Source organism: Notolepis coatsorum (genome assembly GCF_963971535.1).
Source record: "Notolepis coatsorum genome assembly, chromosome: 7".
Lineage (NCBI taxonomy): Eukaryota > Metazoa > Chordata > Actinopteri > Aulopiformes > Paralepididae > Notolepis > Notolepis coatsorum.
Genome location: NC_140171.1, coordinates 123,980,285 through 124,124,463, shown reverse-complemented (window position 1 = coordinate 124,124,463; position 144,179 = coordinate 123,980,285). Strand labels below are relative to the sequence as shown.

The window sequence follows — 144,179 nt, the reverse complement described above, 5'->3', positions numbered from 1 at the left end:
AGCTATACATGACCATCCCCTGTTGATTGTCACGGACATCAGCGGCCATTCCCTACTTTGCTTTCCCCTGTGTACGTTTCACATCGAGTTGGACAAAAAGGAGCTTCTTTCCTGGCGAGAAAGATAAGACAGTAATTAAAAAGCAAGCAACTAACAACTTCCAAGCATATATAACTGGCTGGGTAATAGTACTGTAATTAAGCCCTACAGTCTGTTACGACCATTAGTGTCCGGAGCGGGTAAACGAGGACACACCCAGTGCTCTGTGACCAAATTAAAAACATCTGCCCAGAACGGCTACCTTTGCCTCAGGCCCTCCACCAGTCTGAGATGCACCAAAGACTTTTAATTTTCGATCTATTTATTTTTTAAACCCCTTCGCTGAGCATGTATGCTCCTTCTGAGATACAAGTCTTTAATTTAAAAAATAAACTCTTGTCTTCATATAACCGATGATTGTTTACAGAAAATCACACTCCTCTCCGCCAATACATGACAACTAAGTTGTTAGTATATTGTACCATGTCTGTACTGTGTTATGTTCTATATAATATGTCTTGTTGTTTTGTTCTATATAACGTGTCTTGTTTTGTTCTTATAGGTGTATTTATTTGTTTTGTTTTCGCTGGGTTCCTCTCAAAAGCAGCGGCTGCAGCTTATCCTGGGGTTTTTCCTTTTCATACAACCTCAATTTATAACAACATCATATGTATGATGCTTGTTTTTTGTATGAATAAAAATATATAGTATTGTATCCTATCAATACCTCAGGATGGGGGACGTCACCAGCTTGCACTAGCCTGACCTTTGAAAGGTGAACTGAGGAACCATGGACGGCCACGCAGCGGGAGGAGGGCTTCAATAATCTATCATCAACCTGGGTCACTTCACCCAAGAACTGTCTTGTTCATGTGCATTTCATGTGCATTTCATGTGCATTTGGTAAAGCCTGTGGTGGAAAGGGTGTGTGTGTGTGTGAGTGTGTGTGTGTGTGTGTGTGTGTGTGTGTGTGTGTGTGTGTGTGTGTGTGTGTGTGTGTGTGTGTGTGTGTGTGTGTGTGTGTGTGTGTGTGTGTGTGTGTGTGTGTGTGTGTGTGTGTGTGTGTGTGTGTGTGTGTGTGTGTGTGTGTGTGTGTGTGTGTGTGTGTGTGTGTGTGTGTGTGTGTGTGTGTGTGTGTGTGAGAGAGAGAGAGAGAGAGAGAGAGAGAGAGAGAGAGAGAGAGAGAGAGAGAGAGAGAGAGAGAGAGAGAGAGAGAGAGAGAGAGAGAGAGAGAGAGAGAGAGGGATGGGTGAGAGAGATGAGGAAGGGGCAAGAGAGAAAGAGAGCTGGGAGAGTGTGTGTGTGTGTGTGTGTGTGTGTGTGAGAGAGAGAGGGGGGGGGGGCCGGGGTGTGAGTCCTCAGCCCTTGTGTGGGTGAATGTAACAAGTTCCTAACGTTTTCTTTCCCCTATTATTTCATTCATACTTTAGTCATTGTACCTTGCTATGCTCGCTCATGCCTGTATTTTTTTTACTGTTGTGAAGCACTTTGAACTGCAACCTCTGTATGAAAAGTGCTATACAAATAAAGTTATTATTATTATTATTATTATTATTATTATTATTATTATTATTATTATTATTATTATTATTATTATTATTATTATTATTATTATTATTATTATTATTATTATTATTATTATTATTATTATTATTATTATTATTATTATTATTATTATTATTATTATTATTATTATTATTATTATTATTATTATTATTATTATTATTATTATTATTATTATTATTATTATTATTATTATTATTATTATTATTATTATTATTATTATTATTATTATTATTATTATTATTATTATTATTATTATTATTATTATTGTTTTAAATTATCACTCTGTTTTGAATTTGATGCAAATTTGCAATGCATGAGGGTCATCCTTTTGTGTTAAATGGTTGCATAAAGCAAGCATTTGTTGACTCTCATGTTGATAAGAGTATTACAACTTGGAACTTGAAAAATACCTGTTTTAAGGTAGATATAACATTTTTTAAATGCTATGGACAATGGACAATCATGCAATTAATCAGATAAAATATTTTAATCGATTGACAGCACAATTTTTTACTCAAGTACTGTACTTAACACTTTGAGTACCAGCAGGGGGCGCCAGAAATAGCGCTTGAGTGCCAGCGCTGTAGTCAATGGGAGGGCGAGCACATTTGCGAACGCATAAACTATATCTTAAATTATGAGTCTAATACGCCCGTCGCTTATCAATGACTTGTTTGCAGTCAACATTGTTGAAACGGATTGTTTTTTAATCGTTACATTTCCGCTTTATACCATTATGAAAAACGCTAGTTTTTTTAAACTTCCAGATATTTTTTTTATTCTGCAGGAATCACGCTTTACTGGAATACACAAAACACGTTGTAATTTTTTTGCCTATCTATGAATCGTTTTCAAATACATGCTAGATTATCGATAGTACTTGTGTACTACTGTGTACTTATGCACGCTAGAGAAGCGGGCTGAAAAATCGATTATCTTATTTCTTGATCAGCACACACACACTCACAGCCACACACACACATATGGGCAGTGATGGGCAGTAGCTTGCTACAAGTAGCGAAGCTACATAGCTTAACTACAATTCTCAGTAGCGTGCTGGTAGCTCGCTACTTTTTAACCAGGGTAGCGGTCTCTGTAGCGGAGCTATTTATAGAACGAAGTAGTAACGTAGCGACGAGAAACGTTACACGCTACTTTCGAGAGAAACAGTCTAGACTAGAATATCTGCGAGGAGAAAAAAAACTCCCCGTAAAAAACCCACTATGATGATTGGTTGGTTTGTTTAGATATGAGTGACGACTCACGATTGGGTATGGTAGGCCAAAACGTTATGGGTAGGCCAATCAGAGGCAGGATAGGGCGGGACTCCAGCCGCAAAGCAGGAAGTGAAAATCAAAACACAGACGTATTGAATGAATGCAATTTAACTGATTACATGAACAAGAACCAGTCTGCGCGAAATGGCAGAGGGGTTCGATGGCATTGATGAAGATGATGATGTCAATAACAACAATGACTCTCCATGGCCCTATCTGGGACACATTTATGAGTTTGACTGAAAAAACGGCTAAAACATATGCTGCTCTCTCAACACGTCCAGCACTAACTCGAAGACACGTCATTCAGGTGAGCTGATGAAAATCAATTGTTCCCAAACAGCACACAAGTCAGTACACTTTGTCAACAGCTTTAACTAAGATAGCTGCTATCATGATGTTTCACTGTAGGCAGAAAATGAACAATATTATTGGGGTGGAGAAAAGAAAAAAAGAGGGAAAAGCAGTGGTTCTCAACCTGTGGGACAGGACCCCCAGGGGCGGTCCCCACATGATTTTGGGGCCATGGAATGTTTTGTGAGTTACATATTTAAATACATTTGGTCATTTAGCTGACACTTTCATTCAAAGCAACTTACAAATTGTGTACAACAAGTCAGTAGTGGTACATATCTAGCGGCCAAGGATAAGTAGTATTGTTTGTCAGTGTCAAGCTTGAGTGTTATACTCTGAGTACATACTGTAGTAGTATAGGCATATTAGCATAGTTGGTAGTAGTATATACATGGTAGCATAATACTAGTAAAATGAAGTAAAACAATTCAGATATTGAAGAAGTGTGTAATACAAGTTCATGTTAAAAGGATGACACAAAAAGCCAGACCGAGGGCTTGTTTCAGTTTTATAATAAATAATCAAACTGAGAATTTTTTTCCTGCCTATTTGTTTGGTGGAAACTTGGTCACGAAGTAAAAAAAAAAAAAAAGTAGTGCCGATGTAGCTAGCTATTTTTGACATGTTCTTGTAGTGTAGCTTGCTACATTTCTCTGGGGATAGCTTCCATTGTAGTTGAGCTATATTTAATCGAGAGTAACTTGTAGTGTAGCTTGCTACATTTTCCAAGTAGCTTGCCCATCACTGCATATGGGACACGCTGAGATATAGGTGAAAAGAGCTCTGATTATCCCAAGGCTGGTAAAATACATTCCTTACCTCAGATCAGATGTTCTCCAAAAAGATTATTCCAATTCCTGATCGCCATTCCAAATATCGATCGTGTTTATTGATCCAACGCTGGGTACTGGAAACACATAATCCACGCTGTTCTGAGGGTGGGCAATGACTGGGATCGTCTCCGGTTACATGCCTGACAAGTAAAATGTGGATTCCGGACTCTTTTTTTCCCATCCATTTCATTCAGTCCAATCCAATGGGTGCAATACCATCCGGAGAGACGATAGGGGGCGGTATTTTCCCTGTTCGAGCTCAGATAGATCCCCACTGGTAACGTGAGGCTAGATTGATGAAAAATTAATGGAAATCGATAATAAAAAAAATAACGATTAAATAACAAGATTTCTCGTTCTTGGCACTCAACGCATGGCATGAACTAACGAGTTTTCTCGTGGCTGGCACTCAAAGTGTTAAGTACAATTTCAAGCTACTTCAAGTGAGTAATTTCATTTTAGGTAACTTTATAATTTCACTCCACTACATTTCAAAGGAAATATTGTACTTTTTACTCTACATTTATTTACACTTCATTTATCTGAACCCATCAGTTAGAAAAGGATTTTGCATATAAAACATCAGAGCAGCATAACTGGACCACATACCACTTTAACATAACCTTGGTCAATGGTTCCAGTATTGAATGCTCCGAAGCACTAACATCATGTATAATGCATACTTTTACTTTCGATACTCAAGTACATTCAATAGCAAATACTTCTCTACTTTTACTTAAATATCATTTTAATGGAGGACTTTTGCTTTTACCAGAGTACTAATTTATCTGGATATTTCTACTTTTACTTAAGTAAAGGAACTGTGCACTTCTTCCACCACTGTGTAAAGCTTTGACTGTGAGTCAGTCAAAGTCAAGTGAGCTGAGCAGTGGGTCAGCTAAACAGTTGCACACATTTAGACCTGGGAGCTGCGCAGTGGGTCAGCTAAACAGTTGCACACATTTATACCTGGGAGCTGAGCAGTGGGTCAGCTAAACAGTTACACACATTTAGACCTGGGAGCTGCCCAGAACCACCACGCTGTGCTGCTGAGCAGCTCCACTGGAGCGGTTGCGAGTTCAACGCCTCACCTGGTGAATTCTGATGGGAAGGGAGAGTGTTATTCATCTGCTTCCTGTTTTCCTACCGGCCTGGGGATCAAACCTTTAGTCAACCACTGACCCCCGATCAGTATAAAACTGATGAAACCTAACAAATGCATTTCTAAACCATTCCTGTGGCCATAGAACATAGTGTTTTTATGCCAATGGATTTGGCCTTTTGTGCAGTTGTGAAAAACATTGCTTGGAAATAATGTTAATGTGACAGGGATTTCTGATATAATTATACAATATCGTGGTACCATCTCTCTAAGCTAGCGATGTCAACCCTAATTAAAACATCGGATGGTTTCTAGTTTCGAGTGCCGGTACTGCGTCTGTCTCTAATAACCATTAAAATGGTGTTTTAAATAATAATAATTTGCATAAAAAATGCTAAATGCACCACTACATGATGTGATTATATGTTTCCATCCATTAGTCATAATGCAGTCCTTCTAATTATTATAATAATCAGATTAATCAACATGGCAAAGGCTGCACACCATAGCTATGCAGCACATCTCAGAACATAGTGGAACAGATGAACACATTCTCCCGGCATCTTCTCTCTTCAGGAGAAATATGACGCAAGGCGGCTTGAATGGGGAAACACAGGGCGGACCCTTTCATTAACCATGGTGTCTGCTGTGTGGGAAGAAATCAATAGACATGTCCACGTTGGCTTCATCCATCTTCTGATGTGTGAACCGAATACTCTCACATGGGGAGAAGAGGTTGGGAGAGGTTGAGTGAAACCAGGGGCAGGGAGGGAGTTTGAAAGGCAGAGAGAGGGAGGGAGGGATGGAGGAGAAGGGAGTTCGTATTGAGTTGTTGTTGTTGTTGTTGTTATGGAATAAAGTTACATAAAGTGTGCCCGGTACACTCCTACAGGTTGTAATGACTTGGTCAGGTCTACTTGACTTTGAAGGATTCAACTTTTTTGTGTGGGAGGGGGATCACAGTTTCGAGTGAATATGCATGTGTGGCAGCTGTGGCTTACTGAATCCATAGTAAACTACTGCCCCATCCTGCGGCCAGAGTTCACCTTGTGACAACAACAATCAACAACAATCACAAAGCCCTCTGTTGCGGTCTGGTTTTATATAGTTCTATGGTTGCGGTAGACTACAGTAAACAGACGTCCCATTATATGAAATCCCCCCACTGCTAATGTTATTGTCCAAAGGAGTCCGTCTGCCAACAAAGATATTGTTACATCAGATAACAAACGTACTCACCTGTTGAAGTCAGAGGTTCTGTGTAGGATTGTTAGTAACTGTTTAACTGTATATATGGCTGTTTACACTAGTAACTGTTTACCTGCATATATAACTGTCTCCACCATTAACTGTCTAGCTGCATATATATCTGTTTCCACTAGAGGGCGTGTCGTATATTCTATACATAACTCAGGTTATTTACAGTACAATGAGGTTGCTATCTGGAAAGGAAGAAGGATCATAATGATAGAATGGTCTTCTCTACTGAGTAGAGAAATAAACTGTGCAGCCCAGACAAAAGGAACTATAGTTCAAAACTCATTTGATTTATTGCCAAAGGGCTCAGAGTGAATTTGAAGGTTGTTGTTTACATACAAGGATTATTTCATATTACATCAAAACATGTTGTACAAAGGATTAATAAGGTTTGCACAAAAACCCAGTCTGTACATACAACAGTAGTCATGTTAACATCAATGAAATAGAGAATCTTACTGAGCATTACACATGAGTAAATCTGGTCGACAGATAAGGGATCTGTATTACTCTAACCTAAACACCCATGATTTACTCACATGCAATACAGCTCACAGTAGTCTCTGGATGGGCGGTGGTGAGAGACGCAAACCCTAGGGGGGGTCTGGCCTGTCTCTGTAACAATGCGTTCTCTATTATATACTCAAATCTCAACCAATCCTAGCACATTCTAATAATACGTTTGGTCCAATTAGGTTTGTCTTCTCCCCCCCCCCCCCTGTCTTCCTCCTCGGGGTCTTCTTCCAGTATCAACAGCGGGGGGTCTTCATGTGGATTATTGATGAATGGACAGTTTAACACTAAAACCTTTTCTAATTTGTACCTTAAATGTAAGAAGTTACATATGTATTCAGCATTAACCCAATGTGGAGTTTGTCTATATTTTAATACCAGATTTCCTATATAAAGTATCACAAGCCTGCTTTTTCCAGACTGAATTTATAGTTCTAAGGTTTAGGTTCTAGCAAGCTTTACAACCTGAGTGAAATAGCATTATTACTTAAATAACCAGTTTGACATTCTAAATGATATTCAAATACCTTTTCTCTACTAAGTCAGTTTAATTAATATGATCTTGTTTGTGAATTAGTTTCCATATAGCTTAAGCTATTCTCAGAAGCAGTTTAGGTCTGTAATCAGACCTCTGTTTCTCTGCCTGTAATCTGTTAGGTGTGGCTACATTTACATACAGGCCTCAGTCACACGAGTGGGGGTTGAGTGGATGTTTCCTTCTGTTCTAAGCAGTTGAGTACATTTGCTTGTGTGAGGGTTTGTTGACTATTCCTGTAACACCAATATCACTTTTTACAGTACTGAAAACCCATTCTGCTGTTGAAAGGGTACACCTGGCTTTTTCATTATGGTTTTCTAATTATACACATTTTTGTTATGAAATACACAGTCAAGGATACCACAGGTCCTCCCTTTGACAATTAATATTGTCATAAACCAGTATATTGACTTGATTTCATACAGGCTAACCATACAACATTTTTCACATTAAAAATAAAAATCATTATTCTTTGGTACATATCATCAATGGGCTTTTGATCCTCAGGGCTCATAGCCAGAGGCCTACTTTTTTCTTTTTAAACAAAAACTTTGAATATGCTAAAAACAATTAAAAATAATTGTAATCTAAAAATCACAAATTTAATCTAAAAATCACAAATTTAATACCCAGTATTCTTAATCTACAGAAAAGTTTGTTCCAACACTCTTTAGATGATCTGGTTGAGAGAAAACACACATTAGCATCACAATATTCACTTTTCATTCATATTTTCTTCCTGCTAATTCTTTCTTAAAAATAGTTCAATCACATTTTGCATAATTCATCAATTGGTCTTCTCATCTATCCTCCCCCCTTATGACCATCCCTGGTCATACAATCTCACCACCCTGGTCTCCACAGCTTCAGTCGGGCAGGGAAGGCACAAACACCCAAGGGAATTATTTTTTCACTATCTATTCTAGCGTCTAACTTTCCTAATCTATGTGTATGTCCTTACCTATCCCTGCGTTGTGTCTTAATCTATCCGCCCTTTGTCTGTGCATCCTACCAAATCAAATGTGCACAAAACAAAGACCATCAGTAGCTCCGTTCAGTTATTTCCCTGTTCCCCACAGCCCCAACCAAAAGGATCCCCAGAGGATCTTGCTCACACGTATCCTGCTCAGCCCTCAGACCGGCTCCGCCCCCCTCCTTAGCTTGGCAGCTAACAGCTGCAGCCATGTTTCAGGCCAGGTTACATGACTCAGGTCTAGTCATCATTTCATCCCATGACAGTCGTCAGACTCGCAGACGGATCTTTTAGCCTGGACTTTTTCCAAACCACATCTGTTCACATAAGTTCAACCTGGCCCCCCTTCAGGGGTTTTGTAGAGACAGGGGCAAATGTATACAAGAATCCTCTCACCACAATTTGGTAATTAACCACCATTGGACTGAAAAGATTCAGGAAAAACTGAAGTTTCACTGTACCGTGTCGTATCTCTAATGTAATGTATTGACCATGTGTCCTCTGGGTTGTACTGCATTCCCTCCCTTACCGAGCTGTGAAGAGACAAAAGCACAATGCAAATTCTGATCACATCCATTTAACATACTTGCAAGAGAAGCCATTTTGACAAATCCACACAAATGTGAAAATGAACTACTTAGCTCTCTGGACATCCTGTCCTCGACGTCACACAGCTGCACCAGTCCTCCCCCACCAGATCATGAAAAGATAGTGCAAATACAAAAGAAATTAACCTAAGCCATATATCTCAATAAACACACACCAATCTGTTGTGCGGCATCCCCACTTGTGAAATATCCACGCATATTTAAAAACGTTAAACGGAATAAAAATAACAAACATAAAACCCATCCCCTCAGCTCTCTTAGAAAGAAAAGAAATCTAAAATTTTTTATTCAATCCATCATCCATACGTATACTGAGTTCTCAGGCAGTGAAACATTTAAAAGAAATCAAATCAAATGAAAGAAATAAAACCAAAATTACCACCACTTTGCTTTAAAATAAGAAACAAAATAAACTCTGTCATTCAAACAACTGACATGAAACAAAATAAACTCTTTCATTCAAACAAATGATATGAAACAAAATAAACTCTTTCATTCAAACAAATGATACCAAATGATAAGCGATAATAATTCCAGTTCTATTTTTTATATACCAAGTGTTTTGATATCCTTCTTATTCTGTTAGACAAGCCAACATTCCTACTATATATTCAACAAATACTAAATGTGGTCTGCTGGTCCTCACAGCTGGTATCTGATCCTGACACAGGATCTAACATCCTGTCTATTGTTAGGCCTTCACCAGATAACAGAATCGTGTTACGACCTGCCGGTTTTCTGGCCACAGTCCTACTACATATTACCTAATGCTTTGATTATTTACGACCTGCTATCAACAGCCTCAATCACTCACTGAAATCAACAGACATAGACAAAAACCAGACCACACTCAAGTCATCCACAGATTACTAGGTAAACACTCAAAGACAAAATCATTCACGCTTGTTTCACTCATGCAAACAAAAACTGTCATTCCACATAACGCACAACAAAACACAACTCATTAATCATCATTAAATTTTACAAACAATTTGTTAGTTGTTCTTCCTCCTCCTTTTCCTCAACTCTCCTGCTCTCAACTTCAGCCTAATACAATCTACACTCAATTTCTGCACTACAGTCGCCTTACTGTATTCTTACCCACTTCCAGAGGGAGTCTAGGAACCCCCTCTCAACAATAGAATCTCAAAGCATTCCTAGTACCCTGAGAGTCTAACGCTATTCCTTCTAACCAGTAGTCAGCCAATCAACATCATAACTGCATCTGAAACGACTATCTTATTGATCTTCTCACTCACTCACCCAGCTGCTTTCTGTATTAGCCCCCCTTTCTCCACTTCCTGCATTTTCTATCTCCCTCATGCTCACGTCTCGTCTCCCTGTTGTAAAAATACCTCTACTGTTATTTTTCACCAACTGCCCTTGACCCCTACTCTTTATCTGGCTGTAACAGTGATCATAAACAACAGGTTTACCCAAATTGCTATCTATAAAACAACAGATGGACCCCATCCCCCTTTTGCATAAACCCCCCTTGGCATAAAGGCCATATCTACTCCCTCCGTGAATATAGGCCCCCTGTAAATCATCAAAGGGTTATACACACATTCCTGTACTTCTAGGGAGAAGGCTGATCCCCCTCCCCAGAGTTAAAATTAACATACATTTGCCTGTTTCAGTCAAACCTACAGACAATAACACTTATCTTAACCACAGTGAAACTATGGAATGAAAGCAATCCCACAGTTATAAAAACATACATCCAATCATTGTAAACAGAGTCATTTAATCATTAAAAACATATAAACAAGTCCCCCGCCACAAAATTATCCTTCTTTATGACTGGGCTTGTATCAAACTTCAATGTAACATCAACCTATGTAAATCAACAGTGCATTAAAGATTTAACAATCTAAACAAGCATAAACACAACATCACTTATCTATACTAAAACATCTTTCAAAACAATTGCACAACCTAAACAGATTTAAAAATCACAATTTAACACACCATGTAATCAATGTACAAACACAAGCAGTTTATCAAGGCCACTCGTTTAAGAAATAAAACATTATTTTCACAACACAGCAAAAATATACACTTCTCTTCCTCCGCCATTATTGCAACGGAACAAGACGATAAAAAAACTACAACTAAAATGGCCGCTACGGCGCTTCCTGTCAAATTTGGAAGTTTAAAATGGCCGCTATAGAGCTTCCTGTCAATTCCGGAAATTGTGTTTTACTAGCACATCGCTGGTGGTCACGAGTTACATAATGCTATACAGTCTCTACACAAAACACGTCAACTGTCTCCAGTATAACGCAACCCTACGTCACACGTAGTACAAAATATAATAACGTACGTTCATACAACATGAAAAGAATCATCCGCACCCTGCACATCAGCACCGTTAGCACAGTTAGCTTAATTGCCCCGTTAGCTTAGCTTAACATAGGTAGCTTAGCTTAGCTCTAATAGCCAGCTCCCCTTTTCCCAAGGGTGCACCGCGGTGCTCTCGCACAGAGCCATACAACATTACAACCGAAGCGTCCTACTTTTGCAAACAACTCTCAATCAACGTTATCATTAAACAATCGCTCTACGCACCAATATCCCTTACCTAACGCTACCACGCCGCTTCTAATCATAACATTGCACAAGCTCTTATCACGGCGTCACACCCTAAACGCTCATACCAGCTAAGTAGCTAGCCAGCATGATGTGATGGTTCAACACTCCCCGAGATTTGCGCGTTATGTGATGTTCCTTCATGCGTTTAAAAGATCCGCGCATTCATTCAGTCCGCTCAGTACTATACCAATCTAACTCTAAACAACTTGCACACGTAAACAATACATTTATAAACCACACACGCCCGCATACCTTCATAAACACTACAACAGTCACTCTCCAAACATACTTACAGCTCACATTCGCCATAGTTACACACAAACACCCTCATAAGTGCTCACTTATTTCATCCAAACGTCCAACAACAACAACATCATTTCCTCCTCATTATCATCTCAGCCGGCCGGCTTTTTAAGTACTAACTCTCAACGCGACTCACGCAATAACGGTATAAAACGTCTCAAATTTAGCAGGCCCTTCTGCAGGAAATATGCGGGTATCATCTTTTTCTTTAAACCCCCTGTGCTCACAGGCAGCAAAAAATGCCCAATCCTTTCAACAGCGGGGGGTCTTCATGTGGCTTCTTGATGAATGGACAGTTTAACACTAAAACCTTTTCTAATTTGTACCTTAAATGTAAGAAGTTACATTATGTATTCAGCATTAACCCAATGTGGAGTTTGTCTATATTTTAATACCAGATTTCCTATATAAAGTATCACAAGCCTGCTTTTTCCAGACTGAATTTATAGTTCTAAGGTTTAGGTTCTAGCAAGCTTTACAACCTGAGTGAAATAGCATTATTACTTAAATAACCAGTTTGACATTCTAAATGATATTCAAATACCTTAAGTCAGTTTAATTAATATGATCTTGTTTGTGAATTAGTTTCCATATAGCTTAAGCTATTCTCAGAAGCAGTTTAGGTCTGTAATCAGACCTCTGTTTCTCTGCCTGTAATCTGTTAGGTGTGGCCACATTTACATACAGGCTGTTGAGTGGCTGTTTCCTTCTGTTCTAAGCAGTTGAGTACATTTGCTTGTGTGAGGGTTTGTTGACTATTCCTGTAACACCAATATCACTTTTTACAGTACTGAAAACCCATTCTGCTGTTGAAAGGGTACACCTGGCTTTTTCATTATGGTTTTCTAATTATAGAAATTTTTGTTATGAAATACACAGTCAAGGATACCACAGGCGCTCTAGGCGGAGCCACCCAGGTACACCACCATGTGGCGAGTATAAAAGTAGATGTCTCCTCCCACTTCTTTCTCTCCCCCATGTCTCTCAGTGAGAGAAGACCTATGTTACTGCTCTTTCCATGTGAATAAAAGAAACCACGCCAGTTCAGGCTCAAGATAGAAACCATGCCTCTTGACCACATTATTGTCGCCCTATAGCCGAATTCTGTTAACAGGTTATGGGCCAAGATAACGCGGGGGCGAAACAATAAGCCTAATCCGTAGCTAACAGTGTACTGCACTGCCACAGGACCTACAGTAGCATGTCCTACCATGGTCTGTAAATAGCTCATGTACAGATACCGATATGCCTACTTTGTTTACTGTTTATTGCACTATGTCGCTCTATTGGTTGGACTCTTATTATTATTACTTATTATTATTACTTGTATTATGCACATCGCTGCGGGCGAGACCCCCCGCATTTCACTGTATACCTGTATGCCGTGACAAATAAAACTCTTGTATCTTGTATAAGGGTACTGTAGCAAGCTTAGCTGAAGTATAGGCTAGGTTAGCACCAGGAGCACCGCGTGGCTAGACGCTAGGCCAACAAGAGCAAAAGCTAAGCATACCACTAACGAAGAGGATGGAAAACGAGAGAAGGGACAAATGGCCACCATTCAATGGAAAAGCAGAGTACTATGAGCTCTGGGAAGAGCGCATGCTGTGCTGCATGCACAGGGCGAGGCTGAAGGAGACGATCCTGGCGGCCCCCACGGGAGAACTGACGGCGGAAGAGCAAGCCCTGGACGATCAGCGTAACGCGCAGGCTCGTACTGTAAGTTAGCGCCGATGCTCAACGACACCAGCCTGGGGCTGATATTCCGCGACACTAAAGACCGAGGCCGAGAAAGCCTGGCGGTATTGAGAGAGCATTTCATCGGGCGAGGAAGACCCAGAGTCGTGGCCCTCTACATAGCACTAACGGGCCTGAGGAAGGGGACCACCGAGACCGTGACCGAATACGTCAACAGAGCGGAGCAGATCACAACGCCACTGAGGAGTGCCGGAGAAGCACCAAGCGATGGGCTAATGATGGCGATGATAATGAGAGGACTACCGGAGCTGTACAAACCGTTCACACTCCTGGTAACACACGGTTTAACGGACATGACGTTGGGACAGTTCAAGGATAAGTTAAGGAACTTCGAGGCCTCGGAAGACACCCACCCAGCCGCCGCGGAGGAGGGGGAGAGGGTGCTAAAGCGACACCAAGTGAGAGAACCACGACGGAACTGGCGTGTTGGCGATGCGGAGATAAAGGCCATCGGAGAAGTGACTGCACAAAGACTGTCTGTTGTAGCTTCTGCAAATCCACGGGGCACACAGACAGAGCGTGCATGAAGAAACACAAACAGAGCGCGCGATACGCACATGGACAAGATGGCGGCTACGGACGAGACGACGGCCATGGACGAGATGGAGGCCACGGACAAAATGGCGACTACAGACAAAATGGCGGCTACGGACAAGACGGCGGCCACGGACGAGACGGAGGCCACGGACAAAATGGCAGCTATGGACAAGAAGGCGGCTGTGGACCGGCCCAGCTGCAGCGGGCCCAGAGAAGGGGGCTGATTGTGGACACAGGTGCGTCGTCCCATATCATCAACGACAGGAGTCGGTTCAAAAACTTTGACGACACTTTCCACCCGGAGACGCACAGCATGAAGCTGGCGGACGGGAGACACACCTACGGATTGGCGCAAGAGAGGGGAGACGCACAGGTATGCCTCACGGACAGTAAGCGGCGCCGGCGTACGGTCACATTAAAGAACGCTCTCTACGTACCATCGTTCCCACAAGGACTATTCTCTGTAATAGCTGCTACTGCAAGCGGTGCCAAGGTATTCTTCAATAAAGGTAAAAGTGTTCTTGTAGAACCTGACGGTACCCGGTTTGACATAAAGATGTACCAGAGAATATATTATCTAAAAACAGAGTGTAATGACAACGACCAGTGTAATGATAATGATTATGTGTGTAGCGGGACGGCCAGTCACGATATTCAGACATGGCACGAGATTATGGGTCATTGTAATTACGAGGATTTACTGAAACTGCAAGTAGTGTCAGAGGGCATGCACATTGAAGGGGAGAAGCGTAGACCTGACAAAAATTGTGCAATGTGCAAAACGGGGAAGTTTACCCAACCGAGATATAGAAATCCCACAGACAGAGTAAGGGTACCACTTGCACTAGTTGACATGGACCTAGCAGGCCCAGTAAGCAACGAGTCCATAGGAGGTTTTAGATATGTACAGTCTTTTACAGACGTGTGTACAGGGGCAGTGTTTGTTTACTTTATCAAAGCAAAGAGTGACACACTCCAGGCCACAGAGAAATTCCTGGCAGACATAGCCCCTTATGGTACAGTAAGATGTTTGAGGTCCGACCACGAAACCGAGTTCACAAACAGAGAGTTCCAATCACTGTTGAGAAGGTATAAGATAAGACACGAGACGTCACGTCCATATCCCACACACCAGAGCGGGGTGGCAGAGAGGGAATGGCACACCCTTTTCGAAATGGCTAGGTGTAAGCTAGCAGATAGTAACTTACCAAAGAGCCTGTGGCATTATGCGGTGCAAGAAGCCGCTTACACCAGAAACAGGTGCTTTAATAAGCACTCGGGCACCACCCCATATACAGCGCTGACAGGAAAGAAGTGTAATCTAGCCAGAATGCACCGATTTGGATCAGTGTGTTATGCGTACCTGCAGGACAGGGGAAAACCCAAGTCCAAGGATGTAAAAGGATTTTTCGTAGGACACGACAAAGGAAGCCCTGCTTTCCTAGTTTATCATCCCGGTAACGGGAGAGTGCAGAAACACATGCTAGTCAAGTTTGTCACGAAGACAACCTGTGAGAGCGAGACACAGACAGAGGAGTCAGAGCTGGACTCCAGAGCAAGGTGTGTAGAAACGGAGACACATCAACCCAGTGTACTTAGTACAGTCGTGCAGACAGACAGTCAGCAACCCCCAGAGGACGATGACGAGGAGCACCCGAGGGTGACGTCAAGTGCCCCAAGCAGTGGGAAGTATCCCTCAAGGGAGCACAAACCCCCAAAATATCTGACAGACTCTGCCAGGAAAGGGAGTGACGAGGAGGACAGTACACCTACCCCTGTTGAGTACTACTACAGCAGACCTGGGCATTGTACGGCCCGCGGGCCGCATCCGGCCCGCGGGATGATTCTGACCGGCCCGCAAAAGATTACATGATAATAAAAAATCATTTTTTTTTTTTTTTTTTTTTTAATATATATATATATATTTTTTTTTTTTACTTTTTTTTTTTCATGTCAACGTTCACACGCACAACATACGCTTAGGAGACATGCTCAGAAGATGTTGGTTCTCTTTGGATCCACCTACATATGTGAACAGACATTCTCATTCTCGTTTACCAAGTGCAGGTACAGATCCTCTCTCACTGATGAACATCTGGCAGCTGTGCTTCGCATCTCCACCTCAGACATGCAACCTGACTTTGATGGACTTGTTAAAGCTCAACAGAGACTAGATTTCTCACACTGAATGAAACAAAAAAGAACCGAAGAACACTAAAATGTGGAAATATAACAAATGAAATGGGACACTTGATATTTTTTTTTCTTAAATGTTTAATATAGGCATGTAAAGTAAAAAAAGGCTACAAAACTGGGACACTTTTCTTTACACAGTTCAGTGACATGTCTTGTTTATTTTTGCTATAAGATGATGTGATGTCTTTAGAAAGCTAAGAAAATCCTTGTTTCAATAGTATATGAAACTCAAAATGCCCTTTGTTATTAATGTTTCACATTTTGTTTATCATTTTGGAAATAAATTCTATTTGAATAAATGATATTTTTGAAAGCTAACCTCACCTTTTAATTGCCAAATAATAACATACACTCTTACCAGGGGTCAAAACAATGCCATTTACTGCTTTTTATATAGAAATAAAATGTATATTATGCATAATTGAGTTTGGAATTTTGGCCCGGCCCCCCAACATATTTTCAGTTGCTCATTCGGCCCCCCGGGAAAAATAATTGCCCACCCCTGTACTACAGGGTAGCCAGTGGGGTAAACCCGACCTTTAAAGAGGCCACATTGTCCCCCAAAGAGGGCAGACATACAGTGGGAGGGAAATTGTTGTATTCAACCAAGTTACCAGAGGGCAGACAGACAGTGGGAGGGAAATGGTTGTATTCAATCCAGGAGGGTATTGAAGGCCACGGCAAATACAAAGTATGGTTCGTAGAAAATTGCTTAAATGTTGAAGGAGGGTACCCTATATTTAAATAATGAAGAAGGGTGACTAATTGTTTAAATGCTGAGGGAGAATACTCCAGGTTTAAATACAGGAGGAGTAGAATCCAGGTTTGAAAGTCTGACTAGTTACCATGTTTAAAATACTGAAATTAATCTTATGTTTAATCCCATGTTTAAGTACAGAGGTGGGTGATTTACAATGTTTAAATACAAAGGTGATTCAATGTTTGAATACAAAAGAGGATCTATGTTTAAAATACAGAAGTGGAGGATTTGATCATCGCACCAGACAACAATAGAAAGACCTAGGCAGGTTAAACCATTTTATAGGTATGGACTTCGAACAGTCTGCCAATTGTGTAAAAATATCCCAGAAGAGATATGTGGGAAAGATCCTGAGATGTTTTGACTGAAGTAAGAGATGTATAGAAAAATGTGGGTAGCTTAATTTTGTTGGACAACCTGTACTCGCCCTGACCTATGTTTTGTAGTGAGTAAGAGTGTCATAGTATTTTTGTTGACCCCACAGAGAAGCATTGAACTACGTCAAAATATGTTTTTCGTTATCCCAGAGGTGCTGCAGACGGACAGCGGTGTTTCAGAAAAGACCACAAAGGTTTAAGGCTTAAAGCCTACAGTGATACTATCAGCCTGTGAAGCTGAGTATATGTTTCTAGCTATGACAATGCAAAATGTGTTTATCTAGAGCAACTTCTCGAAGTGATGAAGATAACATTATGAATATATTGCTCAAAATGCAGTAGGTAATTGAAATGTATTCTCTATACCGAATATGGTGTTTTTGAAGAATGGGTGTTCTGTCAAAACCGTTTCAAATGATGGACATTGTGTATATATGGAGACTGTTGTTTATGAGGACAACCAGGGGACCATTGTGATTGCTAGGAACCCAATGTGTCAATATAGATGTAAACATGTCATTATAGATAATATCATCTCATCAGGTATGTCATCAGATAAGAAAGAATGACACCGGTTTACTGTCCAATGGACGACAGAGTAGTAGACACTATGAGGAAACCTGTTTCAAATAAAAAATTGAAGGGATTTGCAAGGGTCATGTTTAATGTGAAGATATTGACTGTCATACCCTGTTGATGTTTTTGGGATTATATTATTTCCTTTGTAAAATGTTTTTCCAAGAAGTCAGCCAGTATGCTAATGCAAACCTAAGTGGGAGTGTTGAAGTCAGAGGTTCTGTGTAGGATTGTTAGTAACTGTCTAACTGTATATATGGCTGTTTACACTAGTAACTGTTTACCTGCATATATAACTGTCTCCACCAGTAACTGTCTAGCTGCATATATATATGTTCCCACTAGAGGGCACGCTAGGCGGAGCCACCCAGGTACACCACCATGTGGCAAGTATAAAAGTAGATGTATCCTCCCACTTCTTCTCTCTCCCCCATGTCTCTCATGTGGGAGTAACCTGTGTTACTGCTCTTTCCATGTGAATAAAAGAAACCACGCCAGTTCAGGCTCAAGATAGAAACCATGCCTCTTGACCACATTATTGTCGCCGTATAGCCGAATTCTGTTAACATCACCATTCACCATTATTGAAGACTCCTACCTGTGCGCTATAAGTACTTGTGATTAACGTTACTTCCCCTATTAGGCTGTAGCTCACGTTACATTGATCCGTTGTGCCTGTCTGTCTGTCTACTACTTTCTAATACATTTTCAATGAGGAGTATCCATTTGTTGGACAGGGTTGACGCTGTGTCCGTCTCCATCAGAGTTGCGTCCATTTTGTTTGGTTCGGAGAGGGTGAACTTTTGGAACTGAAGGAAACAATGTTGTTTCTGCAAAGGCACGATTATGTTAGGTTCTAATTAAAAAAACGAACTATTCATTCAGTGAAGGATCAATGTAGCTCCAGCCTAAATGTTACATTTGTCCGGTAAATTAGAATCTTGTCGGCCTCATTGGCTGGCCCAATAAATCGCTAGCAGAACCCTGGGAGGGGGTATTAGATGCCCATGTGATACAGTGGGCTGTACAAATATCATGTTTGAGTTGGCTTATGGGGAGACTAATCTAACACCAAGCCTTTAGAAACACAGACACAGACAGAGCCAATCCTTTTCTGGCGATAGGAGAAACAGATCAAGAGAGAACACGGAACCTCAGGAGAGTTGGAGAGGAACGGCGAGAGATTTCACCTGTGGAACGCAAGCTAACGAGGCACCTGTTTGACCCCTGTGAAAACACACACACACACACACACACACACACACACACACACACACACACACACACACACACACACACACACACACACACACACACACACACACACACACACACACACACACACACACACACACACACACACACACACACACACACACACACACACACACACACACACACACACACACACCAGATCCTCCAGATCCTCCAGCACACAAATACACTTAACACAATCCAATGACCACATCACCTGTCACCGGGAGCCTCATTAAGCCGACAGGTTCTGGCCTCTCAGGGCGGGCCAAGATGTCAGAGTCCTGTCCTTCTTGTCAGCCCATGACGGATCTCTACACCGCACCTTGCCAACATGCCACTCAAACTCACCTCTGTGTGGGCACTGGTCATGTGACACTCGCCAACCACTCTGTTGATCAGGTTGTTTGTTCATATCCACCATCATTCCAAGAAGTTTCAGAAATGTTGCTGGGGGGCTTTGGCTGTGGCAACTTCCTCCATTTTCTCTACCTCCCTGTCGGCTTGCATGGATTGATGGATGGGGTCGGTGTGTACAAATTGGATAAGTGAAATGTGTGATTTGAATCATAGAGCCTGGCTACATTGATTGATCACTGAACGGATAGATTTTTGGTTTATTTTTTTTTATTAGAACCCAAGGTAATTGTGCATTTGCAAAAACAACAGCTTTGCAGTCACTCGTGCTGATTGCATAAACATGTTTCTCTCCAACAGAAATTCACTCATTTTGAATGAGTTTGTTGCTTTGGCAATGGTGAAGTGGTGGTGAAGGAGGCAATTTCCACCCTACATTGTGGGGAGTGCTATATAAGTGTCTAGAAAAGCGCTATATAAATGTAATGAATTATTATTATTATTATTGCATTTCAGATGTCGCACGTTGGATTTATCCTACTTTTGCAATTGAAAACTCACACATTAAACCGGGTGTCATTGGACCTCATGATTGCTGCATGTGCATCATCTGTTGCATCGTTTTGCTAATAAACGATCGATTTCTATGGAATCCGTTAAACCTTTCCTTTGTGTCTGCTGTCATTTGTGTGGCTTCAACTCGTGAACGGTACAATGAGCAGTGGAATGTTTCTCCACTGGCTCTTACAATGTGCTCACTCACTAAGCAATGTAAAGAAGAAAAGAAAAATGTAATAAAACCAACAATAAATAATAACAATAGATAACAAGAAGGTATAAGGAATATTAATACAACATGGAAAATATATAGCCTACATGAAAGGAATGGGATGTGCTGAAAGTAGAATGTAGATGTGTCCATTCTATCCCACTACAGCTATATCTGCACGATTGAGTTTATATATATATATATATATATATATATATATATATATATATATATATATATATATATATATATATATATATATATATATATATATATATATATATATATATATATATATATATATAATTTTTTATTCACTGTCATTTGTAGTGTTTTTATTTATTTTCGGACATCACGATGTCTCGTTGAGTCATGACTATGAATGTAAAATGTAATTGTTAATGTTTATTATTATTATTATAATTACTTAAATATGACGATGTCTGTACTGTACACGCACGATTTGATTTCTCCCAGATGCAGCCCCGGGCGCACACCAGTCTATCTACGACTGCTTCTCCGCGTTCGTAAATCCTGTTCTTAGCTACGAACGAATCCCTGAAAAGAAACCGTTCAAGCATGCCAAAAAGTGGAGTTGCAAAGAAATTTGTTTGTAACTGTCTTATAAGTCCATTCAATCATGAGGACCATTGTTTGCTAGCTTTCTGCTGTTTATATAATAATATAATAATTTCATCAATGAATCAACATTGCAAAGTAAATATACATTGAGACATTAAAATCAAAGTTCTGCCAAGCAGAAACGTTTTAGGCTAGATATTGACTACTACCAGAATTGTTTTTACCAGTGTAGTAGTTTATGTTGAGTTTTCATCACAGGGATAATAACTATACTTGCGTTAGACTCTGCATGTACTTTGCAACAATAAAACACAAATTATGCCATCAGTTCCAAAAGTTCATCCTTTTCTGTCCAAATCTGGCGGAGACAGACGCACCATCAGACCTATCCAACAAACGGATCCTCCTCTTTGAAAAATAATTAAAAACAGACATAGATGGACAGACACAACAGATCAATGTAGCCGGGCTGTTCAACGGTTGTAATATGCACTGATTTCCCTAGGTTCTACACACATAAAAATACTGACACAATATTTAATAAATCTATGACTTTCAATTGCCTGTCACTCTTAACAGTTTGAGAAAATTATAACACGTGTGTACTCGGAGGGGGCATAGTTTTGGCGTGGACAGAGAATAACTCGTAACATATCATTGCTATTGACAGCATTGACATTGATTAATCCACAAGGCATGGGGATAATTAAGGTCTTTGAGGATAACCAATAAACTGTCAGCAAGCGGTGATGAGACGAGCGATGAAGAGGCAGATCTCAAATCCCACAGTAGGCCTACATGTTAAGAGCCCGTCATCATCGTCATCATCGCACATGCTACAGTGGTGTTTACTTTAGTATTGAGAAGCGCGTGATGTTCTAATAATCCGGAGAAGAAGTTGATTAACCGGGGACTTTGTTCATGAAGGTGCTTGTGTGATTTGACACAGCACACACACTTTCCCAAGCAGGTGTTGTGTCACCCTCTCCCACACCTCACCGGCTCCACACACATCCTCGGCTGCCTGTTTCTCACTCATCAAATCCTATGAAGGTGTCTCTCTGACTTGACATCTTAAAGCCATAATTGACAAAGACTTACTGGGCCTCCACATTGTTTTTTTTTTTATCAATTTTTTTTATTATTACTTACATGAAACAAGACAACACATTAATCACAATCACAATACACAGAACTTCACAGGAAAATAACAAAAACAATAATAATACAGAATATAACTATTTATAAATTATAAAGACAAAAAGAAAAGAAAACAGAGTTCAACCTTTTTAAATTTTAAATTCAAAATTCCAGGGGTACTATCTAATAGATGACCAAATAGCGAAGAACTAGCTAAACAGCTGCCCCCCAATAAAATCCCTAGTTAAATTTCAAGACATCACAAAAGACAAGACAGACAAGACATTTCCTCCTCCCCCTCCCACGAGACCGCCGGACTCCCCCGAACAAGCACCCCAACCCCGCTCAGCCGCACACGGCGGTCCTGACCTTCTCAGCTGCTGCGAACCATAGGTCAATCCCAGCCTGCCCCACCCCAATCACCCGCGCCGTGGATATCTCAAGATAAATCACATCCAACAGTGTTAGGGACCAGTTAATCACTGTGAGCTTCTCAGGCTCCTTCCATCTCATTGCTATTAGCTTCTTCGCTGCTGTGACGCCCGCTAGGACAACCCTTTTCAGTTGTACGGACGCGGGTAGTGTTGTTATATCGTTCAGGAGTAGCGTAACAGCTGTGAATGGGATAGTTAAGCCACACAGATCTGAAAGTTTGTCCACTATTGACCTCCAGAAGCGGGCCACTGGTGGGCAATCCCAATACATATGCATATAAGTGCCAGTGGCCTTTTGAGAGCACAAAGTGCACCGAGAGTCGGTTATCAGTCCCATAGCAAATAGCTTCCTAGGTGTAAGATAGGTCCTATGAATATAATTAAAATTTATTTGCTGGTGATTGGGGTTGCGGGAAGACAATGCCACATTTGCCCAAACATCATCCCAGTCAAACTCGGGGTCCAACTCCGGGATATCCACATGCCAGATTGTATCCAATGATACATTTTTATACCTGGACTGAATTAAGAGCGTATAAAAGTCTGAGACAAACCCTCTGGAGGTCGTCCTGTCCACTATGAGCCTGAGGAAGGGGTGTGGTTGCAAAGCCTGAGCCCACGGCACGCCATGCGCCCTCAGCGCTGACCTTAGTTGAAGGTAAAGAAAGAAGGACTCGCCAGGAAGTTCATAAAATTCTCTTAAGTCCTGAAACGCACGGAGGCCGTACTTATCATAAATATCCTCCAGAGTATGAACCCCCCTCCTTTGCCATTGAGGAATATTAACCGGCTTGTGCCCAACAAGTAATTGCTGGTTATTAAAAATTGGAGAGTCCAGGTGCCATGGGCATTTAACCCCACACGACTTCTGTACATTACGCCACGTCTGGATCACGTGAGTTATGATCGGTCCATACCTCAGTCGGCATTTCGAAATAGGGACAGTGGAGTACACCACATCCTGCAATCTTAGCGGTGAGACCGCCGCCGCTTCTAAGGAGCGCCAAGATACAGCATCCACAGGGTCTAGCCAGCACATCAGAGGTCTCAGTGAAAAGGACCAGAAATAAAGCTTAAAATCGGGGATTGCGAGGCCCCCATCTTGTTTCCTACGTTGAGTAGTAGCTCTTTTGATTCTCGGCGTTTGTTATTCCAGATAAACTTAGATACCATCGATTGTACCTTGCGCCAGTCGTCTATTGGAGGGGGCAGGGGGAGCATTGAGCTAACAAAATGTATCCTAGGCAGGACATTCATTTTGATTATGGAAGCTTGGGCTTGTAAGGAGTTAGGAAGGGACGACCATCTGTCTAGATCCTGGCGTATTTTATCATAAGTACCCGTGAAGTTGTACTTAGTAGTTTGACTCAGCGTGGGGAATATCTCTATACCTACAGATACAGCACTCAAAACTCAAACCTCTCATGCCTCTCTACCACTCTCTACCACTCCTCTATTGTTCTTGACCGGGCCAGATTTCACACCTCCACTTCCTCCCACAGGCTGGGCAGATTTTCATCTTAAATTTTTATTCGTCCCAAATGTCCCAGCCCCATCAGATTTCTTAGCTTTTTTCACTGTTTACTTATCATGCATTGCAACACTAATATATGGTCAGTACCCCAAGTCAGACTGCCCATATAAAAATTATTTTGGGGGTCTGAGGGCAGTAGCCCCCGACCCCCTCCCTGGGGAAGCACTTAAGTTAACTACCCTCCCTTTGTTCCCCCAGCCAACACCCCCGGAAAATTAACACCTGAGTAGACTTAAGTGGCACACAAGCAGCAACAAGCAGCAGACAAGCAGCAGAATTGGTTTGATTTTTGAGCGCTGCGTCTGTAAGTATTTAAAATGTTCCACTATGGGGATATCAGCTGGTAGTCGCACCGCCTTGGCCAGCTCATTAAGAGGTAGGCAGGCTGATTTGTTCCAGTTAATCTTAAAGCCTGACAATTTACCAAAGTCGTCGATTATTCCCAATAATTTTGTGGCCGACCGGGAAGGGTCATCCATAAAAATCAGTAGGTCATCCGCATAGAGAGCAATTTTGTGTGGTGTATTATTGATCATTATGGGGACGATGTCCTCCGATTGCCTAATAAATTGGGCCAATGGTTCGAGGGAAAGCGCGAATAGTCCTGGGCTCAGAGGACAACCCTGTTTAGAAGATCTGGAGACTGGGAAAAGTGTGGAACAGTTTTTGCCTGTCAGTATCATTGCAGACGGCGAGGCATACAGGACTTTAATCATATGAATAAAATTCTTTCCAAGACCCATGACCTCAAGTACCTTCCACAGGTATGCCCATTCTAGTCTGTCAAACGCCTTCATGGCATCCAAAGACAGAACTGTGGACGGAGCTGTATTGTCTTTACTGTTATCGACTACATGCAACAGCCTCCTAAGATTATCTGCAGCCAGGCGCCCCGGGATAAAACCAGTTTGATCGCAGTGTACCAATACCGTCATAAATCTCTGCAGGCGGCAGGCCAGCACCTTGGCAAACACTTTTAAATCGGCCCAGAGAAGACTCAAGGGCCTATAGCTACCACAATCATTGGGATCTTTGTCCTTCTTGAGAAGTAAAGAAATCAACGCCATGTTGACATCTCTTGAGAACTCCCCTTGTTCGATAGCGTAATTGATCATATCGAGCATCAATGGACCCAGTTGGTCCCAGAAAGCTAAATACACCTCGGGTGGAATACCATCCCAGCCTGGTGCCTTACCCCTCTGCATTTCAGCAATCGTCTCCCTTAGTTCCATAAGAGTGATCGGTTTCCCCAGTTCCTTAGCCTCTTCCTCAGAAATGTGGGGTATCTCAAGCCCGCCAATGAACGATTCAAATTTAGAGTCGTCGAGATTAACCTCTGAGCTATATAACTGTGAGTAAAACTCTTTAAAAGTGTCGTTGATCTTTTTCGAATCAGTAGTGACTGTACCCTGTCGCGTCTTGATCGAGGGGATATCCGAGAAATGATCATTCGAGCGTATTTTCATTGCCAATAGATGGCTAGGCCTGGAGCCGTGAAAGTAGTAATTTTGCCTTGTCCTATGTATCAAGAACTCAGACTGTTGTTTAAGTATGGAGTTTATTTCTTTCTTGACTATCTTACGTTGTGTGTTTAGTCGTTCACTATAGTTAGTTTGCAAAGATGCGTATAGGTCCGCATATAATGTTTCCAGTCCTTCTAGTTTTTTTGACCGGGTTTACGCAAATTGGAGGCGAAAAGTGTGACATGACCCCTGATAAATCCTTTCAATGCGTTCCATAGGACCCTGGGGTCATCAACCGTGCCAACATTGATCTGCAAGAATTCAGCTAGTTTACTCCTGAACTCAGAACAGAAATCATCGTTCTTTAATAAGGTTGAGTTAAAACGCCACCTGGGAGCTCTTGTGGAGAGCCTGCCAAAGGTTGCCACAAGGAAAATCCCCTTGTGGTCCGAGAGAGCCAGGGGAACCAATGAGACGTCGAAACTATCAAACATATTAGGGGACGCGAATGCATAGTCTATTCGAGAGAAGGTTTTGTGTCTGGCCGACAGGTGAGAGTAATCCTTTAGGGTGGGATTGGATATGCGCCAGAGGTCTGCGAGCCCCGTGTCCTGGGCCCACATCCTGAGGGCCTTAGAGGACCGTTTTTGGTCGCTTGTTTCAGAGGACCCGGACCTATCCATCTCTGCATCCCAGCATGCATTAAAATCGCCACCCACAATGAGAGCGTATCCAGTAAGTTCCAACATATTCTTCGTGATTGTATTATAGAACGCTGAATCAAATGTGTTAGGGGCATACAATGCTATTATTGCCATCTTCCTATGAGAGAACTCAACTTTTGCTATAGTAATCCTTCCCTCCGTGTCCGACCACACATCCAGGACTTTCAAGGTTACGTCTTGTAACTATGACGACTCCTTTCGTCTTATCATCGGCTGAGGATGAGGAGATAACGTGATATTGTCGATTTGCTAGCCTTGACACATCACCCACCAATAAATGCGTCTCACTAAGGAGAGCAATGTCAATATTTCTTCTCTTCAATAACCAAAGGACACTGGCACGCTTGTGTGGGGCGTTAAGACCCCCTGCGTTCCAAATTAAAATATTCAATTTAGCCATGGTCGAATTTGTCTAAATGCGTAAAGAACATACCAGTGCAGCCAGGCTGAGTACAGAGGCGCTGATCCAGGCGGGCCCAGACGGTCAATCCCAGGAGTTCAGAGGAGGAACAATTACACACATATAAGACAACAGTACATAAAACACAGAAAAATAACACCCCAGTTACAACCCCCCCTCCTTCTACTCTAAACCCTAACCCACCGGTCCTATTATTAACCCTCCTATACCCACTCTCCAATCCCCTCCCTATGCCCCATCCACTAAGGTTGGTCATCTTCCTATCATTTCCCACTGGAGTCATGGATCCAATAAGACGCTCTCCACTCCGACCCCCCTCTAGATAAACCCCTGATTAAGCCCCCACTAGTCCCATAAACACAAATAAAATAAAAATTAAATTCAATAAAGATATCGGTCGAAAACCACCGTGAGCCTTGGCCCTAACATGAGACAACTATAATGGAAAAAATAGCCATTATTATATAATAACTCAACATCAACCATGTAACCATCTACTTCCGAGTCTGCGTATTAATGTCGCAATGTTATAGCATAAATGGATAAAGGAAAATTCAAAACAAAATTTAATTAAAGCATACCAGCAGATAGTCTAAGGCAGGATCGGATCACAGTTAAATTGCGCAAACAGATGTCATTTAAACAGCGACAATAAGAAGAAAAGGAAAAAAGGGTTATGGTCAAAGTGCACGCATGTAACAGCCCCTCTGGTCAGGCCCAATGGCTGGAATGACATAACCTATGTAAGAATAGAATTAAACACCTTCATTAACCCGGGGATAGTAATAAGCTATACCTGACACAACCTGTTATCATATATTGTATATATATATTCAACCGACCTTCTACTACTGGAGCCCAAAGCTCAAAACAGCCTGGATATAAAAATAAAAGCATACAAGAAGTTAGTTAAGGACCCGATCACCGTTGAATTGTGCAAACCGATGTCACTTAAACAGCAACAACAACCAAAATACGTAAACATTAACGGGTCTCGAATGTCTCGGCTGGGGCGATAGACACAGCCTGCTAGCTAGCCCGAGGCTAGCGCGTAAGCTAGTGATGAATCCGGCTAGCACGTTAGAATCTGTTATGTACATTGTTCAGCTAGCTCGCTAGCTTTCATAGAGGCGACACACACGTACGACCATGAGGTCAGCATTAGCAAGTAACAGAAGTCATTGGGATGCCCCGCTAGTTTGGATGGGCAGTGGACAGTTAGCATGTCTGGGCATGACAACAAACATTTGTGAGTAGTCGGCCCTATCAATGTATTCAGGCCCACATCGCCAAGTCACTCACCCGACATAGATATCAAGCTACAGTCTCGGCTATCCCCCCGAGATATTCCTTCGCTTTAGCCAACGACCAAAATGAACACCGATCATCGTCCTTACCCAGCACAGATAATTTCGCGGGAGCGAATAGCATAGGCCTCAGGCCTAGTTTCCATAGCCTGGACATGACCACTTTGTATTCGCCTCTCTGTGCTTGAACCTCCGGCGTAAAGTCTTCGAAAATGGCCACTTTGTGATCGCCAAGACTTAGTTTACCCCTTCTGGCACGGGCCGACCGCATGATGAGCTCCCTCTGCTGAAGCCTGTTCAGCTTGACAATGATGGGCCTCGGCTCTTTGTTCACTCCAGGACTGGTCTTGCCCGCTCTGTAGGCCGACTCACATACGGGAGGGCTGGGGAGGACATCTTTCCCCAGTATTTTCTGCAGCAATTCCGGCATGGTCTCCGAGAGACGGCCTCCCTCGTTGCCCTCCGGTACACCAACAATCCTGATGTTGTAGCGTCTCTCCCGGGACTGCATTTCCACAATTACCGACTGTAGTTTGGCAACTTCAGCCTGCCTAGCCAGCAGGGAGGTCTCCAGACCCGCCATCCTCTCGCCTTGTAGTGAGGCCTCTGTCGTTAGCGTGGCTAGTTCGTTAACATTAGCCGAGGAGACAACGTGCAGCGACTCCATCTTGTCTCTCACCGGGTCTACCGCCAACCTAATTTCCTCTGACATCTCTCGATGAAGGTTATCAAAAAATTCCGCCTGCACTTTTCTTTGTGTTTCAGCGAAGCGTATCTCAAAGTCTGTATGGAGTTTGGTCATGACCAAGAGAACAGCTTCGCTTATCTCATTGATACCGGGCAACGGCGAGGACAGATCCGGTGGCAGTTTGCCGGCTGGGGTGCTCATGGATCTGGTCTCCACCACCGACATCGCAGAAAGTTGAAAAAAGTCGACGACAGTAGTTGAAACTCGACGACTCAACAAGCAGACAAATAACAAATAAAAATAAAATAAAGACTAATGGGGAGAAAAGTATATTTCGCCTAGCTCCGCCCTGGGCCTCCACATTGTAACTATAAAGATAACTATATAAAGCTGAGTTTTCTTCTCCTTCCCACAGTGTGCAGTGGGATCACTCTGTGTCATCCCTATGTTCCCACAGCCCTATGTTCCCACAGCCCTATGTTCCCACAGCACAGCTGTTCCGTAATGCATATAACGTGTTGTTGCCCCCTTTTACCCCTTAACTCTTTGCCCGCCAAACCCGAGAAAAGTCGGGTTATCTCACCAACCGTTGAGCGCCAGAAACCCTTTGATATTTTCCTTTGATCCCTGTTCTATATGGTCAGCCGGAGCCCCCACCCCTGTTGTTGCCCCCACCCCTTAACCCCTTAACTCGTGCTCTGGTGTTGTTGCCCCCCCCCCCCCCCCCTAACCCCTTAACTTGTGCTCTGGCACAGCACTGACGTAGTGTGGAGAGAGGTCACACACAGCACTGACGTAGTGTGGAGAGAGGTCACACACAGCACTGACGTAGTGTGGAGAGAGGTCACACACAGCACTGCCGTAGTGTGGAGAGAGGTCACACACAGCACTGACGTAGTGTGGAGAGAGGTCACACACAGCACTGACGTAGTGTGGAGAGAGGTCACACACAGCACTGACGTAGTGTGGAGAGAGGTCACACACAGCACTGATGTAGTGTGAAGAGAGGTCACACACAGCACTGACGTATAGTGTGGAGAGAGGTCAGACTAAGCCTTGAGCTGCATCTCCCTAAATCATCCTTGAATGCCCCCCAGCTGCTAAAAAGCACCATGGCGGAGCAGGTCAGGATTGTGTATGGACGCAATGCATTGCCAGAAGCAGCTTCACTCTTCATCTTTACCTTTGTTATTTCTGTGCGTCAGTGATCGCGGTGAGAATCGACTTTCCCACCAGACTGTGTTTGTAATATGAATTGATGGTCATCATCTACGACGTTCAAACTTGGTTCTCTGAATACCACCTGTACTAAGGGCGGGGGATTGTATAATAGTTGCGCCCATGGATCTACACGGGTTTCTGCTTGTTTCTTATCCTATCACAGTCGGACAAAAAAGCCGGAGCACATCTGACTCAAACCCCAGTCCCCAGGTCAATCATCAATAGATGACTCTATAAGGTCATGTTCACACTGCCAGCCCAAATATGTTTGTTGGCACATCCAGATTGTATCCAGTCTGGACAGCAAAACAAAACAAATCTGATCCAAACCACACATTTGGAGGGGGTTTGAAATGCAATTCCAACTCTACTTGCTCAAAATGCTGCAGTGCTGTCTTCTCTCCCTCTCATTCCTCTCAAATCATATCAGCACCATGGACAGCAGTTTGTGTGTGTGTATGTGGGTGTGTGTGTCTCTGTGTGTGTGTGTGTGTGTGTGTGTGTGTGTGTGTGTGTGTGTGTGTGTGTGTGTGTGTGTGTGTGTGTGTGTGTGTGTGTGTGTGTGTGTGTGTGTGTGTGTGTGTGTGTGTGTGTGTGTGTGTGTGTGTGTGTGTGTGTGTGTGTGTGTGTGTGTGTGTGTGTGTGTGTGTGTGTGTGTGTGTGTGTGTGTGTGTGTGTGTGTGTGTGTGTGTGTGTGTGTTTGTGTGGGTGTGTGCTGATTGCTCCCCTCTCTCTAGTTCTCTTTCCCCCAGAGGCCCATGCAAGCACAAACACACACACACCTATATCACCCGACGGATCCTGTCGTCCCTCGTCGCAGTGTTAAACTGCCTACCTAGGTACGACGACTCAACCTCACATCCACTGTCTCTGAACCTGCCTTGTTCTAACCTTGCTCTCTCTGTGTGTAGGATGGCACACCCCTGGCCTACCCCCCACCCATGGACGTCACCAGCCTGGACGTAGCTTGGGATCACATGGAGTGACCTTCCTCTGTACATTTCACTATCTGCCTTGTCAATGCCTGGTACCTAATTAAACACCCTAAACCGCTCCATTCTCTCTCCTCCTGTGTTTGCTATTGGGCTCCGCAAGAACCCCCTCCTCACACACACACACACACACACACACACACACACACACACACACACACACACACACACACACACACACACACACACACACACACACACACACACACACACACACACACACACACACACACACACACACACACACACACACACACACACACACACCTACACACACACACACACACACACACACACACGCACACACACACACACACACACCTACACACACACACACACACACACACACACAGAGGCAACATTATGATGATGTCATCACTAGTGCCGGACAAAAGTAGACAAACAAATAATTTAGAAAATACATTTTAAGTTTGCGACCGAGACACCAATGGTAAGTACTGGTTAAATATAATTGACCCTCCCCCACTCATGAGTTATTAGAGAGCTCAGAATAGATTCAGTTCCCTGAAACAAGCCGGGCTGCATATTCTAATTATTTCCCTTCCCTTCCCTTCCCTTCCCTTCCCTTCCTTCCCTTCCCTTCCCTTCCCTTCCCTTCCCTTCCCTTCCCTTCCCTTCCCTTCCCTTCCCTTCCCTTCCCTTCCCTTCCCTTCCCTTCCCTTCCCTTCCCTTCCCTTCCCTGCCCTGCCCTGCCCTGCCCTGCCCTGCCCTTCCCAATATTCTAATTATTTCCCTTCCCTTCCCTTCCCAATATTCAAATTATTTCCCTCCCCTTCCCGTCCCAATATTCAAATTATTTCCCTTCCCTTCCCAATATTCAAATTATTTCCATTCCCATCTCAATATTCTAATTCTTTCCCTTCCCAATATATTAATGATTTCCCTTCCCTTCCCTTTTCTTCCCTTCCCTTCCCTTCCCTTCCCTTCCCTTCCCTTCCCTTCCCTTCCCTTCCCTTCCCTTCCATTCCCTTCCCTTCCCTTCCCTTCCCTCCTTCCCTTCCCTTCCCTTCCCCCTTCCCAATATTCTAATTATGTCCCTTGTGGTGCATGTTTTTGCCTGTTGTTTTATACCCAGTAGACCTATGTTGCTACAGCAGCTGTTATACTCCGCCCTGCACAAAGTACTGACTCAAAACATGTTCATTCATAACGAGTGCTCTCTTAGACACACTCACAAAATAATGTTTAGATGCTTACTTAAAGGAACATTTGGAAAATGTGCGATTTCCCCAGAGTAGGACAAGAAGACTGATATCAGTTTCATCTCTGCGCGTCCAGTAGCCCCATGCAGAGAGAGGTCCTGGTGCATGCTAGCCTAGCATAGCACAAGGACCAGAAGCAGTAGGGACTAGGGAGTAGCTAGTCTTAGCTCTGTAAAAAGTGAAGAAATATTACTTCCAATGACTCACAGAGATTAAATTGATACAGTATCAATCGTCTTGTGTGACTCTGGGAAGATAGCAAATAAGTGTATTTCCCTAAATGTTGGAATGTTCCTTTAATGTACTGCAGCAGAAATACATTTCAGCAAACACATTAAAACATATGTTTAATTTCATTCAAACATATTTTGTGAGTGTGGATCCTTCCTTTGACGCTGTATTTCCACCCTCTGTTGTTTTATACGAGGCTACAGAAGCTCGTATGACATTCATCTTTCACTTTTATTTGTCTCCAATACATTGCCGGCTGTTCAAGTCTTTCACATCCTCCATGAGATGTTTTGCACAAAAAAGAATCCATGCGACAAGAGCACAAGCAAAAGGTGCTCCCTTTACTCAGGGAGAGATAAGACCTTATCAAACCGAGCAGCCAGAATTCCACCGCTCCTCCTCTTGTGTGTGTCTGTGTGTGTGTGTGTCACTTTGAAGTGACACCCCAATGTGGAAATGGATTATGGCTATAACCAAAAAGCAATTGAAATTTGGCTCATAGTAAGAAAGAAGCAAAAAGTCACAAAGTCCATACATGTCCGCTTTTAGATCTCGTGTCACGTGCATACGAAATACATTCAGAGCACATACAAAACACACATCATACCATGCATTAATTATTAACTGTACGTCTGAATTGCCTCTGTGTGTTTCCTGGGAGGCCCCTCAGTATTCCTCTCAGAGGCCTTTCCAGATGCTGCAAGCCTGAGGGCCAGGAGGCCAGCAGACGCAGAGTGCAGACCGGGCCAGAGATATATTTCCCTCCCTCCCTCCCTCCCTCCCTCCCTCCCTTCCTCCCCTCCCTCCCTCCCTCCCTCCCTCCCTCCCCTCCCTCCCTCCCTTCCCTCCCTCCCTCCCTCCCTCCCTCCCTCCCTCCCTCCCTCCCTCCCTCCCTTCCTCCCTCCCTACCTCCCCATGCAACACCTCATAGGCCATGTATTATTCAGATAGGCGGTCTGTGTGAGGGATTGCAAGAGAAAGAGGGAGTGTAGAGAGATATGGGGATGAGAGAGAATGGGGAAGAGAATTTGCCTTAGGGAGAGAGAGAGAGAGAGAGAGAGAGAGAGAGAGAGAGAGAGAGAGAGAGAGAGAGAGAGAGAGAGAGAGAGAGAGAGAGAGAGAGAGAGAGAGAGAGATACTAGGTAACGAGAAAAAGAAAGATGATGATAACCTGGTGGTGGAGCCTAGCTAGAAAGAGGATGATGGGGGCCTTTGACTGCAATAGAGTTACAATTCTAGCACTTCAGAATCAGAGGAAAACATGCAGCACAAGCAAGCAAGCACGCACGCACACACACACACACACACACACACACACACACACACACACACACACACACACACACACACGCACGCACACACACACACACACACACACACTGACACATCCCTTTCTCCACTTTGCATGTCTGCATTCTCACAAAAAGCCAATTTTCAAAACATTTGCACCGTTCTAACCGTTTGCTTTTCCCTCTTTCATCCGGAGGCTGCCCACGCTGGCTAACCCATCCCTATTGCCACTGTGGAGATCAGAGAGGATGTCCCACACACACAGACACGCATTCTTGTATTGCTGTACTTGTGAGGACTATTGTGAGCACCACATCCCCTAGTCTCTTAACCCTAAACCCATTAGCAGACTGGCTTAAGGGAGCACTGGGAGAAATCCCAGTGGGCCGGTTACTCTGTGGGCCGGTTGAGCTGCTCACGATACAAAGACAAGAGCGAGAGAGATTGAGAGTGAGACTCAGCCACTTTGATTCTGCACAGCCCACATCCTCCTGGCTATGACTATGTTGTAGCTCTCTCCAATTTCAATGAAAAGATTTATGAAAAAATAAGACATTTTCCAGTAGTCATAATCCATTAGAACTTCCCATTAGTATTACTCCATTAGAATTTCCTATTAGTTACAAACACTGACCTATGAAAATCTGAGTGAACCACCAAGTACCAATTGATCTCGGGTCACACGTAACGTGACTGAATTTGCCACGCTTGGTTCTGGATCCGTTCGGAGGAGAAGAAAAGGCTGGAAACAAGTGGTTGCGGATCAATGGTCCAAAAGTGGTAGTTTGTTTTATTGGCAAAAAGCAGCAAGGCAGTTTCCACAGCAATACACAGGATATCAAAATCTCTCGGACACACAGCTCGGTCCTGTCGTGTGTCTTACTGTTCAATATGAGTGGTTCATAAGTCTTCAAACTGAGTCTAATACTCTGTTGTGATTCGCTATCACTACCTGGGTAGACCGGTTAGGTCTCTGTCTGAGTGGGTTTCTAATGGGTGAAAGTGTGTGAGTCCTAATGTCTGTCACATGAACTAGTGTGTGTGTGTGTGTGTGTGTGTGAATGAATGAATGAATGAAAACTTTATTTAACAGATTGCAGAATGGGTACAATACAGTACGGCTCAATACATACAATTGTTAAGGGGATGCAGACCTGAGAAAGACGTTTGTCTTGTTTCCATCAGGGTCCCCCATTTTCAATTCATATAGACATATATGACATACATGACATACAGATAGTCAGTACTGCTACATCTATACATTTATGACATACCAGATTTGCAAATACAGTACTGTTTGTGATACAGAAGGAGTCAAGAAAAGGGAGTATATACATTTGACGTAGAAACTGTACATTGGAGGTTGGGTGGGGGGGGTTGGGTACATTGGGATATTGACAACCATACTGGGTAATTTACATTGGAGGTGGTTGGGGGGGGGGGGGGGGGGGGCGGGGGGCACACTGTATAAACAAGTAACACTGTACATTGAGGGGGGGGGGGGAGGAGACACTGTACAAACAAACACAATTGTACATTGAACTATTGACAAAACCATACTAGGTAAATGACTGTACATTGGAGGGGGTTGGAATGATTGGGTTAGGATATTTACAGGGGCCAGTGTTGAATTGCAGTCTCCCGTAGGTGTCCCTTGAGAGAGGTTTTGAAAGTGGGTAGTGATCCACATTCCTTTACAGCTTTGGGTAGGGCGTTCCACATTGATGTGGCATAATTGCGAAACGTGTTTAGTCCCTTATTTGAGCCGAATCTGGGTTTGACATGATTTGTGGAGCTCCCTCTGGTGTTGTGATCGTGGTATTCACTGACCTTTGGGAAGTATTTTGACATGTACATGGGTACCTTGGTCGTGTAGTGTATCTTGTAGACCAGGCCCATTGCAAGTTGTTGTACTCTGTCGTCTACTCTAAGCCATCCTAGGTTGTCGAAGTGGGCAGGGGTGAGGTGGGTTCTAGGAGTAAGGTCAAGCAGTAGTCTGACCAGTTTGTTTTGAGATGTTTGTAATTTTGTTTTTAGCGCCTTTGAGGTGCTTTGGTACCATGAGGTGCAAGCATAGTCGTAGTACCCCTGAATGAGTGCTCCTGCCAGAGTCTTCAGGGTGTTCTTGTTTACCAGAGAGGAGATCCGGTACAAGAATCGAGTTCGTTGGTTGACTTTTTTTATTACATTGGATGCCATTTTGTCACAGGAGAGATTAGCCTCTAGGATGGACCCCAGGTAGGTAATTTCATCTTTCCTTGTGACAATATTGTCACCCACTGTAACTGAGAAGCCGTCGGTCTTGCTGAGTTTGTTATTTGAACCGAAGAGAATGGACTCTGTTTTGCCCATGTGTAATGATAGTTTGTTATCAGCGAGCCATATGCAGATTCTGCCTAGTTCCGAGCTGAGGGTTTTTTCAACCTGTAACTTGTTCTTGTCAGAGACCAGTGTGTGTGTGTGTGTGTGTGTGTGTGTGTGTGTGTGTGTGTGTGTGTGTGTGTGTGTGTGTGTGTGTGTGTGTGTGTGTGTGTGTGTGTGTGCGTGTGTGTGTGTGTGTGTGTGTGTGTGTGTGTGTGTGTGTGTGTGTGTGTGTGTGTGTGTGTGTGTGTGTGTGTGTGTGTGTGTGTGTGTGTGTGTGTGTGTGTGTGTGTGTGTGTGATCACTCAGTTGGTAACAAAAGGTTATTTAGTCACACCCTACTCAACAGGGGCTCTCTCTCTCTCTCTGAGAAACCTGTATGACGAGTGAGCTTTGATTCCGGCCGTGGGGGACAGATGGCTCACACCACAATGTGGTCTGCTCTCAACTAGCCATTCTGAATAATGCTATAATAATGTTGAATAACCATTAATAATCAATCAGAAATACACCAGTGGTTCTCAACAGGGGTGCCTAGGCACACTAGGGTGCCTCAGAGGGCTGCCAGGGGGTGCCTTGAGATTTCTCAAAAAAAAATTATATATATATTTTTTTATATGATTAAAGAAAATGATCACTAAAGTGCTATCTGTTGCAGCTGCACTGTTTTCCATGAAAATACCACATTTGGATAAGTTTGACCATTTCTCAAAAACTGAAAATCATAATATGTTTTGTTAGCTTTTTCATTTGTTTATTGGACAAGTCCGGCAGAGAGGAAGGATGGGAGAGAGATATGGGGGGAAGACATTCGGCAAAGGTCGCCGGGTCCGGGAGTCGAACCCGGGACGGCCGTGCACCACCCTGGCACCCTGAAAATCATTATTTAATAAAACACAGAAAAGGATCACCAAGTTACTCTGGATAAAGAACCCCTTTACAGACAATATTGGATTTAGGATTGTAGGAGATCCGGGGCTTAGCCCAGATAGGTGCCCGTTTATTTTTTTGTATTTAATTTTTTTTGAATTTTTTATTTTTTATTTTATTTTTTGCAGGCAAGGGGCAGATTTTCTTTTGAATTTAATGAACCTGTACGTGCAATTTCCTGCAATATAGAGCCTTCATCTTGACCAATAAAGCTGCTCTTTTCACTATAAAACTCAGTTAACCATAACGTAGTTATGGTTAGATTTATATATTGGGGGGGATATATCATATTTTTCATATGATCAAAAAGTGGTGGAGCAAGAGCATACCTTTGCTCCCCCAAGTTCAATAGTGGGAGAGCAGAGATGCTCCGAATGCTCTTATGGCCAGGCGTCTATGATTCACTGATACAAAGTAAAATAGTGCAGTGCAATAAAATAGTTAGTAAAATAGAATAAAATAATGCAATAGTGCATTGCAATAAAATAGTTATCATCGTATTTTTTCGGGAGGCCGGTAAGGAGTGCATTACAGTAGTCGAGTTGGCTTGAGATAAAGGCATGGATCTGGTTTTCAGCGTCCTTTTGATTTATAAATGGCCGTACTTTAGCTATGTTTCTAAGGTGGAAGAATTACGTTTTTGTCAACTTGTTGATTGTGATTTAAAGCTTAGGTCTGAGTCTACCATAACACCAAGACTTAACTCACTCAAATACAGTTGGATAGACCACAGATGGAAATTAGCTTCTGCTAAATCTGGTGCAAACATATTTTCATGTAACAATGATGAATTGTCAAAAAAAAAAAAAAAAAAAAATTAAATAGATTCAGGGCTTTTCAGAAAACATTCAGGGCTTGAGCCCAAGTAGCCACCCCCTAGCCCCGCCCCTGATTGAGACAAAGCTTCCTGACACATCTCCATCCAAACTCTTGGAAGAACTCATTGAAATTTCATCTGATACCACCTGGAGAGCTCGTTTCAGTGAAGTGCCCCTGGAAACATGTTGGTCTGAGTGTGGTGCTGAGTACCAAGTATCTCATGATGCAGCAGTTAAGGTGTTGATACCATTCAGCACCACATATCTGTGTGAAGCTGGCTTTTCATCCATGACAGCTCTGAAAACAAAATATAGGGCCAAGTTGAGCCTTGAGGATGACATGCGTGTTGCCTTGTCAAAGATCTCCCCACATATTGACCGTATTATTAGCCAGCAGCAGCAGCAGACCTTGCATTGAGCTAGAAATGTCCACTGAGTGAACGAGTGCTTATCTTCTGTATTTATTAATATTTTTTGAGAAATGGTAACTTTCTCAACCTTTTCTGTATTTAAAAGAAATACATGATTTTCTGTTTTTGAGAAATGGTCACACGTATCCAAATATGCAATTTTAATGGAAACAGTGCAGCTGCAACAGATAGCACTTTAGTGAGAGTTTTCTGTAATTAAATTTTTAAAAAATATGCTATTTGATTTATTACTACAAGCAGTGTAATGTCAACAGTACTAAGCCATTTAGACCTTATTTTGAAAGCAAGCACTTTTGTCATCATTGTAGCAATAAAGACAGGACCGGAAAAGTCTTTATTGTATATAGAGGTGCCCTGGAATATTTTATTAGACACAGGGGTGCCTTGGCAGCAGAAAGGTTGAGAACCCCTGCTGACTACAGTATCAAATCAATTGGCCATATGAATTAAATGTTCTGCACATCATGCACAACTGCACAAATGCTCTGCACATCATGTCCGTGGAAAGCTAACGTGAAGCCAAAATAAATTATTAAAATGCAAGTAATAAGAAGAGTAGGTTACAGGACATTCAAAGATGAGTTCCATCGGTCTGCCTTGTGAAATACTGAAATATATAGGGGCAACAGTGGGAGGTAGAGCAGTCGTCTGGTTTTTGATTGATTGATTGAAAACGTTATTAACAGATTGCAGAATGGGTACAGTACAGTACAGCTCAATACATACAATTGTTAAGGGGATGCAGACCAGAGAAAGACTTTCATCTTGTTTACATCAGGGTCCCCCATTTTAGGAGGGGTAGGAGGGGTGGGTGGGGGACACTGTACAACTGAACAAGCAAAACTGTACATTGGAATATTGACAAGACCATACTTGGTCATTTACTGTACATTGGGGGGGGGGTTGTGTTAGGACATTTACAGGGGCCAGTTTCGAATTGCAGTCTCCCGTAGGTGTTTTTGAAAGTGGGTAGTGATTCACATTCCTTTACAGCTTTGGGTAGGGCGTTCCACATTGATGTGGCATAATTGCGAAACGTGTTTAGTCTCTTGTTTGAGTCGAATCTGGGTTTAACATGATTTGTGGAGCTCCCTCCGGTGTTGTGGTCGTGGTATTCACTGACCTTTGGGAAGTATTTTGACATGTACATGGGTACCTTGGTTGTGTGTAGTGTATCTTGTAGACCAGGCTCATTGCAAGTTGCTGTACTCTGTCGTCTACTCTAAGCCATCCTAGGTAGTCAAAGTGGGCAGGGGTGAGGTGGGTTCTAGGAGTCAGGTCAAGCAGTAGTCTGACCAAGGCGGCTAGGTGGTGTAGTGGTCTAAGGCACTCGCCACCAGTGTGGAGACGCTAGGATTCGCGTGTTCGAATCCAGCTCTCCACATTGTTTTTCAGTTTGGCTGGTCGTCCGCAGTAATACACATTGGCCGTATTACGGGGAGGGAAAACTGAAGGGTGGGGATCGAACGTTGTGAACAAGCGACTCCTACAAGTCGGTTGGTGCGCCTGCGCAGTAGAATCAGGAAGTTGTCGGGGGCAGCGTGAGCCTCCCACGCGTTACTCCTCGACACTGATAGATCGAGCTGCGCAGGTGAAAAGATGCGACTGCTGTTACCCTCAAGTACCGGAGGGGACTTGTGCTATGTATGACTTAGTCCACATTGCAGCCGGCTTGTGGGAGGCAAGAAACAGCGTTCGTGACAGGGGAGGGTTGAATTGGATGATACGAAATTGGGATGGGAGAAAATATAGAAAAATGGGAGAAAAAAGTGGATCAAAAAAAAAAAAAAAGCAGTAGTCTGACCAGTTAGTTTTGAGATGTTTGTAATTTTGACCATGAGGTGCAAGCATAATCGTAGTACCCTTGAATGAGTGCTCCTGCCAGAGTCTTCAGGGTATCTTGTTTACCAGTGAGGAGATCCGGTACAAAGAATCGTGTTCGTTGGTTGACTTTTTTGATTACATTGGATGCCATTTTAATATCCGCGGTGCTCCTCCCAAGCAGGCGAGTCGAAGTGTCCTTGAGCAAGACACTTAACCCTAACTGCTTCCGGTGAGCAAGTTGGCACCTTGCATGGTTGCCTCTGCCGTCGGTGTGTGAATGTGTGAGTGAATGGGTAAAATGTGAGGAACAAAATTGTTAAAGCGCTTTGGAATGAAAGCACTATATAAATGCACCATTTACCATTTATACGAAATAAATAAGACTGAACTGATAAGACTTCAGGTCACCGTTTTCAGGTAGAACAGAGCCTGGTTACAACAGTATTGTGTTGCAGGAGTGGTCACACATCCACTGCCTGAGTCCAGTGTTTATCTCCTGCTAACTGTTTACCTAAAACGTTGTACAGTAAATGTTATTCTCTCTCTCTCTCTCTCTCTCTTCTGTCTCTCTGTCTCTCTCTCTCTCTCCTCCCTCTCTCTCTCTCTCTCTCTCTCTCTCTCTCTCTCTCTCTCTCTCTCTCTCTCTCTCTCTCTCTCTCTCTCTCTCTCTCTCTCTGTGTGTGTCTCTCCTTTCCCCACCTCATCTGTATGCATTTCTCTCTTATCTCGCAACCCCCTTTCACCCTATGTGTGTGTGTGTGTTTCTCTCTCTCCTGTAGCCTCTCTCTCCCCCATATCTATCTGTATGTGTCTCTTTCTATCTCTACCCCTCTCCCTCTATGTGTGTGTGTGTGTGTGTGTGTTCTGTCTCTCCCCTATTTCTGTCTCTTCCTCCTCTCTCCGACTTGGGGGAGAGAGAATCTAAAGCTGCAGTCATGGTCTGTAGCCGACTACATTATTCAATTTCTATGGTTATGGACTTCACTACGCGCATTGATTTTGTACTGATGGGTCGTCTGTAGCCTAGGCTACTACAGGGCCACTTGAGACATTTGAATTGCCAGGAGAAATCATTAATGACAATAATTATACACTGTATCAACGGTTACGGTTTGCTATGGTAACAGTAATACATATCAGTATTTACGGTACAGCATGCAGTACATGATAATGCTTTTTCATAGCTTGCAAATTGCCTATTAGTAACCACTGAAATTGGTTTGGTTGAGGAACAGGGTGTTTTTATAATGTGGCTCTTTCAAACAATAGGTTGTCATTGTGGCGAGTCCTGAGTCCAAGGCTGAGTACCACTGAGTATCCATCCGTTGTGCAAGTGGTGGTATTAACCAGTGGCGGACTGGGACACAAATTCAGCCCGGGACATTCAGACGCACCAGCCCACACACCGGCCCACGCACCGGCCCCGAAACCGGCCCACACAACGGGCGTTATGAAACACTTGTCCAGTATTAAACAACCCAAGGCTGTGGCTAAGGAGTCAACATCAGGGAGACCAAATCTACACACCGCCCCCTAGATGTGCACTCATGCACAGTGCACACACACACACACACAGACACACATACATATACCGTTACTTCCCGTCATTGGCATATTTTTTTTTTTACTAACATCTTAGTGCCTCATTAGCCTAGGGATTAAGGATACATGAAGTATTAACTACACCATAATAATATTGAGGTTTTGATCCATAGAAAGTAGGGATGTCCGATATTATCGGCCTACCGATATTATCGGCCGATATCGGCATTAAAATGTGATATCGAAAAATATCGGTATCGGTTTTAAAGAAATAATATTTTATTTACATTTCTATAACCTTTATTTACCCAGGCAAGCAAGTAAGAACCAATTCTGATTTTATTTATTGTCAAAAGTATGCATAATGTTGTGTTAATTCCACAACAAGAGATATGTAATGTTAATTACCTGAAATTATTCCATTTCTTGGGGCGGGAAACCCTGCATATATCGGTATCGGTTGATATCGGTTGATATCGGTATCGGAAATTAAGAGTTGGACAATATCGGTATATCGGTATCGGTTAAAAAAGCCAATATTGAGCATCCCTAATAGAAAGGTCTGTGCTACATAATTTCAGTTAGATTGGATTTATTGTCCTTTAATTTGGCACTCATGACATTAGTTGCTTGCCGTTTAATCAACATTGAAAGACCCCCCACTTCCTCCCAGACACCCATTCCAAGAGCCTGTTTTCTCTCTCTTTCTCTCTCTCTCTCTCTCTCTCTCTCTCTCTCTCTCTCTCTCTCTCTCTCTCTCTCTCTCTCTCTCTCTCTCTCTCTCTCTCTCTCTCTCTCTCTCTCTCTCTCTCTCTCTCTCTCTCTCTCTCTCTCTCTCTCTCTCTCTCTATGTATGTGTCTCTCTGTGTGTGTGTGTGTCTCTCTCTCTCTGTCTCTCCCTCTCTCTGTGTGTCTCTCTCTCTGTGTCTCTCTCTCTCTGTCTCTCTCTCTGTGTGTCTGTCTGTCTGTCTGTCTGGACTGGGCTCTCTCTCTCCCCTCAGGGTCAGCTGTGCTGGACTGGGCGCTCTCTCTCCCCTCAGGGTCAGCTGTGCTGGATTGGGCGCTCTCTCTTTCCTCAGAGTCAACTGCATAAGAAGAACATCAGCAATCAATAATAATGGCTTGAATTCATACAGCGTTTTTCAGCCTTTTGAAAACACCCAAAGTAGTAGTAGTAGTAGTAGTTTATTCAGTCATCATCTCACACAATACAATATACCCCATCATTTAACAATATTTGATTTTACAGTGACTGAAAAGGTACAGACTGAAGCATAATGCTTATATATGCCTGTCCTATATTCTTAACAAAAATAAAAAAAATTGGCGGCTACGTGGCGTAGTGGGCAAGGCGCTCGCCACAAATACTGGAGACGCTGGGCTCGCCTGTTCGAGCCCAGCGCTCCACATTTCTTTCAGTTTAGCTGGTCGTTCATACTAATACACATTGGCCGTATTAGAGGGTGGGAAACTGATGGGTGGGGATTGGGCGTTGTGGACAGCGACTCCTACAGGTCGGTTGGTGTGCCTGCGCAGTAGAATCAGGAAGTGTCGGGGGCAGCGTGAGCCTCCCACGCGTTACTCCTCGCCACTGAGAGATCGAGCTGCGCAGGTGAAAAGATGCGACTGCTGTTACCTCAAGTACCGGAGGGGACTTGTGCTATGTATGACTTAGTCCACATTGCAGCCGGCTTGTGGGAGGCAAGAAACAGCGTTCGTGACAGGGGAGGGTTGAATTGGATGATACGAAATTGGGATGGGAGAAAATGTAGAAAATGGGAGAAAAAGTGGATAAAAAAAAACAAAAATTAAAAAAATTAAGACTCCAAAACAGTATTCTAAAAGAAAATAGCAAAAGAAAACAGTATTATTCACCCCTGTAGTTTTCAAAAATAGCTTTACAAATTTTTCTTAAAAACCAAAAGCGAATTACTCATTCTTAACTGTATATCAGCATTGTTCCACAAAGCGCTTCACAGAAACCATCAAGCATTCACACTCACACAGTTATACACTACTGGTGGTTGTGAGCAGCATCAGCAAACACAGCTGCCCTGTGGCAGACTGACGGAATCATGTCTGCTAATCAGCGCCAACCACCATCAACAACCTTCATAAATACATTCAACATTAATGGAATAGGCTAACTACCAACTTAGCTGTAGCAGTTAGCTGTTATATGCAATCACATATGTTTAACTACTGACCTAGTTGTTAGCTTAAGCTAGTTAGCTGTGGTTATTTACAAACATGTAGATGAGACTAATCATATACAGATCGAGAACATGGCTAACAGTTGGGAATTCTAAGGTACATCTTATTTAAGCATGTAAAATGGCAACTACTCAATTCAATCAATTAGATTACCAATATTATATCAACATGAAAATTTGGAAGGGAACATAATAGTATTTTATTTTAGTATTTACTATTATAATATTAGTAGCCGATTAATTTGCAGCCCGTCCTAGGTTCTGATTGGCTCTCTAGGTTAGCACTTTAGCTTCTGATGCTGTGGTGGGCACTAGTCCTAACATTGCTAACTAAACTTTTAGTCAGAGAAAAAACATCACAAGTCACAACTATTTACGTCCACGTGCTGTAAGGAATCAGGAATACGGAAAGCACATTGTCTTGTAATAGAATGACTGAAATCACTGCAAGAGCTAGTATAGGCTAGCTAGCCCTCATGAACCGGCAGACACCAACAGTAGAATATGCACTAGGCTACTGCATGCACCTGTCATGTTACTGTTGGTTCCTTCCACTTGAACTTCATCATCATTAGCAGCAGCAGCGGGTAAACATGTCTGTAATTTTAGAACATTGTTCTGCGTCTTTTACTAGCAATTTTAGTTTTTTAATTCTAGCTTTTTCAGCTCCACCCTTTCTTTTTTTGCATTCTCCATTTCTGCGCTTCTAGGCCTACTCGCAGTTGGGAGGAAACGTGAATCTCATTCACTGATGTCTCATGTCTCATTCAAGACTGGCTAACAAAAGCATGTCTTTCACTTAACACCAAGAAAACAGTGTGTATGATGTTCACAAAGTCACCAGTAGAGGTCACTCACTCTAATGTGTTTCTGGGAGAGGCGGAGCTGGACATTGTACATTAATTTAAGTATCTTGGGGTCACATTGGACTCTACATTGACCTTCAAAAAGTCATGTGAAGAAAGTGACAAACAGTCAAGTTTAACATCGAAAACTTCAGGCAGATCAGGCCCTGCCTGCCAGTTAATGCTGCAAGGATGTTTCTGCATTCAATGATTTTATCACACATCGAGTAGGCCTACTGTTTTATCAACTGGTCTCTTTTATATGTCACTACTCTTACACCAATATAATTACTCTACAAAAAAGCCATAAAAGTATTTGATAGGAAATAAATTTCATTTAATCACTGTAATGTTTTAGAAAAACATAACATGCTAAGTTTCGAGAATTTTCAAGTTTTCAAATATACTTGCTTCATGTACAAGGTTCTGCATGGACTTGCCCCTCCCCCATTGAATGAGTTCATCCAACAGAAAGCAGACACTGGCATTACCACCAGGGCCATCAGTAGAGGGGACTGTAAGGTGCCTTTTCGGTATACTACCATTGCAAAAACTGTGTTCTCTGTTAAAAGTGGTAACTACTGGAATAGCCTGCCAGTTGTGATTAGAGAGTGCCCTACATACTCCATGTTCAAGACCCATCTTAAACTGCATCTTAAGGCAAACCAGAACTGTGATCATTTTTAATCTGATTTAGTTTATGCAACTTGTTTATTGTTTTATTGCCGGCCCACACACTGGCCCACACACCGGCCCACATAATGGCCCACACACCGGCCCACACACTGGCCCACACACCGGCCTACACACTGGCCCACATACTGGCCCACACACCGGCCCACACACCGGCCCACATACTGGCCCACACACCGGCCCACACACTGGCTCACATTAGTGGCCCACACACCGACTCACACACTGGCCCACACACCGGCGCACAGACTGGCCCACATAGTGGCCCACACACCGGCCCACACACCGGCCCACATACTGGCCCACACACCGGCCCACACACTGGCCCACACACTGGCCCACATTAGTGGCCCACACACCGACTCACACACTGGCCCACACACCGGCCCACACACTGGCCCACATTAGTGGCCCACACACCGACTCACACACTGGCCCACACACTGGCCCACACATCGGCCCACATTAGTGGCCCACACACTGGCCCACACACTGGCCCAAAAAAAAAAAGTTAAAAAGTAAAAAAAAAAAAAAAAATGATAATTTTTTTTTTTTTTTTTTTTTTTTGGACCAGCCCACTTTGGTCCCGGCCCATCGGGATTCGTCCCGAACGTCCCGATGGCCAGTCCGCCACTGGTATTAACCATTTCTGCGCCAAACCCGAGATTTCTCGGGTTTCGAATCCAACCGTTGAGCGACCAAAACCCAGGAATTCTCGGGTTTTGATCCTTTTCTCTTTTCTTTGACTTCCCCATTCTAAACACTTGCGCGGACCTGCCTGTGTCTCCCTGGCACCGCTGCCTACGTTAAAATTGCAATGACGATCGAATCCCGACAGGTGGCAGTATCGCCTACCTTTTGAACTGGGTCTCTAAGGTGTCTCTCAGTGCCTCCGGCTGCAGGAATCCCCTCGCCCTCAAAGTGAATCAGAACACAGCCATCTGTCGGAGATTTGCTCGCCTGAAACCTATTGTTTCCTGTATTATAGCCATGCCCAATGCACACAAGTAATTGCAATCGCGATGGAACTACTGGGATTATTCATTTTGGAGTACCTTCTGACTAAGGTAAGGTCTATTTTAGGTCTATTTTACCGAACCTAAATCATGCTTTTGTATTGATCACAGCATCGTATTTTACCGAACCTAAATCATGCTTTTGGTAACAATCGCAGCTTCGTCAAACGACCCCCCCCCTTGATGATTTTGTGAAGAAACATCTATATATGGTATATACCTTTGATTTTTGTAGCCCCTTTTACCCCGATTGAATTAGAGGGCAGGGCCCTAGGTTCTTTATTAAATACAATACCTAGCTCTTACTAATCTAATAATACGAATATCTGTTTGGGCTATAACATCAATACATTTAACCTCTTCCACCCGTGCGGTCCATCGGCGGACCGCAAAGGACATCATGTCATAAATCAATCTCTCCAGACTGTTTGACAAAAGTAGCGTTTTATTATTCAAACGTATTCAAGTATAAACATCATAACCATGTCACAACAGCATTTATAATGTATATTATCATCAATACAAGTTTCAAGTTTCTTTCAAGTTTCAAGTTTCTTTAATAGTTGTCATACAGAAGTACAGAATACTTTCATACAAAATGCTTCTTACTGTTACGCTCCAGAGACTGTGCTAGACAAGATAGTATCAAATAACATAGTATAGCATGTAGTTTAGAAGAAGAAAATGAGGTCACAGTGTTCGGTATAGACATATGTACAATGTTCTGAGTTACCATATAATATACAATACTATGCAGTGTACTAATGTACAGTACTATATAGTGCAAAGCAGAAATGGGATGAGGTACAATTTAGGTACAATTTACAGTAAGGTGTACGAGTTGTAGTGCAATCCTTCATCAATAAATATAAAGTGTGGGGAGTGGGTGCTACAGTGTGTTTGTTTAAAGTGGGTGTGTGCTATAAAGTGTGTGGAGTGGGTGCTACAGTGTGTTTGTTTAAAGTGAGTGTGTGCGTGTGGATGTGTGTGCTATGTGCGTTTGGTGGTTGTTGTTGTGTAGGGGAGGATCTATGGTGGTTGTTGTTGTGTAGTGTTCATTCATTGTTCGTTTAGCAGCCTGATGGCCTGGGGATAGAAGCTTCTTCTGAGTCTTTCTGTGCTCGCCTTGAGACTCCGGTATCGCTTGCCTGACCGCAGCAGTTCAAAGAGGCAGTTGTTTGGGTGACTGGAGTCTTTAATGATTCTCTTAGCCTTGCCCTTGCAACGCTTGTTGTAAATGTTCTGGAGGGTGGGGAGCCCCCCTCCAATTGTGCGTTCGGCTGAACGTGTCACTCTTTGTAGTCTGCTTCGGTCTTGTGCAGTGCTATTCCCAAACCAGGAGGTGATGTTGCCGGTCAAGATGCTCTCTATTGTACATGAGTAGAAGTTCTTAAGGATCTTCTGACTGACTTGGAACTTCCTTAGGCGCCTGAGGAAGTAGAGGCGTTGTCGTGCCTTCTTCACAACACTGTCAATGTGTGTGGTCCATGTCAAGTCCTCGGATATGTAGGCTCCGAGGTACTTAAAGCTGTTGACTCTCTCAACCGGTGCCCCGTCGATGCTGAGGGGGCTGTAGTCCTTGACCCCCGACCTCCTGAAGTCCACAATCATCTCCTTTGTTTTGCTGACGTTCAGGGAGAGGCTGTTTTCCTGGCACCATCCCGCCAGGACCTTGACCTCTTCCAGGTAGGCCCTCTCGTCGTTGGCAGAGATCAGGCCCACCACCACTGTGTCGTCAGCAAATTTGATGATTGTATTGCTACTCCGCTGAGCCACACAGTCGTGTGTGTACAGGGAGTAGAGGAGGGGACTCAGAACACAGCCCTGGGGGGCCCCTATGTTGAGGGTGATGGATGAGGAGGTGCAGTTGCCTGCTCTCACCACCTGGGGTCTGCCAGTCAGGAAGTCCAAGACCCACTGGCAGAGGTCATTGTTCAAGCCCAGGTCCCTGAGCTTGGCTATGAGTATGGAGGGGACTATGGTATTGAATGCCGAGCTGTAGTCGATGAATAGCATTCTCACATAGTTCCCCTGCCTCTTGTCCAGGTGTGATGCTGCTGTGTGCAGCACATGGGCTATGGCGTCCTCCGTGGACCTGTTGGGGCGGTATGCAAATTGCAGGGGGTCCATGTTGATGGGGAGGGAGGAGCAGATGTAGCCCTTTACTAGCTTCTCAAAGCACTTCATGGCTATGGAAGTGAGAGCTACAGGGCGGTAGTCGTTGAGGCAAGCAGGCTTGGATTTTTTGGGTACAGGGATAATAGTGGACTTCTTCAGGCAGGTGGGGATGACAGCCTGTTCTAAGGACAGGTTGAAGATGTCAGTGAATACTGGGGCCAGTTGGTCGGCACAGACTTTTAGGACGCGGCCGGGGATGCCGTCCGGACCTGCTGCCTTCCTGATATTCACTTTTTTAAAGGTCCGCCTCACCTCATGCTCTGTTACCCTGAACACTGCGCCTCCATCAGCAGCCGACCCCCCCCCCCCCATTGCCGTGGCTTGTGAGCTGGTGTTGTTATTACCAGCATCAAACCTTGCATAGAAGGTATTGAGGTAATTTGCTAAGGAGATGTCACTGTTCAGTTTGAGGGAGGCGCCTTTGTAGTCTGTCATCGTTTTGAGCCCCTGCCACATAGCTCTAGAGTCAGCTTGTTCAAACTGGAGTTCAATTTTATCCCTGTAGCGCCGTTTGGCCTCTGACACTGTCCTCCTTACGTTGTATCGCGCCACCTTGTGGTCATTCATGTTGCCTGCCACTAGGCCGTCGTTGTATGCTTTGGTGCGCTCTCTCAGAGCTTCACGGACGGATTTGTCTACCCAGGGTTTTTGATTTGGGTAAACTCTCATTTTGGTAGTGGGGATTGTTTCTTCCACCGTAGTACAAACATAGTTCAGCACTGTTTCCGTGTAGACATTAATGTTATCTGTGTCGCGGAACACATTCCAGTCTGTGCAGTGAAACGCAGACCGGAGCGTCTCCTCTGACGTCAAATCCCATTTCTGCACCTCTCGCGAGACTACAGGAGTACTTTTGATTCTCTGTTTGTACATTGGTGAAAGAAAGATTGACGCGTGATCTGATTTACCAAAGCCACTATCAGAATGAGCCTTGTAGCCACCTTTCAATTGCGTGTAACAGTGATCTAGGATGTTACCGCCTCTGGTGTTGCAAGTCACATGCTGATAGAAGTCAGGTAATACCTTTCTCAGATTGGCGCTATTGAAATCACCCAGAACCAAAATGGCGGCGTTAACGCTCGCCGCTTGTATTCTATTTACCTCGTCGTGGAGTCTGGAGAGCGCGACGTTGTTCCTGGCTTGCGGTGGAATATACACTCCGATCAGGATGATAGCCGTTAACTCCCTCGGGAGGAAGAAAGGACGACACTTGATGGTTATATATTCCAGGTCTGGGCAGCAGTGGCTCGATAGTTCCTTCACGTTGCCTGGATCGCTCCAATTGTTGTTCAACATGAAGGCTATTCCACCTCCACGCTGTTTGCCGGATTCTGCTGTTCTATCCTTGCGGTGAATGAAGAAGTGATCGGCCGGTTGGATAGCGTGGTCTGGGACTTCTGGCGCCAGCCACGTCTCGATGAAGCAGAGAACGTTACAGTCCCTAACGTCTCTCTGGAATTGAATCCTTGCTCGGATGTCGTCTAGTTTATTGTCTATTGATTGTACATTGGCTAGCAATATACTGGGTAGTGGTGTCCTGTGCCGCCTGGTTCTCAGCCTGTTACGGACTCCAGCTCTCTTTCCTCGCCGTCTGGGTCCTTTGTCCCTGGGGGCGAGATCCGGTCCTGATGTCCTCAAGATCTCAACAGGCCATTGTTGCGGTTCAGAGAGCTGATCCAGAGAGTAATCCAGTCGGTAAGTTTCCCGTAATCCAATGTCTATAAGTGACTGACGGTCATACACATTAAATGCACCTACTGTTGGTACAGACAAAACTCTTAAAACTATAAATATTAACAAAAGTATGCACAGTCTCGACGGAGCGCACAGACAGGCAGCCGGTCGTAGCGGCGCCATCTTTTTCACAATACGTTAGTTTAGGAATAGGTTATCGGGGGGTCATCCCCCCCCGACACTCAACTAACCGCCTCGGACAGTCCTTCATACCAGCGGCCATCAGGCTCCACAACAGTGGGCAGCGACTAGCAGCCTCCAGGCCCCACAACAGGGGGCAGCGACAGCGACTGCTACCAGACATTGACCTGGGACTTATAGGAACCCAAGGGGGACAAAGTAGACTACCCTGGTACTTTGATTAATGTATACTCAGTAGATAGTAAATTATAACACTACCTCTTGCATACTGCACCTCATGTGACACTGTGAATAATGTGAATATTCCTCAGCTAGTCAGATAGTAAATTATATTGACCATATTGATCAAATTGTTTACACTGCCTGTGTTGTCTTTTACTACCTGTATACTGTGTTGTTTTACTACCTGTACCCCTCCCCCCCTCCCCCCCATGCTGCTATGATGCCTGAATTTCCCCAAGGGGATCAATAAAGGAATATCTTATCTTATCTTATCTTATCTTAAAGTGTTATTAGATAGATTTTCATTTCATTTTGGTCAGGGTTATTTCGAGAGAGGCGACCATTTTGGAAAACTTTGAACCATGGGAATTGTAGTTTTTTGGTGGCCATTTTGGGAAGGGCATCGCTAGCTGTCAATCTGCGTTGGAATTTTCAGAACTACACTTCCTGAAAGCCTCTATGGGGTTTCAAGCGTCATACCTCTGTATGAATTTTTTTTTAATATCTCTTATTATTCGGGATAATAAACCACAACACTTAACGTTATTGCATTATTTTGAAGCACAGTTACAGTAGTTTCTCTTCCTTATTTTTTGCATGCAGGGGTTTCAAGCGACATACCTCTGTATGTGTCAGGATGGAGGTAGGTGAGTTCCAATTGTTGTAGGCAATCACAGAGACGGAGAAGGTATACTCTTGAACAGGTTCGACTTTAATAGTAAAGAACACAAAGAGTAATACTAGGATACTATGCCAAGGCAAGAGAACGAGAGAATTAGATAATGGAGCTTAGTGGTGGTCCAGAACAGGAACCGCCCGCGTTATCTCCGAACGCCTATAGTGAAGACCTGACAAATGACAAGCAGAGGAAAGGAATGTTATATAGCCACCAAATACCAACATTCCACACACACCCCCATGACAGCCAATCAGAAGCCAACCCCTAATTGACAGCACTAGATGACAGTGAAAACAAGTGACAGTAACCAAGTGACAGATGACAGAGAAGGTGGGAGGTTCCCGACCGTAGTCAAGAACCAGAATCGTAACAGTATGATTTTTTTTTAATATCTCTTATTATTCGGGATAATAAACCACAACACTTAACGTTATTGCATTATTTTGAAGCACAGTTAGTTTATCTTCCTTATTTTTTGCATGCAGCAACACTTAGATTTGAAATGAGTTTCAAAACGATTTCACCCTGATCAAAATTTAAAAAAGTAGGTACTGTAAAGAACAGTAGATTTCATTATCTGTTCTTATGCACGCCTGGTGATACTAAATCCAAATTGAACTCTGCCATTTGAAAGATAATATATGTATATATATATAAATGTGCGAATTGGCTATAATAAGGTCATTTATAAGCCTGTTATTCTATATTCTATAATAATATTTCAAATAGCATTTTTAGTCCCAGTCCATCCCTGGCTAAACCTCGCCACTGCACGTCTAACCAAGAATGCTCTAATAGTGGAAGATAATGCAATAAAAGCTGGGCCAATGGCGAACCTTGTGTTGGTCACATTACGCATGAAGTGAGAAGGAACTTGGTTAATCTCCCTTTGAAATGACTCTTTGGTCTAAACCGTAATCCCTAACCTACCTCAAATTCTGACGAATCTAATAATTGTTCTCATCTTTTTATCCTTGTGGGGGACAGGACAGAAGTCCAAGGGTAAAACATACTCATGTGCACACTCACACACACACACACACACACACACACACACACACACTCACACACACACACACACACACACACACACACACACACACACACACACACACACACACACACACACACACACACACACACACACACACACACACACACACACACACACACACACACACACACACACACACACACGCACACGCACACGCACACACACACAGACACACAGATACCTACCCACCTCTCTGTCTCTCAAAGGTACACACACACACATCTATATTGTATGCTCTATAGTATATGCACAGTACACGCGTCAAATTCAATTTGCACACAAAGAGCCCACATCAGCGATCACTCGGCTGCATATTCATGAGCTTCATTAATTCAATGAATCAGCGAATGTATGCCCATCTAATTGAACCTTGCGTGTCAAATTTGTCAATATAATCATTATCCCACTGGCATTCCAATAATGCATTCTAGTCCAGTAATGTATTCTAGTCCAATAATGCATTCTAGTCCAATAATGTATTCTAGACCAATAATGTACATAAGACCCAGTGGCTCATCCGTAGCTAACAGTGTATTGCACTATCGCAGGACCTTAGCATGTCTTACCATGCTTTTTGTAAACTTTATGTACATATACCTGTTATGTCTTATTCTTATTACTTGTTTAATGCACAAATGTCTTATTCTCATCCTATTCTTATTATTGTATTATTGCACAATCGTTGCGGGCCCCCGCATTTCACTGTATGCTTGTATGCCGTGACAAATAAAACTCTTGACCTGACTTGACTTGAATGTATTCTAGTCCAATAATGCATTCTAGTCCAATAATGCATTCTAGTCCAATAATGTATTCTAGTCTAGACGTCCCTGGCCAATTTCCCAATCAGGTCTCCGACATCAAGGCCACCTAATCATCCCTTCCCCTTAATTGGCTGATATCAATCCCTGTCTGCTGAGCCGTTCAGCCATTGTGTAGTGTGATGTGTGCTGGGTGCCAGTGTATGGTAGCCATTGAGCCTGCATAGCCCAAGGTTGGGTGCTACCAGTGGTGGTGAAGGAGGCAATTTCCACCCTGCATTATAAAGCGCTTTGAGTGTCTAGAAAAGCGCTATATAAATGCAAGTAATTATTATTATTTAGACCAATAATGTATTCTAGTTGGGTTGCCTGATGCCTGGGGTAACTGTGCCCACTGCAGGTATAATGTCAAGTCAACTAATAACTACTGAAAGTGGTGGTTTCATAATATGTGTAAAGAATAGTTGCGTGAGCTTGAAATCAAATAGTATGCATTATTTGCTTTCATACATCTAAAAATGTATCTTCATTTATTCAGTATGAGTATGAGTATTAATCACTGGGGCGACGGTGGTTTGGGAGGTAGAGCAGTCGTCTGGTAATCCGGAGTTTCTCGATACGATTCCCACTCCTCCCGGCGGGTAGCATGTCGAAGTGTCCTTGAGCAAGACACTTAACCCCTCATTTCTCCCGATGTGCATGTTGGCACCTTGCATGGTTGACTGTGTGTGTGAATGTGTGAGTGAATGGGTAAATAATTTGAGGAACAAATTGTAAAGCGCTTTGGATAAAAGCGCTATATAAATGCAGCCATTTACCATCTATACATCACAGTGGCTAATCTGCTGTCCATTCGAGTGCCCAGCTCCACTTTGTGAAGTTAGTTTGGCACTCATTTGGGTTGGAAGAGCTTCGCTCATGAAGCCAAGGATGGAAACATTATCATCCGAATATCAACATTTTCTAAACTAAGTACAGTATAGTAGTATACAGTATATCACACAGTTATCTACTCAGGCATGTAAAATCAATAGACATATCTTCAAATAATATTCATCATATTGGACTGCAAGGTAATTGGAAGTGTGATACGTTATCAAACTGAAACTGGGATTTTTGATGATATGATATGACATTTATATTGCCCCCCCCCCCCAGCTAATTTTTACATCTGTCCGGGGCGGGGAAAAAAAGAAGAAATAGACAGGACAATGGAGACATGGAACCAGGCAGATGGACAGACAGAGAACATAAGTACACCTCAAACACACAACACAACAGCAAAGTAACTCAATCATCCTATAGAGAGCGAAAAGGTGGGCTGTAAGCAAGGCCTTAAAAGTCTGTAAGGTGTTGGCAGACTTGATTTTGTGAGGGAGCTTATTCCACAGTGTTGGCGCCATCACTGCAAAGGCCCGGAAACCCTTTGTCACCAGTTTGGCCCGCGGGACCCTCAGACATAGTTGGTCATTCAATCTGAGGGACCTGGAGCTGACGGGTTGGACCAAGACTTCCTCAATGTAGGCTGGGGCGAGACGTTGAGGGCTTTGTATACAAACATCATGGTTTTGAATTTGACTCTCTTTTTATTTGTATTTTTTGTTGACATTTAAGCAATATCACACAAGAGGGAGTGCTGTTTATTGTTTAAAAGGATCCCCATTAGCTGCCACCTAAGTAGCGAGCTAGGGGTTCACACATAAAGACAACACAAAACATAACAATACATGATAATCACAATTCACTTAATTAACAATGATAATCTAAAATCAGTAAAACATTTTAGACATCTTTATAATCAGATATATAAAGATGAAAGATGAAAGAGATTATCAGAATATTTTCAGAAAAGGTTATTACATTCATGGGTAGACATGAATGCTGTTATACTGAATATCAGCACAGCTGTGATTATCTTCAGTACTTGACCTGCTGCATGCAGGTTATAAGTGTGATATTGCTTTTATATCATATTTGTTCATATACATATAGATAAAAGTCCCAGTGCTGTTATACTGAATACCAGCACTCACTCATGGAATGCCTCTTGATTATATTAGATTAAAATGTATTGTCATCATACAACACAAGTACAGTGCAACAAAAAAAAGTTTGGCATCCAACCAGAGTGCAAATGTAACAGTAAAGTGCAATAGTAATATAAATGAGTACTACTGGGTGTAGTGCAGGCATGTGCACACATAGAGCCCAAAGGGTGCTCAAGCACCTGCCCTTTTGTGCCTCATAAAAAAGTCCCCTTTGTATGCCTATTATTATTATAATTTTAATGTTTTACCATTGCGCATATACAATATACTATACAGTACAATGCAGAAATGGTATGAGGTACAATTTAGGTACAATTTACAGTAAGGTGTAATGAGGTATGAGTTGTAGTGCAAATTCTTTACCAATAAATATAAAGTGTGTTAGGTGTGTAAAGTGGGTAAAGTGGGTGCTGCAGTGAGTTGTTTGTTTAAAGTGAGAGTGTGCGTGTGGATGTGTGTGCTGTGAGTGTATTTGATGGTTGTTACATAGTGTTATTGTCATTTAGCATCCTGATGGCCTGAGGATAGAAGCTTCTTCTGAGTCTCTCTGTGCTTGCCATGAGACTCCAGTATCGCTTGCCCGACCGCAGTTGTTTGGGTGGCTGGAGTCTTTGATTATTCTCTTAGCCTTACCCATGCACCGCTTGTTGTAAATGTCTTGGAGAGTGGGAAGCCCACCTCCAATTGTGTGTTCGGCTGAACGGGCCACTCTCTGTAGTCTGCTATGGTCTTGTGCGGTGCTATTCCCAAACCAGGAGGTGATATTGCCAGTCAGGATGCTCTCTATTGTGCATGAGTAGAAGTTCTTAAGGATCTTCTGACTGACTTGGAACTTCCTTAGGCGCCTAAGGAAGTAGAGGCGTTGCCGTGCCTTCTTAAGTCAAGTCAAGTCAAGAGTTTTAATTGTCACGGCATACAGGTATACAATGAAATGCGGGTGGTCTTGCCCGCAACGATGTGCAATACAGTGGTACATATAATAGAATCAAAAGAAGAAACAACATTGTGCAGTAACAGGTAGCAGGTAACATGGAGTGACATCTCGGTATCTGTACATAGTTATTTACAGAGCATATGGGACATGCTAGTTAGCTTTGGTAGTGCAATACACTGTTCCTGTTATTCTAATTTAAAGTGTCCTTTCCTTTGGCCATAAGTGTGCGTGTGTGCGACATGAGTGTGTGCCCGCTCATGTTAAAGTGTTAAGTGGCTGCTCGTGTGTGAGCGTGCACAGTGTGCGTGTCGTGTGTGTGTTCATGTGTGCTTGTGTGTGGACAGTTCAATGTTCTGAGCACTCAATGTTCATTGTTCATGGCTCTGATGGCCTGGGGAAGAAGCTGAGCCTAAGCCGCTCTGTCCTAGTAGCTGGGGTTCGCAGGCGTCTGCCTGACCTCAGCAGCTGAAACAGGCTGTTATTGGGGTGGTGAGGGTCTTTCATTATCCTGCAGGCTCTGGATTTGCACCTCTTGTTGTATAGAACCTGCAGGGGGGGTAGTGCAATACCCGTGGTACGCTCGGCTGAGCGCACCACTCTCTGTAGGGCCTTCTTGTCCTGTGCCATGCTGTTTCCATACCAGGCAGTGATGTTTCCGGTCAGGATGCTCTCTACAGCTCCTGAGTAGAAGGACTGGAGTATCTTTCCGATACTCTGAACTTCCTTAACTGTCTCAGGTGGTAGAGACGCTGTTTCGCCTTTTTTACTACTTCTTCACAACACTGTCAATGTGTGTGGTCCATGTCAAGTCCTCGGATATGTGGACTCCAGTGGCGGCTGCTGACCAAATTTCTTGGTGAAGCACACAATTATTGTATTATATTATATATTAAATTATATTTTTAAAACATCCCCAAGGCTGCAACACCCCCATTCCTCCCAGGTGTCAGGCTCCTCATTTGCTTCCATTCATTTTGGGGACCATGTTTAAATATCATACTTCTGAAGTATAAACAAACTATACTGCTGTGACGATTTCAATAAAACAGACCATTCTGAGTCAATGGTACATGCTTGTACAACAGAGAGAGAGAGAGAGAGAGAGAGAGAGAGAGAGAGAGAGAGAGAGAGAGAGAGAGAGAGAGAGAGAGAGAGAGAGAGAGAGAGAGAGAGAGAGAGAGAGAGAGAGAGAGAGAGAGAGAGAGAGAGAGAGAGAGAGAGAGAGAGAGAGAGAGAGGCAGTGAGAGAGAGAGAAAGAGAGAGAGCGAGCGAGATAGACAGGGAGAGAGAGAGAGAGAGAGAGAGAGAGAGAGCAAGAGAGAGAGGGAGCATGAGAGACAGGGAGAGAGAGAAAAAGAGAGAGAGAAAGAAAGAGAGAGAGAAAGAAAGAGAGATATATATCGCGCCACTCACTCATATCAGACGTCACCTCACTGCACTTATGTGTATCATGTATGTGACAAATAAACCTCTTGAATCTTGACTTGCCATATTCAATCAGTTTCAGTAACTACACAACAGTACATTAGACTCACTTGTTGTTTGGTTGCATTGGGTTGGAATGAGCCTCAAGCCGTCGCGTTGACCCTTTGAGAAGCTTTTGTCGGCAGGGCTTGATAAAGTGTATGTCCAGACTCCATATAAATCCAAATCCAACACTGTCAGTAATGTACAGTATCTCGTGCTGATCAGGGGTGCAGTGGTAATATGGGAACTGGTAACACGCCGCGCACGTGCATGCGCACAGAACAGATTTTTTTTTTTTTTTTTTTTATAAATAGCGAAGCTGAAAAAGGTAGCAGGATGTAGCCTTCAATATATAAAGAAATTATATTGTCAACAGATATGGTTAAAAGACAATGACACTGTCACTAATGGCCTCTATGGATGGAATGGCATTCCATGGCAATCACAGACACAGCCCATCGTTCACACCAAACTTGATGAGGGGGCAGGGAATCAGGGATTCAATGTGGAACGCTCTACCCAAAGCTGTAAAGGAATGTGAATCACTACCCACTTTCAAAAACACTCAAAAAACAACTACGGGAGACTGCAATTCGAAACTGGCCCCTACAAATGTCCTAACCCAGTTGTACAGTAAATTACCAAGTATGGCTTTGTCAGTATTCCAATGTACTGAATGATTGTATTATTATTCTTCCAATGTGATTGCGTGGCAAATACATTTCTTTGTAAGAATATATCTGCATTTTGTCAGTACAAGATTAATCAGTGATCACATTGAATTAAAACATGATTATTTCCAGTGCCACGTTTATTTATTTCAAGAAAAACAAACAGGCAAATAGCCTACCTTAGTCAATCTGGACAAATACATTAGGCCCTATAGACTAGAAAAAAAAGAAAATCTGTTTTAAATGCGGTTACTTGCCTTGTTGTGGAGTGGCAGGACAGCTGTCTCTGTCGTGGGGGGCGCGGGCGTTGGAGGTCGTGCAGACGGTGCAGGTATAGCGAAACTAAGTTTGCTTTGGATAAGCTGATTCTTCTGAAGCTGCAACTTTCTTCTCTTGGGGAGCGGCGGTGGCATCGTTGGTTCAGGTAACAGCAGGCATGCGTTGTTCATGGCACGGGGTACCACTCAGTGGTACCTCACTGAGTATTAAAGATTTGAGCAGAAGCGCGTGCACGCACATGCACGCGCTCGCGAGAACGCGCTGCGCTCGGCTCGGATCGTTGTGTTTACCTGCGGCGCTACCTCGCATTATCATAACAATAGCCGCTATAGGCTGGTGTCTTCAACCAGTCTGGGACTCTTTGTGATGTAAATATGGAACGTCCCAAGTTGCCGCTGCCCACAGAGTGCACCGCCGTCCAAAGGTGAACGACGGCGAACGAAGGGCCAAATCAAAACAGCCGTCAATTCCGAATTGACAACTGTTTTGATTCAACCCCCCACCCACCACCACTCACCCCCGGACAACAACACACTCTGCAAACAGCAGCAACCCGGGACATTCCATATCTACATCACAAACTTCGGGACTGAGTAGATAATTAATTAATCTTCTCTTTATTTTTATTATTTATATTAAAACTGAATCAAACCATAAACAAGGTTGCCTGTTGGGATGTTAGATCCTAATGTGAAAAACTGATTTTATATGTCTGCACTTTATGTGCTCATTTTATGCCTGTCTTAATTCTGTTGTGAAGCACTTTGAGCTGCAGTTTCTGTATGAAAGGCTATACAAACAAAGTGTATTATTGTGCGTGAGGGAACATATGTGCATGCGCGCGGGGCCGCGCGTGCGTGCGCGCGCGCGTGCGCGCGGCGTCATTATCCTGCGTGGCGGCTCAGCCCATAATAACAACGCAACGCTGGGTAACAGGTTGCGTTTGCAGGTAGGAACATGATACTGTTGTCAAATGATCTGTTTATATCCGTTTGTATTTGCGGGCGGGGGCGTGGTTGAAGACGCGCTTTTGTTATGGGTGGCCGGGTACTTAGCGCACAACAAATGGATAGAGCGCATTTTTGTGTGCGCGTACACGCGAGTACACATCCATGCGCGATCGCGCGTACTTCTGCCTCAGTGATCTAGTAACACGGCGTGTAACCGCGTGTGTGCACGACTGCACCCCTGGTGCTGATCTCTCCAACTCCTAAGAATACACTTCTTATATCTTGTTATTACCGAACCACGACGCACTGAATCGAAACTACTACACTGGACTCTGACTGGCGCTGCCCCCGTGTAGCATTAGCTGGTACCATTCTCTGATTGGATTTCAAGGCTGTCAATCATTCAATCCCCGTTTGTGAATGGCAAGAGCAATATTGCACGGACCGGGCTTAGAAGACGTTAATAGCCTATTTTGAAAATATATATATGTTTATGAGTGAATTTGTGCTTCACGTGTTGTCATGGAATAACCTCCACTGGTGGACTCCGAGGTACTTAAAACTGTTCACTCTCTCAACCGCTGCCCCGTCGATGCTGAGGTTCTGGTTGTCCCTGCGATGTGAGCAGAGAAGTTCATCTGATTTGGCAGATGTACGGTAGCAGGCGATGGAAACCTCTGTAACCTCACCAGCCACAGCTGGCCTCACCTCCATCCTGCTTCTACTCTCCCTGACTTCTCCAAACACACACCAGACTCTCTCTCTCTCGCTCGCTCGTCAGGCTCCAGACACTATGGGCCACAACGGCGCGCGCGCGCACGAGAGAGAGAGAGAGAGAGAGAGAGAGAGAGAGAGAGAGAGAGAGAGAGAGACTCAGATCAGTCAGGAATACAGTCCTCCACACTACATGTCAGCCATTTTTATGACTATTGCGTCTGTGCTTTTATCACTCTGGCTGCTGCCGAATATCTCCAAAAGCCGACGATGGCGGAGATCTTGTTGAATGGCAAGCGGACCTTAAGCTCCCGCAGGCTGAAACATAGGGGTGAAGGGGTGGGGCTGCGGGGAGGCGTGCACTGCGCACCTAGTTGACCTCAGAGCAGGGGGAGGGAAGGGGAAAGGGTGATGGGGGATGATGATGATGATGTTGATGGTGGGGTCACTAAGGTGTGATGGTCAGGGTCAGCCAGGTTAGAGGAGAGATAGGCAGGGGGTGTTTATACAGCGGGTTAAAGGATAATGTCTAGTGTGTGTGTGTGTGTGCGCACACAGGTTGATCAAGTCACACTGTGGGCTGGGCAGGAGGCAGGGAAACTCACACAGAGAAGATGATAGCTGCGATTTTGTCTTGCCAGGTGTGAGACTAAAATGGGATCGTTGGCTCTTTAGAAAAGCAGCGAGGCGAAGATAAAAAGAGAGGGATAGAGAGAGAGAGAGAAAGAGATGGATACTTCAAACATTTTCAAAGTACTCCGGCTGGAATGGCCTTTTTTGACTGTGACCTGTTCAACACACACGGATACAAACGTGTATCCCTTGCGCACGCGCAGAGCACATTAGAGGGAATGCAGCCACTTAGGCTGCTAAATGCAATAACACCACTTCAGTCACAGGTGCATTGGGTTTCAGTGAGCAGGGGGCAAGACTCTATTCCGCGCGCGCACACACACACGCACGCACGCACGCACGCACGGACACACTCAACCCCTATGAATATTTAATCTCTCTCTCTCTCTCTCTCTGGGTCTCTCTGGCCTCCTCATCAAACGTCTGCCATTAATGTGTCACAGTCGGTAGTCTGCGTTCCGTGTCCCTTGCCCCCCCCCCCCCCCCCCCCCTCTTACATGACTGTGATGACTGGTCTTGCCAATGAATTGTGACTAGTAGGAGTGAGTCAGGCAGGGCAGCTGGTGACTGAGGTATAGGGTGACAGAAGGGGGGGTGGGGGGCGGTGTTGGGTGACGCAAACAATCACATAACAGCGTGGCGGTCGTAAGAGGCACTCGTGTAACACTTTGGTAAATGGTAGTAATGGGGAGAGTGCCTTACTTCATTGGAAACAAAGGTTAATTATCGTGGACAACTGTGGGCCAATGGGGAAGACGGCTGCTGCAGTAAGAAACATATTTCAATGAAGACCTGTAATTAGGCTCCAAAACTCATAATGGAAAAGCATGACTCAGGGAACACATTACCCACACAAGTGGGTTGCTAAGCGCCGTGAACTTGGAACAACGTGGTGATCTGATCCTATACGCCATCAACGGCGTGTTGTTGTTGTTGTTGTTGCTGCTGCTCTCACTACCCAGGGTGCATTGTGCCAGTGCCAGACAGGCGAGGGAGCGGAGTGACTCGTGCCGTCTAATTGGCTGCATTTCAGAAACAGAGAGAAAATGACACAGTGGCTTAAGCCCAGTGGTAGAACATCCAGCATCAAAAGATTGGGCACTCTCCAAAACAACTTGCAGACATCAGCCATCATTTTCACTGCAGGGGGGTGGGTGGAGAGGCACGTATGCCAAGGAAGGAAGGGGGGGGGGGGGGGGGGGGTGGCAGGCCAGGTTCGCCCCTGCTGAGGACAGCGGAGGGGGCTGTGATGTGCCTGGTGGAGGTAGAAAGGCACCGGTGAAGGGTAGTGACAGTATATGCTGGGGAGTGACAGATAAGGACAGACAGAATAGAGGGACCACCAGCTTACTTTTTAAAATCTCTGACTGGTAGCAGACAGAGGAGGAGGATGATGTGAATATAAGACTTGAATAATACAAAAAATAAAAAGGACTTCTCACCCTCCCCGAGTTATAAGCAAGCACCGATATATCTCTCCATTTTCTCCTTGCAAGAAAGTAGGCTATGTCGCATTTTACCATGAGAAGTCAGATTAAAAGGGCAATAGCCACTGAATTTCAGGGTGAAAGTAGGTTCCTCCCATAGAAGTCGAAAGGATAGACAGCGCCTTTCCTAGAGTATGACGGTAATCTCCTTCGGTACAGGCGCACTACAGTATAAGATGGCTGCCAAGAATTCTGATGGTCAGAAATCGAAATTGGAATGTTGGTTGTCACGGAAACGAGCATAGTTTGTTTCACATGTGGACAGTTAGACGAGAATCAGAGTTGGAATGTTCATCCAGGCGATGCCTTTGTTCAGCGTAACACATTCTTAATGCTTTCTGATTGACCAATACCCGGTTCCCATGGCGACACTATTAAACATTATCTGACAGTCGTCTCATGGTGTACCAGGCAAATAACATCCTGTATATAATAAAGGTAAGCTACTGTACACTACTGTATTTGTAAGCAGACAACAAATGTTCTATTGGCAGTCAATGCCAGTTAGCTAGTATAAAGCAGTTTTAGGGATCAACTCTGATTAGGAATGCCTTCCTGACAGCACAATAATAAAGAAAAGGGCATGAAGTACAATTTTGCAATGGCGCATCCCCTTCAGAAACATCAAATACATAAACCCCACAGATCTCACCACCCTGATCAATTCCTACCCCAGCCCCATCCCCTGCTGAATCACTATAATAACTGCCTCCTCTTCCCTCACCGCCCTGGCTCCCCTGAAAACTCCCAGTTTAATTTACCCACTCCGTCCCCTGGTTTACCTCCGACAGCTTAAAACCACAGATGTACACTGATCACCTTCACTACTACAAGAACGCGCTCTCCACTGCCAAATCCTCCTACTACTCCAACCTCATCAGCACTGGTAACAACAGAGTCCTCTTCTCCACAGTCAGCCACCAACTCCACCCCCCCCGCAAACCATCCCTCCAGATATCTCCACCAATCAGTGCATTGCATTTCAGCATTTTCTTTTTACTCCAAAATGAACATCATGCACCTCCCCAAGGGATCCACCCTGGATGGTTACCACTGGCCAACCTCTTCCCACCACCCTCGTCAAAGCCTGTCCATTTCACCCACTGGAACTGTACCCCCCACTTTCAAACTGGCGGCCATCACTCCCATTCCCTAAAGACCCGGTGCTGACCCAGCTGATCTAAACCACAGGCCCATCTCTCCAACCGTCCCTTCTTCTTGAGAGGGTGGTTGCCGCACAGCTTCAATCCCACCTCGACACAAACAACCTCCACGAACCCTTTCAATGCGGTTTCCGCCCACAACACAGTACCGAAACAGCCCTCGTCAAAATCACCAACGACCTCCTCCGTGCAGCTGACTCTGGACTTTCCACCATCCTTATCCTCCTTGACCTCAGCGCTGCATTTGACACCATCTCACATCCACTACTCCTGGACCGCCTGGCTGGCATTGGGATCACTGGTGTCGCACTCTCCTGGTTCACATCTTACCTCACTGACAGACAACAGTTTGTACAACTCAGGATTCAGGGTATTCGGCTGTTTCACTGGGTGTCCCCCAGGGGTCAGTATTGGGTCCCCTCCTTTTTACCATCAATCTCCTCCTCCCCCTGGGCACAATCCTCAGTCACCAGGGGGTCCATTTTTGGGGCAGCGGTGGCCTAATGGGGTTTGTGACCGGAAGGTCGCCGGTTCAATCCCCGGCAGGAAAAAGCTGCTGCTGAAGTGCCCTTGAGCAAGGCACTTAACCCCCAACTGCTCGCTCAGTGGCCAATGGTGTCAGATTGTGGTTGTACTGGGCAGCTCCCAGGTATGAATGGAACTGTGTGAATGTGAAGCAGGACGTAGCTGAAAAAGAGCATCTGTGCTCAGCGAACCTACCCTGGGTAAATAAAGGTTAAACAAACTTCCCTCACCACCTGCCTTGAGGACATCAGGAGCTGGATGAGCAAACATTTCTTGAAATTAAATGGCAGCAAAACTCCGGCTCCAAATCCACCCTCACCAAATCACAAAACACCCTAGTTTCGAACATCACCATCGACGGTTTCCCTGTACCCTCTCCCTCCCCCCAAGTCAAAAGCCTCGTCATTCTGGACGGCTCCCTCTCATTTGCACCACACATCAAAAACATCACCCGGTCTGCTTTCTTTCACCTCACATCTCCAGACTCTGCCCATCTCTGTCCCAATCTAGCACTGAAAGCCTGGTCCTCATTAGTCACATCACGGATTGACTACTGCAACGCTCTCCTCACTGGCCTTCCCACCAAACTCAACAGACTCCAAATTATCCAGAACTCTGCTGCCAGGATCATCACCCGCACCAACTCATCCGACCACATCAGCCCATCCTTATTCAACTACACTGGCTCCCTGTGCACTACTGGATCGAATACAAAAACTACTGACCTTCAAAGCCCCCATATACATCACTGACCTCATCCAGGAGTACACCCTCCCGCAGCCTCTGCTGGACTTCTATCCACCCCCAGCTCACGCCTCAGCGCCATGGCTGCTCAAGCTATCATCTGCTCAACTCCCAGACTCTGGAACTCCCTACCCCCACATGTCCGACAGTCTGACTCCATATCAACTTTTAAATCCCAACTAAATACCCATCCGTTTAAACTGGCATTATTCACTGTAACCCGTGTGCCACTGTTCTATACCCTGTTGTTTGTTTTCTTAAGATTCTTAACTTTAACTGTCTTGCTTTGTTTGTATGACCTGTAAGGTGACCTTGGATGTCTTGAAAGGTGCACCAAAATAAAATGTATTATTAATTTCCACAAAAACATACATACAACATAAAGCCCCCCCACCCCCCCCATAGATATAAAACTTGAGTGACCACATCCAAAATAAAGGCTTAAAAACTGGCTTCAAGGACAAGGTCATCCAAGATTCTTGCCTTCCAGAGTTCCAGGTCAATAATGGCAATACCCATACATAGCTAACACGACACCACCCCCTAAAGGCAAAAGCACGACACGGCAGCCTGGCATTCCTTTCCAGTCAGATTTTTATTCATCATTTTCAAAAGTTAACAGATTCTGACCAATGATAATTACACCTTGCCTCCCCTCAGCTCCCCCGCCCTCCCTCCCTCCCTCCCACCCCCAACCGATTAACTCTCCCCAACCGTGGCCTAATTGGAATATCTTTCAACTCAGTAAATAGGCAGTGGCCTTTTCATCGTCTCAACAACGGTCGGCCACAACTGAGAAGAGATGAAAGGTAGAAAAATAACAGGGGGACCAGAGTTTTCACAGTGCATCACACACTGCCCGGTGGCGGGACAGTGAACTTATAGCCTTATAGACAATATTCACACGGCCGCCGTTTTGCTCTTGTGTCATCCTCAGGTTGGGCTTCCTTTACACCCACAGGGTGGAATCACAACCCGAGCATGACATTAAGAGCCTTATCATTCAAATATTAACTCGCAAGACAAACATTATGGTAGATTCCGCTGGTAGTCTACCGTTAAACCCTTTGGAATAAGTACTCCATCTCACAAACAGTATCCCTGAAGGTAATGTTGGCTGGAAAATTATTGTGACAATTTTCTAGCCAATTACTTTCCTTTGTTTGAAATACAAATTTGATAGCAAAGCGGGGGGGGCAATCTGACATCACAGTACCAATACTTCCGGATCTAACTGTAGCTTGCCGTATGCTGAACCTGACTGAAATATTATTCAAAAACAAAAAACACACTTGTAAAAGGAATTTTGCTAGCATACAAACTCGTTCCGTCATTCGCATCAAATTGTAAAACAAATGTTAATAAATTAATCAACTATCTAAGTCATGCCCTATAGCTCCCTACCTGAAGTCAGACCCACACCATTTCAAACCCGGATTTCCATATTAACCCCCCCCCCCCCCCCCCACACACACACACACACACACAACCTCCCCCTTTCCTGAGCAGACAGACAAACGGACACAGAACCACCTTACATCAAGTTCATAAAATACCGTCAAGTGAAGGAACGTGATTCTCCCGTTTTAAGTTTAAAGCACCTTTTTGCTCAACATGTGTAGCCTGGAACGGTGTCCGCTGACAGTTTGCACCAATCCTCAGTGTCTCTGATAGATTCTAAAACTACAAACTGAGTGGAATTAGCTACTAGAATTCCATACAAAAAAATTAAAGATTTTTTTTTTAGCAAAATCCCGTACATGACAGTGATATGAAGCTCGTCGACAACTGCGTGTCATGCTCCGCCCTCCTTTCTCGATCCTCCAATGACAACTGAAAGTGAGAGTTGTGATTGGAGGATCAAGCAAAGAGGGCAGGGTTTTAGACGAGAAGACCGGTGACTTCTCCGTTCTTGTCAGTATTATACAATAGGCAAGATAGACATATCCACACTGGCCCAAAGGTCCCAAACAATAAAGGGACAGGGTTCCAAGCATTGAAATTATTTTAAGACCCAATCAGAAGATGATCTTATTATACAGTTAACAAAATGTACAAAAAAATGCTCTATGCTGACAAAAGAAATGAAATAAAAAATACGATATCGCGAGACAACAATGGAGTATTCTAGAAAACGATAAAGTCCTACAAAACAATATGAATCCATCGACCTTTCTTAAGACAAGTTATCAGTCCGTCAAATCGGATTGGCTAGCGCCAAGAAGTGGGTGGGTTTTGCACAAACCACATCCAAGTGGTTCTCTGTGGGTTCTTCAAAGTGGGTTTGGCTCAGTTTCAAAAGCACACCATAGCTAGCTTCATAGTCCACTACAGCCTCGAGCCTGCAGCCGTAGATAGAGACGACAAGATGGGACATCCATCTACGAACACCTAAAGACCTCCGTGCCCTGCGAGGTTGTAATCCGAGTGTGATAGTGTACTATGTAGTGTCGCTAGGGTGTGGTTCTCGTGGCTGTGTGCTCATGTGCGCCTGGCTTTCTGTCTCTTGGCCTGGCGCTTGGCCTCGTCCATCGCAGCATTGTCCCCGCCGGCCTGGTGAGCCATGCTCCTCACGCCCTGGAGACGGTTCACAAACTGGAGCAGCAGGGGGATCACCTGGGGGGGGCAGAGGAAAGGTCAGAGGTCGTGTTCAGACCAGTGTTGTAGTACTAGAGACTCCAGGATCGACAAATTTTCGGGCCTCGTGGCTCGACTTGGACTTGAGCACTGATGACCCGCGGACTTGGACTCGAGCATTGACCCCATTCGGACTCAGAAGGTGCAGACGAGGACTCTGACTTGTTAATTGATAAATAGTTATTTATTGTATATATATTTTTTTATCTATGGGCCCTAATAATTTGGCATAAGATATTGATGGCTAGTGCGTTTGGCTATTGTGTCCACAAGGTCTATAAACTCCCTTTGAAATGGTGACCGCTGTGTAATTTACATTTAATGTAGACCTTTTTTTATTTGTACAGTATGTACGCTCTTTGACTGCCAGAGTGGAGTGGACTCAACCTTGATGACTCACTCGACTCTGGCTCTTCTTTGGAGACTCTGACTCGAACACTGGGGACTCGAGACTCAACCTTGAGATTTAGTGACTCGACTACAACACTGGTTCAGACTGGCAGCCCAATTTCTTTTTTTGTTTTGGCCTATCCAGATTGTATCCAGATACATTTTCAGAAAGCAAAAAAAAAAAAACGCATGAAATGCGATTTTTGCAAATCAGATCCAAACCACATTTTGGAAGAGGTTGAAATGAGATTCCAAATGGGATTCCTGCAGACGCTTCTCATTCTGGGCTCAAATCGGATTTCAAAGTGACTTTTGCGCTAATCGCAATGCGACGGCAACATCAAATCCAGAGTGACGGAGGTGAGATCAGAGTAATATGGACATTGAGGACAATACAGAGAAAGAAATTGTCTGCTGGCACTTTGGCTTCTGTACATGTCTCATGCTTCCGCGTTGGAAAGCCACATCGCATGCGTACGTAGTTACTGAAGCCTACGTCGTTACCACAGTCAGCAACCCATGCAGATAGGTTGGTGATGTTGGTTGGGACATACAAATATGATCTTGTAACTTGCAGATAACAGTGCGGACAGTCTGTCTTGAAAGATCCGATTTGAGAAACTGAAATACTGGCTAAATCCGATTCGCCGGCAGTGATCTAAGGTTTGTCTCATGCTCACGTGAGGAGCAGAAATTCTGTTTAAAGACACTTGTTGTGAGATACTGAACAGATGCTCTTTTTGGACCGACATCAACCCGTGATCTGGACCGACTGTACTCAAGATATGGTAATTTGTCAAACATGAATATGTAAATGAACATATTCAATTACAAGGGGTTGGGATTCAGCATTGGCGTCAGTCGAACCCTTACATAAAAGCAAAGTATGGCTACATTTTAAGCTAGACATAAAAGGAGCACATGAATTAATTTGGTTTGAGTTTATATTGAGTTCTAGAATTGGAATGCATGATGTCACATATTCCAGGAAGTATTAAATACAGATCAATGAAATGTATTGAGATATAGAGGCCTTAGTAATTCATCAACAGTTCCTGGAAAGGTATGCAAAGGCTTTGATTTATTTTTCTCACTTTCATAAATTTCTCTGAGCTGTATTTAACACTTCCTGGAATATGTGATATCATGCATTCCAACTCTAACTCAATAACGTTCAAACCAAATGGTTTGTACAAAATAGTTTATAGTTTTTGGATACAGTCAGGTCTACATTTGTACATCAACACAACTTTCATTTGGCTCTGTACACCACCACAGTGGATTTGAAATTAAACAATCAAGATGTACTTTTAAGTGCAGAATTTCAGCTTTAATTTGAGAGTACTTGCATCCAAATCAAGTGACAACAATTTGTATATGTGCAGTGCCTCTCACTTTTTTTTTTTTTAAAAGGGACCAAATATAATTAGACAGTTGGCTGCTCAACTGTTCTGTGACCAAGTGTATGTTATTCCCTCATTATTTAATTCCCAAGGAGCAGATAAAAGGTCTACAATTCAATTCAAGTGTGGTATTTGCATTTGGAATCTCTCAATATGAGGTCCAAAGAGCTGTCACTATCAGTGAAGCAAGCAATCATTAGGCTGAAAAATCAAAACAAACCCATCAAAGAGATAGCAAAAATATTAGGTGTGGCCAAATCAAGTGTTTGGTACATTCACCAGGAACTAAACCCAGCATCTGGTGATGTATATGGGTTCCAGACTGTCATTGACTGCAAAGCATTTGCAACCAAGTACAATTTGATGATTGTTTGTCCAAAAGTACTTAGGGGAGGGGGGGGGGGGGCATGTAGAATCTGTTGTAATTCCTACACTGTTCACCTGATTTGGATGCAAATACACTCAAATCTAAAGCTGAAAGTCTGCACGCATCTTGATTGTTTCATTGCAAGTCCATTGTGGTGGTGTACAGAGCCATAATTCTGAAAATTGTGTTGATTGTGAAATTGTCCAGATGTCCAAATATTTATGCACCAGAGAGTGCATGTGTGAGATTATGCTCACAATAAATCAGATTAGTTTTTTTTGGTGGAGTGTTCCTTTATGACGTTTTCCAAGACACAAAACAATTGAGAAAATTGCTGATCCAAGGTAGTACCTTCTCATGGTTGTAGGCAGCCAGCAGGAGCAACAAGGTGAGGGGCAGGGCTATGTATGAGCCCTGGGCAATATCCTGGTCAGGCACTTTACGCTGAGGGGAGAAAACACACATTGTATTTCTATACACATCCCCCATTTTGTCACCATCCTTTCTCATACACACATTGTAAAATGTAGCTTGTTTGTGAGACTTACGTTGGGGTTGAAGGTCAGCGTGATGTATTTGTGGGACTTACGTTGGGGTTAAAGTACGGCTGGGCGATAAAACGATAACGATAACTATCGCGATAGATTATTTCCTCGAAATAAACATGAAACGTGGTCGCAAAGTTTCGATATATCGATTTTCCAAGCTTGGATATGAGCACACGCACTAACAACCAATCAGTGAAGGAGATGGCCGACAGCGGAAGGAGAGTCCGCGCTGCAGGTAGGACTCAAGTAGTAAACAAGGCTGGCTAGGATAATTAGCTTGCACGGCGCTATTTTATAGTTTACGTGCCGAGTGGGTGTGTGGCGTGAATTCTGAGGGCACGGTTATAGTAGTGTGGGGTATACGGTGGACGTCGTTGCAATGTATTGGGGCGGAACAGCGTATTTTAGGGTCATATTTAGTACTTTGTAAACAAGGCTGGCTAGGATAATTAGCTTGCACGGCGCTATTTTATAGTTTACGTGCCGAGTGGGTGTGTGGCGTGAATTCTGAGGGCACGGTTATAGTAGTGTGGGGTATACGGTGGACGTCGTTGCAATGTATTGGGGCGGAACAGAGTATTTTAGGGTAATATTTAGTACATTGTCATGGGATACACGGCTTGCTCTGGCTAACTGCTAACGTGCGCGGACTGATGACGACATCAACTCGAGACATTCGCAGCAGCAAAACAAGTCTATTAATAGCCCGTCCATCGGCGCCGGGCATAAGAAGTTAATTAAACTTGACGGACATTATATCGACGATAATTATCGATATTGAGTTACATGAAAATAATTTTATAATTTTATCGCGATAAAGTTTTTGGCCATATCGCCCAGCCCTAGGTTAAAGGTCAGCGTGATGAGTTTGTGGGACTTAGGTTGGTGTTGAAGGTCAGCGTGATGCGTTTGTGGGACTTACATTGGGATTGAAGGTCAGCGTGATGCGTTTGTGGGACTTACGTTGGGGTTGAAGGTCAGCGTGATGCGTTTGTGGGACTTAGGTTGGGGTTAAACTAAAGGTCAGCGTGATGCGTTTGTGGGACTTAGGTTGGGGTTAAAGGTCAGCGTGATGCGTTTGTGGGACTTACGTTGGGGTTGAAGGTCAGCGTGATGAGTTTGTGGGACTTACGTTGGGGTTGAAGGTCAGCGTGATGCGTTTGTGTGACTTACGTTGGGGTTAAAGGTCAGCGTGATGAGTTTGTGGGACTTACGTTGGGGTTAAAGGTCAGCGTGATGAGTTTGTGGGACTTACGTTGGGGTTGAAGGTCAGCGTGATGCGTTTGTGGGACTTACGTTGGGGTTGAAGGTCAGCGTGATGCGTTTGTGGGACTTACGTTGGGGTTAAAGGTCAGCGTGATGTGCTTGTGGTATCCGCTGGAGGTGAAGGACACCTGAGGCAGAGTGAAGTCATACTGGGAGCGGGACAACGTGGAGTACAGCATCAGGACATAGGTCTGAGGAGAGGGAAGAGGACAGCAGAGGGGGTGTGTTTGAAAGGTAGGTTCATGGTAGAGAAGTCAAGACAAATGTACTTTCACAAGAGAACATAAGGGAGGCCTAAATTGTAACAGTGTAGCCTAGATATGTATCTATTATTTAGATGGATCACATGAGATCTTTGTGGACACATTTTAAGTACTATAGGTCCACAGCTCCATGATATTGGATCAGGCGATAGGGTGGTGCGGTACCTCTCCATCTCTGTCCAGTGGAGGGAAGTGGAAGAAGAGGGACTGTCCCAGAGAGGCACTGTTGATGGGGTTGTCCGGATTATCACTCTTGTACAGCTTGACCTGCCAGGGGGAACACAGAGAACATACTTACAAACTACTCCGCAAAGTTTGTATGTGAACGATTTGGGGTGATTTGATGAATATAATAATAAAACTGGTTTAAGTGGAGTAAAAAAGGTAAAGAGTGAGCCATAGACACGGGTGACTGATGATGGACACTGACCGCAGTAATAGAGAGAAGCGGCTCACTTACCGACAGCGTGGGCAGGTGCTCCGGTGATGTGATGACGTTCCCACTCAGGTCAAACTGATTGATCTGTCTGAAGGCGATGATGTTGACCCCCTCGATGTCAGTGCTGCCAACCTGAACATTGTTAAAAGTCACACAGAGAGAGAACACCGCCATCAGCATACAGGGTGAGCCTCGAGCTTCCGAGTCAATCTGCCACATAGCTTGTGGGAAACCAAGTCACAGGGCGTCATAATAAACATACTGTACTAGTAGATTTAGGTGGCATTAAATCATGTTCAGCCTTGTGAATGTTATTAACAACACATTTTACACAATAATACGTTGTACGTGGACGGTCGTTGCTATTGTTACGCATATAATACAAATGTCAAGGCTAATGACAAGTCAGGATAAGTAATTGACCTATGCCAAGTTCCACCCTCTTTGTGTTGCCTGCTCACCTCTATGGCCCTCTGCTGGGGCAGGGCTCTCTCGATGTGGTCGTTGCCCTCGGGGCGCAGCTGGATCAGGTACTTGCAACTCGGCTGTAAGAGAAAAGATCATTAAACACCACATACAACAGCAAAAGGAAGGCTAAGATGACAAAAACGTATTTTTCAAAGATCCCGCACATTGCTCTGTGTAACTCATACTGTTATAGTATTAGTCATACAATTGTATGTACCCCACAGTGCCTGTAATCCTACTTTTTTTTTATATCCTACTTAAAAAAAGAAGAAGAAAGAAACTAAAAAGAAAGAAGCTTTTCCGTTCAGGTGTACTGGTCGCCAAGTCAGCAGAATACAGCCTGGTTCAACCCCCTACACCTACACTGTAATTGCAAATAGACCTATCTCAAACTTTCTTGATCCTCCCATCACAACTGTTGCTTTCCTCTGACAAAACCCTGTTGCGCTGCTTCGTCGGAGCACCACAGTGGGGTTTCAAACTTCTCCTATGGTGGCCTCACCAGCAGACCCCTGAGTCGGAAGCGGCCCTCCTCGTCGGTGACTGTGTCCTCGCTGTAGAGGCTACACTCCCCCTGGCCCACCGCCTCCACCGCCACGTCCCTCTCCGGGTCCCCGCTCAGGGACTGCACTGTTCCGTAGCAGCTGGAGACAGGAGACAATATTATCACCATACTCCAGTCACAATACTACAATATCACCATATATTGCAATATATTACCTTTTTATTAGCAAATGTGTCCCCAATGGAAGACTTTGTCAACTGTTTTATCCGATGAGATAACATTTTCAGTCCGTTCACCTCAATCCAATCATATTTATTGCAGCAAAATGGGATCGTCAAGTTAATTTTAATATGGATACTTGGCAATAATATATATATTAGGGGTGTAACGGTACACAGAAGCCACGGTTCGGTACGTGGAGAGGAGCTCAGATGATCTGGTGGTATGTAGTGCTTTTTTTTCAGCTGTGAGAGTCTGCGGTCCGGGAGAAAGTTGACGTGTGTGTGTCTTTCCATTGGTTAGCATCATTGGGCGAACAAGAACACGAAAGAAAACTGCAAAATTGTAATGACCCTGCTGTGTTAAACATTTAATTAATTCATCATGGTTTTGTTTTAGGGACAAATAGGCTGTAGTAAACAGGAGAGGAAGAGGGGAGAGTGTCAGTGCGCGTTGTTCATTCTGTCCGCTTGTCATCGTGCCTAAGCTTCAACGTTTTATTCATCATCTACATTTGGCAACACAAGCTTAAACGTTAAAGATCAATGTAAGCCAGTGTAAAGTAAAGTAAAGATATTGAGCATAGATTTGTAAAAGTAAAATGTGCAACCCTACTTTCACCTGATGACGTATTCTTCGTATGGCTGCGCGTACCGCACCGTGACGGCCGTACCGTAAATTTGCGGGACGAATACACATACCGTTACACCCCTAATAATATATATATATACAAATAATATCGGCACGCAAACTATCACAATACTATAATGTGTGGATTCCCCCCACCCCTAGTGTTCAGTTGTTACTGTCACTCTGGATGCTCCACTACCTGTAGGCGGTCTTGATGCCAGTAATGTCGATGCTGAGGCTTTGTCCCTCGTCCACTGTGATCATCTGAGAGGCCGGCTCAAAGCGGAACTCCTTCATCATGGGTTTGAAGTAGAACTGACCAGGACTCTGCGGAGAAAAGAGATGGGAGGGGAAACGAGAGATTACACATCAAACTTAACACAGGGAAAAGCCCTATTTGAACCGTATTCGTTTTACAGGGAGGAGGTCCTGTAAGGTTGTTTTTAAAACGTGCTTTGTGTGCGGAATTCCAGCAGACCATTTTATACTGGATAAAGGTTGTCTGTAATTTCCTCTCACATTAGTGCTCTTTATCCCAGACATAAAACATCCCGATTCACATTCTGCCAGCTGCCAAAAGGTGCCATGCTATTACATCACAGAGATGTCAACTGGAACTAGACCGTCATTATCAGATGACCTCCGAGTGGGAGGAAAAAAAGCTAGGTAATTTGCTCCAGTTACAGACATGGCGGCTACGTACCGGGGCTGACGGTACAGATATCACTGGTAATAATTACAGACACAGGACCTCCCCGCCGTGATACTGATCCAGTATGAATAGGCGTTCACACAAATTCAACAGAGCTCAATACACAATATAATTTCTACACACATGCTCCTCAATCAAAACAGGAGAATCCTGAGCAGCGGCAAAGAACCTCAGTACTACTACTACTAGGTCCTCCATCGGTGCTTCCACTCATCCCGATCCTCCATGCATCTGGCTAGCTCGCCGGTACTTCCTGCTCCCGCATCTTTCTTGAGTACATCCACGTATGTTAGTGTGGGACGTCCTCGTGATCGATGCCCGTGTGTTGGCTCCCACAGCACAAGTTTGCTGGTTGGCAGCTCATGGTGTCTCTAGCAGTAACCTGCCAGCCTCATTCTCCTGACTGCTACTTTCTCGCTCACCCTTAGCCCCCCCATACAAGTTTGCATTGGTGACATGCTTATCCTTGTTGATGCCGAGTACTACACGCAGCATTGTGGTGTAGCACCCATCTAGGGACTTCTGCAGGGACCGTGTTTTCGTTGAGCGAGGGAGCGCAGAGGTTGGTTTCTCACCAGGTTGTTGAAGGTGAGGATGCCCGTGTCCTGGGTCAGGAGGTTGGAGCGGAACTGGCCTCCACTCAGGGACAGGAGGACGCCCGACAAAGGATGGCCTTCTTCTGACTTGATCTACAGGGGGGGGGGGGGGGGGGGGGGGGGGGTTGGGGAAGAATTAGGGGGGGGGGGGGGGGGATCAGAGATAGTGTTGTGCTGAACTATGAGAAAGACAGTCATGTTAGACTTGTTTCTACCACCGTTATCTGATCAACTTGTGTTTACACTCCTTTTATATCTTTTATCCATCTCTCTTTTTATGTTCTTATTTGCCTTTGTACTGTACATTCTCTTCCAACCATGTGGCGCGTAGTAATCCGACCACCTGGCATAATGCGTTTAAACTTTTTATTGTTCTCTCAAAAATATTTGCGTTGATAAAGATTACCTACAATGTCAAACTTGTAATAGAAGATTTTTTTTGGTCGATTAGCCGTTTTTGTATGCGATTATTTTTGTGGTGAAAGAGTTATTGGTCATTAAATATATGGATGGGTCACACCACTGGGAAATGACAAACACCTCTTGATCACAGCTATATTCACAAGATGCTTTGACACTAGATAATAATAATAATAATAATAATAATAATAATAATAATAATAATAATAATAATAATAATAATAATAATAATAATAATAATAATAGGTTTAAAAGAGGTTGTTCTATATTATTGCATGGGTTGACTTTGATTAAGAATTCCTTTAGAAGCAAACCAACTATGACTCGAGATCAAAAAGACGAGGAACAGTAACACAGCAAGTAGTGAACCATGCGCTTTGTGTGTTTTTCAGGTTCACTTTCAACAAGACCATTTGTGTTGTGTAACAAACAAATCTGCTGGTGAGAAGGAGCTGCATTATTAAAAAAGACCATTGTTTCCATCAAAAGGAATCCCATTATGTAATCATGCGATGATGTGAAAGCTCCTGAAGAGCAGTGTGCACCATTAAAACACTGCCAGCAGACCACCTGTGGCTTAAGAGCTGCACAACAGGGGCGCAGGAGCAGGGAGCCCAGCCCCCACCTCAGGTGCTAAAAGACATGGAAAGAATCCATTATTTCAGGTATGTTGAAACAGTGTTGTAGTCGAGTCACTAAATCTCGAGTCCGAGTAGAGTCTCAAGACCCCAGTGTTCGAGTCACCAAAGAAGAGCCAGAATCGAGTCCCCATTACCCTAGTCCAAGTCATCAAGGTTGAGTCCACTCTACTCTGGCAGTCAAAAGAGCTGACGTACAAATAAAAAAAGGTCTACATTAAAAAATAAATGACAGTCACCATTTCAAAAGGGAGTTTAGTCACTTTGTGACACAATAGCACTAGCCATCAATATTTTATGCCAAATGATTAGGGCCTATTACAAAAAATCTGAATGCAGTCAATGCTCGAGTCCAAGTCCAAGTCATCAGTGCTCAAGTCCAAGTTGAGTCACAAGTCCTGAAAATCAGTCCAGGACTCGGACTCGAGTACTACAACACTGTGTTGTAATATGATGGGGATGAGTGGAGAGGGGGTACATCTGTGCGATAGGACATTTAAAAATGGGCTGATATATATATTTAAAAATGTTTTATTAGGATTAAGAATGGGAATGCGTAACCTGGGTGATGTTGTACCAACAGAAGTAGACAATAGAACAAATCTATTAATCTAAATTGAACATCCATGATTGCCAGAATCAAGCTCTACATTTCCAAGGCTCATTCCTAGTACAATAATACAATTTGTCCCATAATTCACATATTTCTAAATATATTTAACATACATTAGCCAGGGACAAAATGTAGTAAATTATAGTCATCTGAGTTATACAGTATCTTTTTGGTTTACACAATAAAAGATGTTTTACTAGTCAGTTAGTCGTTTACATAACTTCAGATTAATGGTCAGTAAAATATGTTGAAATTCCCATCCCTAAATAGAATGTGTACTAGTAAGATGGTACAGGCATGGTGTACAATAGATTGACCTTTATTTATTCTCGAAATGGACATTGAGAATAATTGACCCTTAATTAAAAAAATGTACCCTCATTTAGACGAGGTCTTCTCCATTGACCATAGTCACACAGTGGCCATTTTACATGTATGTCATGCTTGGGTGGGAACAGGGTGGAAAAGAACCCCACCCTGAGCATGACATAAGAGCAAAATGGCCACCGTGAAGTGTGTCTTCTTGTTGCGTCCCTCCATTGTATGCCTGCCCTGGAGGAGTGAGGCTGGCAGGAACATGGAAAAAGTCATGAAGTTCACCACATGTTTTTTCTCTGTTCCATCTTTCTTTATTCGGTATAACCAGGAAATCCTCACATACATCCTCACAGCAATGAAAAGGTCATCACGCAGGGCATCTACACAAATTAATGATCCACTTCAAATGTAATGCCTTTGGCCCTTTATGCCTATGTTTGTCAATTTCGCTTTCATCTGCCTCCGCTGTAGAAACACAATTTCAATCAGGCTACATAACAGGCGACGTAGGCCTACACAACAGGTGACATAGGCTACACAACAGGTGACATAGGCTACACAACAGGTGACATAGGCTACACAACAGGTGACATAGGCTACACAACAGGTGACATAGGCTACACAACAGGTGACATAGGCTACACAACAGGTGACATAGGCTACACAACAGGTGACATAGGCTACACAACAGGTGACATAGGCTACACAACAGGTGACATAGGCTACACAACAGGTGACATAGGCTACACAACAGGTGACATAGGCCTACACAACAGGTGACGTAGGCCTACACAACAGGTGATGTAGGCTACACAACAGGTGACATAGGCTACACAACAGGTGACATAGGATACACAACAGGTGACATAGGCTACACAACAGGTGATGTAGGCTACACAACAGGTGACATAGGCCTACACAACAGGTGACATAGGCCTACACAACAGGTGACATAGGCTACACAACAGGTGATGTAGGCTTCATGGTTTACATTGTTAAACCTCCACAAGCAAACTTTTGACTCCAACAGAAAATAGGGGCGATAGTGAATTGGAAATAATTTCCAAAAGATGCTGAGCTAATTTGAAAAGATGATGACAACATAGTCCTTACCAAGTGATTAGGGCTGGGTGATTAATCGATTAATTTGAATGAATGATTTAGGATTTCTCTTTTTTTTTAATTAAAATCGATTAAAGAAATATATACCTATATATTTTTTTCTTTTAACCCTTTAATCGACGTTGACGCTGAAACACGTCATTCCCCGCCATGCTTATTCTGCCGATGACGCTGTACAGCGTCTTTGATATCAATATTTCAAAAATCTGTGATCGAAATCATATTTCTCCCCCGGAGACATTATATGTACTGGTGAGCCCGTCAACTCTCTAACGGTTCAAGAGCGCCATCTGGTGGCCGATCGGCAGATCGCCCAGGGAAGTGGAAGTTGGTGCTCATTTCAATTTGGTCCGATCACTCGCTATAGGTCCCGGGACTCGAGCTCGACACAATGGATATCGATCCGTTGCCAATAACTCGATAAACAACATGATTTGGACGTATATACTATTATACAACCTGGAAATGGATCGGGTATTTTTATATCCCATAATAGAAAAAATTCTGTTCCACGCTCATCTCCCAACGGCGAGAGGAAGCTACGGTGAGTTTCAGCGTTATTTTGTAATGTCTTCTATACTAACTGCTCCAATGATCATATCACCCACACTAGATGAATGATATAACGTTGCCCACGGAATTATAAACGACCCCCCGCCCATCCGGTCAACATCAGATCACTTAGTAACTTCTAGAACCACGTCCAGTTGAAATTTTTTATCTCGTGCCGATTGCTATCAAACTGTATACAATCATCAATATAATGCATTTAGGGCTATAAATAACGTTCTGGAGAAAGCTGCAGAAAACGATAAAAACATACTTATACTTTAAACCGTATTTTAGTATGAATATGTGAATGAAAAAGTATAACGTTGATACACCCTGAACAATAGATATAGGACTTTGAATGGGCCATGGTAATGTCAATTTAGCAATACAATTTAAAAAGTTATAGCCCTGCAAAGAAGGGGAACTTCTCCATGTTAAATAGGGCTGGCGAGGGATGGTAAATTATGAATTTAACCCCGGCGATCAAAGGGTTAAGAGTAACCTTTTATTTTACAAAAAGTGATGTTTGGTGAAAGTTAGATTTGCACTTTATTAATCCCAATAGGGAAATTCATTCTTGTTCTATGATCAAGAGGCACCTTTTATTTGTTTTAAGTGAAGTTTGGTGAAAAAGCAAGTTATTGCACTATTAATCCCAATAGGGACATTCATCTTTGTTTGATCAAGAGTAACCTTATATATATATTTTTTTTTTAAGTGAAGATTGGTGAAAGTTAGGTTTGCACTTCAATCCAAATAGGCAAATTCATCTTGGTTTGATAATTTTTTTGTGTCAAATCAAAACAAAGCTGAATGATTTCCTTGGCGTTTCTAGGTTAGAAAAAAAATCGATTAAAATCGTAAATCGGATGTGGTGTGAAGAAATCTGAGATTAAATTTTTAGGCCATATTGCCCAGCCCTACAAGTGATGCACAATTGTAATTTCATAATGCACACAGAGGAGCGCGGACCTTACATTTTTAGAAGCTATGACATCTAGCTATTCAGCCCTGCATTCGACAGCTCTGTGACAACTCCTCTCGCAAGTTGCACTGTTTCTATGTGCAGTGAAAACTCTGCGAGCAACTGGTCCAATGCATCGAACATGCTTTGGAACCTCAAAAACCTAAACTAATGTTAGCTGATGACATAAACTAAGCAGGTACCAAACCATTTAAAATGGAAACGTTCCCAACAGATAAATACTCTGGGCAAGTTAAGTAACATTTTCGCTGAGAAATACTCTGGACGAGATAAGTTGTTTTCCCAACAGTGACGAATGTGGATAGTTGATAAATATTTAACTTCATTAGCTGAAATATTCTAAAATCATTACGTCAGCTATAAGCCATTCTCGATTGTGTGTGTAATATGCATATTACGGTCCCTTGGGTCTTTGGAAAGACCAGATGAGGTGAGTGGAGTTTGATAGTATTTACTGAGGATGGTCAGATAATGTTGATATTTAAACATACAAAATTAAATAGAGGTAGGGATGTGTTTTAGTTTGTGTGGTAAATAACAGAGTTCTAAATAAAAATTGAAATTGAAAAGTTTGTTTACAACTGAAATAAAAATGTTGTTATTACAGACAGTAAAATACCAAAAATAAGATAGTTATCGATTCCCAGGTACCGGTATAGATTTAAATTTGAACACTACCCAACTCTAGAGGTTCTACTTCACTCAAAACTATTTAATTTCAAAGCCTCAGTTCAGCAGCTAGATGTGTGTGTGTGTGTGTGTGTGTGTGTGTGTGTGTGTGTGTGTGTGTGTGTGTGCGTGTGTGTGTGTATGGGAGGGGGGAGGGGGGGGGGTGATCTACCTTGAAAGTGACACCAGCCAGAGCAAAGGCCTTGAAGTCTCCCTGGGATCCCTCCACGGGGCTGAGGACGAAACCCTCCTTGCTCGCACTGACGTCATACTGCCGACCGCTGTGCAGAGGACCCACCCTGGAGGGCAGACAGAGGCACATCAGGGGTTACTCCAAGCTGCACAACATGCTTAAGAGTATATTCACAGTGCGTGTCACATGCAGAGAATGACGTATTACAAACCAAAGCCAATAAAGCACTGAAAAGACAGCGATGTGGTGATCTGTATTATCAAACATAACAGCAGTATTCCATGTTTGAAGAAGCGAAGGTGAATTGACAACCAGAGAGAATGAGAAGGAGAGTATAGCAGGAGCAGTGCTGTTCTTTACAACAAAGACAGCGGATAGGGAGGCTGAACTGTCGAGGGAATGGATCCAGCAGGTATTACACAAGCACATCAATACACATTAAGAGGAGTCTGTACAACAACCTATGTAACACGTTTAGCTACCAAACAAGTTTGTCATATCAAACAAAAAGCAGTGCATATCAGAAGAAGCTACGATGGCTAGGGAACAGTAGACCGTAGTATACAGGGAATGCTCAACATCAAAAGGCAACTAGACAACAACACAAGAATGCTTAGGGCATAGTACATATACAGGGAGTAGGAACAGTGGTTTTTACAGCTGTATATCCCTGGGTGCAAACAACATTATAGTAGTTTCAGGCTTAAATAATCTCTGTACAAAAGAGAAACTCCAGAGACAATTTCGACGCTACCTGTATGTGCCCATCTCGTTGGTCGCCACGGTGATGAGCGGTGTTGCCACTCCTCTCTCGGTGATGGAGATGCCCACGCCCTGGAGCTCCGGGGACACCTTGCCCTCCAGGAAGAGCCCCGCCCGCCCCGCGATGTCCACCAGGCGTCCTGGACAGGACTCTGGCAGGGGGAGAGAACAGACAAACATGCCTCAAAAAAAATATATATATATATATATATAATACACAGCCTTTTCTACTAACCTATCTTATGAACAGCAGAAGCACACACACACACACACACAGACAGAGCCTTTACCTCCAGTGATAGTGGCCTCTACCTCAGGAGGGTAGAACAGCAGTTCCGTGGAGGAAGGCGTTACGGTGATCTTCTCTCCAGCCCTGAACAGTCACAAACAAAATCAGGATTATTAAAGAGTTAGTTCCAACCAGGTCATTTGATTGGACAAGAGGCAATTCAATGAGTGCTGGTATTCAGTATAACATCACTGGGACTTTTACCTATATTATGTATCACTCCTCACACAGGTTCTATTAATAGCTGTTAATTAGGCTACATTAACGGTCACTATCAATATCAGGTGTGTCAACAGACTCGTATTGCACTGGTTGCACAATAAATGGAAACAGATTAATGAACATACAAATACAAAGTGGCCGGCCAGTGGTAACGTGTGTAGACCTATACAAAGTTTCAAGCTGTGCAGGAAAATGTTTCAGGTTGCCTGGCAACAGTCCAATTTCAAGAGGGCAGTTGTGTGTTGGCGGAGCTAAATAAAGGATTAAATAAACAAACAAATCATAATATGTTGAAGCATTAAATCACGCGCAGGAGTGTGTTATACTCATTAGATCACGCCTAGGGGTGGTTGTTAGCCCCGACGCGCAGCGGAGGCGTGATCGAATGAGTATAACACACGACTTCAAGTGATTTAATGCTTTTATACAATGGCCCAATTCACCCAACCTTATTGCTATACAATAAACACACAGTAATTGAAGCATAATGGAGATTTATTCACAAAACCATCCACAGAGAAAGTAGATTCAATAGTAGATCCAATGGTCTGAGTCCGCAATTTTTCTTTTGTTTCACAATGGGTCATGACAAACCAATTACATAATCCAACATATGTGTAACGAACTAACATATTCCAGTTGACTATCTTTTTTGGAGGATTCGTTCAAAAGATATTCATACTTCCATTTGTCTATCTATGGCAGACTCATTCAAAAAAATTATAATAATAATGTAATTCGGTTGTGGGAGGGATCTGGGGTCACGTGGAGTGTGTTATACGATATAACAACGTCCAACTTGACTCTTTCAGCCAAGATTGATTTTCAGAATCAAGATATTTGCATGCCATTGTATAATGTTGCTTATTACTGTTAACTGATAAATGGTGATTGTAGAACTGTTCTACTGATTGTAGAACATCACACTTGAGGTCGTGCTGTTATACGGAATATCAGCAAAGCTGTGTTTATCTTCGGTACTCGTACCTAAGACCGAATCACAGCAGTGCTGATATTTAGCACAACAGCACAACCTCAAGTGTGATGTTGCTGAAATAATCACAAGACACACATTATGCCCAGAAAAGGAATAGTTCAAACTTGCTTTCTACTTTCCACAAAAAAAAAACACCACACAACATTATTACTAGAGATGCACCGAATGGGAAATTCTTGGCCGAAACCGATACCGAAAATAGGAAACAGTTGGCCGAAAACCGAATGCCGAAAGGCCGAAAATGATTCATAGAATAGAATTTTTTTTTACCAATGTTGTTCAGCTACCTGATTATGGAAAAATATATGATTATGGCTAAACTTAACTTAAATAATAAATAATCACTATTATGAGTCCATAAAACATTTATTCAGCACTTCTGAATGCATACAGTACATTAATTCCAAGTAAAGTGGCGGACATCTGTGCTCTACTGAGCACACCTTTCTAGTCCGCAGATGAATGTGCTCTCTTGACTTTGGCACAGTAGACGCGCGACGTGTATTCTCGAGAATGATAATAATAATAATGCTCTTCAGATTATATTATCAACGACAGACAGCGTCAATGTGAGAAACACAATCCCCCCCCTCTTAAGTTAACCGCGACGGGCATATAGTAAATAAGGGTATAAAGCATGTTAAAGACGCATTTATTGGACGCGTTGCGCGCTGAGTTTACATAGAAACAGCGCGACACATAGAAACAGTGCGCATGTAATGACTGAAGCCACGTTTGGATGACATCATCACAACAACACGCATTAGGTTACAGGTTGTTTCTGTTTCTGTGATATATTTTCGGTGAAAAAACTCTTTCGGCCGAAAGCCGAAAGGCCATTTTTGGTCATTTTCGGCCGAAAACTTTCGGTGGCCGAAATTTCGGTGCATCCCTAATTATTACGGTATTGAACATTACACGATACCTGGCCCAGTAGGAGAACTCGTAGTGGAAGGGTGCCGTCAGGTCGTCGGCCTTCTCCAGGATGGGGGGGCCGTCTTCTCTGACGGCACCACCCTCCTCCTCCTCGGCCGCACGGCGCTCCCTCTCCTGCCTCCTCAGCTGGATCTCCTGGAGCTGCTGCTCCTGCCTCTGCTCCTCCTGGCTCCGCAGGGGGCCCAGCACCAGGGCCGGCTCGCTCTCGATGGACGACCTGGGGAGACGAGAAATATCCACTGGCTAGTATCAGTCTGAGAGGCTTCCTGACTCTAGTATCAGTCCTCTAGTATCAGTCTGAGAGGCTTCCTGACTCTAGTATCAGTCTGAGAGGACTTCCTATAATGCAGGACCTGTTGCAGAGGTCTTTATTCGGCATGCAACGACACTCAATGTTTTTAGTGGTACACACAGCGGTTAGTTTAGCACACACACCGGAACACACACGCATGCATTGTCTTTTTAGGATCGCTGATGCGATTTGTCTCTGCGATTAACCGATCCCGTCGTCCTTCCCCCCCAAGGGCAGCCGGGAGCAGACAGGCATCAACGTGAGCCGCGCCAGGGGACCAATCCAAGTGCTCCTGTCCGTCTTCGTCAAGGACGCCACAGCGTTAGCGATCTGTTGTTGTGCATGTTTTTCCATTGGGTTTATCTTATCGGGGGGGGAAACCCTTGCGAGCACGGGGAGAACATGCAAACTCCACACAGAAAGGCCTGGGAGATACCCCACCTGGGTACCTGGCATCATGGAAACCTGGTCCCCAAGCGGGAATCGAACCCTGGACCTTCTTGCTGTGAGGCGACAGTGTTAACCACTACACCACCGTGCCGCTGCAACCTGACTCTAGTATCAGTCTGAGAGGACTTCCTGACTCTCTAGTATCAGTCTGAGAGGCTTCCTGACTCTAGTATCAGTGTGAGAGGACTTCCTGACTCTAGTATCAGTGTGAGAGGACTTCATGACTCTAGTATCAGTCTGAGAGGACTTCCTGACTCTCTAGTATCAGTCTGAGAGGCTTCCTGACTCTAGTATCAGTGTGAGAGGACTTCATGACTCTAGTATCAGTCTGAGAGGCTTCCTGACTCTCTAGTATCAGTCTGAGAGGCTTCCTGACTCTCTAGTATCAGTCTGAGAGGACTTCCCGACTCACTAGTATCAGTCTGAGAGGCATCCTGACTCTCTAGTATCAGTCTGAGAGGACTTCTCGACTCTAGTATCAGTCTGAGAGGACTTCCTGACTCACTAGTATCAGTCTGAGAGGACTTCCTGACTCACTAGTATCGGTCTGAGAGGACTTCCTGACTCTCTAGTATCAGTCTGAGAGGACTTCCCGACTCTAGTATCAGTCTGAGGGGACTTCCTGGCTCTAGTATCAGTCTGAGAGGACTTCCTGACTCTCTATTATCAGTCTGAGAGGACTTCCTGACTCACTAGTATCGGTCTGAGAGGACTTCCTGACTCTCTAGTATCAGTGTGAGAGGACTTCCTGACTCTAGTATCAGTGTGAGAGGACTTCCTGACTCTAGTATCAGTGTGAGAAGACTTCCTGACTCACTAGTATCAGTCTGAGAGGACTTCCTGACTCACTAGTATCAGTCTGAGAGGACTTCCTGACTCACTAGTATCAGTGTGAGAGGACTTCCTGACTCACTAGTATCAGTGTGAGAAGACTTCCTGACTCACTAGTATCAGTCTGAGAGGACTTCCTGACTCACTAGTATCAGTGTGAGAGGACTTCCTGACTCTAGTATCAGTGTGAGAAGACTTCCTGACTCACTAGTATCGGTCTGAGAGGACTTCCTGGATCCTGCCTCTGAATCAATGTGTGCTGCTGGTTTGACAAGTAAGGGGGAGAACAGAGACAACTACTAATATAGAGTGTAATCTGTCAGCCACTGACAGCAGGCACATAACTGTCAGCTGAAACGCAAACAACAATGTAGGCCTACAGGGCAAAACCATGGCAGCTCTCCTAATTGCCAGATAATTGCCAGCATGAGAGTAAGTGTTGACATTATGATTTTTGTGTTGAGCCTGAATGACAATCATCAGTTCCGTCTCATCACTCTCCCTCGACGTGGTTATGTTTGTATGGGCCATGTGGTCACAGTGACATACGTGTTGCTGTCGTCACTAACATGTATCCGCCGGTTATGACTGCCAAATGGTTTGCAGACTGCACCTACCCGGCCCGCCACCACTAGCGGCTAATAAAGGATTAAATAAATATATATATATTCTTATTTTTAAATATATACATTTTATAAATATATATTTTATAATATATATATTAAATAAGATAGATTGTTTTTCATTTAAATGTCTGGAAGAGCTCAAGAATAAAAATGTCAAATGATATTTTCGTTGCCTTTTTTTAGTTGATCTAAATGTTCACGATTGTTAACACTTTAATCGCCGTTGACGCTGAAACACGTCTTTCCCCACCATGCTCATTCTGCCGAAGACGCTGGACAGCGTCTTTGATATCAATATTTCAAAAATCTGTGATCGAAATCATATTTCTCCCCCGGAGACATGAGATGTACTGTTGAGTCCCTCTCAACTCTACAACGGTTCAAGAGCGCCATCTGGTGGCCGATCGGCGGATCGCCCAGGGGAGAAACAGGAAGTGGAAGCTGGTGCTCATTTCAATTGGGTCCGATCACTCGGTAATAGTCCCAGGACTCGAGCTGATCACAACGGATAGTGATCCGTTACCAATAACTCGATAAACAACATGATTTGGACATATAATTATACTATTATACAACCTGGAAATGTATCGGATATTTCGACATCCCATAATAGAAAAAATTCTGTTCCACGCTCATCTCCCAACGGCGAGAGGACGCTACGGTGAGTTTCAGCGTTATTTGTTAACACTATGATCGCCGCGGACGAGTTTTCACGTCATTCCGAGCCATCCTCATTCTGCCGAAGACGCCGTAACTCGTCTTTGATGTCAATATTTCAAAAATCTGTCATCGAAATCATATTTCCTTTCCGGAGCCCTGAGACACACTGCTGATCTCCTCTCAACTCTCTAGCGGTTCAAGAGCGCCATCTGGTGGCCGATCGGCAGATCGCCAACGGGATATTAACCTTTGAACCGGTAGTGCTCATCCATATGTGGTCCGGCCACTCGCTATAGCTCCCGCGACTCCATCTTGAAACACTGGATAATAGATTGCTCGCCCTAACTCAATAAACAACGTTATTTGGACGTATATACTATTATACAACCTGGAAATGGATCGGGCATTTCTACATCCCATAATAGAAACAAATCTGTTCCACGCTCATCTGCCAGCGGCGCGAGGAAGCCACGGTAAGATTCAGCGTTATTTTCTAACGTTTTCTATACTAACTGATCTGATGAACATATGACCCACTCTGGATGAATCATCTAACGCTGCCCATGGAATTATAAACGATCCCCCGCCCATCCGGTCATCATCAGATGATGCGTAGAAACTTCTAGAAGTACGTGCAGTTGAAATTTTTTATCTCGCACAGATTCCTACCAAACTGTATTTGATCATCAATATAATGCATTTGGGGCTATAAATCACGTTCTGAAGAAAGCTGCAGAAAACGATAAAAACATACTTATACTTTAGACCATATTTTAGTATGAATATGTGAATGAAAAAGTTTAACGTTGCTACACCCTGAACAATACATATAGGACATTGAATGGGCCATAATAATGGCAATTTAGCAATAGAATTTAAAAAGTTATAGCCCTGCAAAGAAGGGGAACTTCTCCATAGACAAATAGAGCTGGCGAGGGATGGTAAATTATGAATTTAACCCATGGCGATTAAAGTGTTAATGTCTTCGATACTAACTGCTCTGATGATCATATCACCCACACTAGATGAATGATATAACGTTGCCCACGGAATTATAAACGACCCCCCGCCCATCCGGTCAACATCAGATCATACGTAGTAACTCCTAGAACCATGTCCAGTTGAAATCTTTTATCTCGCACAGATTCCTACAAAACTGTATTTGATCATCAATATAATGCATTTAGGGCTATAAATCAAGTTCTGGAGAAAGCTGCAGAAAACGATAAAAACATACTTATACTTTAGACCGTATTTTAGTATGAATATGTGAATGAAAAAGTATAACGTTGCTACACCCTGAACAATAGATATAGGACATTGAATGGGCCATAGTAATGTCAATTGAGCAATACAATTTAAAAAGTTATAGCCCTGCAAAGAAGGGGAACTTCTCCATGTAAAATCGGGCTGGCGAGGGATGGTAAATTATGAATTTAACCCCGGCGATCAAAGTGTTAATATTGTTCATATTTATTTACCTAATTTATGTGCAATCGTTTCATTTCAGCTCAGTGTAGAGAAATGCACCGATCTATGACGACACTGTTGACACCACGTATCCGTGACGCGCGTGCCCCACGACAACACTAGTAGTTTCAGGGGGCCTACCACCCCCCCTGAAAATAGCACTTTCAGACTGAATAATGACGAGAAAGAGAACAAGGCTATAGCGCGTTCTGGCGAGTCTCTCGTACTTGATGGTGATGGTGACGTCCAGGATCTTGTCGGTGGTGATGAGTCCGGTCATGTGATGTCGGACCGCAGTCAGGGTCAGGATACTCGGGGCCGACCTGATGGAGACAAGAACGCGGCTGTCACTTTGGATTTGTGTAGAATAAGACAGTATTGATCCACACGGGCAGCATCTAGATCATGTACATATGTACTGTGGTGGAAAATAGCCGAAGCGAATAACTTACTCAGTCCAAAGAGACCTGGTTAATACGATTTATTAACTCAAAGTATCAATACAAAATAGTAAGAGTTAGACTGGATGACTCAACGAGGTGTTTAGCTAAGACACCACGAGAAGAGAGACCCCTCCCCGGATATTGAAACATCTTTATACAAAACTGGAAAGGGTGGGGGTCACAGGAATACACGACTTATAGGGGTGTCGTGACATTTTGGAACGGTGGGGGAGGGGGGTAGGAAGGAAAGATGGGTAGAGCGAGGGAGATCATCAAAGAGATGGGGGAAGGGAGTCTCAACGTCCACAACACTTACGTATCATAGGTGTAGTAGTCCTGTTCAAACTGGTGGCAGGAGCGAGGGGTGACCTTGTAAACACCTGGAACAGATATTTTTAGGTGATTTAATAACTCTGTATCTTTCAGATCTTTAATAGGCTATTTGACTTTGAGTTTAGCCAATAAGAGTGGAGAAGGTTGGACCTCACCAGGCTTGGAGAGGCAGAAGCGGTTGACTCCTTTAGAAAGGTTGTACACGCCCACATTCTCTGGTTTACTTCCATCCTGGAAGAACTCCTTTAGACAAACACACGTTAAAATTAGTGCTGTCAGGCGATTCAAAAAATGTATCTAATTACAGGATTTGTAATTAATCGCATTTTAATCGCATAACCATTTTAGGCCTGATATTCTATAATCATATTTCAAATGGCATGTGTCCGGATGGCAGAATTCAGTACTGTATATACAAAACCTTCCGTTTAATCATCTTCCATTTATCCATGCTTAGATTTTTCAGGTCTGGTCAGTTTTAGCATGGTGTTATATTCACGGTCAAAGATAAAAAATAATTTAATTGATATTCTCATTTGGTTCGTTACAATTTACTCAAGCCTAGTAACAGACACAGTATTTCTGACACTGGGAATACATTCCCTGATCCATAGATTTCACTAGAATCAGATACCAAGAACATGAAAATGGACCATATTAAAAAAAAAAGTCTGTAAATGTGATAAACTGACAGCCCTAGTTAAAATGAGAAACCCAAGATTCATTCTGGAAGGACTGATCTGCTATGGCAATAAGCACACATGTATAACAGACACAGACACTTGAATAATTAATTCATGCCCACAAAATTGCCTGGAAAAAGGAGATGCAGTCAGATATTCAGAGACCGCTCAGCTACTGTAGATAGGGGTGCACCGATATATCGGTCGGGTATCGGTATCGGCCGAAAAGTGCCTTGTTGACTGCCATCGGCCTATCGGCAGTAGCCGATAAATATCCATCAATTTGTGTCGCGTCAATCTGGCCCACACGTTCAAACTTTGAAAAAAGTTTCAGTCAAGCGACCTGCACAACGCCGCCCCCACACACACACGCTACTGCATCAAAGTTACTACTTATGATTAAAAAGGCATTCGTTTTGTGGCATTAACGTTATATAGTTACACGTTCAATAGCATCAGCGTATTTACCGGACCATAGGAACGGCCGAGGACGACCTAGATAGATAGCAAGCATTACTGTAATGATTACTCATTCATATCTCAGCCCGTGCTGAGTTGTGCCCATTCTGCGAGACAGATGTATGGAAAGGCTTTTATTATAACATTCGTTGCAGTAAAATCATTATGCCTCGTTTAGTCATCCTGCGGAGCGCTGGTAATCTACTCGTCGGCCACGGGGAGCTAACGTTAGTAGCTTTGTTGTGAGCTCTTGTCAAAATCAATGGCGGACATTCCGGAAGTAAAAAACGAATACGCGATTGCCGATTGGTGGTAAGAACAGCAGGAGGCGGGTGCAAGCGGTGTGACGTAATTGGCAGAATCGACTGTCAATCAAAATTGTTCCGTTGCATTGCTTTGGTTGAGAGCAGAGTCATAGAGAGAGAGTGCACCATGGCATGGGAATTAATACCATAAACATAATTCTTGATGTTTCCTTTTTTAAGTAAGTAAAGAGGCCTATGTTCATATCGGTGAGCACAATTTGTAACACAAAAAGAGAGACGTGTAGCCTATTTATTTATTTAATATTTTATTTATTCATTTTATTATTATAATTTTATTTGTTGCCATGGCTAAAATAATAGTCAAGCATAGGGCTAAAACATTTTCATAAACAATAATAAAAAAGTGTTATATATGGTTATGGTGGGAGCTTTTCTATGCATTTGTCCGATTGATTGAGAACTTTATTGGCAGATTGCAGAATGGGTACAATACAGTACAGCTCAGTGGACTGGAAGATGAAGACCAGAAAAAGACTTTAGGCTTTTTTACATAAGGGTCCTCCATTTTCAATTCATCAAAACATTTAGAGACATCCAGTAGTTTCATAAAAAATTAAAAATATAAAAAAATTACAATTTTTTTTTCTTTTTTGCCACAAATATCGGTGTCGGTATCGGTCGATTGCGTTAGTTGAACAATGGGTATCGGTATCGGTGGCAAATTTTCATATCGGTGCATCCCTAACTGTAGACACATGATACGCTGCACTGACAATCAGGTTGGTGGTACATACACACAAATTAGGCAGACTGCACAATAACATAGTCCGCTTCTAGGATACAGGAAGTAACTAACATCTCTTCCACACCGCATACACAACAACACAGCCCTGAGAGCTACTGACCAGCGTGATGGCGTCTAGGATACAGGAAGTAACGCCTCTTCCACACCGTGTACACAACAACACAACACAGAGAGCTACTGACCAGCGTGATGGCGTGGGACAAGGAGCATCGCAGGATGTAGCCGATCTGCCTGAACTCCACCCCCAGCACGTCGGACTCCACCACCTCCACCTCCACCGACTTGTGCTTCCAGCACCACTCCTCGTGGGAGATACTCGCTGTGGAGCAGGGAGAGTGGAGGGGGGGGTGGGAGTCAATTCACCGTTTTAAAATCACTTAAAAATGCAATTGTCGCAATTTGGTCATAAGTTGGACAACCATCTCTCTGAATTTTCCTTAAAAAGGTCCCCCACCCCCTACAGTTAACTCATCTTCGAGACATGACTTGGACTATACAGATTGTTATTTGTGCAGAACACCAGAGCGCCCTTTTCACAGTACTTTTTTATTTTTATTAATTTGTTTACGAAATGTAAACATGAAAAAGAATTTGGTGAACAGGCTTGTGGGAAGATGTGAGGGGGAGGGGGGCAGGGCGTCCATAGATCCTTGTATTCTCAATAAGGGCAAACGTGTAGGGATGCTGCTAAGCCATTTCAGTCGTTCCTTTAACATCTTTGGTGGAAAAACCATAACAAATTAAATTGTTATTCAATACACACATTTTTTAAATAAATAAAAACATGTGCGGAAGGGATCTTTTCACTGAATGAATTGGAAGTGAATGGAATTACCCTCTGGGGTAGAATAAGGATGTGTTCAGTGGGTCACAATAACTCATAGCTACACATAACGTCATAGCTGTAATACTGCAGCAGCATAACCTACAGCCCTGTGATATGTATTCCATATCAAGTTATAAACTCCACCTTGCCAAAAAAATGAAAGAAATCTGATAAAGTATTATTCAATTATGACCCCCCCCCCCCCCAGCTCTCTAAGCTCTCTCAGAAAACAAAAGAATACTCATTATCAGATACTAAATTATGGAATTGAAGTCATTCAACGTTTAAAGCCAAACCTTAAACTAAAGGGTTGTGTACTAACCTTTGTATTTCCCAGGCAAGACGTTGTCAAAAGAGAAAGTGAGGACATCACTGCTGCCTGACAGAGACACACTTCTCCTCTCCCCCTGACGGCTTACTGGCTGCAGGGTCACCGACAGGTCATCACAGGAGGCTAGAGGTCAATGAGAGGTCGCAAAGTCAGGTGAAAATAAATACATTTAATTAAGAAATCTACCCTATGCCGATGCATGGTTTATTATTTTAACTTCCGTCTGAAATTCTTAATCTTCTTTTACCCTCTTCCACCTCAATCATTCTTTTTCCCTTCTACTTTCTTGAATCATTTCAGTATTCATATAAAAACCCACATGTATGAGCAGGGCGTCTACCACTGACCCGGGAAAGCTTGGCTAAGGTGGCAGAGGCAGCAGCAGTCCAGTCAACCGACCAACAGAGTGTGTTTGTGTGTGAAAATGTCATCTGTTGAAGGTCACTTGACCGAAAGCTTAGCAGCAATGATCAAAATGAAAACTGCATTCAACTCAATATGAACCAGGACTAAAAATAATAATAATAATAAAAAATATCTAAGCCATCTGTTTTTTTTTTACCTAAGCAGTAGACTTTGCCAGAAACAGAGGCCATGAACTGGGTGAAGAGTAGGTCTGAGAGGGGCCTGTCCACCAGGGACACCTCCAGGGCCAGAGGCAGCAGAGCCAGGCCTGCCTTCACCTCCGCCTCCGGGAGACTCACCTGCACACATAACAAACACCATGAGCTGGAAGCACAAAACGCATCGGAACCGTTTCTCGAAAAGCATTTGAACCCTTTCCCTGCCACACTACAGAAGGTTAACCCCTTTCACTACACTAGTGAAAAGCTTAACCTTCTGTAGTGTGGCAGTGAAAGGGTTAACCTTCTGTAGTGTGGCGTGGCAGTGAAAGTGTTGACATTCTGTAGTGTGGTAGTGAAAGGGTTAACCCATTGTCGTGTGGCAGTGAAAGGGTTAACCGTCTGTAGTGAAAGGGTTAACCCTTTGTCGTGTGGCGGTGAAAGGGTTAACCTGCTGTATTGTCACAGTGAAAGAGTTAACCTTCTGTAGTGTGGTAGTGAAAGGGTTAACCCTTTGTCATGTGGCGGTGAAAGGGTTAACCTGCTGTATTGTCGCAGTGAAAGAGTTAACCTTCTGTAGTGTGGTAGTGAAAGGGTTAACCCTTTGTCGTGTGGTGGTAGTGAAAGGGTTAACATGCTGTATTGTCGCAGTGAAGGAGTTAACCTTCTGTAGTGTGGTAGTGAAAGGGTTAACCCTTTGTCGTGTGGTAGTGAAAGGGTGAAACGTTGAAAAAAAAAAAACAGCCCGTGGGGGAAAAAACAACTGTGAACATTTGAGATGAGTAAGGGGGTCAGATTCAGGTCACTGCTCCCTCATTAGCCTCTGGTTAGCCATTATGTTAAGCTCCATCCTAAATTATAAACACTGACAAAGCCCCGGCTGTGTTGCCGGTGTCTTACGTGGACGCTGTAGTCTCCGGGTTTGGCCTGGAAGCAGAAGGCCCCCTGGGGGTCGGAGTCGGTGGTGCGGACGGCACTCTTGTCCTGGTCCTGGGGGGTCAGGGTGACCTTGTAGCGACCCTGCTGCTTCATGCCTTCTGGGAGCTGGCTGATGGAGATCTGGCCGCACACGCTGAACCTGGTGGGGGACGTGACATTCAGTCACCTCTTTCGTTTCTCAGACCTCTCGGCGACTCAAGGGTTTTATTTGTCACAGACACGAGACATGCAGGGACATGTAGGTGGTCACAACGGCCTCAATTGTGCAAAAATACAAATAATTAAATAGAATAGACATGATATAAAAGTAATAAGAATAAAATACAATGCTAAGCGTAAGAAATAAAAGGTAATGAGTAATATATACAATAATAAAGATATACAGTTCGGACGATTGCAAAAAAGTACAGTAGTTTTTTTGTAGTGCGTTTGTATGTGGGGTGTGCGAGAGAGTGTAAGTGAGGATGTGTAGTGTGTGTGTTCATGTGTGCTTCTGTGTGGAGAGATCAACGCCCCCCGCCCCCTTTCATGCATTCATGATGAAACATAATACCTATTATATACCTTTGATTTGGAAATAGTAGCGTGTCCAGGCAAGAAACGCAAACGCTTTTAGCTAAATTCACATATCGCTCCATAGCACAGTTACCAGGAATTAGCCAGGATCACTCTGAAACTATACAATATTCACTGCGGTATAACACGCGAACGTATACATGAAAACATTTATTATTTTTCACATGTTGAACGAGGGATAGTTAACTCATTGACCGCCATGTTGGGAACGGGATATGTGCTGCCAACGCATTAAACCTATGGAGTCGCTCACCTTGTTTGCAGGGCTATAACTATATATATATATTATAGCTATGGATGCAATATTATGGTCCATTTGGCATCGAGTATCTATCGTTCAAGATGTGAAAAATAAATAGTTTTTCCATCCATACATTCCCGATTTATACCGTGCTTGCTTATGCTTCGATCGTCACCAACGGAATATGTTACACACACATACACGTTCGGATCGCGGGGAAGGGATTCTTAGATCAGCGCAAGATTGATACCATATAGCCCTTACCTTGACTAGGATGTACTCCAAAAAGAATATTCCAATTATCTGATCGCCATTCCAAGTATTGATGTCGATCGTGTTGCCAACATAATCCACCAAAGAACATGAATCGGGAGTGTTTGATTCTTATAAATCCATGCGTTATAACCGCTCGCCATGCCCGACTACTAGGAATAGTCCGCCCGGACCTATATGATCGACGCACAGGCCAAGCCAGAGAGTCTCAAAGGGAGTGCAACACCGGCCGCATACCACCAGGCGGCGGTAGTGTACTTTTGCGATCTCAGACTCATTCTATATGGTTACACAGGCTCCCTGGATGGATAACGATTGGAAATAGCAAATAAAAGAAATAACGATCAAATAACGTATATATACACGTGGTTGGCGTTCAAACACGTATTAAATCATTGTTGGCGGCCATTGAGTTAATGTCAAATGAGCCATAGTATTGTCTCCATAGCTATAATATAGATATAGCCCTGCAAACACCGCAACGCACAGTGAAAATCCCTATCTCTTACAGCGGTGGCGCAATGAGTACAGGGATGGCTTAACCGGCTGGCGCTGAAAGTGTTAATAATCGATTATGTTCCGTCACTGCATCGACGCAGAATCGTCCACGTCGCGATGCATCTTAGAATGGAGAAATGTCCACACCCCTAGTACACACTACTTCTAACACCTAGGAAAGAAATATGATGAGGATTATTCATTATCCCAGAAATTAGAGGATGTCTTGCCACAATGTTGTTGTTTACATAATGTACCAGTGACCATGTGCAAGGCTGCATTTACAGATTAACATCTTTACATGCCCCAGTAACCCAGTTAATGACAAAGTAAGCCAGACATTTTTAACCAGATTCCGCATAACAGGAATAACGATCTCCCATGGGGTTATTGCAGCAGAGTCAGGACGTTTGCCCATTATTTATGACACTTCTGAGACGAGGAGTACTGATCTGGGATCACTGGTCGGGTCACATGACCATATACATCTCACTACGACTTTAGGAGCCAATTTGATCTCAAAGCACTCCTACCTGGGTTCCCACAGACATTGCTAAATGAAATTCAAGGACTTTAAGTACTTTTCCAAGCACTCTTTTTAATTTCCAATGATGTCACTCGAAGGATACTATTCACTTTTAAATGCTGTTGTTTTAAGCATCTCCATGGCCTGCTTGCCAGCTAGAACAAGCTAGAGCATCACACGCGAATAAATGAGGAAAAGCAGTTGGAGCGCGCGAGACAGCGACGTCAGATTTTATTAAAAAAGAAAAAAATATGTATTTCTTGATTCAGAACAATTTGATCATGGATGAACAAAACATTCAATGCGAATGGTTGATTTGAATTTCAAGTACTTTTTAAGCACTTTGTTAAAAAATTTGCTGTTTTCAAGGAATTCCAGGCCTTGACTTTTTTATTTATTTATTTTTTATCAAGTACTTTAAGCACTTCAAGGACCTTGTGCGAACCGTGTCCTACTAGTACTTTCAGATGCTTGATAAATGCACGGCCGGGTTACTCGAGAAGCCGCGTTATGTAAACGTAGCCAATGACAAAAGCAATCATCTTAATGCACTGCTGAGCTGGAGAACCCGAGCCCGGGGGCGTCAGAGAGCAGTATGGAAATCCAAGGCCATTTATTCATCATCATATTCGGAAGGTGCAAAAGAAGAAAATAAAAAGCCTAAGTACTTGTGTTTATGAGATAGCTGGTAGGCATATTGAAACTAAATGAAGCCACACACACCAGAGTGGATGCGGTCGGGCAATTCATTAAAACGCATCAGTTAAGTAACCATAGAAACCCGGGAGGGGGGGGGGAGCAGTCAGGACCTACCCTGCGGTGATGATGTCAGGGAGCTGAGGCGTGTTGGGTGCTATCTTCACTGTGATTGGCTCAAAGAACATGAGCTCCTTTTGGGTGCGGATGGTGTAGGTCCCGGCGGTCATGTTCTCTAGACGGAAAGACCCGTCCTCCTTGGTGAGCACTGTGGAGAGAGCGACAGATCACTCGAGTCAGTGTGGTGGGGGGGGGGGGTAAAGAGATGAAGTCTACAGAAAAAGGTTGATGACATTCAAATATCCATCCTTCTCGTGTATTCTTTTGAAAAAACACTTCTCCCAATAATCTAACATGGGGTGAGGGATGTTCAAGTTTCTTTATTAGTGGTCATACAGAAGTACAGAATACTTTTATACAAAATGCTTCTTTCTGTTACGCTCCAGACTGTGCTAGACAAAAATAGATAAGTATAAAATAAAATAAGTATAGCAAGTATAAAATAGAAGTCACGTACGTAGGCACAAGTGTTCAGTATGTACATATGTACAATGTTCAATGCAGAGTAGAAGTAACTGAATAACTGAGTGCAAAGCAGAAATGGGATGAGGTACAATTTAGGTACAATTTACCCAATGGTAAATTGGATGGCGCTTGTTGCCGCAGTTACCTTTGATCTGGTTGTTAAGGTAGACGGTGGCATCAGGGACCCCCTCCCCCTCGGCGCTGTTGAGAACTCTGCCCGTCACAGAGAAGCCCATGACGCGGAAGATGGGCTACAGACGAAACAAAACGACATGCCCTAAGTTGCACTGACAGCTCGCAATTACATGGCAAGCTGTGATATTGTGTAAAAGTCAGGGTTTCCGTTATCTAGTAATTACACTTTTCTACCAGGAAAATCTGTTGAAGTGCGACATATTTAAATCTCTCCGGTCATAACGTCCCATGGAAGTAATTACAGAATGGGCGAGCCTGCTTGATCCCAGTCTCCACTGTCCCGGCAGAGTGAGGATTCTCTCTCTGTGTTTCAGTACACAGCGGAGCCGGAGCTCAACAACACAGGAAACAGCTTGGTGCCGTCCACGCTGCTGAGCTGGATAGCGGAGCTCGGATGGTCTCTCCATTTATTTAACTCAAAAACTCAGAGGATCTCTCCTTTTATTTAATTTGGCTCACAGGCAACAGTGAGTATTTCGTCAAAAAACATTATGGCTAAGCTAGTCCTACACTCAGGGCATCCTGTGCAGTGATTGATTGAATGAAAATTGTATTAACAGATTGCAGAATGGGTACAATACAGTACAGCTCAATACACACAATTGTTAACACTTTGGTTGCCTAAGGTTAAATTAATGATATACCATAGATTGCCAGCGCTATTTGTCTATGGAGAAAGTCCCCTTCTTTGCAGGGCTATAACTTTTTAAATTCTATTGCTACATTGCCATTATTAGGGCCCATTCAAAGTCCTATATGTATTGTTCATTGTGTAGCAACGTTAAACTTTTTCATTCACATATTCATAGTAAAGTATGGTCTAATGCAGGGGTGGCCAACCAGTCAGAGACTAAGAGCCACAAAAAAATGACTGTGGTACCACAAAGAGCCACACCATATACCAGCGTTTCTCAACTTTTTTTTCAGTCACGGCACCCTTCATGTGTTTATAGGTCTCACCCTCTGGCCTCTGAAGTTGCTAATGTCTTTTTTATTTGGGCCTCACAGGGTTAAAAGTACCCTGTGAGACCCACGGTTGCAAAATTACAAAATCACTTTTAGCCATTTAAAAAAATAATGTTTATTTAAAAAATGTTAAAGGGGAACTATTTTACTATTTCTTTCACTATTTGGGCACTTTTACACAATTCCTGTGAGTCTATGGAACACCTAGGTTTTTTTTTTTTTAAATGCATTGTTTTGTATTTCTAATCAAGTACTAAAAACCGCATTTTTCTACCTCAAGCCGTTTTGAGGCTGGGCTCCAACCACTGTGTGGCCTGGTGCCAACTGCCACATCAACTGCCACATTATTATGCAGCTGAGAAATCTCTGACATCACAGATATGCACATTTTCAGATGACTCAGTTCAGTGAGGGTGAATATTGTGAGAGGAGAATTGGAAGAATTCGCCAATATGAGAATTAGAGACATATATCCTATGAATATAAGTCCACATAGCTAAGAAACAATGGTAAACACTGAAAAAAGCCATTTATAAGATAGTTCCCCTTTAAGCACATGTATAGTCAATTGGTCCTGTTGTTCAGCCTCACAATGCTATTTGATAGTAAATGTGTTTATATGTCCCACCCTCTGGCCTCTGAAGTTGCTAATTTCTTTTTAATTTGGGCCTCACAGGGTTAACCTCTAAAGCCAGAGATATACAGTAAAAGTGTATATTTTCAGCATTATGTTTGTTTACCAATTATTTTAACTGTTATTAGTGAAATATAAGATTATAGAAATCTCAGGGCATTGAGTCGGAAACCGGCGCATATTGACAGGAGGAAGTGGCACAGCCAAAAGTGAGTGTAGTCTTTTGAAGGAAGAGACTCAGGGCTTTCAAATTTCGAAAAACTACCCTACCCAGCTCACACCAGCCCCTGTCAATCATCTGACTTCTGGATTTACTTCTTAATTTCTCTTATTTTTTGGGATTATCTCCCACAAACCTGAACGTTATTGCCATAAAACAGAACGCAGTTAGTTTCTCTACCTTTCTGTGAACGTCTTGCAAAAAACGGTGTTGCAATATGATGAAGAATGGTGGAGAAATTTACATTATAAAAAAGATGGCAGAATTCAGTACTGTATCTACAAAACCTTCTGTTTAATCATCTTCCCTTTATTCATTTGCTTAGATTTTTCAGGTTTGGTCAATTTTAGCATGGTGTTATTTACAGTCAAAGATATATTTTTTTTTTAAATAGAATTGATATTCTCCTTTGGTTCATTACAATTTACTCAAGCCTAGTAACAGACACACTATTTCTGACACTGATCCATATATGTCCCTAGATTCAGATACCAAGAACATGCAAATGGACCATTTAAAAAAAATTGTAAATGTTTATTCTACGTCCTTATGGAATGAGTGACATAAAAAAAAAAGTAAAAAAAAAAAAAAAAAAGTAAAAAAAAATTAAAAAAAAAATTTTTTTTAATTTTTTTTTAAAAAAAATTTATGGATGGAAGAGCCGCACATTGACGGGCAAAGAGCCGCATGCGGCTCGCGAGCCGCGGGTTGGCCACCCCTGGTCTAATGTATAAGTATGTTTTCATCTCTTTCTGCAGCTTTCTCCAGAACGTGATATATAGCCCCAAATGCATTATATTGATGATGAAATACAGTTTGATGGCAATCAGCGCGATATAAAAAATTCCAACTAGACGTACTTCTAGAAGTTACTACACGTCATCTGATGTTGACCGGATGGGCGAGGGGGCGTTTATAATTCCGTGGGCAGCGTTATACCAATCATCTAATGTGGGTCAAATGTTGATAATATCAGTTATTATCGAAGACGGTAACGTTACACGCTGAAACTCACCCCAGTCTCCGCGCGCCGTTGGGCGATCATCGTCGAGTAGAAATTTTATCATTATGGGATATATTATTACCCGGTCCATCTCCAGCTTGTATAATGGTATATACGTCCAAATCATGTTGTTTATCGAGTTATTGGCAATCGATCGCTATGTAGTGTGACGAGCTAGAGTGCCGGAACCTATCCCGAGTGGCCGGAAGCAATACGGACATCTAGCACAACCTCTACTGCGCTTCCTGTTAAGCGGTTGCGCGATCGGCCACCAGATGGCGCTCCTGAACCGCCAGAGAGCTCAGTGGGTCCTGCTGGTGTATCTCAGGCCAGCGGAGGGACATTATGAATCCGATCGCAGATTTTTGAAATATTGATATAAAGACGACGTACAGCGTCCCCCGGCAACTTTAGCATGGCCAGGAAAGACGTCTAAAGACGGCTCCCGGCAGTCAAAGTGTTAACACATCCACCGCCGGAAACGCTTTAAAACGTTATTGCCCGCCATGCTTTGATCGCCAGACCACGCTGTACAGAGATATTGAGATCAATATTTAATTTTCTCGCCATGGCATTCATAATTCATATATACACCTCCGGAGCTGCAGCTGGACCCTACGGCTCAATACCGCCGCCTGGTGGATGGTTGGGCGAGTTACACTGGTAAACAGGATATGGCTGCTGTGCATCGATTAAATTCATCCGGCCGTCAGATATTGTTGAAAGGCTCCCGACAGACACTATAGTACATATCGATCGCTTTATAAACTTAATAATAGATATGATTTCGGCGTTTATTGCGACATACAAACCAGAAATGGACCTAGGCGATCGACGTCCTATACCTGGGATCTTTCACCGCCAGTCTCATTGACGCACGGTAAGAGGACACTGACGTTATTTTCAGCCCAATTGTTTATGCATTTCACTGCAAACCGATCTGATCAATATATCACCCATACTACATAAAGCATTTACTGACGATCACGGAATTATAAACAACCCTCCCCCCTTTCATCCACGCATGATGACACATAACGTATAGGATCATATACAGTTGAATTTTTTAATATAGCGTGTATCGGGAATAAACGGCAATAATAATATAATAAAATAATAATCTATATATGCGTTTATGCCTATAACTCGCGTTCTATGAATTACGATAAAAACACTTATATTCTAGAAGGGATTTTTGTATGAATCTATGAATGAAAAAGTATAACGTTCCTACATCCTGAACGATAGATAATCGATGTTGAATGGGCCATAGTAATGTCAATTTAGCAATACAATTTAAAAAGTTATAGCCCTGCAAAGAAGGTGAACATCTCCATAGGCTTAGAGTGGTGGCAGACTGGCTATATTGATGGATATAACCAGTGGCAGGGAATGTGTTAAGGGACCATGCAGACCAGAGAAAGACTTTCGTCTTGTTTACATCAGGGTCCCCCATTTTCAATTCATAATGAATTGGAAGTAAGGGTGCAACTAGCACCGTGCAATCCATTCTTTGTGGAGCTAGCCCTCAGATTTCAGGGACGAGTTATGCACATGAGACTTATTTTATAAAAAGTAGTCTACTTTTCAATACAAATATTATACATGTACATACTTGATTGCGTCACTCTTTATATATAAGCCATCAACTGCTTTTAAGCTCAATCAACACAGATACAATTTGTACAGGACATTGAAATCTTCCAGGACACATGGACCGGAAACCCTGGTACAAGTACTATTGGAATAAACAAAAAGCATCATGAAGAAATACCTTGAGCTTCAAACTGGTGTGCTCCACCTTGAAGTCCATTCTAGACGGAGCCACGTCAAAAGTGATTCTCTCTCCCCTGTAGAAAGGTATCTGAAGGAGGAAGGATTTCACACAGAGGTGGGACCATGGTAAGTGTAAACATTCACGGATGTGACCGGGACAATACAGAGTAGGAAGTGATGACAAAGGGGGACTGGAATACAAGAATCATCAGTGGGAATTAACGGTAGCGTGTTGTATTATTATTATTAAAAAAAATGTAATGTCTCTGGCGTGTAAGTCCATAGTGTTGGCGTGTTCCTTTAACCTCGATCAGCACGGTATCGGGCCGAGATTTATTTCAATACAGTCATGTCAGGGAGCCTGTTGTTACCGTAGGCATAGGGAATGAGTCTGAGGTCGCCAAAGTGCAATACCGGCCGCATCCAGCTAGACGGCGGTATCGAGCACCCTTTGAAACCTTGCATCTTGGCCTGTGCGTCAATCTAATGCAGTGGTGTCAAACTCATTTTCACAGAGGGCCACATCAGCATTATGGTTGCCCTCAAAGGGCCAAAGACCGTATAAAATGTTAATGTAATGTAAAATAAATGTAGCTACTCATTTACATATTGTTTCTGTATTTATTACTTATTCAAGTTATACATATTGCATATGCATTTGCATAGATGTAAAAATATATGTTAGCTTATGTTATTTTAACAAATACTTTTAGTTTATCAGAACCCCATATTACTCCATCAATCAATGATCAAACCATTCAAGTAAATAACAAAGAATAATATCATCAAATACAAGCTATGACATTAAGTTTGTTCAAAACCTTTGTCACAGTCAAGAGGGGCAGAACTAACAACTGTGAGCTGCAAAGAACACATGGGACAGATGTAGCAGATGTTACAAAAACAAATGGCTGCACACAACCTTGCAGAGGCCATACATCCAACTAATGGAAGATAGTTTAATTAACTTTAATTAACAGATTGCAGAATGGGTACAGTACAGTACAGCTCAATACACACAATTGTTAAGGGGATGCAGACCAGAGAAAGACTTTCGACTTGTTTACATCAGGGTCCCCCATTTTCAATTTGTAATGAAATTGCTATTATGTGTCTGCATGAACACACAACTGTAACTGTACTCAAAAATAACAAAAAATGGTTGTCTCAGTTCACAACTATATTGGTCAAGTTTTGGGTGGGACTTGTTTGCATCCGACAGTTCAGACAATATTTCTTCAACCCTTTGTTACCTATTCCGCCTGGATATTTTTTGTATTTTGGGCTGTAAAATTGTCAAAGAATGTCTGAGGAGTAAGTGCTTTTGGCTTTTTTTCCTTTGTTACTTCATCAATACCATGTGTAAGAATGTGTAATAACTAAGGCTGTCAAAGTTAAAGCTTTATTAACGCATTAACCCACAATTCTTTTAACGCAGCTATTTTTTAACCCAAGATTAATGTTAAAAAATAATAATAATAATAATTTTTATTAATTTTTTTTTACCAGAGCTCTTGGGGGCCACATCAAATGACGTGGCGGGCCACATTTGGCCCGCGGGCCATGAGTTTGACACCTATGATCTAATGGGTCCGGGTCGTTTTCTTTTGTTTGCTCAAGCCGAGCGGTTATAACGGTCGGATTGAGGAGAATCAAATGATCCCGACGCATGATGTGTGGTGGATTATGTTGGCGACAAGATGGACATCAATACTTGGAATGGCGATCAGATAATTGGAATATTCTTTTTGGGGTACATCCTAGTCAAGGTAAGGGCTATATGATATCAATCTTGCGTTGATCCAAGCATGTCTTCACCCCATCCGAACGTGTGTGTAACGTTAGTCCACAACGTATGCCGTTGGTGGCGATCAAAGCATCAAAAAACGACCCCCCCCCCCCCCCCCCCCCATTTCATGCATTCATGATGAAACATAATAACTATGATATAGATTTTATTTGAGAATAATAGCAGGTCCAGGCAAGAAACTGCAACAGTTATAGTATAATACAGGAATAAGGCTATTCCTCAGCATTTCAGGAATTACCCCAGACCGATCTAAAAACATACTTATATTCACCACGGTATAACGCGTGAATGTATGCATGGAAAAATTATCGCTTTTTTGCATCTTGACCGGAAGAAAGTCACTGTCAAATGACCATAGTATTGTATCCATAGCTAGAATATAGAATAATGTTATAGCTCTACAAACAAGGTGACGGACTCCTATCTTTTAAAGCGTGGCATTGAATAGATGGGGCCCGAAATCAGCGCGGCACATTACAAGTGTTAAGTAATGTTGTGTTTCTTTTTCAAATGTAGCCAATAGTAAAGACCCTAACCCTATCAAAACAGCAGTCAACGTGTATATTTTCAGCACTACGTTTGTTTTACCAATGATTTTAAAACAGAAATCATTCCATAAGCCTGTGTTGGGTGAGATCTGAAGCACCCTTCATCACTGATCTACTAGCAGGTTGATGAAGCCGACAAGTCGTGTCGGAGCCTGTTTGGTGTCTTGACCTCTTACCACAGTGTACTCTCCGCTGGCCAGCGAGGGGAAGGAGAACGACCCGTCCTCTCTGGACAGGGCGCTGCACAGGTAGAGGAGGGAGCTGTCCCCAGACTCCGCCCCCTCCACTGGGGCTGTGTTACAACTACTGATATCCTGCAGATCACAAAGTGTACACACACACACAGTTTACTTTACAGCATCTAGTTTAATAAAAAGGTTGGCCACAATGTTAATCGTCTGGTCTAAGATGAAGGCTATTAAGGCAGATCCTCTTACGGTTTGTAAATAGCAATGACATTTGTAGGCAAACCTCTTCTCAGCTTCTGAAACCAAACCACGTGTGCATCTTTTTGAGGAGAGTCTCCAGGGACAGTCTGTATGAAACCACACAACGTCCGACGACCTGCCTGTGTAGTCGATTTAAAGGGGACATGTCTTGCAGCTATTCCTTTCACTATTTGGGCAACTTTACACGATTCCTGTGAGTCTATGGAACACATCTTTAAAAAAAATATCTAAAAAATTCATTGTTTTGTATTTCTAATCAAGTACTCTAAAGCAGCATTTTTCCACTTCAAGATTTCAAGCTGTTTTGGGCTGGGCTCCGCACATAAGCGCTTTGAGTGACAGTCACCCACAGTCAGACACAGGCATACAGAGAGATATAGAGAGCTTGAGGGGGATACTAATTAATTTTGCCGCGGGGGGGCATAATCCCACGGGACAATGCATTGGTAACTTGTTTCAAATGACAATATATACCCGTGTGAATATTATTGCACGGATCGGAATACAGGCGCGCGTGGGAGTCAAAGATATTTTGACAGTGATATGCGAGTGGAGAAGCCCCATTCCCACGCGCCGGTCAAGAGGCTGTGTGTAAATGCGTGTGTGTTTCCCCCGAGAGAGAGAAGCTCATGCTCCGTATCCCCCTCTCTATCTCTCTATCTCGTTCAAAATCAGAATAGCTTAGTTCACTGGGGGAGGATATTGTCTCAACTGAATTGGAGCAATCTGCCAAAATGAGAATTAGAGACACAGACCCCATTGATAGAAACCCCCATTGCTAGGAAACAATGCACTGGAAGAGGCAATTTATAAGACACAGGACCTTTAACACTTTGAGTGCAAAGGACGAGATTTCGCGTTAGTTCATGCCAACCGTTGAGTGCCAGCCGACGAGAGATCTCGTTTTTAATCGTTTATTTAAAAAAGAATTATTAGCGATTTCCATTCATATTTCATCAATCTAGCCTCCCGTTTACCACTGGAACTCTCTCTGAGCTCCATTGGGAAAATACCGCCCCCTATCGTCTCTCTGTGTGGTACTGCACCCCTTTGGATTGGATTGAATGAAACGCATGAAAAAGAAATCCTGCTTCCACATTTTACTTCTTAGGCATGTAACTCGAGCCGATCGGATTCATTGTGGACCATCAGAACAGCGTGGAATCGGTGTTTCGACCACCCAGCGTTGGATAAATAAACACGATCGATATTTGGAATGGCGATCAGGAATTGGAATAATCTTTTTGGAGAACATCTGATCTGAGGTAAGGAATCTATTTTTACCAGTCTTGGGATAATCAGAGCTTTTTTCACAGAGATATCAACGTGGGCCCTATGTGTGTGTGTGTGCGTGTGTGTGTGTGCTGATCAGGAAATGGATAATCGATTTTTCAGCCCGCTTCTATAGCGTGCATAAGTACACATATACTATCGATAATCTAGCGTTTATTTGAAAACTATTAATAAATAGGCCGAAAAATTACAACGTTTTTTTTGTGTATTCCAGTATATTCCAGTAAAGGGCGTTTATCACAGAATCTTCTGAAATCTTCTGGAACTTTCATAAAACAAGCGTTTTTCAAAATGGTATAAAACGGAAATGAACCGATTAAAAAACAATCCGTTTAGACAATGTTGACTGCAAACAAGTCATTGATAAGCGACGGCCATATTATACACATAGCCATAATTTAAGATATAGTTTATGCGTTCGCAAATATGAGAGCTCTATCATTGAAGTGGGTGGTGGCACGCAACGGGGTTCCGGGGCACCGGACCCACGGCAAGGAAAGTGATCATGCAGAATGTCCCTGCAGCCTGTACCCCAAAAGATGTGAGGTTTTGGAAGCAGTTTTGCCTACAGTACAAGATGACGTTGATAAAAAAAATAAAAATAAAAAAATACTATACCGTCACAGTATATCGAAACATAACATAGGAAACTGAGGAGGAGTAAGCTCTCCAGTATGCACATGGTCAAGTCATTATGTAATGATGACCCTCTGATGGCTTGACACCATCGTCTTACTACTTACCTCCTGCTTGACCGTGGCGGAGTACAGGAGGAACGTGACCTCCTTCATGGGTTCGCCGTCGCTACGGACCTCCCCCGAAACATCGTATCCTCCCACCACCAGGTTCTGGGCGGCCGGAGCGTTGGCGTTGGACACTCGCACAGAGGTGGCACTCTAGTGGGCAAACAAGCCAGATTCAGTTTCAAAAAGATAAAAAAAGAGCCATGGCTGCTAGCTACTTGATCACAACTTGTAATCAATAGGTTTGCAGATGGAAACTGATCCGTCTCTCAGGTTTTTTTTTCTCTATTGCTGTGATGAAAGAAAGGATGACAGGGTTGCATAATGGACCTATATCAAGCCTTGTCCTCTTTTATTAGAAAAGAGGGCAGGGTTTGAGATAGGTCAATTGGCAGAGAAGACACTGACCTGTTCCAGGGTCCAGGAGGGATGAGATGCTGTGATGTCATAGTTTCCAGGAAGCACTTTGGAGAAGGTATACCTGTGAAATGACGATCAGATATTGAGCGACCAGACGTACCTCTACATCACAGTGTTTGAAATGGAAACCATGAGTCCCTTACTTTCCTCCAGGCTGAGTGACAACAGTCTGGAGTTTCTCCTCCGTTCCCTCTTGACTAAGACGGACCTGTACTCCCGCTGGGCCCAGGAGATGGCCCTTACTCAGAACCTGAGGTGTGCAAAAAAGAAAGAAAAATAAATTCAATGATTAAAATTAGAAAAAGCTAAAAAGAAAAAAAAACATATTTAATGGCTTCAATAAATTCATTTCGACAGAGCTTGCTACAAAACTAAAAGCTTTGAAATAATAACAAAGAGAGGGATTTCTTACGGCTCCAGAAACGGAGAAGCCAGTGAAGACAAAGTTGATGTCTTCCTCCTTTGTGCAGATGTCACTGACTCCATCTACATGGAGCTCAACACTGGTAGGCTCTGGAGAGGGAGGCACAGGTAAACAGAAGACACACAGGTCAAGTAATGCAGACTGACCAGATTGGCTCCTGGCTGGCACCAAAATATTTGTAGTTTCCACAGTGCAATAGCTGCAGTATTGAGTATACCCGTTTTACAACAGCGCAGTTACCCGATGATAACCTGTGTCGACTGACACTATAAATGGATCGTCCCGTGTGATTGGGACACTGACCCTGGTTGAGAGCAGGGTCACGATCGCCTTGATGTAAAAGGGGTCAACCCACATTGAATAACTGCTCTGCCTTGGCTTTGTGTATGGCATGAATTGAGTTGTATGCTGTAAATAACAATGTAGTAAAGCGTCACACTGTCTGCCACGTTGAACAACCAATGAACGCACAACATCCAACGATAAAATGTGAGATCCCATTTGAGATGATTAGGGAAGACAACTTCCAGATCTGCGTCGAAGTGTAAATGGAGATGACCTGCTGGGACTCCATGTTCATGTGGCTCTGTGTAAACTCAAACTGCCACCTAACACAGGATGGGTATGCGTGGGTTAATAATAATCCAGTCTTTAACCAGGCTGGAATAAAATGGATATTAAATGCGAGAGCCAACTCATACTATAAAGACCCTTACCGAAACTCCACCCAAGTGGAGGCTCAATCTTCAGTACAAAATCTCCCTGTGAGAAAGAGAACGGGAGAGTTTAGCATCACTATCATTATTGCATTAGGAAATGTAGCAAAACAATTATTGACTCACATACCTTGTCATACAGAGGGATCATAAAGTAGCCATTGATTGGAGCACAGTCTGTCTGGTATTTCAAGGAGCCTTGCTTGGTGTACAATTTAATCTGTAAAACACCAGAGGATGACGAATGAATGAATGATGAATGAATGAATGAATGAATGAATGAATGAATGAATGGTCAGTTTGAAGGTCAGTTTGAAGTGCAGCTGTGACAGGTAACTAAGGCAAGCAAACAATGCTGTCGTCAGGCACGGCTGCTGTCTGGATTAGCCTTCAACAATACATTAAGTAGCAAATGTTGAGTAGCTTGCATTGGCTGCTGTCACCAGGGAAGCTAACGTTAGTGCAGCCAAGCCTCAAGATATGTTGACTGGTTAACCAACTGGCTAATCTCATTAGGGCTGTGAATGGGGCTTGTGGGGGTACTAAAGATTTAGCAGGTTTAGGGGGTTAAGGGTTGAGTTTAGTCGGGGGTGGGGGGTTAATAACATGGCTTCAGCTAAATGATATCTTTGACGTTGTAAGTGTGCACTCATGGCTAGCACACAACTACAACTACAGTAGCTAGCGTGTTAGCAGTTAGCTACCGTTAGCTCCCTTGGTTTGCACTCTCACCTCGATCAAGGAGTAGTTGATTTCAACGTCGGATTTCACGAAGCCCCCGCACGCCACCACAATGTCATCAGACGACACGGCCAGGAACTGGCAGAAGACGACACCGGACAAGATCCAGATCACTCCCATGTCTACCCGGACCGTAATCCCGAGCATCTTGCTGAATTATTAATGTACCGAACATAGAACTATAATTATATGAACCGAACCGAACAAGTGCAACACGCTACCCAGCCAGCTCCCGGTTCCGTACCAGCTGAGCTGTCAGACAGACGAACAGTGATCCATTAGCAGCAGCGACCTCTGCTGGCTCGGAGGGTGCATAACAAGAGGTCAGGTGTTTTCCTATATCTGTTGAATTAATGAATTAATTAGAACTTTATTTAACAGATTGCAGAATGGGTACAATACAGTACGGCTCAATACACACAATTGTTAAGGGGATGCAGACCAGAGAAAGACGTTTGTCTTGTTTACATCAGGGTCCCCCATTTTCAATTCATAGTTATGTTGAACGTTCAACGTTTTTGTAACTATTTACCATAGAGCTGTCAAATGATGTATATTATACAACGGCATGCAAATTTCTCTATTCTGATTGGCTGAAACAGTCCATTTACACGTATGTATCCTTCATAATCCACGCTCCTGGTCCCAGGACCCGCCCACCACCGAATCACATCACTCCGCCGGATCACTCCGTCGGAAAAAACAAGATGGCGGACAATAATCTTTAACAAATGGATATGTTGATAGCGTCATAACGACTAAATATAAAGCGATTCTGTCAAGGGGAACGTGTTAGTATTTTAAACAATGTTGGATGATGTAATTGATGGGTCTTGACTCAATCTAGAACAAAAGAAAAATCGCGGATTGATTGATAGATTAATTGATTGATTTAAATTTCTTCCTTCCTACTTTCCGACTGCAGCGTTCTCTCTCACACTATCCGACGCTGGCGTACCCACAAACACACACATACACACACACACACACACACACACACACACACACACACACACATACACACACACACGCACACACACACTGTGACACACACACACACACACACACACACGCACACACACACACACACACTCCTGTCTGCAACAGCGGGGGAGTCAGAGTGAGAGAGAAGCAGCGCTGTTTTAAGTGAGCATGGTCTATTGAATTGATTGATTGGTTGATTGCTAATTTTATTACTGTACCCCTGGTTTCCAACTGGTTAAGTTTAGGCTAAAAGAAATAAATAAAAAAATAGGGCGAAGAAAACGTTTTTTTCCTATAGGGCAAAGAAAACGTTTTAATAAATTTTCAATCAATCATTCCAATAATACACAGTTGGATGTGTTAGTTGGTTGGATGCACTTCAAGCTGCTTCCACATGAGGCAACTTCTCTCAATCATTCCAATAATACACAGTTGGATGTGTTAGTTTGGTTGGATGCACTTCAAGCTGCTTCCACATGGAGTTGTGGGAACTACTTTTTCTGGCGGATGGTTTTTTCAATAAATCTTCGATTAATGTGTGTTTATTGTATAGAAATAAGGTTGGATGAATCTGGCAGTTGTATAAAAGCTTTACACCACGTGCAGTCGTGATTTGTGACCAATAAACCATGCCTAGGGGGGTCTAACGACCCTCGGCTGCGCCTCGGGCCTAACAACCACCCCTAGGCATGGTTTATTGGTCACAAACCACTCCTGCGTGTGATGTAATGCTTAAATAATAATTTCACAAATAGCAGAGAAGAATAAAGTAATAATTATAGATTGAAGACAAAGACAGACCATTTATAATACATTTCTATATTTATTTCCAATTCAACAATAAGGCAGTACCTGCCATTCCCAATTCCCATTCCTTACGTATAGGGTAAGTAGGTTGAGGTTACCAAATATCCCTTTTTAGAATTAGTGGAAGTAATGTTTAACAGTCTAAGAGAGAAATATGGTTACAGTTTGTTAGTGTAGAAATTGGGATATTATTTCTTCTCATGCAAATAAAGACACACAGAGAAGTGTAAACATTAAAACCAAACCATTATAATACAAATACAAGTATGAGTAAGAAAGTATAATAGTAGAGGTGTATACTGTATATGTAAAGTGCAAAGAAATTCATTCAAAACAAAAGATAAAAAGTAAAAAGCACTGACATAGCTTTAGAAAGATAGCAATTCAAAGTAAATCAGCTCCAGTGGTTATCAAAATCCTTCTTGGAAGGAAAAGATGACGAGACAGTACATATAGAAAAACAAACAATACAAAACATTTTGTCAAAAGGCAGCAATGAGTATTTTGGTCCTAAGTTTCTTTCACATCATGCCCTCACAATAAACAAGACTTTAATCATCACTCAAACTCAAAGAACACTGATATCCCAAGGTTTCATCCGAGTCAGGGATGCTCCGATTGATCGGCCGCTGATCGTTATCGGCCAGATGACGCAAAACATGTGAGACAATTTCTCTACTGTGCGCGGCAAAATGAGCTAAAACGGTTCTTTGTTTGTTTCGTACAGCACGCCTGCATGACAACCATCATTTTACTCACCATTCGTAGACAATGGTAAACTGAGTGTAACTTCCTGACAACATCTATTCCTCCAGACTCCTCTCTCTCTCTCACTTGCTTGCTCGAAGCGTGATTGACATTGGTGTCAACCTAATCCTTATGGGACTCCACTAGGGAGCAAAGTGGCTACAGTAAGTGTGAGTGACTGAATCAGTGACTGACTGAGTGAGTTAGTGACATTGCCAGTCATAGAGGTGCTTCACATCTATAAAAAAATAAATACATTTGTTCCAATGAAATCCCTTGTGGAGGAATGCAACAAAAACACCCATCATTAGTATTGACCGATACTGCTTCCACTGATCAGTCCCAATCACGGAGCATCCCTACAGCAGCACGGTGGTGTAGTGGTTAACACTTCACGCCTCACAGCAAGAAGGTCCAGGGTTCGATTCCCGCTTGGGGACCAGGTTTCCATGATGCCAGGTACTCAGGTGGGGGATCTCCCAGGCCTTTCTGTGTGGAGTTTGCATGTTCTCACCGTGCTCGCAAGGGTTTCCCCCCCGATAAGATAACCCAATGGAAAAACATGCACAACAGATCGCTAACGCTGTGGCGTCCTTGACGAAGACTGACAGGAGCACTTGGATTGGTCCCCGGGGCGCGGCTCACGTTGACGCCCTATCTGCTCCCGGCTGCCCATGGAGGGAAGGACAAGTGCAGAGAGACATTTCATCGGCGACTCAGTGCATGTGTGTGTGTGTGTGTGTTCCTGTGGGTCGCCCATCTTGCGTGTGTGTTAAAACTGCATGACAAATAAAGACTTCTAGTCTTCTAGTCTAACAATTACTCACACAAATTTAGACATCCAGTCAGAACCTGTAATCAAAGTCTATAGTGACTAAAGGAAGTTGCCAAGTCTATACTGTAGTTTTCCAAATTATGTCACAAAGTCTATAGTGTCTCCAAACTATGTCACAAATGGCATCTCCCAACTACTGTATGTCACAAAGTCAATGAAACAATCCAATACCCTGAAGACGTCTTGCTTTTGTTGGTAATTAAATAAATATTTGTTGCACCATGACTACGAGTGTGCAACTGCCCTCTTTTCACACTGGTCTAAGTCTAGTTCTCCAAACAATGTCACAACGTCTATAGTTCACCAAACAATGTCAACTCACAACGTCTATAGTTCTCCAAACTATGTCACAAAGTCAACGCCGTCTCCAAACTATAGTGCTCCGACATCAGAAATCATATGAAGAAATGGAATAACTCATTTTAACACCGTAGTTTAGAACATTTAGGCAGTCTTCAGCATGTTCATCTGTTGTTATAACAACACAACACAGCCCCGGGGGGTGATCCTCAGACATGCGTGGAGGAGTCTGGAGGCGGGTGAGCCAGGAACACGGCATCATTGAAGTTGGTGGAGAAGCTGGTGTGGTAGCTGTCGCTGACACTGTTGCTCCGGCTGGACCTGGGCTGAGGCCGGGACTGGGAGCCGGGGGATCTGATGCCTGACTGGGAGCCGGGGGATCTGATGCCTGACTGGGCCTGGCACAGCTTGTGGATGAGGAAGCGCTTGTCTCTGCCCTCCTGGACAAACAAGGAGAGATAGGTTGATGGGATCAATGTTCACTCACACATAATTCTCTTGGGAGAACTCTGGATGATACACGATGATGAACACAATGAATGTGCAGATTACAACAGGGTTCCCACAGACATTGCAAAATGAAATTCAAGGACTTTCAAGTACTATTCTCCATTTTAAAATGGCATTTAAAAGGATACAATTCACTTTTAAATGCTGTTTTCTATTGAAAAGAAAATCTGATCCAATATGTATGGCTTAAAACCAATTTCCGACAATTAGTTACACTTTAGATTAAAAAATTATATTTCTTGATACAGAACTATTTTATCATGGATGAACAAAACTTTCAATGCGAATGGTTGATTTGAATTTCAAGGACTTTTTAAGCACCTTGTTAAGAAAATTGGCTGTTTTCAAGGAATTCCAGGCCTTGACTTTTTTTGGACAAATCAAGCACTTTAAGCACTTCAAGGACCTTGTGCGAACCCCGTTACAAATAGGTGGTAGAACAGATCTAGAATCAACAGATGGTTTGGGAAAAAACGCAGTGTGGTGGATTAAAAAGAATCCACGAGAAGAAGAGGTGCTGCTTTTTTATGTGTAGAATCCATGAGGGATGAAGCAAGACTCTCGCCATTAACATATTGACGACCAGCATGTAGCGCCGATTTATAGGTCAGAGGACAGAGGTTTGTTTACAAACCGATGTACTTTCTAACAGCTATATATATAATTTATAGTATTGCTATCTGTCCATTCTCATTGTCACTTGAGTGCATAAACCGTGCCTTCATAATGGCTTAAAGAAAATAAAAATCGGTTGGTTGTCATTTTATAGCGCCGTGAATATAAGGTTTATCGCAGTTTTCGCCTCGGTTTTTTTCTGGGGAGCTAGATAATAGGCTAAAGGCTAGTCACGTTATATCAAACGCCATTTCTGCTGTATATATACGAATGAAATAAAACAAACTGCGTAGCATCCGGACTATTACAGAGCATCTATGGATGAAATGGGGGCGGCGGGGGACGCCGATCAGTATTATTGATTAGCAATACAGTGTGTGTTCAAGTAGCCATTTTCACTGATCTATCACGTTACGTTTTAAAACAATGTCCAATCCAGCTGTAATTTGGGGGAATAGTATCCTACCGTCAGGCCATGTGATCGCCGGCAGCATTTCGTCATTAGTCATCGGAATCTGGTAGATCGGTATGTCCATTGGCTAATCATAAATTCCATTATTCCAGGCTGAAATATGCGTTCGGTAACGGGATCAAAGATGGAGGGTCTTCGTTTGGAACCGAGGCTCACGCCCACAGACAGTGAAATTTTTTTTTTTCAATCGCCCTCAATGATACTGCAGTGGCGCGATGGCGCCCCTAAGCGGATCTGGCCGGTATTGCATGTTTCGAAAATCAAATATGTGGGTAGGTCCTGCAAGTCGATCGCGGACGTTAATAGCGTTATAAATATGGAATAAAACAATAACAACTCGCCACGAGTTAACTCGTGGCTCTGGTCCTCAACGGGTGGAATCGAATCACGAGGTACCTCGTGCTTGGGCGGCAAAGTGTTAACTCATTCCCCACCAACCACGGAAAATAATGGTTAAAATCCTGAATAAATGCACAAACTACCTCTTGGAGGCCTCATCCATACTTTTATCATGTTACTTATGATACATTCTAATTTTAAACTGTACAGGCTGTGTATTAAAAATTTTTTTTACATGGGAGTCAACCTGTTCATTTCTGCGACTAAGGTGGAATAAAACGTGCTTAACCGTTTCTGCGCCAAGAACAAGTATACTCGTTATTGGCCGGCAATCGAATAACGGCAATAACGAGTTTACTCATTTTTATGATCGTTATTTCCTTTATTCGCTATTGCCATTCATAATTCATCCAGCAAGGCCCCGGGAGACTCTGGACGCTGTCGGATATTGCAACGGCACAATACCGCCGCCTGGTTGATTTCGGGCGAGTTGCACTCCACTCTCAACCGGATGGTGCGTTCTGTGCATCGGTGAAAATGTTCCGGGCAGAGCTCTATTGTTATGTGGATCCAGATAAACACTCTAGTGCAGGGGTAGGCAACCCTAGGCACGCGTGCCTGCATAGGCACGCAGGGGCATTTTCATAGGCACAGGTGGCAGCATTAAAAAAATATATATATTTTTTGTTTTGAAATATTATAGTGAAATATTTTGCACTGTTGTCGCATTTATCTTGTTGAAATGCTCCCACAGGTTCTTTTTACTACCACATATTTAATTGAGACCCTTTATTTGTTTATTATTTCAATTTAGCTGGAAATACATTGCTACATCATTCAGTAACATTTGCAGAGCCTTATAACAAAAACATTATTACTAGGGATGTCCCGATCAGGGTTTTTTGCTCCCGATCCGATCCCGATCATGTGATTTTGAGTATCTACCGATACCGATATTTCCCGATCCGATCAAAAAAATTTAAAATTTAAAAATATTATTATATATTTTTTTTATTCAACAAACATGACAATGTTCACGTCTCTTAAACTCATACTGAGGCCTTAGTTTTGGTTTTAAATTGCATATCATCATTCATTTATTTATTGTCACACCGAGCAGAAGAATTTTGCCAAAACAAACCAATAGTATCCAGCTGCAGAACGGCAGACCAGCCACACTCTCAGACCCAAACGCATTTCCTTTGATTTAATTATACATCAAATGATTTATGAAGTTAACTTTTCACCTGGATAACGTCAACATTCAGGGTGAATGTAATGTGAGAAATTGGGATTAAAAAATAAATAAAAAAATGTATTTGGGTCTGAGAGTGTGGCTGGTCCGCCGTTCTGCAGCTGGATACTATTGGTTTGTTTTGGCAAAATTCTTCTGCTCTGTGTGACAATAAATAAATGAATGATGATATGCAATTTAAAACCAAAACTAAGGCCTCAGTATGAGTTTAAGACATGAACATGGTCATGTTTGTTGAATAATAATAATAATAATAATAATTGTTATAATAATTGTTGAGGCACACTAGTTACAACTATATTTCAAACAGGCACTCCATGTCAAAAAGGTTGCTGACCCCTGCTCTAGTGCATTGGATCGCTTTCGAGACGCAAGAATCAATATGCTTTCGGCGTTTATTGCGTCGTACAAACGGAAAACGGATCTAGCAGATGGAAATCAAATAATTGGAATATATTTTCTCCAGACTCATCGGCCACAGGTAAGAGGAATCTAACGTTAATTCCAGCTCATTTATTTCATTGCAATCCATCTGATCAACGTATGATGTTGTACTAAAGAAAGCCATTACTGACAATCAAGGAATCATAAACAACCTTTCCTTCACACATGATGGAGCATAATGTATACCGATCATATGCAGTTGAATTTTTTAATATAGCGTGTATAGGAACGAAACGCCAATCGATTATGTATAATATGCATCGGGGCCTATTACATTTAAATCCCTCCGGGCGCTAAATTTAGACAGAGCCGAGTAAATCGCTTCATCCGACCACTCCGAAACGCATCTGGCAAACTCGATTCATAAATTGTGCCAAATTATGTCCGGGACCAGATGTACACCAATACTGGAAATCGCGATCAGACAATTGGAATATTCTTTTTGGAATACCCCTGACCAAAGGTAAGGACTATCTGACATCAATTTCAGCTTGATCCAACAATGTTTTCATATCGATCCAGCTGATCAGCGTCTGTAGTGTTCAACACAAATGCTGTTACTGGCCATCAAAGCATAAAGAAACGACCCCCCCCCCCCTTTCATGCATTCATGATGAAACATAATAACTATTATATACATTTGATTTGGAAATAGTAGCGTGTCCAGGCAAGAAACGCCAACGCTTATAGTAGAATACACGTAGCGCCCTATAACTCAGCTTTCCAGGAATTATCCCGGATCACTCCTAAACTATACTTACCGTAATTCCTCTAATAGTAACCGGGTCTCAAATACAAGCCGGGTCTCTATTAATGGCCGGGTGCGCTCTTGAGCTAAGCAATTATAAGCCGGCCTCCTAATACAAGCCGGGTTACTAATATATTGAGCTGCATACTGAGCTAGTTACTTGATTTCACTTTGAAAACGTTGAAATGACCAGTGACCACCTGTAATTGCACTGTTTACTATTTCATACAGTACTTGGTTTCAATAAATGAACCCAGTACATTTTACTGGGTTCAAACTGACACAAAATGTTGATTTATTCATTATGATCCGTTTGAAAATTTGAAATATAGGCCTCCCTCTTATACAGGCCTCCTCCTAATACAAGCCTGGTACCCGCTACAGTTGAAACAAATACAAGCCGGGGTTACTATTAGAGGAATTACGGTATATTCACCACGGGATAACGTGCGAACGTATGCATGAAAATGTTATCTTTTTTGCATGTTCGATGGAAGAAAGTCACTGTCAAATGACTATAGTATTGTCTCCATAGCTATAATATAGAATATAGATATAGCTCTACAAACAAGGTGACGCACATTTAAAGCATGGCATAGCTAGAACGGGACAAGGCTAATCCCTGGCGCTGAATGAGTTAAGAAGTCTGCTTTATCCTTGTTAAAACAGTGATATTTCCATCACTCAAATCTACATAGTGTTTACTTACCATGGCTAGCTGCTCTCTGAGCTGATTAATGACTCTCTTGTGGGCTCCAGCCAGGGCGATGACATAGAACATGGCCAAACTGTGGAGGAAAAGGAAGAAATGTTACACTACAAGACTACAAAAACACAAGAATAAACAAGTGGACAAAATGGTAAATGGCAAATGGCTGCATTTATATAGCGCTTTTATCCAAAGCGCTGTACAATTTGTTCCTCACATTTTACCCATTCACTCACACACCAATGGCAGAGGCAACCATGCAATGTGCCAACCTGCTCATCGGGAGCAATTAGGGGTTAAGTGAATCGAACCGGGAACCTCCGGATTACCAGACGACTGGCTCTACCTCCCGAGCCACTGTGGCCCCCCACTTTAAGTGCGTAATGGGCAGAAACGACTAAATACATAAACACTGATCTGTGCCTACAAATTGTATTCTGTAGCAATCATTTTCTGTCCTTAAAGGGGAACTCCACTTTTTTTGGAAATTAGCTTATTTAACATCTTCCCTGGAGTTAGACAAGAAGATGCATACCTTTTTTGTCTCTGTTCGTGCATTTTAGCTTTGGGAATAGACGCTCCGTTAGCATAGCTTAGCTTCATCACTGGAAGTGAGGCAGGACAGTAGCCTTACAGTGCCTTACAGTGTATTGCAAGGTCTGACATTGACCAAACTTGATATGCATGACCTTGGTGGGCTCTAGGTCAACTCCTGAAAAGGGGGTCAATGTCAGACTTTGCAATCAAAAGTTAGGGGGCTAATAACCCTTGCCATAATTTCAGTGCGCCCCCTAACTTTTGATTGCAAGGTCTGACATTGACCCCCTTTTCAGGAGTTGACCTAGAGCCCACCAAGGTCATGCATATCAAGTTTGGTCAATGTCAGACCTTGCAATACACTGTAAGGCACTGTAAGGCTACTGTCCTGCCTCACTTCCAGTGATGAAGCTAAGCTATGCTAACGGAGCGTCTATTCCCAAAGCTAAAATGCACGCACAGAGACAAAAAAGGTATGCATCTTCTTGTCTAACTCCAGGGAAGATGTTAAATAAGCTAATTTCCAAAAAAAGTGGAGTTCCCCTTTAAAACGTCCCTAATTTTAGATAACTTATTAAAAATATATGTTATAAAACCCAATAATAATAATAATAATAATCATCATCAATAGAGGATCATTATTTATTTATTATTTAAATCATGATTGGTCTCAATCACAAACCATGTGATGACAAAGAAGGACACGGCGAAGGCCTCCGAGGAGAGTGTGAAGAGGAAGGCGTTGATCCCGTCGGGGAGCTGAGCCACGGCGGTAGGCAGCACCTCCCAGGACGTGTTGTAGCTCACAAACGGCCCACAGGCCTTGGAGCTGCTGATCCTGTGTGGAGGACAGACGGGTGACCAGTTTAACCCTTTCACTACCACACTACCAAATGGTTAACCCTTTCACTGCGACAATACAGAAGGTTAACCCTTTCACTGCCACACGACAAAGGGTTAACCTTATGTAGTGTGGTAGTGAAAGGGTTAAGTCTACACATCAGACAAGGAGCAAGCAGTAGCAACAACAAAACACGGAGGTTGAAGATGAAAATCTATTTGTACAAATGGTTAGAATTGCTTTGTGCAAAACGCTAATAACACATATAGATGTCCAGAATTGCTATGTACAGATGGCAAATATACCCATGTAAAGACAGTCACAGCTAAGACATCAGAGTGATTAGCATATATCACTGACACACCAGACGTCTGGCCGTCACATATCTAGGCGTCAGTGACGTAGAAGGGGATCATGAATATAAGCAAATCATTCTAATGTCTTGGCTATGATTAGTCAGAAAGCTGTAAAGGAATGTGAATCACTACCCACTTTCAAAAACACTCTCAAAGAACACCTACGGGAGACTGCAATTCGAAACTGGCCCCTGTAAATGTCCTAACCCAACCCAATGTACAGTAAATGACCAAGTATGTTTTGTCAATATTCTAATGTACAGTTTTGCTTGTACAGTTGTACAGTGTGTCCCCCCCCCCCCCCCCCCACCTACCCTCCAATGTACAGTTTCTACGTCAAATGTATATACTCTCTTTTCTGGACTCTTTTGGTATCACAAACAGTACTGTATTTGCAAATCTGATATGTCATAAGTGTATAGATGTAACAGTACTGTCTATCTGTATGTCGTGTATGTCATATATGTTATGATGAATTGAAAATGGGGGACCCTGATGTAAACAAGACGAAAGTCTTTCTCTGGTCTGCATCCCCTTAACAATTGTATGTATTGAGCTGTACTGTACCCATTCTGCAATCTGTTAATAAAGTTTTCAATCAATCAATCAATCAATCAATCAATCAAATTCAGAGCATGTATACCATCTGTACCTGGCCATTCTGGACGCTGGCGAACATTATTTTAATCTGTACAAAAACTTGTGTTACCGTGTACAACTTAATTTTCTATACAAGGAAACTAATTGGCACACCTGGCTTTCCGTAGTAACAGAGACAGGCAGACAGGCCAGAGCCAGGCCTATTAGCATGCTACTCACTGTGCTATGCTAACAGAGACAGGCAGACAGGCCAGAGCCAGGCCTATTAGCAGCACAGCCAGGAAGAAGAAGTTGGAGCTGGAGGCTCGGAAAGGACGTGTAGCTGGCCGGCAGTTGCTCACCAATGACACCTGAACAAAAAAACAGTCAATAATGTTAGTAATCAATATATGGACAGCCTGCGTGATGCCTGCTTTTGGTTTGGTTCAGCCAACATGGTCACTGGTTGAGAATGGAATAGGAATGAATGACTAAGTTACTAATGCATACATTTACTTTATGATTCCAAATGAATCAGCTCTTCATGAATGATTTAAAAAGAAATACATTTGACAACAGATTTCAACCTGGCAAGCGCACGGACTAGGGATGCTCGATATTGGCTTTTTTACCGATACCGATATACCGATATTGTCCAACTCTTAATTTCCGATACCGATATCAACCGATACCGATATATGCAGGGTTCCCCCCCCCGGAATAATTTCAGGTAATTAACATTACATATCTCTTGTTGTGGAATTAACACAACACTATGCATACTTTTGACAATAAATAAAATCTGAATTTGTTCTTACTTGCTTCCCTGGGTAAATAAAGGTTATAAAAATGTAAAACTAAATTTAAAAAAGATTTTTGAAACCCGATACCAATATTTTCCGATATCACATTTTAATGCCAATATCGGTAGGCCGATAATATCGGACATCCCTAGCACGGACACAAGACAACATTCCCTTTGACCCCAACAGAATTATTTAAAAAAAAAATTACTAAGAAACCGTGTAAGTTCATATATCTACCCAATCCATACCACACTACATCATACCTTTTTAATGTAGAAGATAATAAAGTACTTGATGGTGCAGATGGCGGGCAGCAGGGGGCAGTAGAAGGTGCCGATCCAGCAGATAGTCTGGCCGTAGACGATCTCCAGCACGTTCTGAGGGATGGCAAACTCCTGCTGGCCCCACCATTTAGCAAGGCCACAGTCACAGTAGTTCACTACCAGCCTGGGGGGGTGCAAGCACACAGTTAAAGGGCTACTTCACCAAAAAACAATGCAGATTTATTTTGCACATAATCTCACACAAGAAATAAAGAGTTTTGCCTGACATTCATTTAGTTTGACAGTTAATTTGGCCATCAGTAATGTCATCAGGGACATTGAATCCTTGTGTTGTGTCAATTACAGCTCAATGAAATGATAAGGTAGCAGTTCCTATAAGACATGGTATTGCTACTTTTTCACAAGGATTAAATGTCCCAGATGACATCACCCGTGGCCATATTAAAACTCACTTACTCTCAATAACTGAGTTTTTAGACGTGCGTGATACTATGCATAATAAATCAGCATTGTTTTTTGGTGAAGTGCCCCTTTAAGAGACAGAACAGAGAACATACTAATTGTGTTGTTCATTTATAGATCTAGTTAGTGTTATCCGTCTGCATCAGGAGTATGTGTTATATTTTAAACCTGATTGATGTTGATTAAGACTACATATCCACAGTCACACACACATACATCTACACTCAAAGGACCACACTGTATTTACGCTCTTGGGCTTTATTGTGTTAATCCTTTTGACAATTTTTTCAAAAACATGGTGTCTCCTGGTGATGTATAATATATATTTTTTTAATCATAAATAAAACATAAAACAACCAATCAACAAATGTGCAATGAGAATAGAATAGAATAGAATATTTTAAACCGAGCTGAAACAGGTACATTGTGTATCAACAGGAGATGAAAGGATGTCTCTTATGGGAGACAGGGATCTGTTACAGTGCAGCTTAAACACTAAACAAAGAGCCCTCCTCTGCCCCAGGACGAGGACTTACTTCCTGGGAAACTCCACGAAGATTGTGACGGCAGCAACGGTGATGAAGTCAAATATGGTGAGTTTGTACATCTCCTGGCCCACACGGGTCTCCCAGCACTACAGACAATGACACGGATGTTGAGAGGGACAGAAATGATCATATTTAGGAGGCAATTTCCACCCTACATTGTAGGGAGCGCTTTGAGTGTCTAGAAAAGCGTGAATTATTATTATTATTATATTTAATGCACCTGCCTAATAGGATACTGGTTAGAAACAGTGTTTGGCAGTGGTCTTGTATATGAAACCCACATATATATCATATCACATCTGTAATGGACAATATAATAACACATGATTATAGGGACAATAAGCATACTTTTGGTGTGAGGAGATTCCTAAGATAGATTTACATCATCTGTATTACATTTTGTGTGTTTGTCACACAGACTACAAGTACCGTAATTCTTGCCCATCACTACTGTATTAGAATATAATGGAATAGAGTAGAGTGAGTGACTCACAGAGTAAAATCGGTGGTTGTAGCCACAGACACAGGGTCCATCCTTACACTTGGTGATCTGAGACCAGAGAGAGAAGAGCAGAACTCCAATACTGGTCAACCGCATGAACACACACCTGAGAGAGAGAGAGAGAGAGAGAGAGAGAGAGAGAGAGAGAGAGGGGGGGGGGGGGGGGGGTTATAAACACACACACCAAAAGAGGGATGTCGTGAACACACACCTAGGAGAGAGAGAGAGAGAGAGAGACATGGAGGTTATAAACACACCTAGGAGAGAGAGACATGGAGGTTATAAACACACACCTAGGAGAGAGAGACATGGAGGTTATAAACACACACCAAAAGGGGGAGAAGTCGTGAACACACACAAGTGAATAAAGAGAGGGAGAGAGAGAGATAGAGAGATAGAGATAGAGAGGTCATGAATACACACACGAGAGAGAGAGAGGTCATGAATAAAGAGAGAGAGCGAGAGAGCGAGAGAGAGAGAGAGAGAGAGAGAGAGAGGTCATGAATACACACACGAGAGAGAGAGGTCATGAATAAAGAGAGGGAGAGAGAGGTCATGAATACACACACGAGAGAGAGGTCATGAATAAAGAGAGAGAGAGAGAGAGAGAGAGAGAGAGGTCATGGGTCCAGGGAGGCACTGTCTCTTTATATTTGCCTCATGAGGGTGAAGCGGATCTCGAAGGCAGGTGAGTAGTCTTCATAGTTGATGATGAGGGAGAAGAGGAGCGGGGTGATGAAGTTGGCCATGGTGATCACGATGGAGGGCAGGTACTCGTAGACCAGGTCCATGATGAAGTTATCCTGCTGCAACACCACAACAGGAACAGCTTGTGTTGAACACTTTCTATTCTGTATATTTACTTTGATACTTTCAAGTTCAAGTTTCTTTATTAGTTGTCATTCAAAAATACAGAATACAATATTTATATAAAATATATAAAAAAATATACTGTATATACCGGTGCCAATAATACCGATACTTTTACCTTGCTTAGGTGTGTGCGGAGGCCGCTTGTTACATTTTGTGGTTGAATGTAAGAAACGTTATATCTTGGAGCAAACATGCTTATTGGCTCACTAACACCTATGAGATTAACTACTTAGGTATCAAAATTTGGTATTGAATGATTTGGTGTCATTCAATACCAAATTTCAATGCAACATTTGATAGTCAATACTATTGAAGCAATTAAATCGATACCGTGAAAGTATTAGAATTTCGATTTCCAGTCCTAATATGAAACACAACCGTAGTTGCTTATACATACAGAATTACATTACAATACATTTGCAGTGTTTGGAAATGCTGGAGCAAAACAGTCCTATATTCCTCTAAAAGTTTGATATTTTGAGATCACAAATAATAGATTACCCATACAATCCAATCCATACATGTACATGTCTGTTTGAGGCTTTTTACCTTTTGCATCTGGGCTTTCTGGGAGAAGATGGTGGCTCTGTAGATGCTATAGAAGCAGGCCGCTAACACAGCAGTGACAAACAGGTTGAGGATGAGGCGGATGACGTAGATACGACACCTCTCCTTGCGCGTTCTGTCGGCTATCTTCTGTTTGATCCTCTCCTCCTCCAGGTCCGTCTGAGGGTATGTTCGTTTATGAAAGCATTATATAAAGAATGCACAACGAAGTAGGGCTGTCTTAAATACTTCGAAGCTTCGTTCGATGGGCATGGGATTCGAATATGAAAATAAAATTCGATTATAAAAAAATATATATGATTTGTTTTTGTGTGTGTGCAAAATCAACTCTGCCTCTCTTTGTTAACTACAACAAGCAATGCTGTTTGTTATTTAAGATGAGGTCGGACTCGGCACTGACAGATTTTTGTTCATTGTGCTGCTTTTATAACGCTTCAAATGACGGCTTACAATATTTCATGAAAGCAAAGTGTTTTGTTTGTCTAAGATTTAAAAAGGTTTAAACTTTACAGGACTGACAAAGTTGAACAAAGTGCTGTACAAGTCCCACAAGATAAAAAAAAATATATATAATTATTATTATTTTTTTTATCTCGAAGCTTCGAATTAAAATAGAATCTCGGCCCCGAAGCTTCGAATTCCAAAAAGAAATTTGAAGGTCAGCCCTACAATGAAGCATAAACAGTTCAAAACAATAAACATGTTATATTTGTCAAAGACTGAACATTTATTTGTATGAGTGGTGGAGGAATTTGATTAACTGTAGCACTTCAATCCCAACAGCTCAGACTATAACTTGAGAAATGGACTTCTTTGCTGTTGTTTGTTGACAGTGTTGACTGGCATCTCAGGCACATACCTTCCTATAAATCGCCCTGTGTTTCTCCCGGTGTTCTGACCTTGAGCTCATAAAGCAGGCTGCTCCTCTTCAGCCTGGCAGCGTTCTCATCGGTGATGCAGAAGTCCCAGCCGGCAAAGATCTTGTTGCAGAAGCTCTGGAAGCGGTCCTCATCCTGAACCAGGTTACGCTTGAAACCTGTGGCTGACCTGAGGGAGGAAGAGGGATGCAGTGTTTCCAGAAGTCCTTCTAACTTGTACCTTTATTTATTTATCCTCTTGGGGAAATCCGTCCTCTGCATTTGACGAATCGTAATTATTTAGTTGCAGTGGGCAGTCACACAGTGCGGTGCCAGGGGACCAACAGTTGTAATGCCACCACCTTGGTCAAGGGCGATCAGGAAACCTACTGTAGCATGCATGTCTTTTGGTGTGGGAGGAAACCCACGCAAACTGGGAGAACATGCACACTCCACACAGAAAGGCCCCCTGCTGGGGTTTGAACCCAGGACATTCTTGCTGTGAGGCAGCAGTGCTAACCACCATGCCATGATGCTTCAAATAAGCCTGAACAGGGACATTTACTTTCCCCCTTTTTCTTTTGTTTTGAAAGAAACAAAAACAGACAGATTTTTTAGTACCTTTTAACGATCCAGATCAGGCTGAGAAAGAGGTAGGCTAGAGTGACGAGCAGGTAGGCCAGAGGCAGGTTGTAGGTGAGTTTGGGGAATTGGATGGAATCCACCCTGTAGTAGCCATAGAACAGATAGGTCTGCTCCAGGAAACCCTGGGAAATCAGTACAAAGGGCCGTGTGAGACTCTCTGTCTCTCTCCTGGGACCACAGCACGTTACGGTATATAAGATGCACCGTTAGAGTATGTTGTTACTGTACGCAAACCGCACTAACAGAGGAGATTAAAATGAATTGTAAAGACATACGCCGCCTGAGAGCAGGTCTGTGATGTGCTCGAGGAAGTTGACCAGGCCTCGCCGGGAGCTGCTGGGGTACGTGCTGCACTCGCCGCCTGTGGTGAGGAACAGCACAACAGATAGAAAGTTAGGACATCTGGAATTCATTACTTTATATGAACTATTCGTTTTTTTTTTTTAATCCTCTCTTTCTCCGCCTGATTTTAAATTTTTCTCCCCGTCCCAATTTAGTCGTTATGCCAATTTCCCCCCCCCCCCCCCCCCCCCCATCCCTACCTGGTTGTTGTGCGCATGTTCCTCCTACTGGTCGGTACAAGGGAACCCTGAAGCTTACCTACCACACGCTTCCTCCGACACATGCAGAGGTCACCTGGCAGCGAGGACTCTCATTGGTGAAGCGTAACGCGTGGGAGGTCACGCTGCCTTCACCATTTCCTGCCTCTCGCTGAGCAGGCGCCCAGACCTGACCTGTAGGCATCGCTGTCCACAACGCCAGATTACCACCCTCGACTTCCCTCCCCGCTTGATTGATTGATTGAATAGTTTATTGGTTTAGAATGGAAAATCACATATATACATTGGATCACAATATGAAAACAGGTATACATTTTCTCCATTTACCAATAGGATTTCATAAAACACAATAAAGCCATAGGCTTGTTTCCATTGTGGTCCTTCATCATTGGTGTCAGTGGATTTATGTACTGGTGTGTGGACGTGGGTGTTTGTAGTGTCTGTATGTCAGGATGTGTGGTATAAAAACAAAAAATACATACAATAATATTCCATTTTATAGACAATAAAAGAATAAAAAAGGAACAACACATATTAAAACCCTTTGTTCACTACTCCCAGCTTCTGCTACTTATGATCCACCTCTTTATAGCTAATTTAAAAGTGGAGAAGGGGCTTATGGTTTTCAACTCCATTGGTAGGCTATTCCATTGTACTGCTGCTGAATATAGGAATGCGTTTTGGCCTATTTTCCTATTGCATCTCACTGGGACGATGTCTGTAGGGCTCGCCCTGGTGGCGTGTCCGTGTACATCCCTTACCATGTTAAAATATCCACTGAGGTACTGAGGGACAGTATTCCCGAGTATCCTATGTGTTATGTTGAGTTTTATTTGAGAGACCCTCTCCTCAACCCTGAGCCATTTGAGGCTGTTAAAATGTGTCTGTGTAAGGTAACTCCAAACGAGTTAGTATGACGACGGGCCCAAGCCGCAGGCAATGCTGACTCCGGGAGTCGAGACCGCAGCCTCTTGCATTGGTCACGAGCGTATATGAACTATTCCAGCTCAAATCAATGAACGCACAATATAAATAGTGTTGTTACCATCTCTACCGGGACTCTTTAGTCTTTAGTGCATACCAAGTCTTCTGACTGCCCAATTGTTAGTCATAAACAGTTCATAAATAAATATTGTCTTTTGTAAAAGAAAAGGGGGGTAAAACACACTACTATTCTTACTACATTATAGCTGCCAGGGAAAAGACAATGATTCTCTCCGAGTCATTCAGGTCTTTTTCATTGTTTAACTGTTTCCAAATACTAGTCATTCCCTATTCAGTGTATTCTCCTTTATTCTGCGAACCTGGAACTAATTATATTCTAGTTTTGCAAACTTAAGACATGCAGTAGTTTGGAAAGTAAAGCTTCTTCTGACCGTCGGCCTGGTTGAAGGTGGTGTTTCCTGAGGCATACGGGGTGATGATGATGGGCAGCATGACGAAGCTGAACATCAGCAAGAAGATGATTAGGTTGAGCAGGACCAGAAAGCGCAGGAAGGAGAAGTAAGACAGGATCCCGGTGCCAAACATCCCTGTTTACATGAAAGAGACACAGAGAGAGAGAGACACAGAGAGACAAGAAGATAGATAAGATAAGATATTCCTTTATTGATCCCCTTGGGGAAATGCAGGCATCATAGCAGCATGGGGGAGGGGGGGGGGTACAGGTAGTAGAAGACATGAAATTAAATTATAGTACAGTGGAGAAGTAAAAAATAGGCAGTGTAAACAATATAACAATATAATTAACTCTGATTGATTGATTGAATGAAAATTGTATTAACAGTCTCTGGAGTAGAGTTAATATAATTAACTCTGATTGATTGATTGATTGATTGATTGATTGATTGATTGATTGATTGAAAATTGTATTAACCGTCTCTGGAGCGTAACAGAAAGAAGCATTTTGTATAAAAGTATTCTGTACTTCTGTATGACAACTAATAAAGAAACTTGAACTTGAACAGATTGCAGAATGGGTACAATACAGTACGGCTCAATACACACAATTGTTAAGGGGATGCAGACCAGAGAAAGACTTTCGTCTTGTTTACATCAGGGTCCCCCATTTTCAATTCATAATGAATTGTAAGTAAGGGTGCAACTTGCTCCGTGCAATCCATTCTTTGTGGATCTAGCCCTGAGCATGCACATAATGGGCAAGTAGGCAGTGTAAATAGGTCAAGGTGCAAGATTAGGGTATGCATGCCCTCTCAGTTATAATTGCAACACCACAACAGGAACAGCTTGTGTTGAACACTTTCTATTCTGTATATTTACTTTGATACTTTCAAGTTCAAGTTTCTTTATTAGTTGTCATACAAAAATACAGAATACAATATTTATATAAAAAAAATATACTGTATATACCGGTGCCAATAATACTGATACTAATACTTTTACCTTGCTTAGGTGTGTGCGGAGGCCGCTTGTTACATTTTGTGGTTGAATGTAAGAAACGTTATATCTTGGAGCAAACATGCTTATTGGCTCACTGACACCTATGAGATTAACTACTTAGGTATCAAAATTTGGTATTGAATGATTTGGTGTCATTCAATACCAAATTTCAATGCAACATTTTTGATAGTCAATACTATTGAAGCAATTAAATAGATACCATGAAAGTATTAGAATTTCGATTTCCAGTCCTAATATGAAACACAACCGTAGTTGCTTATACATACAGAATTACATTACAATACATTTGCCTTACAATAAATATAGTTACAATATATATATAATCTAATAATCTAATATAATCTAAAAACATGCTAATATATGCTCAATAACAACTTCCTCTCTGTGCTTTCAGTAGCTTAGCACAAATGAATGGAAGCGGATACAGACCACTAGCCTAGCTGTTGGCCAACTCTCACAGAGTTTTAAGCTAGGCTAGCGGTGTGCTGACAAACACATCCACAAGGCAGTTTCCTTGAAATAGATCAAATCTTGTACTAAATCTCCAACACTGGTACACATCTCTAACATACAACATCCACACTAGATGACGCCAATAAACACCTCTGCAGTTAAGCAACTACTTTCTGCCAGCCAGGAGGCGTGAATATTAAAGGCAACCAACTTGTGTTCGGCTTTTCTCTGATTGGCCGCGCCCCCACGCGCAGGCAAGCGGCAGTCGTCCCACGTCCCAAATGAAATCCAAGGAGCAAGCGAGCGGCAGCGCGGGCAACCAACTTGTGTACCAACCAACTTGTGTTCGCTGTTCCAACCAACTTGTGTTCAGCTGCGGTAGCAGTGGAGCGCTATGAAATGCGCTGAACTAGAAAGCGTAACGTTATTATGTTTCGCGTTTTTAACAACCAACTACCAGATTCACTCGTACCAGATTCACTCGTGTATAAACAAAGCCCATACAGTTATGAAATGCGCTGAACTAGAAAGCGTAACGTTATTATGTTTCGCGTTTTTAGCAACCAACTACCAGATTCACTCGTCACTGTACATCACCTCTGAAGTATAAACAAAGCCCATACAGTTATGAAATGCGCTGAACTAGAAAGCGTAACGTTATTATGTTTCGCGTTTTTAACAACCAACTACCAGATTCACTCGTCACTGTACATCACTTCAGCTACAGCAGCAGCACCGTTGTAGGAAGCCCTTCAATGACAGCGCTCTCATATTTTGCGAATGCATAAACTGTACATCACTTCAGCTCCAGCAGCAGCACCGTTGTAGGAAGCCCTTCAATGACAGCGCTCTCATATTTTGCGAATGCATAAACTGTACATCACTTCAGCTCCAGCAGCAGCAGCAGCGGGCTCCGTTGTAGCTTGTAGGAAGCCCTTCAATGACAGCGCTCTCATATTTTGCGAATGCATAAACTATATCTTAAATTATGGCTATGTGTCTAATATGGCTGTCGCTTATCAATGACTTCGCGACAGCCATATTAGACACATCGCCATAATTTAAGATATAGTTTATGCATTCGCAAATATGAGAGCTCCGTCATTGAAGTGGGTGGTGGCACTAACAGTAGCGATTTTTATTGTTTTGTCATGACCAAACATAATCCCAACATAGATAGGAGGTGTACTGTATGTCAAATGTCGGTCATGTGGTGGAAGAGTTTAGTACAGTCACACAACAGAACACCAGTGTTTCTAGTAGATATGTTTATTAATATAAATAAACACCTCTGTCTGAACTGGTTCGACCAGCGCGTTGGTTCGACCAGCGCTTCTGCCGCGTCTCTCAGCGGAAAAGGGCGTGTGCTAGGGCGGTCACGTGGCCGTGTGGCCAATCAGAGAAACGCTGAACGAAAAGCTGAACACAAGTTGGTTGCCTTTAATAAGCTGAACACAAGTTGGTTGCCTTTAATATTCACGCAGCCAGGAGGGCGTCTCGTCAAACACCCCTCTCTCACCCTCTATGACATGGATGTCTCCCCTCCAGAGCTCCAGGGAGCTGAGCCATTCCCTGGCATCCGCCTTCAGCCTCTTCATGCTCCTGCGAGTGCTCCGTCTCCACTGTCTCCAACTGCTCAGCTCGCGGTCCTGCTCCAGACGGTGGGCCCTTACAGGTTGAACGGCAAGTCAATCATTAATAACAATCAAATCATGCATTAGCTAATGAAATGAGTGTATTCTCAATAATAGATGGCAATTAGGCTAATTGATACAAATATACAAATACATGTCTGATACATACTGTCAGCCTAGGTTTTGCAATCAAAATTTTATAATATAATTGTGTTTTTTGTAAGAAGTAGTTAAACAGAACAGTCACTTAATGATAGTTTAAGATAACCACCAGCCTAAACAGCACATGGCCATTACGACTATCTGGTCATCGACTGTATGACAATAACACATGGTCCTACTCGTCTCTGCGTTTCTCCGCCATGGTCTTGGGCAGTTCTCGGACAGGTCTCTGTAGCGTCTCACTCTTCGGTTTCTCCTCATGTCTCATTGCGGTGGTCAGCTTCCATTTTCCACTGCCTGATGAGCCTAACCGGTTCCTGGAGCTGCCTCTCCGCTTGCCACTACCGGGCTTCCTGCGGTACAGCAAAGACTGGTAGCTGGGAAGCTGGTCCAGCAGTAGGTTACTGGCAGCCTTCCCACTACGATCAGTGTAGAACACTAGGAAAGGATGAAACACTGAATTAGGATCTGGAGGATGGGGGTACCATAAAAACGTTCCCAAGCTGTTTTTATTAAAATTTTAATGAATATGTCTATTGGCACACTGTGAAGTGTAATACATGACAGTTTCACCTGATGTTGTATTTCATTTGTAGCCTAACCTCCACAATGAGTCAGTAACTGTTTGTGATACAAAAATAGTCTAAAAAAGAGAGTATATACATTTGACGTAGAAACTGTACATACACCTAGCAGATAACTTGTGTGGGTTTCATACACAGTAGCTGAACACAAGCTGGACACCACTGTTTAAAGTTACCCATCCTTGATCTAACTTTGCGTTACTTAGTTGGCACTTAACGTTAACGTTATTGACCGTAGTTATGGGCTGTGTTGGATACGGAACGACCGTACTGTACAGTACAGTAGCTAACGATAACTACAGTTAAAGTGACTTGTCTGCCATATCTCTGTTGGTAAAGTTAGGCTAGCTAGCCTGCTATCGGAAAGTGAACAGTACGTTAGATGCTACAGGTAGCTAACGAGTTTCGATGTTATCAAAGTTAACGCAACGCTACGGTTCGAACACATTTCGCTGACGTCTAGCAACAAGTTGTCAATTTACCTGAGTCGACTTCCATTGTCAGTGTTCTTCATGTATCAAATACAGGTATTTTGCATGACACTGTCGTTAGATAAGTAGATCAATAATCTAGGTAACAAGAGAAGCTAACTATTGTTAGCCAAGTTAGTGGCAGTAGAGTAGCGCTCTGTCAGAATCAGGAAAAGAAACAGTTCCATATATGGTCAACTTCCTGAATATCAAGTGATCCTGTGGGAAGCATCTCCAAGCATGCAAACTCGTTCCCCCCTCCCACTTGTTTTGCAACATTTGTGTCAAATTATAGAACAATACAATTATTACAATTTTGACAGGTGTTTTGTCAATATAGAAAACGTAATTCTGTAGAATATAAAACAATGAACTGGTGTTATTATTTCTAGAGCCATTGCGGGGCAATTACTCAACTATTCAACTACTGTCAACTATAATGCTTATTCTATGCCTATGTTCATTTTATACTAATTGAATTGCTGTGGGGCACTCTGGACTGCGGTCCATGTATGAAAATTGCTATATCCTCCTGAGACCCAGCAATTAATTTGTGTACACTGTAGTTAGTGCACATTAGGTGGCCACCGTAAATGTCCAACCCCCACCCCCTCCTAATAGACAGTCTCCTCCCCATCATGTATATATTTTCTTCCACCCACCCACCCCCTCCTAATGTACTACAGTCTCCTCCCCATCATATGTATATATTTTCTGTTAGGATCTCTGGGTAACAGTACTGTATATTTGCATATCGTATATGTCACAAATGTAACAGTATACTATACCTGTATGTCATGTATGTCCCTACTGTATGTCATAAATGTCACTATGAATTGAAAATGGGGGACCCTGATGTAAAAAAGACAAATGCCTTTCTCTGGTCTGCATCCCCTTAACAATTGTGTGTATTAATAATAATAATAATAATAATAATAATAATAATAATAATAATAATAATAATAATAATAATAATAATAATAATAATAATAATAATAATAATAATAATAATAATAATAATAATAATAATAATAATAATAATAATAATAATAATAATAATAATAATAATAATAATAATAATAATTGTAACTGAGGGGTTACAAAACCCTGACTGTATTAAAGATTGTGATAGATTAAACCACTGCTAGGTATGTACTTTAATTACTGGCCAGACAGTACAACGAATAGATATGGTGGACACTCATAATAACACGGCATTGACAAAGAAATAGTATTTGAGGGTATTTTATTATTATGCAACATTAGGTTACAGAATGAGAATTAGGGTCGCGCTTGTATGGCGAAGAATATGCATAAAGTCAGTCAGTAGCATGAGTCACTGGGAATAGAATGATTCCTACGATGGGTACTAGGCTGACGCCACCTGGCGTATAATAGCAATTATAGAAGGCAACGCTGGTACCGCCTGGAGACACTGGGTTCCTCCCAGAGGTGTAAGGTCTGGAGGATAGAGGAATGTTCGGATACTCAGTCTGATTCAATGAAGAATAAGGGGGTTCACGTACAGAAGCCAGTCCTTGTAAATCCAACGATCAGCAACAAAAGCAATAACTGTAATCCAATGCTCGATAGCAAACGATGATAGCCAGCCAGCCTCGGTCCATGAGGCCAGCCCGAATGTAAATCCTCATGAGGTTAAATCCCAAACGACAGTGGAAATTAACGATGCTCTTCTCCGGGTAACACGTTACACAATCAATATAATCCAACCAGTAATGGTTCTGCAATCGCCGCCGCCGGTTCTCCTGTGCACATGTCCAGCAGGTTCTCCGACTAGGCCTCCTTGTGTGCTGGTACTAAGGTATTTAGTCCACGCGCACTGGCTAAGGTCCACTAGCTAACACGAACGAACTGTGGTTGGCACGATATACAATAAATGAACGACTATTTACTTCACATTAAATTAGGTCGAACTTGACGTTACTGCATTAAACTCTGACACTTTACTATTCAATTCGCACGTGGTTCTCAACGCTCTGTTAGACGCACTGCTGTTCACTTCACTGTTACCGAACACACTGCTGCCATGCGCACCTGCGCCGTATATATACTTAAGTGATTATCTAGTCCCAAACCTCAGTTCTTGTCTGGAATCAATACGCTGTCTCCGGGCATGTTACGACATGCCTGGGTTCGTCTTTGAACCTGACTTTGGGGGCTTGCGGGCTGGCGCCTACGGTCGTTATCCAATAAGGAGAGCGAATATTACTATGGTTCGAACGCAGGTTTAAAGGGATATACCGTGTATATACAAATAATATACAATGTATATAAAACAATAAATGTAGATTCTCAGCTTTAATCTGGCCCTTCACAACAGCCGCCTCCTAATTAGTCTGCACCTAATTAGTTAAGGGAGACAGATTAATAGTCCAGTCAACTGCTCAATATCTGTTGTGAGGAGTAGGGCAATCTACAAGGTCAGTGGGTCATGGTCGTCATCAGGGGAGTCAGGGAGCTCTGGCAACTCTATCAGCCTCGCCACGGGTCGGGTGTAGGTCCGCCCTTGGACAATAACTTCTGCCGCTCTGACCTTCCCGTCGGCACCAGTGATCACTTTGCTTACGCGGCCGGCCGGCCACATAGCTCGGGGTAGTGACTGGTCTATGATCATAACGACTGTGTCCACTTTTAAATTGTCCCTGTCCTTTACCCACTTCTGACGGGTTTGGAGGGACGGTAGGTAGTGGAGGAGGAAACTGTTCCAAAACTGGTCAGCCAATACTTGACTGTACCTCCACATTCTTCGGCCGTTCGCTTCTTCAGGTCTGTACACCGCCTGTGGAAGGGCAGGGTCCAGCCGCCCCATCAAGAGAGTGTTTGGGGTGACTGGGTCGACGTCTGCTACATCACTTGAGACGTACCCGAGGGGCTTTGACTTTGAACCTGACTTCATCCGTTAGGTCCGGGGCCCGTCTCAGACGACCCCCCACCCTGATGAGGTCATGCGGGTGTCGAGCTCGGGGGCCAAGTGGAGCAGTCGGCTGTCTGAAGGGATTGGCTTTGTTCCCTGCAGGCAGTCTAGCTCATCTGGAAATGAGTCTCTTTGGGCTCGCTGTAGCAGAAGGAGTTCTGCCTCTGCGTAGTTCGATGCGTCAATGTCTGTAGTGGGGGGAACCTCAGGGTGGTGCCACAAGAATGTTTTTATCTGCGCACTCTCAAAGGTTAGGCAGTCGTCTATGTTAGGATCAGTGGGGGCTGGGATGTGCGTCAGCCCACAGAACATAGATTTCTTGATCTCTGCCTCCTCTTGACTAGCCTCCTGTGGGGTGGGGGTAGGCCACTCCTCCTCTGGGAGCTTGAGGAACTCAGGACCGTCACTGTAAATATTGGGACGTGTGAGGTCATCTAGGGACATCCCCCGTGTGATGACATCGGCTGGGTTCTGTTTGGTGTCAACGTACCTCCAGCACGCTGATCCTACCAGGTCTTGAATCTCGGTGACTCTGACTCCCACGAAGGCCTTGTATCTACAAGAATCGGACTGGATCCATGTGAGTACAGTCATGGAGTCTGACCACAATATTGTCCGTTGCACCGTTATGGTGAGTTCACGTTGTATCAGTGTGGCGAGTTGCGCGCCTACCAGAGCTGCGCAGAGCTCTAGACGCGGGATCGATTGTTGCTTGCGGGGGGCTATTCTTGAGCGAGCCAGGATGAAAGCTGTGTGTACTTCTCCTCCCTCCTCTCGGGCTCGCAAGTAAGCCACCGAACCGTAGGCTACTTCCGAGGCGTCACTGAAGACGTGCAGGTCCATCTGGCACGTCTCCAGCCGCACTGTGGGTGGGAAGTAGCTCCGGCGAATGTTCACATTTTGGAGCGAGCTGAGTTCTCTCTCCCACTCTCTCCAGGTGGAAGCTAGGTGGTCGGGTATGGGGTCGTCCCAGCCCTGTTCCTTGTCCCACAGTTCTCGCACAAGCATCTTCGCCCGAGTGGTGTAAGGTAGGATACACCCCAGCGGGTCGTATTGGCTTGCGAGTGTTCTGTATACGCTCCGTCTAGTGGTCGGTAGAGGGGTCGACCTTCCCTGCTCCTGGGTCAGGGGTGTGTGCTTGTAATGGAGCGAGTCTGTTTTGAAGCGCCAGACGAGGCCCAATGTCATTTCCTGTGCTTCACCTGGGGTGGTCGCCATCCAGGTCTCGCTGCTTGCTGCCTTTGTCTCTGGGGAGAGGCTGCGAAGTACTTGAGGGTCACTGCTGGCCCACTGCCTAAGATCGAAGCCGCCTTTGATCAGTGAGGCGCGGAGCTTAAGCAGGAGGGCTTTGGCTTCTTCTGGCGTCGAGACGCTTTGTAGACAGTTGTCCACGTAGAAACTCCTCTCTACGCTTTGTCTGACCTCCTCGTCAGCTTCAGGGTCTTCTGTCACGTGTTTTTGTAGTGCGAACGTAGCACAGCATGGGCTGCATGTGGTGCCGAAGGGGAGGACCTCCCATTGGTAGATGGAGGGTTGCTCATCGTTGATCCTCTCTCTCCATAGGAACCGCAGCAGGGGCTTGTCCTCCTCCACCAGTCGCACCTGCAAGAACATCCCTTTGATGTCGCCGCTGATGGCCACCTTGTCTTGGTGGAAACGTAGTAGTACGCCGAGGAGGGAGGGGCCGAGTGTCGGGCCGGGCAAGAGTAATTTATTCAGGTTCTGTAGTCCGATCTGGTAGCTGCAGTTGAATATAATGCGGTTCTTGCCGTTGTGGTGGACCTTGTGGTGGGGCACGTACCAGGATTCAGTCGTCTGGTCGGCCTCTTGATTGTCAATTTTCTTGATATGTCCCGCTGTGATCAGTTTGTCGATCTCAGCGCGGTACACAGTGGCTTGAGTGGGGTCCTTGGCTAGACGCCGCTCGGTGTTCAGTAGATAGCGTTCTGTCGCTTCTTTTGAGGTGTGGAGGGTGGGCATCCCCTCTCGCCTCAAGAGTGGAGTTGCGTATCTCATCACTCCGTCGACCTCGACCCTCTTTGTCTTCTGCTCGAGGAGAGCTATGGCATAAGTGTCTTCCTTTGAACGAACTAGTTTCTTTTCGTTCTTAAAGGGCATCGCGTCTAATGTCCATAGTCTCTCGACGTGCTGCAAGAGGGTGGTGTCGTCTTCGTTTATCCTCGTGTAGAGGCAGCGAGTGGCTGTCGGTCGGTTGGAAGACCCGGAGAGGGGGCCTTGTAGTGTCCAACCCAGGCGGGTCTTGACCGCTGCTGGACAGCCTCTGGGCCCGATGTGGACCTGGTCCGTTGGGACGATGAGGTGTGCGTGGTCGGATCCTATGAGCAGGGTCGGGGTGGCGCCGTCGATGGGCGGTATATGTAGTTGACGTAGGTGCACGTATTTCTCCGTCAGCTGTGTGATGGGGTAGGTATACCGTGACAGACCTATGTCGTGGCTTGTGAAGGCGTTAGTGATGCTATACCGCTTCTCGGGCTGCTCGACCGCTGCTATCGTGAAGGAGACGTTTTCACCCTTTATGGTCTTTAGGTCTCTTCTAATGGTACGGATTGTCATTGTTTCTTCGGTACCCCGCAGACCCAACTGGGCTGCGGCGGAAGCGAGGAGGAGAGTCTTTTCTGACCCATCATCTAGGACGGCGTAAGTGTCCATGACCTTATCCTCGTAGCTTAGGAGCACTCGGACCACCTTCAAGAGCACTCGGGAGCTCCCGCTCTTCGCAGGGTCTATATACATGACATTTACTCTCGAGCTGCTTTGGGGTACGGGTCTCCTCTTGTTGCTGTCGTGCAGGACCTCCAAGTGGGCGCCGTCGCACTTGCTGCATCTTTTCTTTAGGCGGCACTCAGCTGCCATATGGCTGCGCGCGCAGCGGAAGCAGCGGCGGTTCGCTTTGATCCACTGACTCACCTCGTCAGCGGTCAGCTTCTTGAAGGTGTCACATTGAGACAGCCAATGTTCATTTTCACAGTACTGGCATGCAATCTTCCACTTTCCCTTCACGTGGGGGGTGTTGTGGTTCTTGTGCTGCGGCACTGACTCGGCCTGGTGCATAACTGTCACTGACCGGCGGTTGTCATTGAACCTCCGCGGTCCATCTCTAGGGCTAGAGCCACTCCACACGAATGTGTCCAGTCGTAGACTGCTGACCTCCCTGGCGAGGAAATCAGCCAGGTCTAGGAGGGATGGTTCTGGGCCGTTGGGGTCACGGTGGTCTTTCTGCCGCCGAAAACGCTCTTGACGGGCTGGAGGGAGCTTCTCCAGTATTCGCTCCACGTTAGAATTTGCATACAGTTCATATCTCCCCTTCTCCTTTTGGGACCCCAGCATCCCCACGAGGGATTGTACCTTGATAGAGAGGTCATCCAGTGCTCTATTGTCTTTGGCTGGGGGGAGGCGTTCGATATCTCGTATTTCTTGGATCACGTAATCCCATATGCGTCCATAGCGCGCGTCGAGGGCCACCAGAGCCGCTGAGTATGGGGTTGTTAAATGCCCATGCTAGGTCTTAGGTCAGATCGATAACTTCATAACTCATTGGTCTGCTCATCTTGACATCAAACAGCGTCCTGCGAGGTGGTTGACATGCAGAACCAAACGAGTCTACAAAATGTTGTTGTTACTACTGACCGACAAGAGATAGCGAATGCACCGTTCCGACCCCTGTCAGTCATCGACCTTAGGTCGAGTGATTGAAGTTGCGGAATCTTTTATTTTATTTGCACTGGGACGGACTCTCTTTATTCAGATGAGGTCCATTTCCCTTATCCGTTACACGTATTATCACTATATGGCTTTACTTGATAATCCCATTATACAGCACACGTATTATCACTGTATGGCTTTACTTGATAATCCCATTATAGCTAGGGATAAAGCCACTTACACATATTATCACTGTATGGCTGTACTTGATAATCCCATGATACAGTACACGTATTATCACTATATGGCTTTACTTGATAATCCCATTATACAGTACACGTATTATCACTATATGGCATTACTTGATATATATTTCTCTCTTTAGGCCTGAGCTAGGGATAAAGCCACTTATTCTATTTTGCCTTAATGCATAATCATATGTCTCCTTCTTCTCCGTCTGGCTAAAGCCTTACTCAGGAGGTTTTTTACATCATAAATCAGGCACATTACTGGACCGCGTGGTTGACATATTTCTCCTTTTACTCCGTCTTCATTAATCAAAACGCAAAGGGTGAAGTTACAAGGCAAAACACATTTCATGCTTACCCGGTCATCTGGTCAGAAGAAAGGATACAAAGGATATTTATAAAGAGGTATTTTTAATTAGAAAAAGCTAGTTACAAGAAGAGACTGAAGTGGAAAATTTCCAATTCAGTTTAAAATAAGCAGAAAACAGAACATCTCATCATGCACGGCTTGTGCCCAGTGTCAAGCACCATTCTTCTCATCTCTCAAAAAAGTCCGGGCCTTGAAAGGGCAACCGTCCCTTTTATATCCATCTTACAATATTTCCGATTGGTCTAAACACAGTGAAGTCACAGGGATGTCATTTTTGTTTAGCAAACCAGAGTACAATACGTAATTCGTATGAGCTCCTCCTTCTTGGTACTAACGTTACTTCTCGTTACCTAGTGGTTTTTAAGTAACAGAAAGTCCCTTATTCCTTCAGAACAGACAACTGCTTTGTCTGTGGGGATCACGTGACATGGTACCGGGCACGAAGCCATCCCTAGGATTTCTTATCAAGCTTCCTAAAAGATCTCCTCCAGAAAACAGTTTTTACCCATCATTCTTTTAGTATTATTCTCTAATGACAGTTAATTATAAGCATGCCATTTATGAAAACTTTTACTGTACACATTAAACATTTAATTGTTATATAGTTTTTTAAGATTTCCCTCTATAGATTCAGGACTCCCTGTTTTTCAACCCGCAACCCTTCCCGTCTGAAAGGGTTAACATTTTACAGCTCTTTCTCCTCTGTCTCTGTCTCTCTCCTCTCCTGAGGCCCACATTCCGCTGGTTGACTCCCTTTTCACAGTTTTTCACAGACAACAGGCCCCTTCTATGGAGACATTTAAAGGCTCAGTTCCATTTTTTATAAGTAGAGCCATCATAGAGCTATCTTTCCAGAGTTTAGTTTAAAGATTCATACTGGTCATATAGGAACGACTCAGGATGTCATTGTCCAAAAGTGTCACTTGTTCTGTGGCACTTCACACCCACTCTGCCATCCTGTGAGATCATTGTCCATCATCAATTGAATAATTGAATAATGAAGCATATGATTACATGTGAAAAATAGGTATATACGGCTATATTGGAACGACTCAGGATGTCATTGTCAAAAAGTGTCACTTGTTCTGTGGCACTTCACACCCACTCTGTCATCCTGGGCGGTCATTTTCCATTGTCTTAATAGCGTCTGTACTGGGGGACGAGATGGCGATTGTGGGGTCACGTGGCTGTGACTCTCCACACCCCCTCTGCCATCTCGGTACCTTGTTACCCTGGTAGCCGGCGGGAAGACTTGCATCTGTTGTTCCCTGGCTGGACGGCTCGACAGGATAGGGGTCACGTTGTTGCTTGGTATCCGGCGGGAAGACTTGCATCTGTTGTTCCCGGCCGATGCACCCAGGCTGTTGTCGTCTTGGTCATCTTGGTCATCTTGGGGTCGCCCCCTCTGACCTCTTGGATCTCTCCCATAGTTTGAGGTAGGTTGATTTGTCACTTCTCGGGCGACCCCCACGGGTCCCCGAGAATTGTAGCAGCAGTCCTCTATTGACGTGTGGTTGGCCTGGTCTTGTGACCCTGTCCGTAGGCCTCGCAGGACATCACAGATACAGTCCACAGAGGACTAATTTCTTTTCTCTCTTTCAGGTCCATTCAGGGCTCTCGTCGCCCTGTAACCTGGGTCCAGGCCGATGTCTCTCTGTCCGGTCTGGGAGGTCTAGGAGGTCTGGGAGGTCTGGGAGGTCTGGGAGGTCTGGGAGGTCTAGATGAGGACCTTGAGGATGCTCTGGAGCTTGACCTATCGTGTGACCCTGTCCGTAGGCCTCGCAGGACATCACAGATACAGTCCACAGAGGACTAATTTCTTTTCTCTCTTTCAGGTCCATTCAGGACTCTCGTCGCCCTGTAACCTGGGTCCAGGCCGATGTCTCTCTGTCCGGTCTGGGAGGTCTAGGAGGTCTGGGAGGTCTGGGAGGTCTGGGAGGTCTAGATGAGGACCTTGAGGATGCTCTGGAGCTTGACCTATCGTGTGACCCTGTCCGTAGGCCTCGCAGGACATCACAGATACAGTCCACAGAGGACTCATTTCTTTTCTCTCTTTCAGGTCCATTCAGGGCTCTCGTCGCCCTGTAACCTGGGTCCAGGCCGATGTCTCTCTGTCCGGTCTGGGAGGTCTAGGAGGTCTGGGAGGTCTGGGAGGTCTGGGAGGTCTAGATGAGGACCTTGAGGATGCTCTGGAGCTTGACCTATCGTGTGACCCTGTCCGTAGGCCTCGCAGGACATCACAGATACAGTCCACAGAGGACTAATTTCTTTTCTCTCTTTCAGGTCCATTCAGGACTCTCGTCGCCCTGTAACCTGGGTCCAGGCCGATGTCTCTCTGTCCGGTCTGGGAGGTCTAGGAGGTCTGGGAGGTCTGGGAGGTCTGGGAGGTCTGGGAGGTCTAGATGAGGACCTTGAGGATGCTCTGGAGCTTGACCTATCCCGGTCTTCCTCCAGTTCCGATTTCTGACCTGAGTCAGTATATTCCTTCTTGCCATCCGCTGCGTCGTTCGCTGACTCCGGGGGACAGCCCCCCCCCCCCCCCCCCCCCCCCCCCCGTCTAAGAGTGTGGCACTGGTTCAGGTTTTGTCCCTTTACCAGCGCACCTTTACCAGCGCACATTGTTCACAGGCCTTTCGGACTGTTATCGCTCTTTGTTTGGCTTTAGGTATGAGAATGTTGTTGGTTCTCAGGTATACCAACATCCTCTTACTTCCGGCATGTCCAAGGTTATCATATACCTGTCTGTTCATGTGAGTAGCCTCGTCCTGTTAGCAATGGCTAGTTAGCCTGCTATTCGCTCCTGCTCGCAATGGCTATTTCAGCCTGCTATTCGCTCCTATTCGCAATGGCTATTTCAGCCTGCTCGCAATGGCTATTTCAGCCTGCTATTCGCAATGGCTATTTCAGCCTGCTATTCACAAAGTAGAGTTTTTTCTACTTAAGTTCTGACTTTAAGTAAGCATTTAGTTACTTCAAGTCATGAGTAAACCTTTTTACCGTAATCACAAAAATATACTTTAAGTGTGATTCTTTCTCTGAGTAGAACCTTCTACGTTTTTGACTGTAAGAAAACATTACGTAACTTTTTAGTCATGAGTAACCGCTACTTCAAGTCGTTACTTATCAACCCTCTCTTGTTCCTGATAGATTTTTTACCAATTTACTTTTGGCTGTCTGCTGCGCTCTGCAGACCATCTACGTCACCAGTGTTCCAGATCTCGAACATTAGGAAGAGTCTTGGTTGGAGAGGTTCTGCCGATAAGACCAATCTTGAGTAAGGTTGACTCAAATCTGTAACTAATTCTACTCCAGAGACACCTGACAGCAGTTATTTCAGTTAATATTCTTTCGGCTGTTGATACCTATTTAATTAGTATACAGCCCAACTCACTTGAACTCATGTTCTAAGCCCCGGAACCTCCAATCCGTTTTGACAGACCTATAAACCAGTGACTTGGCCGCCTAAGCACCACAGCGTCCTGTATGCTGAGGCTTCCAAGTCTCCACAAATCTGATAGGCCCGTTGGATACAGAGACCCTGATGCTCGCTCTGTCCCCCCGCGTCAAGGTGCTAAGCTTGATGAGAGTTTGCAGAGTCTCAATTTGTTACCCATAGGCGCTGGTGAGTGTACATCTCATGCAGCTGATATGGTTGGTAGGGTGCTAACCTACCAAATGGTTGCTGTCAGGAAATCCCTTCTGAATGAAATAGATTACAAATTCACTTTACTTTACTCTGGGTTTAGAGCAAGGACGGACATCTTTACATATTATACTTAAAATATATACAAAATGCATGTAGTATTCTATGTCATGTTTCTTCCTAAATGACAATAACACTACATATTCTTCCTCTTGACAGATGAGCGGTATGTCAAGTGCAGTTTGCACTTGCTTGAGTGTCACGTGTCAGGGCCCCAGAAGGTAATTTCTCCCTTTGTTGCCCTCATCTCTGCTTGCTGCTCTGGGGTTAGTTTCTCCCCCATGTTTCTCCCGTCAAGTGCAGGTTGCACTTGCTTGAGTGTCATGTGTCAGGGCCCCAGAAGGTAATTTCTCCCTTTGTTGCCATTATCTCTGCTTGCTGCTCGGGGGTTGGTTTCTCCACCATCTTATCCCCTGGATCTTGACCGGGGGTCCTTACTTCTCTTTCCATCATTTGGGCCATTGAAGCCCCTTTGGTGAGCTAGCGTCTCCTTGTGCTAGCTTCTCTTGAGCTATTACTCAATATGTTGAGTAATCAGAACTGTGTTCAGTTTCAGAGGTATTTAGCTCCCCATCTTGTTCAGGCTCAGACTCAGTTTCACCTGAGGGTGTCATCTGTGGCCTTGGGTTCTGATCCTTGATCTGAATGTCGCCATCCTCCTCTTCTGAGCCATAGAAAATGGAACAGTGCTCATAATTTATGTTTTTGGCCTTTAGGTACTCGTCTAGAGAGTTGAACGCCTCTATGTCAGTGGAGGGAGATACTCGTTTTGAGGTGGAGCCTGGCGCCTCATAAAGAGGAAGAATGACTACATCGTCTTCTTGGTTTTTTCCATTTCCACACTCGTCTTTGATAGTGCGTCGCAGTGTTCTTGAGCGAGACACATCACCCCTTACTGCCCCCGTTAAGCAGGTTGGCACCTTGCATGGCTGCCTCCGCCGTCTGTGTCTCTTAAGCCCTTGCAGGTTCCGGAAGCTCATGTAACACTGGTCACAGTAGTATGGTTTCTCTCGTGTGTGTACCATGTGGTGTAGT

General features: G+C 43.4%; 2 protein-coding genes across 2 annotated transcripts; both read right to left on the bottom strand.

Annotated features, from left to right (window-relative positions):
- Positions 1 to 66,325: 66,325 nt before the first annotated feature.
- Positions 66,326 to 109,570, bottom strand: nomo (nodal modulator). Its single transcript, XM_084318062.1, has 31 exons — positions 109,311 to 109,570; positions 108,709 to 108,798; positions 108,579 to 108,624; positions 107,851 to 107,951; positions 107,582 to 107,688; positions 107,427 to 107,499; positions 107,019 to 107,171; positions 104,710 to 104,847; positions 102,174 to 102,263; positions 97,527 to 97,632; positions 96,914 to 97,064; positions 93,948 to 94,125; positions 93,047 to 93,188; positions 92,476 to 92,607; positions 91,510 to 91,646; positions 89,270 to 89,357; positions 89,098 to 89,161; positions 88,566 to 88,661; positions 83,999 to 84,226; positions 81,856 to 81,938; positions 81,558 to 81,717; positions 80,783 to 80,909; positions 75,273 to 75,386; positions 74,185 to 74,312; positions 73,134 to 73,275; positions 72,625 to 72,708; positions 72,185 to 72,295; positions 71,890 to 71,991; positions 71,533 to 71,652; positions 69,999 to 70,091; positions 66,326 to 67,466 (listed from the first exon to the last, which is right to left on the bottom strand). Exons 1-31 carry the CDS (start codon positions 109,464 to 109,466, stop codon positions 67,332 to 67,334), a joined length of 3,675 nt encoding a protein of 1,224 aa, XP_084174188.1. The 5' UTR covers positions 109,467 to 109,570; the 3' UTR covers positions 66,326 to 67,331.
- Positions 109,571 to 111,123: 1,553 nt separating this feature from the next.
- tmc7 (transmembrane channel like 7) lies at positions 111,124 to 132,377 on the bottom strand. The gene is made up of 16 exons (XM_084318134.1): positions 132,238 to 132,377; positions 131,351 to 131,609; positions 130,895 to 131,043; positions 127,878 to 128,033; positions 126,217 to 126,302; positions 125,918 to 126,063; positions 125,339 to 125,486; positions 124,422 to 124,598; positions 123,657 to 123,805; positions 122,991 to 123,105; positions 122,486 to 122,583; positions 121,467 to 121,650; positions 120,638 to 120,768; positions 119,304 to 119,459; positions 118,085 to 118,163; positions 111,124 to 113,432 (listed from the first exon to the last, which is right to left on the bottom strand). Exons 1-16 carry the CDS (start codon positions 132,251 to 132,253, stop codon positions 113,202 to 113,204), a joined length of 2,280 nt encoding a protein of 759 aa, XP_084174260.1. The 5' UTR covers positions 132,254 to 132,377; the 3' UTR covers positions 111,124 to 113,201.
- Between the last annotated feature and the right edge of the window lie 11,802 nt (positions 132,378 to 144,179).

Excerpts from the sequence above, each read along its gene's own strand:
- nomo (XM_084318062.1), bottom strand. The coding sequence starts at position 109,466 with ATGCTCGGGATTACGGTCCGGGTAGACATGGGAGTGATCTGGATCTTG. Across the intron at positions 92,608-93,046 it reads TGGCAAAGTCTACTGCTTAG|CCTCCTGTGATGACCTGTCG; the intron begins GTAAAAAAAAAA and ends ATTGACCTCTAG. Across the intron at positions 67,467-69,998 it reads CTGCCTACAACCATGAGAAG|GTGATCCCCCTGCTGCTCCA; the intron begins GTACTACCTTGG and ends TGCCCCCCCCAG.
- tmc7 (XM_084318134.1), bottom strand. Across the intron at positions 124,599-125,338 it reads GCCTGCTTTATGAGCTCAAG|ACGGACCTGGAGGAGGAGAG; the intron begins GTCAGAACACCG and ends ACATACCCTCAG. Across the intron at positions 122,584-122,990 it reads ACAACCACCGATTTTACTCT|TGCTGGGAGACCCGTGTGGG; the intron begins GTGAGTCACTCA and ends CATTGTCTGTAG.